Source organism: Pithys albifrons, chromosome 18 (genome assembly GCF_047495875.1).
Source record: "Pithys albifrons albifrons isolate INPA30051 chromosome 18, PitAlb_v1, whole genome shotgun sequence".
NCBI lineage: Eukaryota > Metazoa > Chordata > Aves > Passeriformes > Thamnophilidae > Pithys > Pithys albifrons.
Genome location: NC_092475.1, coordinates 10,387,891 through 10,532,069, shown reverse-complemented (window position 1 = coordinate 10,532,069; position 144,179 = coordinate 10,387,891). Strand labels below are relative to the sequence as shown.

General features: G+C 41.6%; 1 long non-coding RNA gene across 1 annotated transcript; it reads left to right on the top strand.

Annotated features, from left to right (window-relative positions):
- Positions 1-39,726: 39,726 nt before the first annotated feature.
- LOC139680373 (uncharacterized) lies at positions 39,727-81,162 on the top strand. Its single transcript, XR_011699341.1, has 3 exons — positions 39,727-39,821; positions 61,184-61,326; positions 81,128-81,162. It is a non-coding gene; the product is annotated as an uncharacterized lncRNA (long non-coding RNA).
- Positions 81,163-144,179: the final 63,017 nt, after the last annotated feature.

The window sequence follows — 144,179 nt, the reverse complement described above, 5'->3', positions numbered from 1 at the left end:
AATTACAAAAGTCCTTATCCCATGTTAATTAACTACCCATTGATTTCTAAAACAAAGGAAAACTTTTGCCTACTGAGATTTTACTGTGATATTCAATATAAAGTGGTTCTATTGTATGGTTTGATCCTCTGCAAATTTGCATTTAATAAAGGATAGTTAATATATATAGGAAGATTAATTAAGAAAATGTAATCAGATAGCAAATAAATCATTGGAAATAGCAAAAAGGTGAATCGATGGTTGGCTGAAATCAGACTGGACAAAACTCTTGCCCCTGAATTCAGAGGTAGTTTCATCACTGAATTCAAATGGAGCAGTTCCAATTCCCCATCTCTGTGCAGAAAACCACTTTGTGCCATTCCTGGGACGTTGTGAGGACCCTGATAAATACTGCCACTATGGAATGAAGCTTATTTCAGTTGCTTCCAATGATAGAGCAGCTGTTTTGTTCACACTACAGCCTGGCCTCCAGCTCTGTTAGTGCTCTGTCTGAGGCCAAATCATCTGCCACATTAAAGGAGTCTCCAGCCCAAGTCAGTCAAGGAGAAGTCACTGCTTTGTTGAACCTGAATTCCCCTCATAAATCTGCCTTACAGACCTTAATGTATGTAGAGTTTCTTCATGGCCTTTTCCTGCACCCAGACCAATATGAAATTGAAGTTCAATTTAAAAATGTCATTAGGAACATCAAGTCCTTTTCATGTGATAGACTTTTAATTTTTTTCTCCTTTAGCCAGTACATAGTTGAAAATACTAAATTAAAAAAAAATCTTTGCAATCAAACTTGCTTTTAATTTATTCCACCAGGAAAACATTGAGGTCTCATGTATTTATACAGCTAAGATATTTTAAAGTGCTATTTGGGACCGTTAGACTGAGAGTCAAGGCTGGAAAGCATTAACCCAGAAATTCTGTTCAATATGGACTTGATGATATGTGCCTTAAAATCATTGCCTGAAAAAAAAAGAGAAAAAACCCAAAATGAAACAAAACCACAGAGAGGAAGAAAAGAAGGAAAAAACCCAAATCCTCTCAGCTCTCACTTACCTGAATTACAGCTTCAAAATTTGTTCCCCATATTCACCATATGCACTGCTCTTCATCCAAGTGTTGGGTTTCCCATGGTGCTGCCAATCTGGAAAGTCAAATAGTAAGGCATGTAAAAAACAATGAATCCTGCCCATTAATTGTTTATTTTTTCATTTTGTTCCTGCCTAGCACAACATCTTCCATCTGAGAAAGTCATTAGCACTGGGAAGACGGGCACTGAATAAGCATTTTGCTGGAAATGGGACATGTTTGCTTTCTTTGGAAGGTGAAAGTAGTGGAAGAAGTAGAATGTGACAATAGGGTGAAACTGCAAAAAAATGGGTGTAGGAGGTACATTTATAAAAAAGAAAGCACATGTTTCTTACCATACAGGCTTCCACTTAGATTTTCATGTGTGCACACACTCCTACACCTTAACAGCTGCTTTGAAATACCTCTGTCCTGGCGATAACACTATGGATTCACAGTCTCTGAGCTTTTTGCCATATGACTCCATCATATTGTTTGTGTTGCTAAATTTGACTTTAATGTAAAGTTGAGAGGAATAGCCCTGCAGGGAGCAGAAAGCCCCAGAGGCTCTTCCATGCAGACAGGTACATGCAGCCTGTCCTGTACAGCTCTGCAGAGCCCCTTGGCCTCCCTCTTCCACATTTTGCCCTCTATTTCCATCTCAGTTTTGTCCTGTATTTTAGATTAGGCCCAAATAGCGTGTGCTCAGTCCTTGGTGATGCTACATAAGTTGAAATAACACTGCAGACTTCGCTCCAAAGTCTGATTTGCATGATCTGCACTCACACTTTTCCCCCCATTGTGCTATGCAAATATTTGAGGAAATTGACTTTCACTTGCATGGAACCACAGGAACAGTGAACTTTGAGTGACTGCATTCAAAAGTCACTTGGTTTGTCCTCTTTTTGGAAGAGTCTTGGGAGATGGAAGCCCAGAATAAATTGTCTTAAGGGCAGGACCTGGGCAAGGAGGGTTTGGGGAACTGTTTTCTTCTGTTGTGTCCTGTCCCAATGGAAGGACTGGAAGGAAGTTTGGGAGATTGTCTAGACCACGACTGGCCAGAAGGTGGGATTAATTCAATGGGTGTCTTTCCTGACAGATGGTGATTTAACCCATTCATAGCAGTCTCTGCCAGTAGGGATTCAGCATCTAAACCTTTCCATGCACTGCAGAGAAGGAACACTCTATCCCTTTCATGACTTCTGCTTGTGCACTTGTCCATGTTTTTTGAACTAGACACAGACTTCAGGGACCTGGGGGAATGGGTAGTGTAATATTCCTCAGCTCAGGACAAACACTGGCATGACACTTTGTCTCAGTCTCTCCTTTAGTCACAATTCTTGTGTGCATTTTCTGTTTTCCACCAGGATGCAGAAAATTTGCTGTTGACTTATAGTAACAGCAAAGCAGAATCCTTTTCATTACTGAGAACATCCAGGTTGGGCAGCAAAATAGTAAATCCAAGATTTGGCCTCAGCCTGTATATTTCTTCTCTTTCTCTTAATTTTCACTCTGCAATTTTTAAAGATTCAAGACTAGGTAGGACATGCAAAGATAAAAGGGACTTTCTGGCTTTCTGCTGTAGGCCACTGTCTGAGATAGGGAAGGAAAGAAGTTAAACATAATCTTTGCCCCCAGCCAGCAAATCTCAGAAGGGATGATTTTTCCTCTAGGATGCTCCAAGTTTAAAAATCCCTTATTTATCAGATCCTATTCCCTCAGTGTCTGTACTCCTGTAGAAATCTGATTTTCTTCCTGACTTGCAAGATCTAAAGCTGTCACTTGTAGAGGAGCAATGATGCTGCATGATCCATGTGATCAAGTCATTAGCTAAATCAAACCACATTTTGCATACTGAACAGCGTGTCCTCACAGAGAATTGTTTGTAATCAGTCAATATTATTTATTTTTAAAACTGCAAAAGATACCATTGAGTAAATTTGAATAAGAAATAAATTTGGAGAAATTGTAATCAGCCTGTGAATGCTCTGCAAGCAAGGATAAAAAGAAACAGGCTAAATTAATTGATTAAATTATTTGCAGCAAGTGCCTCTTTCTGTTCTGATCCTCTTTTCAGTGCCTTCAGTATTTTGGGTGCATACCTCAAGCCTGACCTGAATCAAACTCTGCTATTCCAATCAGAGTTCTTTCTTCAGTGGGGCTTGCCAGTCATACTCCATTAAGTGATGGGTTTGTATTGTCAGCAAAGGATCATTAAAGGAGCAGGCTGAGAACATAAATCTCATTTTCACTTGCCAACAAAGTCTGGTCTTTAGGTGCAATAGAGACTGATGCATTTGCACTTTTCCTTGCTTTTTTTGGCTTCCCACTCCCAAGATGGTGATACAGCTTTCAGGAAGGTGTTTACCACACACAGTAAGTCTGAAGTCTCTTGTTTTCCACCTACTGAAGAAGTGCCAGTAACATCCGATCAGCTGTAGCTTCACATCCAAGGATGACCCTGCTACGCAGAGAGATTCTTGAGGATAGTAACAGATGGGGGCTTCCATCTGAACCAGAATAGCACTAAGGGTTGGAAGACTTGTTGGTCTCAGCATGGAACCTCCCACACTGCAAAGCATTCACCAAGATGCTCACCAGACTGAAGTGTACATGCCAGAGGTCTCCTCCACTGAAACAGCCTCCTGATATTTCTATTCTTTTTAGCTCAGCTTAACTGCCAGGAATCCCCAGGAAGGAAGGAAGGAAGGAAGGAAGGAAGGAAAGAAGAAGATCCTCTTGCTCCTCCATACCCCCTCATGTTACAGCTCAACACTCTGATTTGATGCTTTGCTCTAAGATATCCTTGGCCTGCAGTTAGAAAGTGCAAGGAGACAGTCAGGGCATTCATTCTCTTTTGCATCTTTGTCAGATAAGGAGACTCTGGAGCTTTCCCATTGCTGTCTTTTGCAACTGGAAGATGACATTTCCAGTATGAGAGTGTCTGGCCACTGCATCAAGAAGCTGCACTGTGCAGAAGGCTGTGCTAGCACAGCAGTTTGTATTCATGCCACTTTCTTTGGTCCATGGACCCTGAGAACTTGACATGAGTTTGGATAACTGCACATTGGATGGGGGAGACAGGAGGAACTGTCTGGAGGGAAAAACTAAAAATAAAATGTTGAAAGGAGTATGATGTTGGCAATTCTGACCCCAACATCTGCACAGAAGGCAGCAGCAATATTGCTATAGAGGAGCAAAGTGGCACCTGGCATAGCTTCAACCCAGACAGGAGGGGGGATGCTGCTGGGCAAAGAGAAGAGGGTGAATCTGGGATTTTAAATATCAAATGGAAAATGAGGCCAGTTTGCACAGATGAGGTGCACTGCAAATGCTGTTCTACTCACCTCCTGCTGGCCGCGGTGAGCGGGGAGGAGTTGAGCAGTGAGCCTGCTGCTGTCTGGAAGGGTGGTTTGATTTGCTTCACTGAGCCAGTGAACCTCAGAAAGAGTGAATTATGGGCAGTTTTGTGTAAACCACTTCAGGTGAAGATGGAGGCGGCTGTGATTGATGCCAAGAACTTACTGAGCTGAGGTGAAAAGTGTTTGCGTATTCCAATGTAGCGTGACATATAAGCCCTTCCAGTTACAAGGTACTACCAAGCACAACCCTGGCACAAGGGCTGCTTTTTCATAATGCTAACCAGTGATGATGAAAGTTTCAGCCTAATGTAAAGTCTCTTACTTGAACTTTTCATCCTCTTTCCCAGCAGCACTCTGTTCCTCATTCTTGGAATGCAAAAATGGAGGGAAAAAGCCATAATCTGACTTCTTCTCAGTGTAGGCTTGGGGTTTATTGCAAAACACTGTTCAGCATGGCTTTTCCAAACCATGCTGCTTCCAGAAGTATTTGCATCCACCCTTAAGTACATGAGCATTCCCATGGGAATGCACAGCTGTGCTTGCCATTCCTTCCCCACCTGCTGGGCAGTAGAGAGATGTAGGTCCTGCTTCAGTCAGTACAACACTCAGGAGTTCCCAGTTGTACTCCTTCACTGGGAGGGAAACTAGAAGGGCTTGGTGGCAAAACAGCATGCCCAGAAAAGGAACCTGCCCCTTTTCTTATTGTGGATACAAGAAAGCTGTGGATTTGTTTTATCAGCATAACATAAAAACAGCTGACACTGAGGCTTTGAATACCCAGACCAAGGGGCAGAGGATGCCAGTGCAAAGGAGGAATGGCTCACTGAGGCAGAGCTGTGAGCCATGTTAGCAAAACATGCCACAACACACACATTCTTCCAAACTGGTTGCTGTTTTCCAACAGTAAGGTTTCCTTCTAGCATGTCATTTGAAGTCTAAAGGCTGTAAAATGGAAGGTTAAAAAACAATAAAGGGAAAAATACAGAACTACCTCATGGACCTCCTTACACAAGGTACTCTGGTTAACTGTGATTAAGTAATGAATCCAGTGTGACATACACTGAATTGTCAAATTTATGGACTTTTGTTAACCCATGGGATAGACAAATGTTTCAACAATCTTTAGCAAAGAGACTGAAAGATAAAATTCAGCTTCAACCAGGAGTGCAGAAGACAAATTCCCTTGGATGCCAAGCTTTCTTGGCAGAGGCAGATCCTAGCACTACTTTTAGACATACCTCAAAAAAAAATCGATATTTTTCTCTCTATATAACAAAAACTTACTTGTCTTTGGTGCAAATAGAGATTCACTTCCTCAAACACACTGTGTTTGCACTCTTTTTGAGAATAATTCCACATTCACAAGGCACAAATTCACAAGCCTTTTTCAGTGGTCTCCTAAATACCTGCCTAACACACCTGAGAATTATAATTCTCCCATTAGCTTCCCAGAATAAGCTGAAGAAGTTTAGGTTGTAGAACAAGCAACCTGTCATTGTGTTATTTTCTGACAAGACTTTTTAGTCTTTTCTCAAACTACTATTAAAATATGAATATCTGAGCAATGATATCATGTGCTACTACTCTGGAAGCACATTGGTGCTTTGGAGACATGATGAATATATTTGCCTGTGTAGCAGTGACAGACAAAGACTTGATTTTGTAAGTTTTTTTGTTCAAGCTCCTTCCACTTTCGTTTTGTTACCATTTTGTTTGTTTTGTAGGTATAAATGCAGTTGGTTGGTCAAGTTCTGTTTGTGTTGCTGTACAGCACAATAAAGTCATGCTGTTTCCTGAGAAGGCTGAGCCAGTAGGCAGAAAGAAACTTCATCCTTATATTTTTGAGGATGTTATCACAGAGAAGGCAGTTCTAGTTTGCTGAGAAATTGGCATCAGGGTAAGTAAATGGATATTCACAAATTGGGTTCCACTGTATCTCCAGACCTTTAGTCCCTTCTCCTTCCTCACTGGTACTTGAATATTCATTTCCACTGTGTTGACGCTGCTCTGATCAGTCACAAAGACTTGGGCACCTGCACAAGCCATAATGTAACCATGAGGAAAGCCTGGGAGTACGGAATATTAAAACATGGATTTTCACTCCTCCACAAAGGCTTTTGTAATAACTATGCACAAAATTAAGCATGTCATAAATTAAGATGGCTATTGGATATCAATGCCTCTCTTTAAAGTGTATCTGTCCCCAAAAGGGGAAAATCTACTTATTTGATCTTGTATGGTATTTTCATTGCACTCTGAAGAGCAGCACCAGTGGAACTCATGCATATTATTAAAATTAGCTTTACTGGCAAAGTATTTAATATAAGTAATGTTTCTAAAACCAGAATTATCCCTAAGGAAGGGGGGGGGGGGGGAAGCATTCTACCATAACAGTCAAGGTGAAAGAACTTTTTCTTCATATTAGATCTGGAGATTTTGAATACATGAATGTGTGAATGGAGGACAAGAGCCCCTCACAGACTAATCAGAGCTAGAGGTCATGCCAGAAGTTATTGGAAAGGTTATTTTTTCTAGAGATGTAATATGGTTTTGAATTTGACCTATGACTTCTCAGTTGCTACTCATGACCCCAAATAATCCAACTTCAGCTTCTTGAAGGCTATTAGGAGTTGAAGGTCATGCCATGTGCTTCCACATTTCCAACGTAAAGTGTTGGACCAAATTGTAGGCCAGGCAGAAAATCTTTAGAAAATAAGCTGGTGAACAAAGCACTTCTTTGTGTTTCCCATCTAATAGGATGTGATTTCAGATTAACCTGTGGTTGAACAAGCCTCTAGCAGATTCTGCTTCCTTATTCCTACTAAATATTATAATTCTAACCATTTATATAGTGTTTCAATAGGGAAAACCTGTTACTGTGATATATGCTGATACAAATTCCCAGATTTTTCAGGTTTTCACATTATTTAGGAAAAAGTTGTGAGATTCACTTTTTCCAAACTTTCACTGTAGATACACAAAGTGGAAATGTCTAAACACCTCCATATGAGTCAGTTGTGTAAGTTCACAAACTCCGGTGAACAGTCAACAGTTCTGAAGAACAATTCATCTTGCCTTGATGTGCTTGACAAAAATTGGTCATTAATCATGATTTAGAAATCTGTACTTCTCTCCATTGACTCAAGTATAAATGAGTCATGGATCACACATTGTTGCCCACACTAGAGTTGTCTGGAGTCAGGTGAGATGAAATACTCTGTAGGTTTCTCAAAAGGCAGATCTCTTCTCCAGAGAAAAGTAATTCAAAATTTTAGGAAATTCTTGTGGGAAGTCCAGGACAGAAAGATTTTAAATGCTCACTTTTTCTCCCCTCTGTCAATTGTCTATCTTGTGATTGTCTTCAGCAATTTGTTTGTAAAAATATATTACCTCATTTTCAACTTTTCCTGCCTTGTGATCTAATAATTTAGATAATAATTTTCTTCCTAAAGAGCATTGAATAATATCTCCCTTGAACATTTGTGGTAAATTACAATAGCAGACAAACATAAGAATTTTCTATTTTTCAAGTAGCTTTCACTAATAGAGACTGAAACATATTACTGGGAGTGACTGAAGCATGAAAAAGTAACCTGGACTTTCAGAACAGACTTAACAATTTGTTATTCTGTTAAACGAAAAGTTGGAAAACTAAAATATCTTTTCTGAAAACAAAGTTCCCCTAAAGGTCTCAGAAATATACTCCTTCAAACTGCTAAGTTTTCAAAATCCTAAACATCACAGCCTTTGAATGCTGTTTTCTGTTCACTGTGATTTTTCAAACCTATTTTGTTTCTTCCACCTTTTCCATGCTTTTAACTTCCCTATCCCATTTCCCAAAAGCCCAAATACTTAGTTTAATCAAAGCAATAATTCCTTCTATCTATTTCTCCTCCAGGCAAGACCCTTCAAATGTACCATTTTTGGAGACTCCACTGTCTGGTAACTAAAAATGCACGTGAGAGACAAAACTGTGCCTGTCCCTCCATGTGACTTCTGAATAACTGAAGCGAGTGAACAGAGATGTGAAACTTTGAGGAAAGAGGAAAAAGGGGGGCAGTTACATGCTGAATGAGTGGGTGATGTTGCCTCATTCTTGCTCATTTTTTACCATCTGATGACTCAGCATCACAGGGCGAACAGTGACTCTGCAATTCTTGTAAACCCTGTCTAGTAATTCCTTCCACATATCAAGGGGTAGTGGAGTTTTCTTGCAAAGCAGATAAAACTGGTTTGACATCTGTCTTTGCATCCCACTGCCTGCAGTTTGAGGGGTTTGTGCTACAATGTGGAATGATAGAATACACCAAAATATGGATGATTTTTTTCTGGATGGTCTGGGAGGTGGGGGAAAGAAGGAGTAAAAAACCCCCAAACCTGCAAAATTTAATTCTTTACCTCCAAGAGTTTGCAGTGTAAGTAAGACAAACGTAACAAGCCATGCTCTGAGGAATACTTTTGTGTTGTGTTGCTGGAAGCTTTTTTCCATAGAGAATGAACTCTACTGGGGAAGTCAAGCCAGTTTAAATATATGGTGCAGCTCTCACATGACAACTGGTACAACTTCTCTAAACTCCTGCTAACGCCAAGAGCAGTGTCAGCAGAAATGGTGCACAACCAGAACACCCTCAGCCTCGAAGTTGAACAACCTCTGAAATCCAATGCTCAAATGAGCCTTGTGATTTTTTTTAATTGTTCTGTTAGTTTTCATCATTAACAGCAGAATAGTGTGTAGGATGTGTCTGATACAGAGCTTGGAAATGTTGCAGGCTTCCTTTGGGAGGTAGCTTGGAGGATGTGCTTCTGCACATGCATTGCAGTCAGAGCTGCTGTCCAGCAAAATATCTCTGCAGGGATGTTTTTTGAATCATCTAAAGTCAAAAGGTTCCATGACAGGACAACCCCTAAAGCTGAGCCAAGTAATGTTCTGCAAGCTGCTCCATCATCTCCTGATACCATTCTTTTATTTTTCACAGCCTGCCTTTCTCTGAAGGACTTGCTTTTGTTCTATGCAAAGCTCCTTCACTCACACCCACCATATGAACCCCTTCAGGGAGATGCATCTGTTCTCTTGTCAGACATGTTGTTCTTCTGTGGGCTGCTGACCCACCAAACTTAGAAAGTAAAGGTGGTCCCTTCCTAGGAGAGTACATCTGAGCTAAAGTTTTAAAGTGTGAACTGTTATTTCTAACGAAAATGAAAATGAAAAAATAGTCCCATCAAGCAAAATTGCACTGAAATAGGCTATTCTACTCTCATCCCTTTGGTGTTTTTGAAGTAGCCCCCTTTCACTATCAGATTTCCCTTCACTAAGTGTCCTGTCTTGCTCTGATTTAAGATAAAATAGGATGTCTAGCAGTTGTTTCCTCTTTCTGCTGATGTGCCTTCACTATTAGAGACCTCATTTTTAATTTGAGTCCAAATCCCTGAGTGATAAGAGCAAGGTTGGAAGCTCATAGGAAATTATTTTGCTTAACTAACCTTGTGCTTCTGAGTTGCACCAATTGCTGTGAGTGGGCAGACCACAGTAAAGGAGTAAAGAGTTTCAGCTATGCCAGACAGCAGTGCTTCCAAAACTCCAGCTTCTGTTAGTACTAAACAAGTGGGACATACCAGCATGAAGCCAACAAGGTGTTTCTGGGTGTGATGGTGCCATTTTGGGCAACACTGGGGATTCAGAGCCCCACATAAGTCCAAACCCAGCATATCTGCTGTGCAGTGGGATCCAGCTGTTAAAACCTTAAACAAGCAGAGGAAACTTGTGGGCTCTGTTGGGGACTAAAGAGAATAGTGGGAAAATGCCAAGAGATTATTAGCTTAGCCAGAGATTACGCATTTGCACTAGTAATTAAAGTATTTTGCATTGGATGCAGGCTTTGGCAAGTGCCACTGACAAAAGATTTCACACATGCATTCGTGCGTACGAGTCCACAAGAGCTTTCTCTCTCTCTCTCTCACACACACACAGGCAAACAGAAAGAATGAAATAAGCCATTAAGAAATATTTCCGCATAATGCAATTATTACAGCTGTATAATTGAATGGGGAAACCATTGATCTGTAGTAGAAAGGAAATTGCTCTTTTCATTGTGTTCCTATGAATATGTGAACATTAATCTCAATCTATAATCAACGTTCATTTCAAATCTGATTGCGTGCCACTAAACACCCGTAGCTATGCTAACATTATGTTAATACGGTTCAACATCATAGCTCCCAGCTTCACAGCACAAATATTTTTCTTTGGCAATCAATAGTAATTTCAGCTGAGTGGATGGAAGTCACGTTTTAATGGTAATCTTTCCTCCAAGCCTCCAAGTGGAAACTCGACTGGTACCTTAACACGGCCACAGTGCATTGCATGTAATCAGATAAATTAACCTAAAAGAGAGAGAGAGAAAACACAGATCAGAAATAAAAAGCGGCGCCAAGAAGCTCTACATTTTCCTGATAGATTAAAGTGCTCATTATGATGAGAGAGAGAGTGGATTTCAAGAGGGGAACTGAATTCCTTTGGCTTTGAGCCGTGGCTGGAGAGGCAGCAGGTCACGGTACACTCAGCACAGTCGGGGACGCCTCTGAGGAGGGGGAAGCAAAGCAATTCAGTGAGGGCTGACCTGGACTCTGCTGCCGAGAGCCTGCCTGGCCTCAGGGCACCAGTGTTTGTCCAGGAATAAGGAGTCTCAGTTCTAGTGCTGTGGTGCACTGCAGGCTTCCTGCGGGACCTTGGGTAAATCACTTATTCTACTTGTGCTTCACTTCCTTGTTCTGAAATGGGGGCATAATAGTGCTTCACTGTCCCCTGGGGATGCTGTGAAGATTTGGGGGTGATCAGTTCCTGGGAATGGGAGCTACAGAGCTGTGATTCATTGCTTAGAACTCTCTTGGCTTTGCTGCCTCAGAGAGGTAAAGCTGCTACTGTGTTACATCAAATTGCTTTATTTCCTTAATGGCATCTATTTTTAGCCATTTCCAATGACCTTTTTTTAAATATTTTTTTTCTGCATTTCAGGGTCCAAACTGTTGGACTGAGTTCCTTAAAATCTTCCTTTCTGAACTAGAAACAACCCGTGGTCATTGTAAAGTCTAGAGGGAAAGTACCAGCTACAGATCAGTGCCACCTTCACAGTTGCCAGCAGCTCTATAAACACTTACCTTGATAAAGGCATTCAGGCATAAGAACATAAGGACAGAAAAACATTGGTACTGATTAGGACTAAGACTTGCTTAGCCAGATATCCTCTCCTTTAAAGTGGATGGATAGAAGGAGTTTAGGGGAACATGGGAGAACTGATCAGACATGGAGATACTTTCCCATAGAACTCTCTCAGCATCTGGTGGCTCAGGTGCTTGATATATAAATGTTATCTTTATCCACAATAAAGAGGGTTGTTTGTTTGTTATTTTTTCTTTTTCTTCTTCTTTTTTTTTAAATAGGTGAATGCTTATTTCTAAGAAAACACAAGTGGTATTTTTAGTCCAAATTTTTTTCCAATCCCTATCCAGCACTTCCAATCCCTTTGCACATTCAGCTTCCTCTAGCAAGAACTTCCTTAGCATTTCTGTGTACAGGAGTAAATGACTTTGAGTTCTACTGATCTTAAACAAGATTTTTCAATAGCAAATATAGACTGTGGGTTGCCTTGGTAGTACTTATTTTGCTTCATGTTATTTTTATTCCCTACCTTGAGGCAGCTTTTGAAGAACCTGTTCTGTAAATCTGTTATCCGTAAATCTGTTTCTTCTTTGAAGTCTGGTCCCTCCTATGCTCCTTAACAGATTTAGGTGTCTTGACTTGTGCACCCCAAAAGACTCTCCAAACTGTGAGTCACTTGAAAAAATCTTATCTCTGTTATTTTACTTAGTTCTGGATAAATTCCCAGTGTCCCATTAATCCAGGGTTGCTTACAAAGGTGTTCTCCATGGGAGGCAATCTTCTCTGCTGCTACTCCAGGGTCCTGGCTGGGGTCTAGCAGAGGTCTTGGGACTTTGCTCTAACCCCTAACACCTTCCTGCTTCAGTGTTCATTTTTGAGAGAACAGGCTTCTCCTGAAAGTCTAATTATGAAGATCATTTTATGAGCTTTTTCTCTTTTCTAGTTCCCTCAAAGGTATTAGCTTTCAGCAATCTGCTCAGATTCACCAAGGAGGAAACCAGAAGCAGAAAGACAAGCTCTGAAGTGTGTACAGGTTCCACATGAACAGGCTCCTTTTGTGAGAGTACAGATTTTCCATGCTTTGGGCCAAATGAGAAATCCCTCAAACTACTTCATCCTTGTAACTTAACCGTTTTGAATTTTCACCCTGTATAAAACCAGAAATTCTGAGTAGTGTCAACTTTACCCATTGGGTTTCTCCATAAGAAATGTTTAATCACTTGGTAAATTTGTGCTACTAAAGGTGTCCAGCCAGGCTGGTTTGGTTCTATAGTGCTTTTCCACTGGCTGGGTGGGAAGTGTGTTGGAATATGAAACTTAAATCCATCTTGGTTAACTGGGTTATATCCTTAAAAACAATGTTATTTCAAAATTAACAGAACATACTTGCAAGTGTGTAAGGAGTGAGGTTACAGCAAAAATGAGTCCCTTCCCTCCTCTAAGCTGAGCCAGTTTCAACTGGCCTCTGGCTTTCCCCAAGATCAGGAAGTTGAAAATGTGACTGAGAGATAGCCCTCTCCCTTCTCCTATTTGTTCCTGTGCCCAAGTCACTGTGGATCTGACCCCAGGACCTCTTGGCTCTAAAAATGGATTTTGTACTGCCCAAGTGGCTTCAGTAAAGTGCAGAATTGGAAATGCAGTGTTTGTAGTTGTAATGATTTCCAGAACAGGTGAGCTTTTGGAAACAGGGAAAATTGGCTGGTGTCACCTCCATGGCTTCTTAATGTGGTCCAAAGAAAAGGAGAACCAATATCTCCTGCTTGCTGCTGATTATTCAAGTGAATGGGCTAAATTCCCACTGGTGTAAACTGGATTAGCTCTGCTGGAGTCAATGGAGCTGAGCTGTTTCATGTGGTGGCTTAGGATTTCTCCTGTTTTCTTTGAGCATGGGAGGAATAAAAATTGTAGCATTACAAATAAAGTCCCTCATATGCTGTGGGTGATAATCCATGCCTTTCCCTGTCCCTTTGGAGCTGAGTAAAGTTGTCTCAAGATTATGAGCCTTAGATGTTTAGAGCAATTTTGACTGGATCAGAGGTTATAGCCTCTGCTTTTTAACATTCTGCTTTTATTTGCAGGCTATGAAGTGTAATAGTTCACCATTTTGGTTTAAGTATCACAATAAAAGTCAGTGAGATGGAACAGGCAATAAGCAGCCGTTTTACATCAGTGCTGCTGAGACAAAGTGCTTAAGTCTTCATTAACCTACAGAGGAAGGAGTTACAGAAAAGACACTTGAAATAAAATACCAGTGCTGAGGCTTGGATCCTTTCTGGATCTGCACAGGTAAGCACATTGGAAGGCTGGTCTCTGGTGGGAATGTTTCTTGGTGGCTGTGCTGACATGCAAAAAATAGGAGAGTCGGGATACTGGTGTGTCAGGGACAGGAGTGGCCAGGCTGTGTCACTGCTGATGGGCAGCAGGAACTGAGGTGGCTGAAAACCAGACAGGCTGTACTGCTGGGACCTGATAACTCAGGGGTGGAATTTCTGTGGGATGCATTTGCAGCACCTCTTTGTTCTACATCAGGCCCTTTACTAGAATTCTGAATTTGCTGGGTCTCTTCTGACTTGTGGTATTCTGTTAATGCTCCAAATGTTTCTGTGTATATATAGGCCAGAAGGTGAGGAATACAGTGGTAGGTGGATAAATTTCAGATTTCTAGGTAGAAAAACAGCACAAAAATATGGCAATACGCTCAGGATATGCTGCTAATGCTTCTGGGATATGTTTTATTTCACTACTTTGCAAGTGTTTAGAGCTTTCATACCATATATTCAATAAACATACAAAAGCTGCTGTAGCAATTCACAGAAAATAATGTTTAATAAGAGGCAGATAACTGGGGATCTGAATATGAATCTAAGATTTTTTGGAGGTTTAGGTGAAATTGTCTCTTACATTCAGCAATAGCACATCTCAGCTGGAAATATGGCCATGTTTTGACAGCTCTTCATGGTAGAAGAGGTAGGCCAGCTGTAAAATGGTATTAAATATATAAATGAATGCCTAAATAAGCCTCCCTCCCAACCCCTGGGCATGTTCTACCACCAAGAACAGAGTGTAACACTCCCAACACCCAGCTGCAATCTGGATTGAAATTCCTTTCTCTTCCTTCAGAATGAGGTGGAAAAAGCCTGTGGCCCAGTTTCCTAAGCTAGTGTGTGGATGACTGGCACGGAGAGCTCCTGCAGGGCTTTGGCTGGTCCTTTTCTGGGGCCACTGGATGGCACATGCCCAGGTGTGTCCCTGGAGGAGTCTTTGCTTCCATGCCAAACCTTTGGCTCAGTGGGTTGTGCTTGTACCACCAGTCCTAACTGGTGATGGAGAAAAGGAGTGACTTGTGTGTCACCTTGGGGAGTACAACTAATGATGGTGAGTTGTCTCTCCTGTGAGCAAGAACAGGGGAGCCAAAGGCAAATGGTAGCTCAAAAACTGTGTTATGAAGGCAGAGAGACCTGTGCCACAGGGGAGGAAATAGGCATCACAAGCTTCTGGACTTGACAATAAATAAATTTTTAGAATAATTGAATAATTTTGGTTGGAAGGCACATTTAAAAGGCAATTTAGTCCAACCCTCTGCAATGGGCAGAGCCATCTTCCACTCAACCAGGTTGTTCAGAGCCCTGTCCAACTTGGCCTTGAATGTTCCCAGGGACAGGACATCCACAGCCTCTCTGGACAGCCTGTGCCAGTGTTTCATCACTCTCATAATTCAAAACTTCTTGCCTTATATCTAGACTGAATCTACCTTTCTCCAACTTAAAGCCATCCCCCCTTTTTCTCTCCCCACAGCCCTGCTGAACACTGTCCCCATCTTTCCTCGGGGCCCCTTCAGGTCCTGCCCGGCCGCACTGAGGCCTCCCCAGGGCCGTCTCTTGTCCAGCCTCAGCAACCCCAACTCTTCCGGCCTTTCCTCAGAGCACAGGGCATCCAGGCCTCAGAGCATCTCTGTGGCCTCCTCTGGACTCTCTCAAGCAGGTCCATGTATTTCTTTTACTTCACCTACTCTGCTGGGGCATAGCTGAAGATGCCGTATGTGAAACTTCAGACTCAATTGATGAAGGAGAAATAACACTTTCCCTACAACCCAGAATCAGGGGAGCTCAGCTTGGAGAAAGACCTTATTGCTGCTTTCCCTCCTCCTGAACTGAGCCTTCTTCCTGGTCCAAAAGTGCAGCATCCCAGCCCTGTTTTACACAACATACTTTTTTGCTGCTTCTTTAAAATGCCTCCTTGAAACTGCCTCTATTTACTCTTCAGTATAATGAAGATTGTTTCCTTTGCCTGGGGGTAAAAGTAGAAATGCTGAAAATTTATTGCTCTGGCTTATTGCTTAAAAGAGATTTTGCTGCCCCATGAATGTGTCTCCACCTTGTCCTGGGTTTTGCCATGTCAGGGTACTTTCAATACCTTTTGCAATCTCTGTGACATCTCTATCTGCTGGGCTTCTCTTTGAAACCAGCACAGCCACTATAAACTTCCAAAAAAAATAACCTCTGCTGCTGCTTGTGATTCACTTTCCCCCTGTTCTTATCCTACATTTGCTCCTTTTCCAGGCAAGTTAAACACTCCTCCTGAATACTGAATAAGGAATGATAATATGTGGGTTTGGGGTTTTTTTTTCCCCTAACATAAAACTAGGAAGAAACAATAGACAAAGAAAACATCTCCCTTAAAATCGACAGATACACCTGTCTACTTCACTTATTTTACTGCAGAAAAACACAAAAAAATGAATCAGGTTCAGAGTGAAAGACAAGGTTTAGAGTCTGTTCAGTTTTCAGCTTTATTAAAGGCTTCTTAACTTGATTACTTACGTGGAGAAATTCAAAGATATCTTTTATTTAAAGATACCTGTTATTTAAAGAGTCCTTTTATTTGAAGTCCTCATACTCTTTCGTGTTACACGAAAATGGCTGGTTACAAGGAATTCTGCTTTCAATTGGAATTAGATGGAATTAATTAGATGTAATGTCCTGGAGTACACCTGCTTTGTGCATCTGCATTGCCAAGTGGAGATTTGCAGCGAGGTGTAAATGAAGTGGAAGCAAGATATTCACACCAGTGTAGGTGAACCTGGACTACTCACCCACAGTCTGGCCACACTGGGTGGATATTCAAATCATGGCTTCAAGTCCTTCATCTTATCAAAGGCAGAAAAGTATTTGCATGACAAAAGCAATGCATTAATGGGAAGGAAAAGTCAGGATAAATATTTTAAAGACTATAAAGCATTTTGATGCTACCAGGGTGAATATAATGTAACTGACATAAATGATTAGAAATAAGTAATAAAATAAATAAATGTAGCTAAGTAAGTGCTTCATTAAGCTCTGATGTTTCATCAGAGAACACTGAGTTTTCCTGGTGTCCTAAGATTAGTAGGATGTGTGTTACCTTAGTGGCTCCCAAAATTGATGTTTTACAAAAGGTTTACCTAATTTTGTATTTGTATTATTAGGCCTCTGAATTCCTGAGTATCCTTGCCCTGAGAGACAAGGACAAGGACATGCTAAAGTCTATGTGGTTTTGAGCAGAGACTAAATGAAACACTTTCAATGATCCAGGTAATGACTCAGTGTAAATCTTATACACTGCTTGGACATAACATCTAAAATAAAAGTGCTTTTTCCCTCTTTTTCTCCATAGCCGCTGTTGTCCTATGAGAAAGGGCTCTCTGTGTGTTTAAACATTGATGAACTCTTAAGTAAAGAATCAAAACAAAGGGAAAAAAATAGTCCCCAGGAGTGTGTGAACAGCAAGAGCTTCTCTGCCTTTGCCCTGATTTTTTTTCATCTTCAAACAGCTGTAAATCTTCATGATCTCTCTCCTTGTCCACCTCTGCTAGAGGCAAGTGAGCAGGGACATGCACAAATATCCACCCCTAAGAGAGAAAATGCTAAAATAATCCCTTATCTACTCCCCACCTCCATTTACCCTCTCTCTCTCTGGGCAGCTGTGCCGGTGCCAAGACAAGTCAGCACATGCAGGGCATTTATCTGATGCCTTTTTAGATCCCTGCTATTTGCTTTTGGGACTTAAGCAAGTGAGAAATTTATAATGGATGGATCAAATATGAATGGAAACCTCCTGTTATTCCCACCTCAATTTTCTGAATAGCAGCATCTCTTTCTATCCATCTGGCTCTGGAAAGGGAACACTGCCTCTCAGAATCCTTTTTGTGTCCCCTATTTTTTTCTTCAACTAAAAAAAAAGGATAAAATCCATAAGAAGTGTGTAACAACACCAAACTGGCAGCACACAGTTTGTGCCTGGAAGTTTTTCTGTAGAGGGAAGTGGCACATCACACTCACAGTAACCCAGAGTAGTATCACTGGGATGTTTCATTTAACCCACCCAGGAATGTGGCTGAGATATCCATGTGCTTCTCTCTGCTCTCAGGGGCATTGGCTCTACAGACCTGAGGCAAACACAGTGCAGGAATGACATATCTGGTACAAACCACATCTACAACTACAACAATTATAATGTTAAAAGAAACAAACAGCAACCGAATGAACTTTTTAAATCCAGTGGTGAAACTCTAGGGGACTGGGTGAAACTCTAGAGGACTGGGTCTATATCACTTTGTTATTTGTTGTTGTGACAAGGTTGCTCTCTCTGTGTCAAAGGAAATTTTATCATTGACTTTTAAAGAAGCATAAGTTCAAACTGTGTTAAGACATTCTTCTCTTTAACCCTATTTGCCTTTTCTATATAAAATGCAATGATAGGCATTAAGTCATATAGAGACATAAAAGGGCATAAGAATCACTATTTTGCCACCATATCATACATCTAGATGCCATCAAAAGCTCATCTAGATGTGTATTTAGCTAAAAATTCCAAAGGTGCTTCAATTTTTGGCATTAAGCAACTGGGGATGTGGTGGTTGGGCCTCAGTGGTGGATTTGAACACACAGCAGGGCTGGTGCAGGGGTGACTCCAGATGGTCTCTAATGTAGTGATAGAAAAAGGAAAAATCCCTTACAAGTTGCTGAGTACATGGTGTATATTTTAATCACCAGTTAGGTGGCCTGTGCAGTGAGCACAACCAGAAGATCCTTATTATTTCTCTGTGAGAGAGGTCCTGTGCCTTTAACCACATGTGACAGTTCCTTAGCTGCTCTGCCCCTCACCAGAGGTTCATTTTCTTCCCCTGGGACATCACTCAGAGTAATTGTCCCCAGTAATAATCAATAAATCCAAATTATCTTGAATAAAGCCAGATTTATTTAACACAGTGTAACAAATAGAAAACCAGAAAGAAAATCCATGTAAATACAATTTAAAGAGAACCAACTTGACTGAGACTATAGACTATGCAGTAAGCACTCCAGCTGGCTAAGATACTTTACAACAATGTGTGGAGACCAGTGCATTAAACCTTTTTATTAAGAAAAGTAGATTTCTGAGCTATGAAGACTTCCAGTTGCCTAGAACCTTTTTTTCTAAAATAACCTCTCTTAAATAAAAATTTCAGAGCTCTCCACCTTATTAACCTGCCAAGTAAATAAGAAATATTAAAGATGGGAGTAGTTCTTTAAGTGGAAAGTGGTTTTTTTGATAATGCCACTCTGGAACTTCTCATGGTAATGCCTTAGGTTTTTTTTGTTTGTTTGTTTTTTCATTTTCTTCCCTCAAATGGAAGACCATCAGAATACTCTGTGAAATCACCTAGTGGCCTTTCAGGCCTTGGATTCTGATGACACTGGGATCAAATTCATGCAAAACAGTTTTTTACACCAGATTTCTTTCTCGTAGTTTAGAAAATAAAATGCCATTCCTGGTTCTTTCATCAGCTGTTTTTTATTTCCCCATTCCTGGAAATCAAATTAACAGAGGTTGTGATTTCAAAATGCCATTTTCCTGGGGCTGCTGAATTCCAGTAGTTCTTCTCTATTTCTGCAGATACAGAACTTTCTTCCTAGAGCTAAACTGCTGAGGCTCTTTCTCCAGTTGATTGAAAGTTTGCACCTACAACTTGTCTACACTGTTTGGTCTTTGCCTCCATCACTGGACACACATTCATGGTCGTGCAAGAGGAATTTCTCTACCCCTGGACCACTCCTTCAGTTGCTCTTCCCCCTTTATTTACCTTTATTTGATTCACTAAGCAGTGAGAGCTCATTCAGAAGCTTAATCGACATATTTTTAATTTTGAAATATTTTTAATTTCAGCATACTTTTAATTTCAATGAATCAACATATTTTGACATATTTTTAATTTTATTCTTTCAAAGACTGGATATTCAGAGACTAATGTTCAAAGCTTTCCATGTAAGATGACAGTGCTGCAGTGCCATCTTCCAAATAACCTCTGTTAGAGTCCCAGAGATCAATTATTGGATATTAGTCTTTAAAATTCCATTGGCTACTTAGTGAAAAAGGAGACTTCCAACTTTGATTGTTTAAATGTGATTTTTTGCTTGTTTGATTGTTATATCTTACTGTAGTGTTCAAGCAAGTAATTTCAAGAACTTTGGGAAACTGATTTGATTTTATGAGCTCCTGTCTCCAAGTCGATGTCCCATGTGGATTCTGCACTAAAGCATCAGCCTTTCCCTCTCTTCTGAAAACTTTTAGGACCTTCATAACTTTGAGAATTGTACCTTTGCCAACTACAAGTAAAATTAGCCACCAGTTTCAAAACTTTGGTGTGCTTATGCACATGCCCAGACTGTGAGTGTGTAAACTTTATTCCCTCAGAGAACAGCGATAAAGGGAAATTGGCCACTATAATTGAAACTGATGAAAGTATTCAACATTTTTTAACAGAGAAATTCAAGATTATACTTATTATGTTCTTGCTTTTCTGCAAAAAAATTGCAGTGACCCACATCCTCATATTTATGCATAAAATGCAAGATTGTGATAAGTAAAAAAGTATGCAGTGATGAAGTGCACCCCAAAATAGCTGTGGATGCAGATAATTGCCCCTCTGAAAACCTTGTTTGACCAGATTATTGTGCAGTTCTCAATGTGTGCATTTAGAATTTCTGGGCAGCTTTTAGCATGCACACAATTCTCTGCAGACACATTCCTTCTCACGCCTGACCTCCGTTTTACATGATTTTAAGCTGTTTTCCTCTTAACGTGAAGCTATTCCCAGTACATTTCAACAACATATTTAGCATGCCATTAATTTTTTTTCCCCTTCAAATCTCATTCCATCTGATAGCCTGGCAGCTCTGACTATAACCAGTTTCTTTTTCATACCCAGCCCTTTAAAAGAGAGCAAGAAGACATCTTCAGGGTTTTATTACCTTTCTTCTTTTTCATTGTGAGTTTCCTACTTTGTCAAAAACCCACGGAGATTGTTGTTCACAGAATGCATCCCACTGACAGAGAGAGAAATAATAAAATTATAATGCTCAAATTGAATCAACTGCCGTCATTGTGTTGCAGGTAATTGAACATATTTTTAGAGTTCTCCTCTGTGGAGTTCTTTTGTTTTTCTGTTGAGTCATCCTTTGTACAGGTATTTTTATTTGGGGGTGTAGGGGGAAATGGGGCAGAAGTTGGTCCTAAAGCCAGAGGAAATTACTAGACCCAAAGATACAGAGAATGTGACCAATTTTCTAAAAAAAAAAAAAAATTTTTGTTCACTACATACTTAAGTCCTGTAGATTCATCAGAAAGACAGTCGAGGGTATGGCTCAAAGACCATGAGCTGCACAGAGATGAGACTGCCCAAGTGCTGCACTTAGAAGACCACATGGGTCTGTACCATGAATGTGCACAAAGCTCCGCTGAGCCCAGCTGGGCTTAAAAGTGGGCCTTGGATTTTTGCAATTTCCATCATTTCTACAATTTTTTTCATCTGTGTAACTCTCATTCCTCAGCCTTGCACATTCAGTTCACAGATGACCTATAACGACCTCTTTTTTGAAGAATCACAAAATGTTACCAGAATTCTAACACAGCCTTTACTGCCTTTCTTTGCTTTTACCAAGTTGTTGCTAGTAAGGTCTGGTTTCATCTCTATCATCATATTCTGCTGGGAGTATCAGCAGAACCCCTAACAATCAGTGTAACAATTGTTAAACAGTTGTTTCTTGTTTTCCTTCCCCAAGAAGAGGTGGAGTTTGACTTACTGGCTCCTTTCCTATCTTTTCAGAGTAGCCCTCAGAAGTGGAGTCAGAAATGAAGTCTCATCATACTTGGCACAGGGGGGGTTGATTCATTGAAATCAAACTTGTCAAAGGGTGAATTTCAGTTTAAGTTTTTCATTTTTAGGTGTCCCACAAGGATTTGCTTTCATTGCCAAAACGTCCATTCTTAATTTTTAAATGAAAATATTCTGAATATTGATCCAGAAGTGATCCTTTGCATTTTCAAATTACCTTTCATTTTTAGTAGAAGATTTTACATGTTCCTTGGCCAGATCATGCATTAGGGCAGAATTCTGTTTGCAAAAGTGCCTGAAGAGAGTTGTTTTTGTATTGTCGTCCCAGTTTTGGATAGGAAAATATTTCAAAGCTCAAAATCTGATGGTATGGAAAACACTTTCCTTCCACTTCACTTTTTTAATAACTGCCTCTGTTGAAATACTATTCTGCTTCTTTTACTTTTTCCTACTGTCCATCAATAATTCATTACATTATTAGGAAATGGATAAAGCTGGAATAAATCACTTAATATAGTATTTTCCAAATTCATATCAGTTTGAGTGTGTGGGATACAGAAGGAGATTACCATTTTCAACCAGTAAAAGAAGGAAATGAACTGTACAAAATACTCAGTAGCTGCTATAGGTTTGGCAATGCAAGTTTCTGGCTCCCTGGACATGACACAACACAGATCACTAAAAACCATGAACATACAGACCCAAGAATGTGGCCCCCATGTGGCTGTGCATGACTGGGATGTGAATTACCAAAGGATTTAAAGACTGTCCAGGACTGATAGTTGTTTTTTTTTTCTGAAATAGGAATTTCAGCCTCTGACATTGTCCATCATCATCTAAAGCAAGGAGGTTTCTGCTCCTCACACCTTTCAGCTCATACACATGGAGCAGGTTTTTTAACAGAGCTCCTGGCTGCATCCCCAGTGTGGAGCTGCACCTCTGTTAGTCCCATAGTCAGCAATGTTAATCAGCTAAGTAAAATTGTGCACGTGCTGAAATGCTTTGCTGACGGGGAAATTCAGGTTTCAACAGTTTACAACCTGTGGAGAGCTAAACTGGGACTTGAACATGAAACCCACTATAATATCCACTCTCCCAGTTAATTTTCTCACCTTTCAGTCTACAAGAAGGCTGCAAATCCTCCCAAACATCCAGACTCTACCCAGCAAGCTGATCAGACCTCAGCCAGTGCTCACAGATATCACCAGGAGCAGGGAGCAGCACAGGGTACCTCCATGGTCATTTAGGAATTGCAGAGGGAGCTAAGCTGAGACTGGCTGCTGAACCTGAGGTCAAGTTTAATTGCTCTAAAGTAGTACCATGGGAAGGAGGGGTTTAGTTAACTTCTCTAGCAGAACTATCAGAAAATCAGCCACTGACTCAGCTTATTTAAAAGTGCCTCAGAAACATGTGGTCCACAGGGCAGAAAGTGCCTACTTTAAAAACCCTTTGCCCATGGATGTCCATTCCTGCTTGATTTATGGGAATGGGGAACAGGTAGTTGTGTGACAAACCAAAATGTATTCATTCCATGCTCTTTCCCCAGCTCATATGCCATGCTAATGGTATTAAGAAGGATTAATGTAGGCTTGAAAGAATTAGGAAAGCATCCTGTATGTCAGCCCTTCAGCAAAGCTGTGTCTTAAGATTTATTACATTTATAAATGCTCCTCACAAAAAAAAAAAAAAAAAAGAACCCAAAAAAATCTTTTTACAAGCCCACAGCTGGTGGCAAAGCAGTTTTTTAGTCGAAGGGAGGTGGAGGACCCCAAAGCCAAGCAGAGAAGAGAAGGGTAGCTCAGCCCTGCTCCGGGGGCTGTGGGAGCGGAGGAGCTGCCAGGGCTGGCTCAGTGCCGGTGCCAGCGCCATGCTCCGACTTGTGATCCAGCTGGCAGAGGGGAGCTGCAGAAACATTGCCTTCTTGCTCAGCAGATCTGCTCCTAATTACCTGCCTGTAAATCAGGATTCATTTCATAAGGCTGTGGAGCTGGACAGCATGTAGGCTACAGGACCTGCAAGTTGAATTTCCCTGCCGTGGGTATGCACAGGTTTCAGTTGCTGTTACAAACACCTTTTCTCACAAATTCTACATTTTGCTTCATGATCCAGAACTAAAATAGTCTTTAGACAATAAGCTGTGTTCAAATAATGATTTGTAGCAAAACCAAGAGCTTTTCAGCTGTAGCAGCAGGGCAAAGACACCAGCTCCCAGCTGCAGCACAGGGCCAGATGCTGCTCTGTGGTCCGCAGTGCTGAGGTACCAAAAGGAGCAGGAATGAAATGCTGTGGTAGTCTATGGATATGAGAAATATGAATCAGGAGAGCTTTTGTGAATGAAAGAAAAAACAAACTCCAAATCTGATAAACAAACATTGTAAAAGGCCTTTGACAAGGGTGCGCTCTAGACATTAAAAGTCCCAGGCAAAATTGATTTAGATGAGACAAGTCAGAGGTGCTAATTACAGCTGAAAACTCAAGTGCTGAGTGCTTTGGGTACCTTATGTTCTCTTTTGGGGTTTTTTTCATGGTTGGAGGATGATGTTTTTTATTTCAGAAGAGCTGAACATGGCTTTAGAAATGTCTTTAGATCAGAAAACTACTTTCTCCTCCAATACTTTCTGATTCCTCTCAAAAGCAACCAATGCGGCTTCTGACTCAAGAGCCCTATTCAACTTTAAATCATTGTATCCCTCCAGCAGCAGCCCTTTGGCTTCCATAAAGGATGAGTGACTGGCTGTCTATCACAAAAAAAATGATTTTTTCTATCACTGTCTTCATTTCTAATTTACATTCACTGTCACTGCCTAATTTTTGGATCGTGAGAGGGAAGCTTTTCATACACCCTTTAAGCAGGATGAGCCAGTCCATCAAACACAGAATTGCTCAGAGCAGGCAGGAGCAAGGTCTAAGTCCACATTTTTGGGTTCCAGTTTCAGGTTAAAGATCATCATGTGTGAAACAAGGTCAATGCAACAGTAGCAACCTGGCTGCAAAGCACTCCCATAAGTCCAGCCACTAATCATCCCCTTTCTCCAGTTGTACCTACCAGCTTAACTCTGGAAATATCATTAAGAAGTGTTAAATCACCAGGAATTTCCAGAATAAAGAGGGAAAGAGAAGAAGAACGAAAAGAGCAACCTTCTTTTTTTTTTAGGAAAAAAAGTAGTCTTTTTTTTTGGTACTCCAGCCAGATGGAATTAGGGCAGTTGTTCACTTGCAAATACTATGGAGATTAATGAGGTCCAGAGGCAGAGCCATGCGAAAATAGAAATGTAAAAAAGTGAAGTTTCCAAAAATACAGCCACCACGATACCATAGGGATGGATCAGATTAAATGTTTCATCTCATAGCCTGACTGGGCAGGCTGCCTCATGTTCTTAGCTTATTAAAAACCTGAACCCTTTTTTCACCCTCTCACCAACCCCAGTGCAAACAGAGCTGATGCTCACAGACTTGTGTGTCTCTACCCGAAGAATCACAAGTCCTCACTCTGTCAGTTGTTTGAGAATGTATTTAAGCTCATCTAAATGTTTTAGGCTGCTCTATACACATTTCTTCAGTGAGCTCACTTTGAATTAAATTGTGTAACACTGACCAAGTGTTTTCTGAGTTCTGGGAGAGAGGGAGGGAGCACTGGGAGGCCTCTCTGATTGAACTGGAGACTCAGATGCAGATCTGGATGTCTGTCTTGGAGCACTTCACTGAGGTTCTCTGTGAACCCAGCAGAGCACACAGGGACCCTGAACTCCTCCTGGGAACACAGGCTCTGGCGAGATGCTTACAACTCATTGGCATATCTGAAGCTCTGAAGGGTGAAGTCCTTCCCATCTTCTTCACTGAGGTCAAAAGGATTGCAACTTGCAAATGCAAGTTTTGCTGCACCCTCAAACATTTTTCCTGCCTGTATTGGGAAGCATCCCAAGGCATGAGGTGAGGTTAAAATGTTGCTTTGCAAAGGGCTTGTACCACACTCTCACTTGCACAGTGATTTGAAAGCAGCCGAGATGATGTGCAAGAGAAAACAGCAATGATACCTGCTCATCATCTCTCCAGAAAAGCTTGAGGGATCTGTAAGCTGTATTATTGTACACACAATATAGCCCTGATAGGAAATATTTGGAGGTAACTGCCACCCACTTGAAGTTGCCAGTTACTCACAGGGCTATTACAGAAAGCCAGTGTTGCAAGAATGTCTGCAAAATAGTCATGCAGGTTGTGAGTCCGTCTTTCCTTTTTCATGGTCAATAGAGCATCTTAAAGTTGTGTATGGAGAAGGAATGGGGACAAGGGCTCAGAAAATAATACATTTATTTTCATGCCTTGTTTCTTTCAGGTGTTTTTTTTTAACAGTTAATATTCTGAGAGCAAATCCAAGACAGGCTGTATTGGAGCAGAAAATACTGTTTAAAAATGTTGCTTTAAACCATTAGATGTGGTCTGAAACTTGCTGTGTTAACAGTAGAGAGAAAAACTCAAGAAGCAGCTACTAAAAAATTTCAATACTCAATACACGGGACAGTTAAATTTAAAGCAGCTTAAATGACTCTTGTGTTTTACCTGCTGTTGCTGCCACACACAGATCTTGTCACTTTAAATCTTCATTTGGCAATTTTCTGTTCCGTAACTGTAGGGTATATACTTGGATCCACAGAAGTATAATATTCTGACAGCTGTTTCCTTTGCTAGCAGTTTATTTAAGCACATTATTTGGTGCAATTTAGACCTCATTCAGAACTGCTTCAAAAACTTAAAAAGACTCATTTCTCCCCCTGCTTGTCTGTCTGTCTGATACCACTCCAGCCGTCAGAGCTTCCAGTTCACAATATCATTTCAGCCATAGTTAATCAAACTCAAAGAGGAAAGGCATATGCTTTCAGGCTAGATTTAACCTTTATATGGGTGCCAGAAAATCTTTGGATATAGAAAGAAATAAGAAGAAAATGCTTCTGTTGAAAATAGCAGAAGGGTATCGCTTTCATTATAAGGGCTGTTCCAGAACTTGGATTATACAAAGCAAATTAGCTGCTTTGAATGAAATATGATTTGGGTTTATGATTCTACAGGAAATTCTTTTTCTTTATGCACTAGGCCCTGGAGCTCAGAGCCATACTCTCAGACCTGCAGATATCCATGGTACCTAACTCCTGTTGAAAACAGAGGGAATTATTTCCTCAGCACAGAGAATTAGGAAGTTTCTTTGGAGTGAAATGGTTGTACAGGAGCAGATGGAAAGAGAGGGGTTGCCTACAAGGCATTGCAGAGGTTTGTGTGGTGGCAGAGGGGTCCCTGTCTTTGCTGTGTTTTCTGCCCAAGGACTGGGAGGCAGCAGAGTGCCTAATGCTGGCTCTGAGATGATGTGACACAGCCCCCCAAAGGGGGGAAGGCAAAGCTGCATTCAGGTAGTTGCTGTAGATTCATGTGCCATTTAATGGACCCACTGTAGTTGGGTCTAACAAAGACCAAACTCAGTCTGGACTCATGCCCAAGGTTTCCTGAGACCTGAATAAGAATCCTGTCTTGTTTGCTGCTTGAGCCTCTCCACAGTGCTGGGAGCCAGCAGGGACTTTTGGAATCACAGCAATGGAATAATTTTGAAAATCATGCTAAAGAAGGATCATGACATATTTCCAATCCCCCTCCACACACACACCCCAAAGTGCCAAATGAGACAGAGAAGTCCAGGTCTGTGCCTTGAAATCCAAGTTTCTGCTCCCTTTCCTGCCCCCTGACAGGAGGCAGAGGCTGTGCCTTGTTGTGCATCCCTTCTGCAGCTGCTGGCCTTGCTGGCTGCAGCCCTGCTCCATCCTCCTGCCCCAACCTGCGTGTGCCGCAGGAGGGGCTGACATCAGGATTACTAATGTGGCTCCACAGCCAGAGATATCAATCTCCCAGAAGTAATTAAATTAACCAGATTTACGTAGGCATTCACCACGTACTTTGGATTATCCAGAGGGCTGCCAAGATGTGGGGCTGAGCTGCAGGGAAGCCGGCATGGGAAGGAGGACAGGCAGCTGGAGGTGCCCATCCTGAGCACAGCATGGGAGAGACGTCTCTGTCCACTGCTTCAAAGCTGTGTTTGCATTTTCCTGGTGGCTGGCAAAGGGCCGTGGCTTCTTGGGCGGAGCCCTGCCCTGCTGCAAATCTATGGACAGTCTTTGACTGGAGAACAGGTCTTTCCAGGTTAGGGCTGCTCCTACTCTCCCTGTGCTATCAGGCTGCATCTGATGTGGGAACTCCTCCTCAGTTATAAACTAATTTGTAGTGGGCAGCAGAGTGCTTGGTGGTTAGAGGAGGGAGGGTAGGGATGCACCCCTGCATCCCTCAGTAGATCCAGGCATTTCAGCTGGCCCTCACAGCTAAGCCCTGCAGACTAGACCTGCCAATCTGTCCCTAATATCTGAATGAGCTCATTTTAGTGTAAGTTTAAGTAGATCTAATCTACAGTTCAGGCACAATACACCATGTGCACACAGTCATTTACTCAGTGCCACATCCTTCTCTTCTTAGTAATTTAACCAGGCCCACTCTCCATGAGGAGATTAATTGCTTGGATGAGGTGCCTGAGATTTAGCCAATGCTTCAAGTATTTGGGCAAGTCATGTTAAAAGCCCGATGACTCAGTTTATCCATCTGTGTAATGGGGCATTCCCTTTGTCTCAGCGCTGTTGAAAGGCAAAATGAGATCTAACAGAGATGTAGGACTGCAGGTATTCAGCGTCTCCCAGGGCTTGGTCATTAGATCTTGATGAAGCCAACCTTGCTCATGAAAGGAGAGGCAGAGACTTCCAAGAGTCCAGCAAGACTGCTCAGAGAAGGAAGTGCTGGAGAATTTGCTTTGTGAAGTGCTTTGATGCTTTTTGGAGAGCAGCAGCTAAAACATGAAAATTCTTGCCCTTGCCAATTTTAATGAAATATAACCAAGTTTGGTTTAGTGGGGTTTACTTCAAAATGTCCTTTTGTTTCTGAAGAAGACAAAGTAGCTTTGCCAGCTTTGCTTGTGAGGTAACAAAAGTATTGCCCTTTAAATGGAGCTGCAAAGGAGCAGTCTTTTAATTTCATGGCATTTGGTATCATTCAATAAATGTTTTGCCAGAGTAACAGCAGCTAGTGTTTGTCTCAGAATTTTTCATGCAGATTTCTCCAGTCTTGCAGAAAAAAAGACACTGAAGAATAAAGTTCATGAAAACTGAAGCCAAAAAATCCCCTACAAGTCTCTGCTGTCACAACTGTACAAATGCAGAGCATGTGGACAGTGGATGCTTTGCCTGGAGAGATGTTACTGCTCTCAGTTCTCCCGTGAACAGGGGTGACTCTGGTCTCTCTGCACATGTGTTTTTTCATTCTGTTTGTATTTTTATTTTGTATTTCAAATAGCTGAAGAGTGCTGTCAAAAAAGTGGGCACAAGCTTGGTCCCTCAGTCAGAATGTTTGGGATCACTGAAGACCTTTGCATTTAGTGTCTTTATGGGGTAACAGTTCTACCCCTGTAAATGCCAGGTATGAGACAAGGGCAGTTTTCCCAGGGTAAAATAAATGCAGCACTATCCTGGCACAGCTACTGAACAACTCAACTTCATAAAGGGCAACAAAAACACATCTTCTGGCATCTTTGTCCATTCATCCAGTTCCCCACCTGGCAATAGATGTCTTCACTTTGCAAATGTCACTTTGTACTAACATTTTGTCCTTTGCTGTCTATTAAATTTTATGCGATGACAGTCATTGTGAACTAAAGTTTCAAAGTCCTGAGGGCTATTTCCAATCTCACATGAGATACTACCTCATCGTTCCTGAATATTTTAATTCAACTCCACATCTTGAATAACTCAGCACTGCTTGGCTTGCAAAATCTCAGGTTTTATACTGGGAAAGGGAAGAAAACCAGTAGCACTTTTCATTGTTCACACTCACCTACTAACTGTGATGAAAAAAAATCAGTCCTTCAGCATCCAAAAGGGTGTGGTATAGCCTGGCCCCACTTGTTGGATTATCCCTTTCCCTAATGCACATCCATGTACTGTGACAGCAAGTCAGCATGAACATCCAGCATTCTTTCCCCATTAACCTCTTCCTTTCTTATGACCTTCCAATCTCTTCATTCCAGGGTTACCAGCAGGTTAGAATGCAGTGACAATGACAACTGAGGCCCCTTCTTCACCTAAGCAGTCCCCATGTCCCCTGTGCCTCTGCAGTTGCTGGAACATAGTTCAGGATCTGTTGCAGATTGTTTATTTCATATTGCTCTATCAAGCACCATTTTGCATGACCAGGATTAATGTGCTGCCCAGGCAGAGCACTGAAGAGGAAAACAAATACTCAGCTTCTGAATAGAAAGGTGACTGGGAGAGAGATTGTGCGAGTTCACTGAGCGTTACTGTTACGAAACATCTGTGCTGTTTTGCAGGATTGTGCAGATAACCAGAATGAAATGACTGTCCCAGAATGATGGGAGAGAATATCCAAGATGTTTCTATATCTCTCTGACTCAGGATGTTGTACCTCAACCACTCATATATCTTTGGGGATTTCCCTTTCTGACCATAATACCAAAGTTAAAAACCTATCAGAAAAATGCCTCTTTTAAAATAAGATCTATTTTGTGGGTAGAGAGAAAACCACTGAAAAATCCCAGATCATTCTGCCAAGCCTATGAATTACAAATAACAGACATGCTGGCTCAAGAAAATCCTTAGTTGCCAAATGCTCACCGTTATCTTTGCGATGTTTCTTGCAGGTGTCAGGCTGCGGTGAGCTTAGCACACACCACTGATTTCCTTGGACAGGCTAATACCTTTCCTGAGAGACATCTTTAGTCAAGACACAGCTGGAAACAAATGTGTACTGTGTCTTTTCTGTCACAGCTCATCTTTGCAGAGAGGCTCATGGAAGGACTCTGCGCTATGACTGTTTTCCTGTTTAAGGCTGGAGTGAGCACCAGTGAGCTGAGCTCTCCCATCCTCTCCAAGACCTGTCCTGTAGCATGCAGGAGTCCGAGGGGTTATTTCCCTCTTCATACTGAATGTAAAGTCTCTTCTTTTCCTAGGATACCTGTTGGCTGGGCCCTAGTGCTAAAAAGGGATTTGTTCCTTGTTTGAGAAGGACTGTGGTTAGACTTCTACCCTGTCTTCTGCGATACGTGACTACCACAAACATCCGGCTTTGTTCACTTGTGTTAGATTGAGAAGGATGGTTATGGGAATTTGGGGTTGTGCAGGTAAAAAGCAGCTTTCAACAGTTTCTCTTGTTATATTTGTACCTGAGGGTCTTTCAAGATCACATATTCTATGAGTGACTGAACTTACCACTGTGCCTCTTTTCTCCTAATCTGCACTTCTTTTGCCCAAGTTTTCTGCTCTGGAATAGGCTGATGGACAGAGTTACCCTCTTTGTTCTGCTGCATTGTGTTCTCCTGCAAGGACTGCTGATACAGCAATTTCAGAGTGGGACCCTCTACAAGAAGAAATCTTGCACTTAAAAATCCCTTGTTAACAACATTCAAAATATGATCTGCTAATCAAAAGCATATTGCTAAAAATACTCCCAGTGCGTCTTGTGCTAATTCCAATAAGGAATAAACTTTCATGGCAATCTGTAAGTTGAGTGAGTTTTCAGTAAAAGTATACACAAAGAAAAGAAAATCTATAACTTTCAAGTAATTTAATCGAAAGGATACATTTACAACTTGCCAAGTATATTTTGGGAATGTTGTTAAACTAATGAATTCTGAGGAATGACACCATTTAGATTCACCATGATAATAAGCACAGAGATATCCCTTGTTGATCTCAATTTCTTCCCACTGGGAGCCTTATTAAGCCTGGCAGTGAGTCTCAGAAAGTTTTTGCTAGGAATGGGCTGTTAAGACCAAAGGAATACCATACCATTAGAGGTGGAAACAGGCAAAATACTGGGGATAAGCAAGAACATTTTGAGTAAGTTGGGAAATCTTGAAAAGACAAAAGTTCCTTTTGAAGAGCAAATCAGAGAAATTCTTAGTATTAAAATTGTCTTTGTTTCATATTTTGTTCATTCAGACTAATAAAGAGAGAAATCATATAACCTTAGTGACCAGTCACGGGGATCAGTGAAGAGCTCTTGAGGAGAGTCCTGCTGTGGAAGTGTCATGACCAACTGCGAATAATTTATTTGCACCATTTCATTGCTGGAGAAATACTCAGGAAAGGAGAAATCACAAAAAAAAAAAAAAAAATCCTGATATGGTCATGTAAAATCTCTGAGTAGAAAAACGAGAAGATACATTCCTCCATAAGGAAAAGTTCATAATGAATAATTCAGCTTGCTATACTAGTTACTGCAAGTCCTGCCCTAGTTAGCCAGGCTGTAGAATGCTGAGTTAATGAAGGCTACTGTTCTGACAGAGAGGAGAAAGAGCATGATTTCAGCAGACTTAAAAATATATCTCTCTATCTATATTTTAAACTTCATTAAAAGCAGTTAATAGAACTGTAAAGTACATCCTTAGCATACAGTCCATGAGTACTCTCATTAATTCAACTGTTGCTCCTTATGTTTAGAGTTAAGTAAATGCTTTTTAACAATTTACTAAATCCAGTCTGTGCTCTTTGGACTGGAAGTTACCTCTACATATGTACAACCCAAACAGTCAAGAAATGATAAAGGAAACCCCCCTAAAATTAGTAAGAGCTTGACCTGAGTGCCTGCATAATACTCATAATAATAACCCTTTTGTCATCAAAGAGGTTCTCACTGAAGCCTGGGAGGGTGTAATTTTCTCGGGGGCCATTGTGCATGTGATCCACAACGCTGTCTCATCAAATAATCAAGCGCTGTGCTGCCGCTGGGATGTGTCAAGTTACACAAAGAAAATTATGTGTTTTGTGTGTCCATAAATTGAGAGTTCAGGGGGGCTTTTTAGCATGGGAAGCATTAAAAAAGAAAAAAAAAAGGTAAAAAAAAGGAAGAATTTTTTCCCATCTCCAAACAAGCAGAAAAAAGGAGAAAAAAAATTCCTTTTCCTTTCTCCTTAAATCTTGCTCCTTAAATAACAATTATCACAAGCAGAAGACTGTTGTGAAAAAGAGCAGAATAGAGCACTCAAATGCACAACTCCAAAACAGACAATGGGCAATTGCAAGTTAGAGATGACATAAGTGAAATGGCTTATGCTATTAAGGAAAACAAGACTGAGGAAAGCAATGTGGTTGTTTCTTTCATCCACCCAATCTCATCCTAACCCCAAGCAAGGAGTGGCACAGAGGCATCACAGTTTGGCACTGTGACCCCAGTCAAAGGAATTTCCAGAACGAGTCCCTGTGTCCCATTAGCATTGGTGTGCTAAGTGTTCAATATGAGCTTTGAGGGCTTTGCTGAACTTGGGGATTTGGACTATTTTAAGCAGTGTGTACTTAGAGCTGGATATTTTTAATATGGTTAGTTATTTACAGTAAAAAGACGTTTGTCCCAGTAAAACATAGTCATATGCATGCTAATCTGGTCCTTACCACTGTCACTCCCAATTTATCCTACTTTTCACTTTAATATGAACAACAATTCATTTGTTGTTTTTATCTTCTGTTAGACTTTAAACTCTTGGGTTATGGAACTCATATATTGTATGTGCTGTCATCGTCATGTTATAAACATTGAGGTGGAAGTCACAAAGTGTTCAGCTCCAGGCCAGCTCTACTCTGCTGGAGTAGAGTTTTTCCACTGGTAGGACAGGTGGGAGAAGTAGGATAGATCTTGGTGCTTCAGAAAATCTCCTCCACCACCACTGCAAATAACTCAGCAACTCACTTTGGCAATGGCCAAGCACTTTTTACTTCTGTTCTTGCTAAGTCACTGTGAGTTTTGCTTTGACTGAGTCCAGGATTGAATTTTTGTATTTTTAGAGATCTCAGTTTTAGCTCTTGCTTCCAGTGCACAAGGAGAGGCTCTTCACTGTAAAATCTGTAACTTTGGTGTGTGTCAGATCACCTCTCTCACTCTGCTGAGAAACAGAGTTTACAGCAGTGGGTGGCTTGAGAACCTGTCTCTTAAGGTCAAATCAGAGGTCACTTTTCCAACTGCCAGTTGAAAAATCACTACAGCTGGGCAAATATCGCAAAAAGCATTTAGCTAGGAAAGACCACGTGTTTGCCTCAGTCATACTTGCTTTCTGCAAACATTCATGTAAGCAACCTTTTGTTTGCACAGTAAAGCAAAATGTTGCAAAGACCATAAGCTACCTGTGTTCACTTGGCTGTTTGGAGACATCCCTCAAAGGTCTGGGTTTTGAAGCTTACATATGGACTAATGAATAAAAACATTTGATTATCATGAAACTTTCTTGACTGTCAGAAATGGAAAAGAGAATCTCAAACTATTACAGGATTTGTGATAGAATTATGCCAGCTGGTAACTAAATTTAATATCTTTATGCTTTTTGATCTTCGTAAAATGGAGATAATGCTTCCTTAATGCAAAAAGGCTGAACACATGGATGAAAACCTTTAAAACTTTGAGGTTCTCAGCTTTTGAACTGGCAAGGGCTACATAATAGGTAGATAGACTAAAATGTTGATCAGTTAATGGACACAGTTAATGGATAAGTTGTTCATAGAGTAAAAGAGAGAAATTTTGAGTGAAATTTGGTTTGCACTAATAGTGATAGTATTCAGAGGACAAACAAGGCCACTCACTATACAGCTCTCACAGTCTTGGCTTCATTCTATCCCCAAAACTTGTATCTCCCTCTACCGGAGGGAATTTTTCTGTTATCACCTCATACCCTATTCTAAATCACCTTTTTACAAAAAAAAAAAAATCTCATCTGTCCCTTCTCCACCTCTTTACATTTTGAGCCATTTATGCATTTTTTCCAATTTGCTTTGTACAGGGATGAGTGTCTGTAAACCTGCCTGTCTCCACACATGTGGTCTCCCTCTTCTTCTCATGCAGTTCTATGTCCTCTGACAATGTGCACACTTCATTTTCCATCCCCCTCTCTGGTGGGTCACTGATGCATGATCAAGCCCCCACCTCTGCTCCCAGAGGCACCACACTTCTCACCTCTCACCGTTACCCCATCTGTATCCATTTATCACCACTTTCCAACTTGTCTAACCTCGGTTACCAAGTCATTCTTTTTTGTAGCCAATTGAGAATTTCACTATCAATGCCAGACTTATTAACCCTAAGTCTTTTATGCAGTATTGCATAGAAAAAAAAAAAAGAAAAAGCCTTGTGGAAGTCCAAGTCAATTATGTCTGCTGCTTCAGCCCTGTCAGCTCTCATCGTCACCTCCACTCCAAGGAGTTAATCATATTTGCTGAGGATGACCTACTCCTAGTAAATGGATTCTGCTGACTGCCCTTGCTTAGCTTCCCATTGCAATAGGCTGGGTGGCATCTATAATCTTTCCCAAGACTAGTGGATATAGTATAATAGTCCTCTAATCTTGTCATTCCTCCAGCCAGCTGCCCTCATATACCATTACTTTTGTCACCAATGGGAACTTGAGAGTGATTTTTCCCACTAAAGGACTGTACCAAAATGTCAGTCCCTGTAATAGGCACAAACACACAGCGTGAGGTGACAGCTGATGAGCTGCTTAACTCCAGAGAGAAAGAGTGGAGAGAATTGGCAGGCATCCAGGGGAAGTGAGAAGGTGGTCAACCATGTCCCCACCACAGGTCAGGAGCAGAGCTGGGAACAGAGCTGGATCTTCTGATGTCCTTGGGCATTGTTCTGACTATTTTTATCTGGGAAAAAGCCCTGGCAGTCTCTTTGCAATGGTGCCCCCCAGAACACAAGCAAAAGGTACACAGCTCCATGTACATCATTCGGGTGTTTCTGTTAACAAAGGCTAATCAAGCAGCAGATTGGAAAAGCAGAGCTGACACTTGTGATGAATGTACGACAGGGCAGAGGGTGATCGTATGTAATGAAATATGTCAATTCAAGTCATAATAAAAACAATGAACTGAAGACCTGACAGCAAGGGTGGGATCCATCTCAGCTACCACAAGCTGTCTGTGCCAGGGGGCTGTGGCTGCATCAGGAGAAGGAGACACGTGTCCCCAGAGGATGACCCACCATCCGTCACAGGCACTGAGCTTAGGGTGACCTGTCCTCCAAAGGTCTTCTGTTACAGAAGCAGCTTTGGAGGGTGAATTTTAGATTTCTAATGCTAAGAAATGGTAGATAGTCTTTTGGGTTTCGCAGTGTAGCTAAAGCACCCCTTCTCCTCCCTACCCCATGACACCATGCAGGACATGATCTGATCCTAAAGGCTCTTCAAGGAAAAAAGAGAACACTGCTGCCTGTGGACTGTGATAATTGCATTGGAGAAGTTGCTAGACTGAGCCTTGTGTTCTTCCTCCCAGCTTAACCATTGTCCCAGGAAGTGGACTCAGTCTATGGCCTTGAGGAACAGGGAATCCCTACACCTATTCACCTACAGCATCCAGCAAACACCACAATCAACCTGGAACTCTTACAATGAGCATCTCTTAAGTAATAACTGAATACCTGCAGTTTGGAGTGTCATGTTGAAAGAGCTGAGGCTATTTACCATATAAACAAACACCAGGAAGAGGTTATGTTTTTTAGACTGCAACCTAAAAGGCGGGGGGGAGGGGGGGGGAATAGTATAGTTATTATCTAAGGTTTTTTTTTAGAACTGTAGTCAAACCCAGTTTACAGCACAGCCAGCAGCAACAGCAATTTGAAAAGTCATATCAAGGGAAACTGAGCTTTAACTTCCTCTGCAAAAAAAAAAAAAAGGGGGGGGGGGTCGAAAAAGCAGTTCTAAAGATAATCCCTGCAGAATAGGTTTGCACATCTTTGTCTTCAACAGGAAACATTTTTTTATGAAAACAGTCATTTTGATAAAAAGGACTGTTAAGTGTCACTTCTCGCCAGTTAGCCATGAAATTGTCCTTAATATGTGCAGATATTTCAAGTACCACATAAATGTCACTCCACTAGCACAACTTCTCTTGGATATCTGGACTTGAATCTAATTGTCGCATTATGTCAGGAGCAGCATAATAATTAGATTCTCATTGTAAAACAAGGAAAGGTTCACTGTAAATCACGGGATCAGATCCAAATTGGAAGTACTCTGATTTTATTGAAAATGGCATGGATCCACCTGTTCCATGTTAACCAAGAACCTGAGACTTCAACAGATCTTCACAGACTATGTGAAATTTGGTCTTCACAACTCCTCTATTCCTAATTATAGAAATTAGGAGGTTTTGTGTGTAGAACTTTTGTTGGTTTTGGTACAGACTGAAATATATCTTATTTTCCTCACTCCTAGTAACTGAATTCTAAGTAAAACTTCTTTCCCTTTTTCTTCTTTTTCCCCTCAGTTCTCCATCTGTGTGTAGTTAAATGTAGAAGCTATATGAAATCTGTGTTGCCTTCCTCGTGTTTTCACAGCAGACTGTTATTGTAAGGGAGGCTTCCATGAGGAGCCAGAGACCACGCACTGCATTAGCATCTGAGCAGGCAGTGTAAAAAATCAGATCTGATTCTGCCTGTGGAAGATAAATGAGCCAGAGTCCCCAATGCCCAAGATTTGGTCATCTCTTTATGAGTTCTGAAGTACTTATTAGCAGCTTTGATGAGTGCTAGGGGAGATGAAGTCTACCTTGAACAATGTTAGAAAGCTGAATCAAATCACTTGAAATCTCCCAGAGGGAGAAACAGCCTGAACTGGTTATAGGTTTATCTGAACACTCTGATGGTTGGGGGAAAAAGCAAGTGTTTTTTTCAGCAAAATCTCCCAAGAATTTACTCTTAACTATAAGAGCTCTTCTCCAGCCATTTTATGGATGTAGTTAGTCAGTTTTGCTGAAGATTTTATCCCCACTCTGTATCTTCTTCCTGAGAGATGCAGCCTGCTGAGATGAAACAGGTGAAAATGATCTTTCCATTGGCATGTGCTCATGGGCTCTGCCAAGGCCTGTTCAAGGTGGCCATGAAGAATATTTCAGGACAGCTGTAGATATTTTGAAAGCACTACACAAAGAATGTGTACCCTGGACTAGCATGTGAGTTTGCAGACACAGAAGAGTATAGCCAGAAAGTTAAAACTGAGTTAGGGTGGTTTAGCAAGTCACTGGGTGTCACTGGAGTCAAGTAACTTCTTTTTTATTCATTTTTAGCAAAACAGGAATGTTTAAACTGCCTTCAAGCTTTCAGCTGGGTCTCTGCTTATTCCTTATTACAAATGAGCTCATCTTCATTGGGAATGTTTCCTTTGCAAGCAGTTGTCTCCATGACTCTCCCTGTGCTTAGTTTGACAGCAAGGCCAAAATGAGTGAGCTGGGAGGAGCTGATGCTTTTAGAGTTGCTGAAGACGTGCAGCACACTGCTATCTGTGCCCTAAAGGTTTGCATCAGGGACGATCCAAATCCAGCCAAATTGCTGGCAGATAACAAACTCTCTCATCCCCTCCATTACAACTTGCATAGTCACTTGAGGCCTTTCTTTAAAATCTTGGTCTGGGAGGATGAACTGAGATCCAGCTGAATGCAGTTTGTTTTCTTTTTAATGCATTCAGTCGATGCTCTGAAGCAGATTTTGATGCCAGACATCTGTGCTTCTTTCACGCACCCAGCAAAGGCTTGTTCTGTCATGACAGAGCTTAGAGCAGGATTATTCGTGCCTGATGGTGATGGTTGGTAGCAACTCCTGAAGCCTTGAACATTGCAGAGCATCAGAAGCTGTCATTGTCAGTGCTTCCTTCACTGCAGGGAGCTATGTAAGTAACGTTCAGGCTAATTTAGAAGAAAAATGAGTTGGATTTGCAGCAAGAGTGATTTTTCTACAGTAGCCAGTGAAGTGGAACTCCGGGAAGCAGTGAGAAGATGCCATTTGGGGCTGTGTGTGGTGACTTGGGGCTTGGGAGGAAAAGTGTTGTACCCAATGAGCAGTCAGAGTCAGTGATGGCAGTGCCACGTGGCAGGTCACTTTCAAGGAGATCAGCCCGTGCTTTGTGCCTCTGTAGTCAGGACTCTGCAGAGGGGGAGATGAGGGTTTTTTATTTATTTATTTTTTTCCAGGTGCAGGATAGCCTTTCATCTGAAACCTATCACACTAAACCCCTTAGAGGGTCTTTGGGCTTCTCCATGGCTCAATGTTTTCATAACAGGTGTTTGCTTGTGCTCTCCCTCTGGGTCCAGGAGGGATGTGTGACAAGTGAGTGCTTGACACCATAACACTGTGAGTTTATTTTGATCTGAAGCAAAAGAATCATCAAATATAAAGAGATTTCAGCTTCAGAAGACACCAGATTTGCCTTCTGTCCTGTCTCTCTCATTGTATGGAGCAAATGGTCAGCACTGAGCTGGACTTTAAGCCCAGATGAAGAATTTCAGGTATCTAAAATAATTCGAATGGAAAGCTTGGGATCCTTACAGCTCTGCTTCCCCTATGGGAACAAAAGAACTTCAGAAATACAAGGGGAAGCCAGAAAAGCTTAGTTAAGTCCTAATGATTGCTGAAGGAAACCAGTAAAACTAAAAGAGGAAACAAGTCCCAGTATAAACCTACCCACCAGCTCCGACCTGATGAGGTTACTTTGTGGGCTGTGGTTTTGAAAGCATATGGCTCAGAGAGACCCCCTCCTGCCCTCAAACCCATGGTGGTGAAGGTTTTGGAGGGCAAAGGGACTGCTCAGCAGGAAAGGAATTTTCCCACTAGACATTAGCCAGGGAGAAAAACTTATCACAGAGTTTCCCACAGCTGGGGTAATGCAAAACAAGAAATGCAAACATCCAAACTCATTCGAAATCACAGTTCTTGCATAGCACCTGCTGCCTGCACAGGATGTCATTCTGAACTGATGCATCAGCTCTTTACCCCCATGAGAGTTTTGAGGCTGTGTCAGATAGTCACTGGTGAAACCTGGAACAGGGATGTAACAGTGGAGAGAAGAAGGAACTCTGGTGCTGTGAAAGGAAGTACAATCAGCTACACAGCAGAAGTATCTATCCAGTCAGAGCAGATCCTGTCCAGTTGGAGAAGTGAGACCCCTTTTCTGAACTGTATTACTAATTAGCACCTGTAGCAATCAGGGGTTATTGCACTTGTCCCAGGATCAGAAAGCTCTGTCGTGATGCAAAGAAATATGGAGGTAAGTGATTATGCCCTGTGTTACCTGACCTGATGTCCCATCCAGTGCTCAGCACTCACCACAGCCTGGAATCTCACTCAGCAATGGGTAGGTGGCTATAGCGTTCTCTTATTTTTCTTTCTCTGCCTGCATATGATTGAAGAGTGATGAAGGCAAGAAAATCCTGTAGAGACTAGTCTACACAGGGGAGAGGTTAATGGGCTGCAGTGGCAGATATCTAATCCTCTACAGCATTTTTGCATAGAAAAGCTACATGGGCTCCCTAAACTTTTTAACTGCCTCGAGCAGCTTTTATCAGACCTCCTTTGCCTGCTTGGCTCACGTGTATGCCAGATGTTGGTGGCTTGAAGGAGAGAGGGACGTTCCCAATTCTCAAGCCTGGTGGTGTAGTGTCTCTCCATGCACCACTGCTGTCTATTTTACTGCTCCCTTGGGTTTCTCAGCACTGCTGCTGGGATTATTATTAAACTGTGTGCTCTACATGTCTCTTTGCAGAGTATCCTTTTTCAAAGAAAAAGTTGTTCAGAAGACATCTTCTGTGCCTTCTTCACTAAAGCACTGTCTTTCCCATGCAGTGTTTATCCCAGCACTTAGGGTCCCTCCAGGACAAAGCAGTGATGAGTAGTTGCTGTTCAACATCCAGCAGCAAGCCTTTCTAAGATCAGAGTGTAATAACGAGTTCAGGTAGATCCCATTCATCCTGTGTTATTGGAACTCCACAGAGTTATCCAAGCATTCTTATCAGTAAGATAAAGCAACAGATTTTACAGGTAGACGATGCCTCAGGCACGATGCCAGTAGGCAGAGGATTTTAGTAAAGTAAAGAACCTGTGATCAACTGCTCTAAATAAGAGTTACAATCCTTTAGGCTCCTCAGATACAGGCAACTGAATACCCATTGGGTTTTTATACCTGGGTATCCCTAAGAAAGGAGAATTCCTGGAACAAATGCAACTGATCTGATATACAGAGAGAGAGCTTTAGGGAAATTATTGCTCTGCTGCATTATTAAGGATACAAGGCTTGTACTTAAAGATTACTAGTATTAACAAAAGCCCTGAACAGTGTTCTGGTTTTGCATTAAAAATCTGGCTTTCCTTTTTTTCCCCCTCCTTCCATCTCTCACTCTTTCTCCCCTCTCTCTTCTTTGTCTTTTATTTTTGGCCTAGTCTCTCTCTCATTTTAGTTGATAAACAGAAAAGGCAACAGCACTGGAAGAGTCAGTGCATTGTCAGGGGGCCTGCCTTAATCCCCTGAAGTCCCCAAGGAATAGTAGGGCTGTGTTAAGTGGACTTCAAAGGCAGAAGGTGGAATGAGGTGTGATAGGAAACCAGCTCTTACTAACTGGTTCACTTCAGGCTAGCTTTAAATAAATTGCAGCTCTGAGCAGCTTGGACATTGACAAGAGGGCTGTGATATTTGTGGCTGCACTACAGAGAATTTCAGCCTTTTAAAGCAGGAATGGGAATAACCCGAAAGGATTTAAAGCTGTGAAATTGTAAAGCAAAAAAACAAAAAAAGCCTCTCAGTGTGGAGGCTCCCCAGGCTTGTTCCTGGATTCCTTCTCTCATAGATAAACTTTACCTGTCTCTTAAGAAAACACATCCTGCATTCTTTGTTATTTCAGCTTGGTTTAGGGAGCAGCTGAGCTCTCTGGCCGCAGCTTTGAGAAGTGCCATAGATGGGTTTTTCAGAAGAATTCAGGATAATGAGAAGTGAGTTTTGAAAAAGGTGTTATTTAGCACCAATTTGGGAGTCACCAGCATCTGAATCTCTGAAAGAAAAAATTCTTATCCCCACATTAGCTGCTGTGAAGTGAAACTCTAGGTCCTGAAGGCCAAGGAGCACTGCCAAAGCAGTTTGTGGACCCATTTATGGTTCACTTGGGTGTCCTCATCACCTGCAATTACCACCATGGATGTTTATGGGTATAAAACTTCATCCAGTTTGTCTAAGCCTGTAAGACCAGGGTGGAGAGTCAATGACAGCTGTGGCCTGGTTTTTTGTTCATTCAGACTAAGTCAAGTCATAAGTACAGTTTATTCCCAGCACACTCCTAACAGCATTGATCAGGCTCCTACTTTCCAGATTTTCAGTCAGTTTGAGTATTATATTCTCTCTTGCTCCCAGCTGTTTTTCCACCCTTAATCACCAGCAATAGAGATGCAGATTGCTATTGATGTTGTCATAATAGCTGGTCCACTGATATAAATCAACAAGAGAGCAATGGGGTGATATGGATTTATAGCAGATGAGGCTTCAGTTTGCTTTTAAAGGAAAGCCTTGTAAAGCTGAGGTGACTGTTCAGAGTCAAAGTTCAACAGCCACTACATGTGTGGAGTCCTAGAATGGAGAAAATAATTTTATTTGGTCAAATGGGATTTATATTTACAACTCTGGTAGCTGGAACACCTTCATTTTTAATACATTTGACTTAGAAATATGTTGATGGAGGTGAAGAGCTGCCTCCCACTTAGGTAAAGATGGCTTTCCTGCCATTCAGTTTTTCTGGCTGTGCTTGGAGGAATTGGACCCCATGATCCTTGTGAATCCCTTCCAAATCAGCATAGTCTGTGATTCTGTGAATATGGATGGTGGGGAATTCTTGAAAGCCACTACACTCACATTTGCTCCAACAAGATCAGCAGAAAAAGGTTTTTCCACACCTTTCATACAAATGAAATCTGACCCTGTCTCCATCAGCATTTGTTCAGGATAAGGCAATAAAATCCCCAGAGGAGGAGTAACAACAATCGCTTTGAAAGATGGTTTAAACAACTTAAATTGCTACTACAGTTTGGAAGGGCGGAATATGGTCTTTGCTGTAAGACTGCCTGTCATTGCTCTGATAGGATAAAGGTAGGTACAGTTGTAATTTATGCCTGCTCAAGGGTTGATTTGCATTCAAAATGTTATAAAAGGTGGTTTAGGTGATTGACAAGCCAGTTTTTACATAGTTAAGAGCACTATGTAATGTGTGTACACTCATTTCTCCAACCACAGCCATTCAACAGCTTGGCTGTCCCTTTAGGGCCACTCTCAGCCAGCAATGGTCAGGCTAAACCCCAGCAAACACAGAGCCTAGGCACGAGGGGAAGGGCAAGGATGAGAGCAGTGAATTAAGTAAACACCACGGAAAAAATGGAAACCTCACGGCAGGAATTCCCACTGGATTTTCACTAGATGTGGTGCTGTGTCCAGCACATCCGCTGCACTTCCCATCACAGCTCTCCTCCCTCACATACAGGGCTTTGTTAGCAGGACCATGACTCAGTGAGGTAAAGCCACATGAGGGTTCAACTAGAGACCAGAGGGGAGGGAGTTAGTGAAAACAGGGAGAACCAGTAAATCCAGCCCTGGTAGGCAAGCAAAGCTCACCATTTGCAAGGTCAGGCTCCATTGAGAGCTCAGGACTCCTGGGCACCTCTCCTTTCTTCTGCAAGATTGGTCTTTTTCCACAGCCACTCTTCACACATCCCTGTTCCCCATCTGGCTGTGCTGTGGGAAGGCTGATGGGAGGTGTGAGCACAGCCTGTTCAGCAGCACCCACTTGTGCCATTCCCAAGGAGACAGGGCAGGAGGCACTCAGCCAGCATTACTTGTTGAAAGGACAAAGCCAAGGTCAGTCAGGTACCATTTGCAGCTCCTCAGAGGCTCCTCAGGAGCACAGGCTGCAGGAGTCAGCTCTTGGCCACCATCCTTTCTGTGTCTCTCTCCTGAGGAAAGGGCAGGTCGTCAGTGAAGTCAGTGCCATGGCAGGTCTGGGCTGCATGAGCTCAATTGTCCTAATTAAATATTAACTTCAAATGGCAAAGAAAAGTTTCAGCTTTTATTCTTTTTTTTTTTGAGAGAGAGAGAGAAAAGGGAAATATATCACTGTCTATCCATCCATCCATCCATCCATCCATCCATCCATCCATCCATCCATCTGTCCGTCTATCCATCCATTCATCTCCATGGACACGCACGTAGATAGATACAGATTTATGTATAGACATATTTTGTGAACACATCAAAGATTCAATTAAACAACTGTTGCTGAGAAGAAATTTAGGCTGTAGCTCAGATCCACTGCACTGCCCCACTGGGACGAGGAAACCAAAGGAGAAGGTCAGAGATGCAGGGAAATGCTGGTAGGGGAGGGAACTGATAAGGATGTGCCACATTGTAGTGTATGCCCTGCTCTGTCCCTGGGGAAATACAGATGCAAGTCATCCCATTCAGGTCAGATTGAAGGTACAACCAATCCCAAAGACAGTCCATATCTCCTGGCTGTACCTGCTCCTTGCCTGCCTTTGAAATACTGAAATCAAGTCATTGAAAGATACACTTCTGAAAGGCATAGAAGTTTTTATTCTCTTGAGAATGCAACTTGGAATTTGGCTTTGGATAAAGGCTGACCCACTTCACTGCTGTCACTGCCCTGCAGATGCAGGGTGCTTGGCTTCCATTTCCTTGACCAACCAGAGCACTAGAGGGGCTCCTGCTTTGGTCCTTCTGGCTTACACTGGAAGCACAGTGTGGATGTGGGTTAATGATCAAGCCTTTCTGATGGCAGACAAGTGCTTGGTGCAGGATCTTAGCCAAGTTGTTGATGTTTCTACAGTTCAAACAAGGCAGGTCCCTACAATAATTGGTAGCATTAGTAGTTTCCAAATTAAGAACTTTGTAGGGGTTAATGACATGGCATGTTGTGGTCAGAGAAGGCCTTTCTATAATTTGTCTCTTGAGCAATTACTGTATTTTGTTTTCCAAGCTTTTAATCTTTTTAATCTTGTATTGGAAGGTTGATCCTTCTGCTATTAAAGTCAATGAAAGTTTTGTCATGGATTTGAATGAAGCCTGAGTCAGGACCAGAATAAACTTTAAATCAAAGGTCAGATAAAGTTATAAGAGATAAAGAACATGAATAGGAAAGAGAAAAACGGATGCATTGGCTGGACACTTCCTAAACAAGTTTGTTTTATACTTCTGAAATTGCAGAATATTTGCTTTGTATAAACCACTGGTCATTTCCCATTTGGATGCATTAAATTTATTAGTCCTTAGATACAAAATTGACCACAGAGCTCTCCCTTGATTCACAATAAATCTGTCTTTACTGAAAGTGAGTTGGGGAGAAGGCAATCACCCTGTGTCCATTTTCAGTTATTTAGTTCCTACCCTAATCAGTGACAACTGGAGAGTTTAAGGTTTATGACATAACAAAAATTAAGCATATCCTTTTCTCAGAAGACTGTTCTGGAGAGGGTAATTACACAAATACAGCCTAAGCTTATTATCCTTTTCTTTTTCTTGTGCTATCTTCCCTCCTCCTCTTCCTTTTTACGCTACTACATTTCCTACATGTGTTCAGTGAAGCTGAAAATGATATTTTGATAATGGGCACACAATGAACTTGTAAGAGGACTGGTTGACAATGTGAGACTTTGCTAAGGAAAAGAGGATACAATGAATAGCTATAATTGGAGTCATTAATGAAGGGACTGCTTTTTTCTTTCCTGAGCAAGGCTGCATCTTAATGCTTCTCAGGTTTCCTTCTCTATTTATACAACACTGTGGAGGTCAAACCTAAAGTTAGGTCTTTCCTGGTGATGTATAATGAAACTTAGGTCACTAAAGAATTTGTTGAGCACTTTGTAACCTGCATGTATTCCATCTGAAAGAGACTTTGCCTAGCTTTTTGTGGGTGTTCTCCTCCATTCTGCCTCTAAAGATAATTTGCAAATGAAAAATTAAATTAAACTATCAGAAATGCTTGCATATCCCCGGCTTACATCACTTGTATTCCAGTAATATCTAGAAGTCTTGGTCTGGGACAGTGTTGTACAAAGAGCTGTATAAACACACAACTGCAGAACTTTACAATCTATTTCTTATAACACAAAAGTGGCACTAAGTTTCTTTTTCCTCATGATGTTAAGAGGGATATTCTCATGAAAATTCACCTGAAAAATTAGAGGCCCATTTCAGTTAAGACAAAATCCAGTGATTTTCATCCCAGTAGTTTGTCAGAGCTGGCTGCTCCCAGTAGTGTTACATGTGCTGCTTTGCTCTCTGTTATCACCAGTTTTCCCAAGGGCAACAGGAGCAGCCAACCCAGGTTTTCATTGGTCCTTGTTCCCACGTCAACCCCTCCTATGACAGGGACATCCTGGCACCAGCTTGGCTTGGGGACTGTTACTGTTTGGTGGCAAAATCCAGCTCCAGCCATGTTTCTGAGAAACCCTGAAGATGCTGGGAAGGTGAGTGCCTGGGTTTGCTGTACTCTCCCCTCGCATGTTTGGTAGCTGTACTGAACTATTGCCCAAGTGTCCATGCAGTACATGGGTGTTCCTGTGTCTGTGAGGAAGGACCACAACACAAAGAAAGTATTAATTTCCCTGCTGAGTGCTGGTGAACTGTGAGCCTGATGAGCAGGTGTAGGGCAGAGAAAGGAAGAGAGAGAAAGTTTTCTCCTTAAGCAGCAGCAAAGTAGTAGTAACATTTTGTCTTATTACCGAGTTGCTTTTCACTAGAATAGCCTGCAAAGGAAACCCGCTCTTCAATACCTTCATTTCCTTAATGACAGAGAAATCCTGAGATGAGTTATTCAGTGGCCACATCCTTCCTCTTGTACACATCCTGTCCACAGCAAAGGAGACTTCTTAATGAAATAAGTATTTCATTTCATTTTATTTTTTTCTTATCCCCTCTTTCCTCTGTGTTTCATGTTGTAACTTGCCTGCTCTGTCTGCCCAGAGAGGAAACAGAGGCACACCTTGCTCTACAGCCCATTAAGTTCAGAAATGCCATTCCTGAGGGCCAGCACCCTATGCCTTAAAGATTTAGCATCTGGATTGCCATAGTGAGGCATTCAAGATGAATCTGATACGCTCTTCAGGTCAGGATCACTGTAGAGGAGATTATTTCTATACTGCCATTGCTACTGAGGAGAACAAACCAAATTCCAGCCTCAGTTTACCTGGGTGAGGACTGAAACTCACTAACTCCAGAGGAGGTTTGCTGCTGCAGCAAAATGACATGCTACTGTTCTCTTTAACTACTTTTTTCCTAGTTTCTTTTTTTCATATTTAATTAATGTCATCCAAATTCTGGTAGAAACTCTCCATGTTGACACAGTAGCATTAAGTCCAGCTTACAGACAACAGAGAGGGAAAAACAATTGTTATTTTAAATATGCTAGTTATGAGATGGTTTACACACTCAGACATAAGGCCCCAGCTGTCTAAAGAGCAGAGAGGTCAAGGTCTTTTATTAAATTCACCCATTACACCTAATTAAATACCTTCAGAAGATGAGAACAGCTACAAGAGCCAATAACCACATGAACAGAGAAGGGATGTTAGGAAAAGTACCAAATTTGCCAATCTTCAAGAAGCAGACTTTTATCTTATTTTTAATGTGATGCTATATTACCACATATGGCTACACATGCAATGTTAGGGAGCTATCTCTGAACACAGTTCTTTTAGTAGCTCTTAATAACACCAGATGTCTTTGTGGCGAGAGGGAAGAAGGGGCTGCAATTGAGCTGGGAATTGGACCCTGTGGACTAGTTGAGCCCCAAATCTGTAGCAAAGTCTCTTCTCTTCACACAGCACCACCTGTATTATTAACTGGCATCTAGAAATGGAAGATGCTCTAGGGTTTTAGATATCATAATTCCCTGGCCATCTGTTTGATTGAGGCTAAAATCATGATACTGCTGCTTCTGTCACCCTGAGTGTTGAGCCATTACACAAATAATGTAACAAAACCACTCTTCTTTGTGTTGCTGTTGGTCTTTTTCTCCGAAATAGCCAAACACAAGTATTTTGTTGTTCCATCTCAGCAAAGACACCAGATGGGCTTGAGAGCCGGAGTGCAGATTTATTCTCATGATCTCACCAGAGTGGGGGCAGAAACCATGTCCACCTGTAGGGATTCTGTCACACAAGTGGTGGGATGTAGAAGATTTTTTTGTTTCAGTGTAGCAGAAATTCATTCATACATCTTCGTAATAATACAGTATTGGGTACTTACGGTACAATTATGTATTCATAGTATAATTCCACTCCAAAAAGAAGGTATACTGTGAATAACCCTGACTTCTACCTGCTGTGGGCATTGATGCTAATGATTGCTGTAGTCAGACACAGCACAATCTGAGAAGCAGGATCACAAAATAGCTGTAACAGACAAATCACTCTCCTCACTCTGTTCCAGGAGTGCTGGTAACATCCAAAGTTGCCTGTGCAGGGAATTCCAGTCTCCTCAGGATCCTGTATTTCCCTGGCTGACCATGGGGGCTGGGTTGAGGCCTGTTGCAGAGAAATGGCTTACCAAGAAAGACTCATTTTGACAATGTTGTTGAGGTTTGTATCCTAAAGTGAGGGATTCCACTGGAGGACTCTGTTTCCAGAGAAAACTGAGTTATCTTACAGATTTAACAGCTTTCAGTGTGGGGTTTTTAAGACATCTCTGACAGTTATACCTTCTACTTTGCATGGTTGTTGAAGGGAAATGGGAAAAAAACTCTTTTTAGATGCATTCTTAAATCTCAGTCTCTATATTCGAGATCAGGTACCAGACCCAGGATTTTATTAGTTCATTCACTGCTGTGGCTTTTATAGGACAGAAACAAAACTCTGGACAACTCAAGCAGGGTGTTGTGGCCATGTAAAGACAATGATACTTAAGTATTTTTATCTGTATCTTAAAAGATCACACAATCAGAATCAGCCAAGGTGTTGATGTGAGCCACAAAAGCAGCTGAGCTGGGATTCTAGTGAAGGAAATAAGTGTGACTCAGAGCATCTGCCACCTGAATCATCCCAATGAAAGGCAGTCTCCCTCCATCCACTCTGCTGGGACCATACAACACTCCTAACTGAGGCACCTTGGAGAGACCTATGGAGTATCCCCTTCTCTAGTGACACCTGGCTGGTGGCAAGTGTTTGACAGAAGGAAAAAGTGTCTTCCAAGATGGGAGTGGTGCAGGGCAGCTCAGCTGTCAGAGCTGTTCTCAATCCAGGAAGAAGCTCATACTGGTCAGTAAGTTGATTTTAGTGCCAAAAGGCTGGGAAAGTGGTTGAAATCCTTTTATGTTTTCCTTTACTCTCTATTGAAGGTTGAAGTCCTGACAACCTGGCACCCATGAGAGGGGAAAACATGGGTGGACACCGCTGTGTCCAGGATGGTAGGAAGGGCTGTGGCTGCACCATGTGGTGCACCACAGCAAGGGGACTCTGCTCTCCTCTCCTGGTAAACCCAATCCATGTAAGGGGGAATGCTTTCTGTGCACCTCACACTCTTGTGTCTCATTCTTTGGAGGAGGATGTGGCCTAAAACCTGTGGTACATACCCTGTGTGAAAGGGTGTGCACCAGTGTCACTTGGTGAGTCACAGGGTGGAATGTTGTCAACAGTGGTGCACAACAGATGCTGCACTGTTCAGCTGTGGTCTGTCAGAAGATGAAAGTTGGAAAACCCTTATGTGTTTTCATTCCCCTCAGGCTGGTTTATATGTTCCTACCAGTAGGGTGTCACAGCCTGCCAGGCCATCTATTTATCACACATCCTCTCCCTCTGGCACTGCCAGTACCCAGGATTGCCCTTCTAACACATTAGCGGCGTTGGTTTACCTCTTCAGAAAGGTTTTGAGGTCCACAAAATAAAAAAACCACTGACAAAAACTACACTGGAAACTGGTTGTTCAAAGTTTTTGAAGTCTGGAAACCCACCTTTTGCAATTCAGACAAATATTTTGTAGCTACTTGGGAAAGCAGTGCTCATGATGCCAGGGACTTTTTGGGTGAAGGACAAAGCACAACATCAGAGCTGCTCTAGGATGTGGATGGAAATTGGCTGGTGCAAGCCATGTGTAAAGTACATGCTCAAAGCTTTCCTGTGGGGACAGGCAGGACTGAGTTAGAACTGAAATGTATGGAGATGTTAATGGATACATGCTGCCTCCTTCACTTCTTCAGGAGTTGCTTCCCACTCCCAGGACCAGACTGTTCTTTCTTTCTTCCTGAATTTAGATCACAGGGACATCCTCAACCCTCTCATATATGCATCATGTGTCTTTTTCAGCCAAGAGACTTTTTTTGCCAAATATTCACCCACTGTTCTTTTTTTTTCTTGTTCTCTACTTTGCTATTAAGGTCTAAAATGCTGATGCCTTTGGGGGTTACTAATTTTGGGAGGGGAAAAATGAAAAAAGAATGATAATGAGGACACTTCTAAACTTTTTCAGATTGTGCACTTTTTATCCCTCCCAACAGTTTGTAAACAACAGTCTATAAAATACACAACAGCAGTCCTCAGACATAATAAATAGAATGGATTCAATCCAACATTTTAAGAAAAGATAGTCCCACTTACTGCAATGGAGAACAACAGTGCCAGGATGAGATCCAAATAGCTGTAATAATTTTTGTGTTTTTAAGGCTTTAGCAGAGAATAATCATAAATCAGGCTTTGGAAAACTCAGTGTTTTTACCCACAGAAAACTATTCAGCAGCAGCAAGTAGACCTGAAGGGAGATCACACAGCCAGGGTTTCATTTATAAAGTGACTGTCAAATTTGAGTCTACATCCTCTCTCACATACCATCTGCAATCACATCTCCCCAGTCTGTCTCTGTGCTCTGTGTTGAAGGAAGAAACTGTACAGAAATATTGTGACTTATCCCCGTTGTGTGGAGAAGCTCCACCTGCCACTTTATGTTATTCACTCTGATCCTTCCTCCTTATCCTTGGCTTGGTATGAAAGCTCATCCTCAGCCATGTGTTCCTTAGCCATGCTCAGGTTGACATCTCAGGGAGGAGACTGAGCTTTGATTCTCCATCACTCTGCAGCAGATTTAGTAATTTTCACCAGTGCAGAATGGACACAAACCACCACTCAGGCAGAGCAGTGAATGGTTATACAAGGTGCATTGGCAATGGGGAACGAGACACTGGGAGTATTGATTTAGCAGACCATGAGTGAATTTTCATTGTTTCTTTTAGAAATGTTCACAAAGTTTGGTGCCAAGAGCAAAGATAAACAAATTTATCATCCAACAGTGAAAGGGGGAAAAAATCACCACTCTGGAAATTCAGTTCTACAAGCTTTTGCAATACTAAACATAAAGGGATAAATGAAACAATATTATTTTTTCCTTGCTATGTCATTGGACCTATATTAGCTACTGAAAGCCTCAAAACACTACTCAAGGGGTTACAAACTCTGTATATGCAGCAGTCACTAACCTATTGCCACCTCTAGGCTTCAGTCAGGCAGTCATTAACCTGGCCTTGAATACTGATTGGGGTTTTCTGGTAATTATTTTAAATTGAAAAATGCCAGTTGATGGAAGTCACAAGTGATGATCTGAATGTTTTGCTTAGGAGAAGGAAGTGATTTAAAGAGGGATATTTTGCTCTCAAATGTACTCTGGTTCATATTTAAAAAGTAAGCATTTTAAAAAATAAAAGAAAATATTTTAAATCCATACACCTACACATATAAAAGGACAGTTCAGAAAAAAATACTGAGTGTATACGTTCTGAAAACTTAAGTTTCAGATTTCTACTTCTCACTCACTATTAGGATGAGAAAACTAAACTGAGAAGTGCTTGTGGATAGGAAAAACTGTTTCCTGCCCACCTCTCTTGGCAAACCACTATGTTTCTGTTTGCTGCTGAAACTTGAAAAAGCAACAGGCAATGGCTGGATCAGAGTTGATCTTCCAGTGAGTGACAAATCCTCCCAGCATATGCATTTGTTCAGCAGCATGTTCATGGCCATGGGAATGTTTTGAAAGGTGAGGTTTCTGTAATAACTCCTGTGGCTTCTTCACCGTGGGAAGGTAAGGGAGCAATAAATACACTCTCCAAGTCCCTTTCCACATTTGTGTTTGCTCTTCTGCAGGAAGAAAATATTTGTCTGACTGATTTTCCAATGGGAAATGACTGCAGCATTACAGCCATTTGATGTGGCTGTGGGGACTTGCAGCACACTCAGGTTTCAGGTGCTCTCCAGCTTACACGGTGTCTGGAGTCTATCTTTGTCTTCTTACCCTATGAGAAAGAAGAACCCAAAAAAAATTAAAATCCAAAACCATACTAATACACCTTTTCTCACAAAGTCTCAAAAACCCTGGAAAAAGTGTTCTCAGAAGAAGTGACCTCAAAACAGAGCCCTGTCTCCAGTCTCTGCTGGAAGAAGCTGAACTCAAGTGTCTGGATTGGTGCTGAGAAGTTCTCAACAAAATTATTTCTATCACCAGAACTGCTTTGAAATCAAACTCAAACATCCCCGTTCCTTGCTGTGAAAGAACTGAATGAGGATTATCTTTGCTTTTTTCTGGTCCTCAGTAGTGCAGTATCCATATGTTCACAGCTCACCTTAGGGAAAGGTGAGCAAAAACCTTGGCACCTGCCTAGAAGGTTGATGTAGCATCTACAATCACAGTGAGTAAAGGCAATGGCCACAGTCACCTTGGGAAAGGAACAATGTCTAAACATAACAAAAGAAGTTGTTATACAGTTCTTTTCAGAGACAAAGAAACTATACTGGGGGCAGAGCAGGAAGGGAAAAGTCATTTGAGCTCTCTAGATACTTCATGGAGGGTGAGTGAAGAGACAAGGCTTTCTCCTCTGACCCAGAAACATCTCCTTCCCTTGAGGAGACCTTTGACCTAATGTCAAACACCTCCAGAACCCAATGTGTAGATATCCAGAGTTCTGATTCTCTGCTTGACACTCAAGTTTTGCATCATTTGTACAAGACACAATTCCAATCAGTTCATTTGCAGACCAGGACTGGAAACACACATTTCCTCTGACAAGGATGTTCTAAGCCAGCTTGTGTTCACAGGACACTAGGGAGAGGTGGATCTGCACAGCACAGAGAATCCTGGGCAAGGAAGGGCTTGCTTCTTCCAACAGAGTGTGACACTATCACACCAACCTAGCTGGCTCAGAAACCAGGGCTGTTCAGCCAGTTCTCCTCTGACTGTTGATCATATCACTGTACCAGGAGATGAAAGACCACGGCGCTTTATCGGCTGGTTTGATTCCTCATTCCCCAGAACCAGCTCATGCGCCTGTCTTTGTTCTCCTCTGCCCCCACAAGTGCAGAAAGGATCAATCCCAGAAATATTTAGAATTAAGAAGGGACTTATTTTTTTTCTTTCATGCCATCCCAGGCTTTCAGACTGGGGGGAAGGAAGTGGGGATGCAGGGTGTCAACAATAATAAGCAGGAGGGGGAAAGATGCCTGGCACTGGGAGAGTTCAGGCTGGGACAGTTTGATCTCTCCCAGAGCACTCTCAGTGCTTGAAGATCACTGCTTTTGACACGTTTCTCCGGCTGCTGAATGAGAGGATTTACTTGGGTGAAATTTAGGCCCGAGGGGGACATGAAAATCATATTCATAATTTGAAGTGACATGTGATTCAGGATTAAAAAGCTGGCTGGCAGAGAAAAGAGCTGAGGTTATCCTTTTGAGCTGTGCTAATGCAGAAAACTGTGTTTTTAATCCTGTTTTAAAAAGGCCTAGAAGGTTTCCAGCTGGGGCAGTTAGAATATAAAGGAGCAGTAAAGATGAGGAATCCCTTTTTCAAAGGGAGGGGGAAAAAAACCACAAAACAACAACAAAAGACCAAGTTCTGCTTTTGTTTTTCTCTGATAGCAAGTGGCTGAAAGCCAATACAGGAGATTTTTTTAACCACCCTTCCTTTGTCTGACTCCTTAAAACACTGCAAGCAGCAAGAGCGGTCAGTGGGACAAGGCAGAGGTGACTGCTAAAGGTGACACCAGCTCTAAGGGGAGAGGCTGGGATTGCAGATTCCCTCAATTTGTGCATTTCCCTGAGGGACTGGGACTCCAGCAGTAGCTACGCCCTTTCTGTCAGAGCCAGGAGCTCCTTTTCCCTTGTACTGAGCACAGAGCACAAAGGTGTCCTCAGTCCCTCTGGGTTTAGGGTTGTGTAATTAATCTCTGCTCCCTTTCTTGTCACTTTTCCCAAGAAGCTCTTAATTGCAGCACAACAGTGAGCTGACATCACTGCTAATTGTGCTTATTATATTAATTTCAAGGTTTCAGTTGATCTTCCTCTAGATATTTATTTGCATTTTTTGTTTACCATATTAGCTGTCCTTCCTTCTTTTCTGACAATATATTTGACTTTATTCATTATGGCAATTTCCAGTATTATGTGGCAAGAACTCAATTTTCAGTATAGATGCTTAAAACATGCTAAATGAAGGTTCATATTCCAATCATGATATATGGGAATTTAGTAAAATGCATCTCAAATAAATATGCAGGATGAACAGCAAATTGCACACTCATCAATTCACATGTTAGAAATGTGGAGGTTTCCATATCTACCTCAATAGTTTCTGAAATAATTAGATTATTCTGGCAGTAGTTTTGCAAAATTGCATTTCACAAGGGAAACTTCAGGGTTAGATGAAACATTCTGTTTCGGTATACTTGATTTGGGTGAGAATATTTTGGCCTTTCTATCATTTACTATTTCACCTAAAGTCCATTTCAAAACATAAATTTAAATGAAATGAAATGAAAAATCAAAATCACTAGGCTCCAAAAAATGTCACATTATCTTCCCATTTTTCATGATGAATTTTAATTCTTTCCTCCAAAAAGGCTTTTCTAATTGAAATAGTACTTACTGAAGAACATAAAGAAAACTGCCCAGCTCAGTTCAAAGTCTGTCACTGGAACACTGGAACAAATCCCATTCAACTTCCTTGTCCCTCAACATACAAGGTATTTCCTACTCCTCTTTTTCTCCCTCAGGAAAACTCCTCAGCTAAGACAAAATGAAATTATTCAAAGCTAGAGGAATTCAATGAGAGCTTTTCTATGTATTGACTTCAGGTTTGGGGAAAGCTCTGGATCAATAGGGTGCTATTATTAATCTAATGGCCTATATATAGAATTTAAGTGTGCCATCATATGAGGTTTTTAAATCATCCCATGGAATCCAGTAGAAGGTTCCATGACATTTTCATGACTGAAAAGGAATACTTACTATTTTTATGTCTTGCTCACCATGCTAGGGCAGACACACAGCCACTGTCTCCAGCATCACCTCTGGGTGCTGAACTCCCACCGTGTAGGTTTGTTCAAATCTTCCTGATAAATATGAAACTGAAGGAGAAACAAAAAGATTCAGGGCTGTGGGGACCTAGTCTGAGGATAATATCTGGACTATAACAACCTTTCCTGAAAGAATGAGCTTTGCAGGATGCTTCCGTTCCTGTTTGCAGCTGGCAGCATCCAGTCAGGGCAAAGGGAAACTACACCAGAACCTAAACCTCTGTCCTAGCACTGTTTTCACTTGTAGGCTGAACACATCTGATACTGGAACATTAAGAGACTATAAACATGAAACCCAATGATGCTATTTTTTGCCGAGGCACTTTTCAGAGCAGAAAGGCACTTTCAGTGTGACAGATCTGGCCTCAGGCCAGCGGATCCTCCAGGGAGTTTCACTACCATTCCTGGGTACACTAAGAGTACATAGTGAGTATTGTATGTAATCAGGGAAGCAATTTCTCCCTTGGGTTCTTAATAGAGTTTCCTGCCTTTACAGCTTCATTGGTAATTTTTGTTTTCTTGCTCCAAGTGTTGGCACATCACAAACTGGATGTATTTGCCAATTGCTATCTGCGTTGCTGTCTCCAAAAGACAACTTTTCTGGGGACTGCAGGCAAATGACTGATTAGGTTGCATAGTTCATTTCTCTGCCAGAGAAAGATGGAGTGTCCTCCACAACACTGCATTGACAAAGACATCCCGCTGTAGGTGCCCAGCCAGCAACGTGTAGCTGGAAATGCTGCTTGGAGCACTGTGGAGGAAGTGCCATCTCCAAGTCTGGATGTCTAATGGATTGTTTGCATGTACCATTACCACAGCTGTGGTCACAATTACAGTAATTATGTGGGTAAATGAAACACTAAATTTCATGTGCACAGTTCTACAAATCTGGGCACAGGTAATTGCCAAAGGCCACAGGGAGACTCTACTCAGAAGAGGAGATGAGGTGAAGCAGTTTCCCTGGGCAGGGCTGAAGGACATGCTCGACTCCTGCCTGGTGCCTCAGGCTTTCCATCTCCTCATTGACTGTCTTGAAGCAAAGTAGGCTGGATCGTTCCTGAGCACCTCCTCTTGGACTTGCATACCTATCCTGATTTCTGAATCGTCTTTTGAAATCCCAAACAAAGACCAGGCCAGCCTCTTTGGATATCATTGTATGGATCTGCACGGGGAAGGCACTACAAACAGTATCATCACACATTATCAATGCATTCCTTGAGAAACCCAAAGCCAGCTGAGATCTTCTTTATTCACAGGAAAAAGTCCTAGGCATATTTGCAGAGCATTTCTTTAGGTTACTCTGTCCAGTATTACTTAACAGTTGTCATTTCTCTGTGTGTACAGGAGTTGACTTTTTATCTGTCAGCTTGCAAGATGAGATTGTAAAGCTGATTCCAAGATATAAGGTATGTCCAAAATTATCTCAAAATAAAAATTCAAACCCCTAGAAGCCTCATAAAAGTCAAATAAAAGACCTTTTAAGGATAACATTATGTGAAATATACTCACAGTTCCTCGTTTAAAATAAAATGAACATTCTTATTTTATTCTATTATTAACATTACCAAAGTTTATAAAAATTGCATTAAATCTAATTTAAAAATCCTTCCTATATTGTGTTGTTATTTAAATTCAGAGTGTAATCATGAAATCATTACAAAAATATTCACACAGACACACACACTCAGAATTACTGGTTTATTTGAAAACAACCATGAGTGTGTTTGTAGATTATTTTAAGTGTGTATGGTGATCAAATTGAAATAAAGCATAATAAAAGACTAGTGAAAAAATCTACTTTTATAAGTAGATTGTTATGAGAAAGATAGGCCATTTTCTCTGAATATGTAATTTTTTGTTCTGTCTCTTTAATTTACATGAATAATTAAAATAGATTCAAGCAATTCTATGGTCATATGGTTTTTCAGGATTAGAAGAAAATATACCATAAAAAAAGACTAATGAATGAATTACTGCAAATCATAGCAGGGAATCTGATCTGGGATAAATGGCTGGTCTGAGTTTCAAACACATATTGAAGGAAATACCTGAATGTCAATTTATTTTTCATCCCAAACCTCGAATTATACAAATATCTAACTTAAATCTACAATGATGAGAAAGAATATGAGGGTTCAATGTCCTAGAAATTCACATTTAAATCCTAATAGTTGAGCTCAGCTTTCAGACCCAATAATTGTTTCAAATTGAACATTTTTAAACAAGATTAGGCATTTGCTGTGTACTTCATGAAATATCATGCTCAAATAGTTAGGAATGTAGCAATCATTGTTATATGCATACATATATGACTTAAATAGACATAAATTGATATTTGATGTGGCCTTGAGCCTTCAGGTATTGTGGTTCATTGGAGAGTTTCGGTGAAGTATTTTCCTTGTTTCTCCATCCACCTGTGTCTGCCTGGCCAGCAGCATGTGGGGACTTTTTCCATCCTCTTCTGGGCTGGAGGAACATCCTACAGACAGCTTTTGCAGAGGAATTTGGAGGGTACCAGCCTGGGCATCTCATTCTCACCTCATTTACAGACCCTTCTCCATGCTTCAGGAAGCCTACACATTCTCCAGGGAAGTATTGTCCAAAGAGGCTTTTTCCAGTCTATTTTAGGATGGGATGAATCATGTTTGGAAGTGGCCATTCCTTCTCTTTTGTGTTTGCATGTGTGAGCAACTTTGGCTAAGTTCAGTTAACCTGCAGAGAGTGCAGTTATGGGAGGTGATTCCAGCCTAGGGACAGTCCTGTCCCCCTCAGTGGCACCTGCAGTCAGGCTCCCCAGAAGAGACCAGGAGAAGGGCCATACCCCTGCTAGAACCTGGCCTGGGTTCCTGGCACTTGACTCCTCCACCCAGTCGAAGCTGAGTCACAAGCCAAGCCCCGAAGCCACTAACACAGCTCCATGTACAATCAAGTTTCATATTTTGCAGTGTATTATCCTTTTGGGGTTTGGCAAAAAGAAGCATCTTCATCACAGGCAGAGTAGGAATTACGATGAGCTTTTCCCAGCTGGACTTCTTGTAATCATCACAGGGATAAAGAGTTCCTTGAGACTCCAGATCTTTTCCTGTCAGGCTCTAAGCCTGTCTCCAGCTCTTTTGAGCTTGTCAGGGTTTTTTTTTTTCACAAGATTCAACTCAAAATCTATCCTGGTAGACTAAGCCAGGCTGTTTCTGCTTGTTCCTTAATCTCCAGGTTTCCTCCCTCTGCATGTTAAGGAACACTTAGTTTGTTTAAGGCCTGAGGCAGACATAATTACAAAATTTAGGCAGAGTCCTGAGCTGACCCCAAAGGTCTTCCTACTCAGACAGAAATCATTTGTCATAATGAGCCTACTCGTAACCTGCTGACCCTTGGAGCTCAATTAATTTCACGCAGAAGAAGTGTTCACAGCCTCTGGACCCTGCTGCAGGAGGGATTTGCACAATGATGTCTCACACTCACACAAGCCAGTGTGGACAAACAGGCTTAGAAATGTCTCCAGGGGGAACAAGGAGTCATGGTAAGACATTGTTTTTAAAGCAGGATGGTAAAATGAGGTATTTCTGTGTTTGGTTGCAGAGTAAATGTGTACTCCTTTGAATAATAAATTAAATATGTAGAAAGCATATAACAGCTTGTGGGCTAAGTTTGCACCCCCAAAAACTCTTTTAAAAACACTCATGTTTATAGAAGAGAGCAGTCATGAACCAAAAGGGCCCTTTTTGCCAGCCTGCTGCATCAGTGGTGGGCCAGAGAATGGTGCCCTGCCAGCTCTGCCAGGCACAGCTCTGGGATGGAGCTCCCCTAAGGGCTTGGAGACAATATCCATGATCTACAGTGAAAATAATGAGCTTGGGCAAAACTGTGCAGTAAAGTCTATCCTGCTTCCCAGAGACAGAGCTGGAGCCTCTCTACATCACATTGCACTGAGTCAGGCAAACCCAGAACACACTTTTGGGGTCAGATTTTACAAGCTGAAGATAAACTGCCTGGACTTGAACTCTTGGTCTTTCTCAGCTACTGGCATAAACTCTAGATTTTTGTATTGTTTTGCTTAAATAACAGATAAATTACAGCAAGAATAGACTCTTAATCTGAATATTTTTATGTATCTTTTCTGGTCTTCGTCGTCTCAAATACTTCAAAGGGATGTCTGTGCAGTTCAGTAAATGAAATGAAAAACTGCCTAAACTACCTAAAATTAGCTGTCTCATGCAAACTGGGTGTGGAGATGACAGGGAACAGATGAGAAGGGGGTTGAGAGCACTTGGATCAGTGAATATACTGTAGCAAGCTGTCTTTTTGGTGATATGAGAGGGTTGCCCTGGACCCACTTGTGTTGGAATAGATGCTCCTAGCCAGAATAATAAAAATCTGGCCTGTTCTATCTCTTGGCATGGTCCAGCCAGCCTATTTAATTAAGATGAAAAGCACAGTCAAGAAGATAATTCTAGAGACATCAGTCATTGTAGACAATACAAGGCAGTGATTTTTTGTAGCGAATCATTGAACCTGCTTATACATTTGCGGGAATCCATGTGGCTGGACTGGATAAGCCAAGAGCATCTTTCCAACAACCATAACTATCTGCACTTACATAGCACCTTTTGGCCATGGATCCCAATGTCCATAAATCTGTAGGCTCATAGGTGAGAGCTCAGTAATGAATTTGAGAGCTGTGTGATTAATTGTATTTATTATGCACTTTCTTATACAATGTTCATAATAGATTTTCACTAGAAGCAACTCCTGGACTGTGTAAGCTCTATGCAAGCTCAGCTGCTACATCTGCAGCAGCCAGAAATCTGTCTTAAGGAAATCCCCAGATGGCACAAAATTGGCAATCCCTGTTCTTTGCCACAGAGCCTTTTGGCATAGGAGATAGGAAGGGGGTGAAGCACAGTGCACAGTGATTAAGCCATGGCAGTCACTAGCTGCAATCACTTTCTTTAGGTAATCCAGTCACACTACTCTGTTATGCAAGAATGGACTTTGGATGCTCCTGGGTCAGACCTTCTGAGAACAGAAAGGTGGCAGTGAATTGCCTCTCCCTTCTCTCCTTCTTATTTTGCTCAAAGAACAGGCTCACCACTGAGGTCAGACCCCCCAGAGATATACACAGCATATTGAATAGTGCAAGTGTACAACAGCTCCAACACAGCTCCCTCTCCTTGGCTCAATACATGCCTATTGTTTAGATTGTTTAACTGATGGTACAATTTTTCCCCCACTTTTTAGCCTGAGTCTGACAACATTCAGAAACAACTTTTCCCCTAAACTGTGCTTTCCCTCCTGAGAATCATAGAAGATAAAAATAATGCATGTTGAGTATGTGTAAGTGTGTACATATATATGATACACGATTGCTGAGCATTTATGACATTAATCTTCACTCACAAAGACAGAAGAGATAACTCATAAGTTATCCCTCTGCTCAACCATGAATATAAATGTCAGACTCCTAATGGAGATGTTGTATAATGAAATATCGTGAATTATTGAATCTCCTGAGCCATGTGCAAATTTCATTTCTTCTTCCCTTTTGGTTTCAGATTGGGTATTTTTGAGGTGATGCTATCAGCACTGTGAAGAGCAGATGAAAAGATTCCTTGTGTAGCATTAAAGATCTAATCTCCATAGAGTGGGATGCCTGGGGGGATGCTGGCTGCCCACTCCCATGGCATTCATAATTAAATGCATTCCAAATTTACATTAAAAACTAATATTTTTGAGACTTCTTCCTTTAAGAATAAAATTCAAAGGTGAATCTAAGGAAGACTATAAGAAACAACAGCACATTCTATAAATAGCAGTGGTGTAATTAAATCAATGTAAAGTGGATCAAGTTACTTTGGTGCCAACTCCACACACTTAAAATGGTTTAAGCGTTGTTTAAATAGGTTCAGCTTCATTTAGGAAATTAGAATAGACAAGCCAAAAAATCTTTGTAATTTACTATTGCTTCTGGTCTCATCAGCTTGTATGTCACACTGGCTTATATTATCTTTAAGACACATTTATCGATGTGCAACTTAGATCCTTAATCTTCCCTTTAGCTATGGCCTCCAAGTGGTGGGGATTCAAAAATGGTACATTTGCCTCCAGAGAGAGAGCTTGTTCAGAAACTGGGCTCTCTCTAAGATGCACCTTGGAAAACTTGGTGGAATTTCCTAGGAAAATCACCCCCTTTTTCCTGGAAGTTCCCAGCTCAGACCAATAGGAATAGCCCAGTCTGCTCGCTGACCTGCTCCTGCTTTACTCACAGGCCCACTTCAACTGCACTTGCCCAGGCTACTGAGATCAGTGATTTCTGCCACTTTGACCCGTTTGAACTGGAAGAAGTCCAAATGCTTTCCAACAGATGGCTCTGCTGGCTGATCTCAGGTGGTACAAACCTCATCAGAAGGGGTGAGTGCTGATACAGGAGGTTTCTCTGTTCAGTTTGGCCTATTTCTTGTATTTGTCTGCTTGAGAAACACATAATTTCATTTTGCTGAACCCCACTGTCTCCTGTAGGGCTGATCTCTTACTCTGAGTGGAGAATTGTAACTTGCTGCAATCCCATCACTGCACAGAATGTCTCGGTCTATGTCAAATCTGTGACAGATGATGCTGAAGTTTCAGCTTAGTCTTTGCAAGGTACAGATAACCAGATGATGATTCAGAAGGCTGGGTGGCTCACAGGGAGTGTTCAGGGACAGTAATCCCTCCAGCCCACCAACACATTATGCAATAGTTGTGCTGATACCATCACACTTATCCTCACACTCGCCCTATGATGTAGAGATCTGTTATTATCCCCACTTAGAGCTGCAGCACAAAGGATGAGGGTAGAATAAATGACTTGCCAGAAGGCAGATGGGGAGTCTATGGCACAGAAGATTATAGGAGCCAGGTGACCTGTGTCTTGGTTTGGCTTCATGCCCAGAAAATCTCCTTTACTCCCTGTAGTTATTGTGCCTTCTTTATGCAAGATGGAAACCTCTATTGAATTCTGTAGTCCTTTAAGGCTACAAAAAAGGGTATCTAATTCCTGGGTCTGAAAAAAATTCAGAGGAGCCCTTGCTTACCCTGTAGGCCTAGGCATCCTGCATGCTTGTACTATATTTTAGAAATGCCTCTAAATGCCTATTTAGAGCATGAGTAATGCCTCCATTGTGATGTGGCACAATTTTGGCCAGAACATTCCCACTGGCCTCTTTATTTCCATTGATGTGAGTCAACTCAATGTTGTACACCCAGGACACTGATGGTGTTAGTGGGTGCTGATCCCCATTACCTGGAGAGACCTGATGGATGAGGCACAGCATTTGTGTATGGGGTTGCCTGCATGGCACAGCTACCCTGCCACTCCCTGCTGCAGGGATGTTTAATGGCAGAGCTCTGCAACACCGAGTGTGAGCCCCATCACATCATCATCATCCACTGACACAGGGTCTGCACTGGGTTGTTAAATTCCTTAAGTATTTATTGGAGCCAGTAGTGCCTCAGGCTCCATCCCCCCCCCCCCCCCCCTTCCACATACCTAGCTGAAAATTACTGCCAGCCTTTGCCACTGACCCTTACAGGAAGCACTGAACCGATCCCCCCTGACAAACATGGAGCAGTGGCTCAGCCTTGCCGGGTGACCCCTGGTGAGGTCGGCCTGACACTGTAGGCAAGGATTGATTGCAGGTAGCAGGTGAGACCCTTTCACTTGACTGCCTCTGGGACATGGCCAAGCGCTCTGTGCTCCAGGCAAGACACACCGTGCCTGGGGATGGGAGCCCCAGCTACATTTATTAGGGCTGCCTGGCCACTCATTATCTTTTTAGGCTTATAATTGCTGGGTGCGTTGAAGCTTTTCCTTGAGCTATTGGGGAGCAGCAGAAGCGTTTTGTGCTTCCCTGGGAAAAAATGGAAATCAGAAAGTTCTCTCCCCTCTCTCCCCTTTTCACTCCCTCCTCCCTGACTGCCTATCCTGTGACTCCATTGATCTGCAGTGAAGATCCTCCCCATTTACACCCTTGTCCAGAAAGAGAGAATTTGATTTGAGGTAATTGTTGTCCAATGCAGTCAATGGGGCCTCTATCAGGCTTTATGGGAGCAATATTACAGCAGGAGTGCTTTTGCTGTTCCAGGGGACAGCATCAATATATGCTGGAACTGATGCCTTAGGATCAGGAAAGTGACATTTACTGTAGTAAAGGGAGTAGGTATTTGGCCCCAAATTTAGCTGGGAGTTGAGAGACATAATTCTACCTTCATCTGGAATCATTTATCCCAGCCCCAGGTCTTGCCAAGACAAATAAGCGCTCACATGTTAATGCTGTTGTGATGAGCAAAGAGTTCATTTATTTTGTAATTGTTCAAATTAAGCTGATAAAATCAGGGGAAAGCCCAAATTCTGAAGATCTCAGTATACATGATACTGTTCTTCATCTACTCTCTAAGCCTAATACAGAGGGGTGGGGGTACATTTCTTCCTAATTTATATTAAAATTAGATAGAAGACAAAGAAAAAGAGAGAAAGAAAATGTCTGGTCTGAATCTGGTTGAGGTTCTGAATCCCAAATCAAAGAAGCAAGGCATCCTCTGCAATAAATGTTTTATGAAGAGCACACACAGCATAGTAATGCCCACAGAAATCTGACAGTTTTCTCTGCTTTCCCTTTCTCTGCTCTACTTTCCCATCCGTGCCTTCAGGTCACACAATTGAGCCTTGTTGCTGCTGTCCTTGCCTGTGGTCCCTGATTCATCACTTTTCAGACATCACTTCGCTGTGTCTGGAAGAAGCAAGCAGGAGAGACAGAACTTCCCCTGAATTTCCTCATCTCTGTTTGTACTTCTACTTCCAATTTACTTGCCAATCTTTTGCTCTTTTTTCTCTCTCCTGTGGTGTTTCTTTTCTTGCTACTGTTTCAATGTTTAGTGTCAGTTGGATGGAAAATTATTTCACAGAGTGTTAGAGAGGAGTTCAGGTCCTGCTGAAGAGGTACAACCAGCACCTTGGCTTCCATGGGCAGCCTGTATGTATCTGCAAACCTGTACTTTTGCAATGGTCCATATGTTTTTGTCTGATAGTGGACATTCTGGGCTTAAGGAGTCTTAAAATATCCTCACAAGTCTGATCTGGGATGAAGAATCTTCCCATACCTTGGTAGATGATTCCTGTGATACATTGCCTTTCCTGTTAGAAATGGGCTGCTGTTTTCCTATTGGAGAAGACCTAACCATAATCTTATTTTTAATTTTAATTCAGTTTTTTAGTACTCTTAATTTTTTTTTCCCCTCAGTCACTTACCACATATCCTAGCAGAGCAGAGGACTCTCCATTGCAGTTCTGCCCCTTCCTGATCTTTGCTTTAACCCTCTTTTCCTTTTCTGCATCAGAAAAAAGTACACATTACATAGTCTAAGTTGGAAATTCTGCCTAATTCTGACCTAATTCTGCCCACAGACCAGGAAACAAATCTCTAGTTGCCAACACAGTGGAGTCTTGTGTCACAGCCTGACCCCAGCTCCCTCCCAAGATGAGATGAGATTGTCATCCAGCCCCAGACATATTCACATTGGGGCAGCATCAGCCAATGCACCCTTCTGGACACACTTTTGCAAAGAAATAAAAATTGAAATTTAGTATATTTACTGCAAATGACAAATGAGAGTATAAAGCTGAGAGAGAAGTTACCCAGGGGAAAAGAAGTATTCCCTCAGGAATTAGATCATATTTGAGACTGTAACTGGATCAGACAAGCGATAGCCAGTAAAACTACAGAAATTCATTGTGCACTGAAGAGCTGCAAAACACGGACCTGTAGTGGCTCTGCCCAGCCTCTCCTGAATTATCTCTGCTTGGCCCTGGAAATGTGCATTGTGCTCTCCTTGGATTTGGAGTTGGAGAACTTTTAAAGGAAGGCAATGTGAGTATGCTTGTCCTGAGTGCTGATGTGCTAGAAATGGCATGTTCTTATGAAAGTGTGTTTTCAACACGTGGGCAAGGTCTGGGGCAGCCTGACCATACGATTTACTGACAGGTCAACATTTCCACAGCCAGCACTGCAGAGCAGAGGCTTCTCAGGATTTTAAATATTTTATATTCACTTGATGAACTAGATTTTGCATGAATTGTACCCAAAGGATCAATCCAAACCTCTCTGTGTTAGGTTCTCAGATCTGCCTTGAGATCTGTGCTCTGAGGCATTTCATCTCTCAACTTCTCAGCTCTATTTTTTCTAAGACAAGGCATTAATTTTTCCTTTCCTCTCTACTTTGTCTTACCTGCTCAGATTGATCTGGATTTTATAGTGTTTCATTTGAGTATCAGCAAAGTGTTGTCCCATGTTCTGTTTCAATTTCCAAAGAAAATCACAACAAAATCCCAATAATAATTATGGGGGGAGTTGCTTCCATCTAAGACATTTCTTTTTAGCTTTTTGTTTGTGTTACTCATTACTCTTCATATGAAATCAGTGCCTTTTCTAACAGAGAAGCTACAAAGATTTTCACCTTTAGTTTTAGTGTAACTAATAAAAACTATGCTATTTATATGAGCAGTGCTCTTCAGTGATCTGGTCATGGGATTGCAGTATGAGCTCAGAGGGTTCACAAAGAAGGCCATGAGCTGGGGTATGAGGATGGAGAAATCTGAAAAGCAGAAAAGTGGAAGGAAAGCAGTGATGCTGAGACAGGGGAAGAAAAATTTTTATTCATTCTTTGCATTAAGATCTATGCAATCCCTAACTATTTCCAAGTCAGATGGGGTTAGCAGTGTACAAGCAAAGAGGTGAGAAGGTCCTTAAAACCACAGTGGACAGTTAAACCCAACAGGTGGTGAGCCAGGAAGTAACACCCATGGAGGATTGTCTGGAAGAAGAGGCTTTTAAAGTCATAGTCTGTGCAAGGGAAATATGGAAGGTGGACAAGTGCAGGAAAGAAGTCAGGGAGAGAGAGAAGTCAGGTATTCAGGAGGTGGGAATGGAGGACACACAACCACTCAGGGACTGCAGATACAAGTGAAATGCTGATTGATACAAAACACCAAAAGGAAAATAAATGACAATATTCACAAAGAACTTGGGCACAGATTAAAAAACAGTGTTAAAAAGTTAGAAGGAATTTTGATCTAAATGGAAAGGGATAAGTGAGAAGTCTGAAGAAAAACATGAACCATCAGTACAAAGAATGACCAAAAATTTTCTTACATCTATGAAGTTCTTCTCCCTGTTTTTGGGCTTGTGCAATAGTCTGACTACAGATGGGTTCCTACAATGTGTGGGTATTGGTTTTATCTGGAATTTATGAGATTTTCGACTTACTGTCAGAGCACAATTTCCCTGTGCTTTTTATATTTATTTATTATTTATTTTTCACTTTTTCCCAGAGCTGAATGGGTGCATGAAGGGCACATAAAGGTTTATTGAGTAAAAGCCCTAAATGCTTGCAAACTTTTACTGTTCTTCAAGGGCCTATAAATATTTTTCTCAATCCTTCTCTTCAAGGCAATAAAAAATTAGTGTAGAGGTTAGCTGTGGGACACTTGACATGAATCTGGCTCTAATCTTACTTTGAGGATAAGGAAAGTAGAACTGAAACAGTCCAGACTGCCAAAGTATTGAAATAGATAATAACATGCTTCTGTCTGTAGCTCATGTATATATGTGGCACCACAAGATGCGTGGATGGTGAACAGGCTGTTTATTACCTGTGCATTAAATAGAGGCTGCCCTGTCTCATGGGCATTGCTGAGATTTGCATTTGCAGAGAAGTCAGTTTTTTTCAAAGGCCATGGTTTGTACCCTGAAATATGGCCACACTCTGAGCAAACCTCAACAGTGTCTGTTGCTGGGTGTTTAGGACACAGCTGAGGAGTCAGGGGTTCAGACACACAGCTTTGGAGGCAGGGCATTTTTTCTGAGTGCAAAATTACAAACAAAAAAAGAAGTTTTATTTTAAAATAATATCTATAATAAAAAGTAAAACAAAAATCTCTCAAACGAACAAGGGAAAAATTAAATATTTTTCCATACTCATTCCACCGGCCAGGTATGTCTTACTACTCCAAAAACCGAGAGCTTAAGAAGGCACCTTTCAATCAGGACTGTCTTAGTCACATTGCTCACAATAACCAGGTTTCCATCTCTGTCTGGCCTCTGGGTATCTACAATTTGCTACAAACCTTCAGTTAGGGGTTTGCTTTAGCTGTGCATCCCTGGGACAAATTTAGGAGATGTTAAGAGAGCAAGTAAGAAAAGTCAGACTGTGGCCCAGAGGTTCAGATCTATTGCACAGGGCCCTTCTCTTCTGTGTGAGGGATTATGTGATGGATATCAGTGTGACACCTTGTAACCACTCTGCGTGTAGCTGTGCTAATTCTCTGTCAGGATAAAGCAAATGAATTCATGCACGTTGACTTACGACTATGTAAAAGATGTTCCTGGTGCAACAGCAGATGTCTTTGTCTTCCTTCCTTTTTTCCTCCCTTTTGGGTCTCTCTCTTTTTGGTTTGCAGCTCTAACCTCGAGGAAGCATAAAATTATTTGGGATGAAAGGAACATCAAAGCTCATCTCATTCCAATCTCTTGCCATGGGCAGAAATGCCATTTACTAGACCAGTTTGCTCCAAGCCCTGTCCAACCTGTCCTTGAACACATCCAGACATGGGACAGCCATGATTTTTTCTGGGCAACCTGTTCCAATGCCTCACCACCCTCACAGGGATTGTCCTTTCTGGCTGGCAGGTGATGAGCAATGTCAGAAATCTGGAGGTGTCACTGTCTGCCACCACCAGCAGGACCAGGAGGCTTCCCTCAGGAGCCTCCAGGAGCACTTGGGATGGGGATCCACAGGTTGGGAGTGAGCTCAGCTTTCCCTGGTGCGTAAGTCAGCAAGTCCAACACCCACGCAGGAAGCCAAGCTCCTCGGCAGAGCAGCCCTGGGAAACTCAGCACTTTGGTTTGTGAGGGGACATATAAAAATATTTTTGGTGTCAATTTTCCTGGATGATTCCAGCTTGTGAAAATTGAAGGCAGGCACTAACCTTGCTGTTCCGGAGCAGTTGGTGCTAGAACGTCTGAAGCTTCTTGTTTCATGAGCTTTTTAAAAAAAAAACCTCTGAAAACAGGAGAATGTCATGGGAACACTCCTGAGACCCCTGAGCCTGGAGGTGGTAGGAGGCTTGCAATAACACATCCATTCATTTAAAAGATTATTTTGGAGGTAAAACCACTTCCTATGTAGATGGCAAAAGGAGAAGAGTTTCTACTTCACAGCATATTTTTAATATAAGAAAGCTCATTTTCGGTGAGAAAAACTCCATTTATCTTTGAGTACCAGGCATTCCTCTAGGAAAGCTGATGTAAACATACAGAGCTGTTAAAGATTTAATGAGATCCCACTAGTATGTGTTGTGCATTATCTAATGAGATCACATAGGTTCTCCTCTCAGCACCTCCTCCTCTACTGAAATCAGGCACCTTCTCTGCTCCAGCAAGGCCCCCGATTAATATTGCCTTGACGTAATTGTTCATTCAACACGACTGCTAATTTGTCAGTGGAGCTATCCCAGGGTCTTGCTCCAAGAGATATGAAAACAATAACCTTGTGACCAAGAGACAGGCCTAATGTTTTCACTGCTGAACTGTTGAAAGGGTGTTTTATGTGAAGGAGAAGGGAATGAGTCATCCAGCAAGGGGGTACAGGGGTAATACTTCTGAAAAGAAAGAAAAGGAGTATAAAAACACCCAAGTTATCCTTCCCTAATGCGAATCAGAAAATTGATAGTCAAGAAAAAAAGCCAATACATACAAACTGAACCAGAGAAATGCATCAAGCTGCAAATCAAATGAATGCTAGGCATGGTTATTAAAAATTTGTGCATTCAAAAACACATGTGTGCATGCTTTGTCTTGCAATGCATATCCATCACTAAAGCACTGGTGTGCAGCTCACAAATAAATTACCTTTTAATAACAAAAATGTGCCCCATTCCAGTAATGCCAACTGCAGCACAACCCAAAACAACCGCTGGTAAAAACCAAAAATCATATTTCAAAGAAGCTCTGAAGATTAGCCTGTGGCTTCCACTAAACTGTGTCTCTCTGATTCCTGCTGGGTGACACAATGGGCTGGCTTAGCACAGCCTGGCCTCTGAACTCAGCCCTACAAGCCTCGAATCCTTGAAACGGCACCCGCACTGTCTATCAGATTTTCAAAGCTACACATATCCTGCTCAATATAAAATATTCTCTTCTTTCTCTGCCCATTTGTCTGTGGCACATCTGTATGCCCCTTCTCCCTACTTTTTTATAAAAGTCCTCAGAGTCTTTTGTGCTTGTATTCCTTTCAACATCTGCAAAAGAAATCATTTCTCTTAGAAACAGTGTAAGGGTCGGGGAATACACACAATAGCTGGAAATACTGTTTAAGGTCCAGAGGGAAGAACTTTTTTTCATCTATGAAAATGTGCTTTTCCAATGCAATGCAATATTCAAACTCAACCTCCCTCCCTTCTAACCACCACCACCACCACCCCCCTACCAAGAAAAAAAAAATCACAAGGTGGAACAGGCTCATCTAAAGCAAAATATACTTGAGAGAACAGATGTGGCAAAACAAAACCCATAGCTTTCCATGAAGAGCTGCCAAAAATAACACTGGCTCGGCAGGCATGTGATCTTCAGAGGAGTTTGCTACTTGAATGAGTCAGAATGGTGATTCCATTTTTACCTCTTCAGTGAACAGGAAACACATTCTCCTTGAGCACCAAATTCTCCTGCAGTGGCCCACTTACACTGGATTATATCAGTCAGCTTTGCAGGTGCTGAGACAAAGTGGAAAGTGTGTAATGGTTTCCTCCAGTTTGAGAAGTTGAGCTTAATTGAGACAAAACCCCAAAGGTCATCTGGAAGTGTATGTAAAAGCAGATACCTGTGTATACATACCTGGAATGAGGAGCTACAAGAGAAAGGGGGAAGTAATTTAAAATATCCTTTTCAATAGAGAAAGAATTGGGCTCTGCCCAGAAAATACACTTCATTCTAGGATGCAAAGCTTGTAAACTTTATGAAAAAAGATTTTAGGATGTGGCTGATCTCACCAATCCAGCAGGTGTCCTTCAGCTCATTGCTCTTGAATGAAAATGTTTTTGTTTAATTTTTTACAGAGAAATGTAGTGCAAATGGCCTCATAAAATTTCAGGGTTTGGTATTCAACTGTCAGAGCTCGGGACCCTCAGAATCAACATCTCTGTTCTCAGTAGCCGAGTTTTTATAGTGAAGAAGCAAAGTTAGTATTGATTCCATGTCTCAGGAGGAGTTTGCAGACCACCTCTTGGAGTATGCCATCCTTTGTCTTGTCAAAGAAGAAAAAGTGGGGCTGGAGTTGCTAAGAAGAACAAATAGGAGTCTTTGCAGGTTCTTTTTCTTTAAGAAATGCATTTAAATGGAAAAAAAAATGTTCCATGAAAAACTGTTACTCTCTCAAGTGCCTTCCATATCTCTAGGAAGAATCATTTTAATTTTGTAATAACTAAGCATATGATATCCCAGTTCTCTGGGGGAACCACAATGATTTTATTTGCCAGTTCTACAAGAACCAGAATGATAATATTTGTATCTTCCCATTCAAATATTGCCAGGTTTCCTGTGAAATATCTCGGAGATAATTTCTGTATTCCTGAAAAATATTGTCCACATTGTCCAGTACAACACAAAAGAACAGAGGGAAGTCCAGTTGGAGAGTTGGTTGATTTCAGGCCTGGTAGACCTTTCACCAAGTAAAAAGATAAAGTGGGAGTTGGGAAGTACTGGTTAGTTTGGTCCTGGGAAAACTACCTTTCATTGATGAAAAGAAATAAATTAGTATTGAAACATCTTGGATGAAAGTACTGAAAATAGCAAAAGGGATCATAGACCAGCTCCAGACAAATGCAGTCTCTCATCAGAAATATTAAGTCATATTGTTTCTGTTGGAGGTTTGAACAACTTGAGTTGAAGTCCGTTGCCAAGACTTTCAAAAACAACTGATGGAGAAAGTTGTTCAGAGGCTTGAGTAGTGCCCGATTTTCACCAGGTTTGGGTATTCAGCAGCTTCTAAAAATCAGGCCAAGTGCTTTCCAAATTGAGAAAACACATCTGACAATTCCTGACTGGAAAATGTGGTCAACACAGGGCTGTAGGTGCTCACGTCTTTAGAAAAGCAGTCCAAGGTTCCCTCAAGTTAGGAACCTGACATTTCCAGAATGAGAAGGCTGTTTGGAAAATGTTAGCCTCCAACTCTGTTTTAGCTTTTCTAGGTATTAACATGGGAAAAAAAATATTGCCTAATGACTAAATATGATCATTATGATCATTATGTAGTTGCTCATTGAGCTGAGAAAGTGCAATAATATGTGGGAAATAATAGTGCCAAGCTAGAGGTGAGGCACAGTTCACTCATGAAAAGGCAGTGACAAAACTCACTACCACTGGATCTCTAATTTAAAGCAGCCTCTTGATACAAGATAAAGTAGCTGTTTTGTGACACTGTAACTTTACATCTCCCTGTTGCAGGATTTGTGGATTTCTGTTACTCTTTAATTATTTAAATAAAAAGCTGATTTTTCAGCACTCAGAGGAGATAAGGAAATGAGAAAGCACCAAGGATTTTCAAACCAGTTAGTCCATCTTGTTGACATAATACTGTGGAACTTGTTTTCTTTTTATTTCCTTTTTCTTTTTTGGTTGCTTTTTTTTTTCAGATTTAAGAATTGATTACAGTTTTAAAAAGGGGGGGGGGAAGGAAAGGAAAGCCATTTGTATCTAAATCACAGGTGTCTTCACTGCAAGATTTCATATCTAAATAACATAAATTAAACTTTCCTCTGTTTTAATAAAGCACCTGGCAATGTAGTCTGTGCTTACTGACCAGCTCACATGTCAGAAAACACCAGTTGTTCACAGTTTCCACAGTCTTGTTTATAAGTACTGGTCCACCTTTCCCTTTCCAACCAGCACTGCCCAGAGTGTTTCATTGTACCATCCCTGAGTTAAAGCAAGAAATTCTGGACATTTTGATAGATCTGAGTTGCCAAGAAAACAGAAGAAGGAGGCAAGATCAAAGACCAGCCTGCTTTCAGGAAAATACACCATAATTCGTGAACTTCTTTGTGGTAAATCTGTGGCCCAGCATCTTGCTTTTGATCAGGATCAGTGGGACCTGCCTACAGGAGAAAATGTAATCAGAACACCTATATACACACCATTTGATAATAGGGTCATTCATTCTATCTCAAATGTCCTCCTCTTTGCTTTAAATTTAAAACAAACCAGAAAGTTGCTCTGTCACCTACTCATTCAAGCACAAATGGGTGTTGTAATTAATTCCTGCACATTATATGGCTGTGGAGATATTTTTATACAGCATCGAAATTATTACGTAATGTTCTGACACATAATGACTGATTTTTAACTGGTGCATAAGTATATCACTGTGCACTTGGGTGGCATCAGCTGATTGCTGATACACTTAAACTCTTCATTACTTTTTTTTTAAGGTGGATCCTTTTGTTTTATGCTTGAGCTTTGGTTCTGCTCTCACTTTTAGAGGCAACATAGATTTTATATGTTGATTCTTCTTTGTTCTCCCCTGTAAAACAGAAATCTTCTAAAAAATCATTTTCTATTTAGTTTAATAGCCCCAAACCTTGGCAACTCCAAGGTCATATTTTGCCACAAAAAAATTAATCCAAAGAGAACTGAGAGAAGACCCAGAAGAACAGACTTCCAAAGGGCTGCAATTGTGACAGTGTTAGTGAGACCCATTTTCCCAGCTCCAGTCAAAGGTTTATTGAATAATAATTGTTGATCTTTGCAGATCTTTGAAAGCTCTGATTTTCCTGTCCCTCAATTACATTCACAGAAAACCCTGTTGGTATTTTTTTAGAAAGTATTACTGTGAGGTCAGTATGTCTGAAGACATCTATATCATGTACCCAAACACCCTATTTTTGCATTATCAAGGTGCTGAAGGACTGTGTTTCTACCCTCCTCTCCCAACTGCCTGCTCAGCTACAGCCCACACGGCAGCTGGATTGTAGATGAAGCTCTGGGAAGCCAGAAGGAGCTGCATTCCTGGAAAATGATGAAACCAGGGATTCGTTTTTCATTCCCACCGCTCTCATTAGCAGATAGCAGCCACTTTTATCACTCTGAATATATTACTCAGAAGGCTCTCACCACATCAGGGCTTCACAGTGCTGGATGCTGTACAAACACTCAATGTGTGCGTTCCTTCCATGCAAAGGACAAGAAAATCATTACATCCTTGCCACAAGCACCTCCCCTTTCCTAAGGCACCATCTCCACTCCCTGTGTATATCTCCTGTTAATCACTCAGCGACTGGTGGAAATTCAATAAACACAGGTCTGATGCTCTCTTGATAAGAGACTCACAAACCAAAACAAGCAGAGAGAAGAAAAACTCTCTTCCTCTTTAAAACCCCCCAGCTCTGCTCAAAGGAAGTCTCACACACTTGATGATGCAATTGCTTTTCAAGCCCCAACAGGCAATTTTTCTGCCCCACTGAGAAGCAAAAAGAACTTTTTGCCCCATAAATTCAAGACATGTATTATTACTGATAAAAACAAGAGTAATATGAGATGTTTTATTCTTTTCTGTCAAATCTTTGAGGCCAAAGCGACATTAGGAACTCAGTTGTGGGACTGGAAAATTGAGGGGGAGGGTTGTCTTTTCACAGGAAAGATGAAGCTCTTTTGTATCTAATTGATTGTATCTCTGGGAGCCTGGGCAAAGCCCAACCTGCAGGTAAATGCAGGGCATATCCTCAAGCTGAAGGGGCTGCTCTATGGAGGTTTCATGCCAAGAAAATCCCCTTTCTGCTCAGCAAATTTGCCTTTTTTAACCCCAGAAAGTCTGATTTGCACAATGTACCCTCCTAAAAACCAGCCACTTATTGCAGCTGTCCTTTTATACACCTTCTCCAGGAGGAGACGGACCCAGACATGTTCTGGGAGGAACAGGCTGCTCGTCTGCCTCTGACACCTCCCTGAAATATAGTGCTTCAATAAGCACCTACGCTGCAGGGCATGGCTGGTTTACCCAATTCAACCAGCACGTTCTAGGAACACCACACCCCACCCATGGGCTCAGCCTCTTCCAGCGCCCACTGGTGCCACCCAGGTAATTGCCAACCCAGAGATAGGCTGCACCTGATCTGCCACTCAGGCTCCTTGCACGGTCTACGTGTCAGTGTGATGGCTGTCCGATGGCTTATCCATGCTAGGAAAGGAGTTTCCTGGGTGTTTTGTCAGTGTCTCATTTTTACAAATGTGTATTTTATGTGTATTTCCAGTGGGGAAGGACAATAATGGAGGAGTTGGGGAAGCCAAGGTTAGCTTTGCCATTTTAAGGAAGTCTTCTTGGCTAAGTCTGAAATGACACAGTATCCATGTCACCCCAATTTCCTACTTCTAAAATGAGAATAGGAGCTGCATTGACTGAGAGATGTGCTTGGAAGGACATTTATGAAGTGTTTGCATACCACAGCTGGGAAGGAAGGGGAGCATAGAAGCTCATTTGATGACAAATTTACATTCCCTTAACAGTTATATGTATGAGTTGTCCCTTTTGCCATGCTTGGCCTATTGAACACAAGATTAAAAATTGAGTTGATGTATCAAAGGAACCAGATTCTTTCCTAAAATGAGTGAGATGGCATATAAATCCCTTAATAGACTGGGTAGCATTGTGTCTCCTGATGGACAGGAGAAAAAAGCAAGTGGAACAAGTTTGGGTGACACCAAGCTCTGAAATGAGTGATCATGGTATGTGTGATGGTGTCTTGAAACAGAATTGTCCTTCCAGAAGCTCCATCTGGTGTAGTTATACTATGGGAGTCAAACAGAACAAATTCAATAAAGGCCTCTTTAATTCAGGAGATGCATCTCCTGGGTTACATATAGATCAGAGCATGTGTCTTTTTTTTGTTTGGAGATATGTTGAAAAGTCTCAATTTCATTCCATCAGGAAACAACAGCAAAAAATAGTCATGAAATGTAATTTTTGGAGTTTTGTCAATCCAGACTTGAGGGGTTTGGGGAAGAATTTGAGTTCTCTCAGGGAGACCAGAAGGCAAAGATGAACTGCAAGTGATAGAATCAGATGTTACATATATAAACCAGAATCCTTTGAAAAACAAAAACATCCCATTCCCCTGTGCAGCTTTGCCATGATGCATCCTGACAGAGGCCCAGAAGCATCCTCAGCACAAGGCAAGGCAGTGTGCAACACAAGTGCACTTGACCAGGAGGACAGAATAATTTTTCCTTGATTTCCGTGGGAGCTGCATCCACTTGCAGCCCAGTAAACCTGTCCCTGAGTAACGCAGCAAGTGTGGCTGGGTTTGCATCTCCTGTTCTCTCACACACACCTACGTACACAGACACAGCCATGGGCCTGCTGACTCACTGCCTTCCCAGCAACTGGGGCTCCTTTACTAGTTAAAACATGCTGCTGATACTCTCTCAGCCCTGTGGATTAACCCCTGTCTCCTTCATACACCATCACCCATCGCTCAGCAACAGAAAACAGACTGATCTGGGCCTGATGGGTCCCCTTGGTGGTGATGTGTGGAGACAGACAGATTTTTCTATGAGCTCACTTGACCCTTCAGGGTAAGAAGTGGAAATACTTGTTGTATAGTAAATTGAGCAAACATGACATGGACGGTAAGAGAGAGAGACAAGGAGAGAAGGCACAAATAACGGTGAGGGTTCTACTTATTTCCATGTATAAAGAAACTGTAATGGCTTCACCAAAGAGAAAGGGCCTCTCTTGAAGCACCCAATGCTGACCTTACACCTGCAAAGCCAAATCAGAGATCTGAACAAAGACAGCTGATAGTTTGACATAAAGCATCCTCTAATCCAGTTGGTTTCCTAACATTCAATTATCAAAAAAACCCCATGCTTTTGCCCCTCTAGAGATGTTTTCATGATTTTGTTTTTCTTCTACTTCAAGGTTCAGAGGAGAGCAAACATGCTTTTGTTGTTGTTTTCCAGGTGAATAAAGTTGCAAGATCCCCAAAACTCCATTTTCCTAGCGCAAGAGAACCTGCAATGTATGTTTGCAGTACTTGCCAGGGCACAGAAGTGGCACAAGGCTGCTATTATTGCACAAAAGCAAAAACATATCCTTGGAAAGAATGACAGATACTAGAACTTCAAAAATTTTTGAGCTGCACCATAATCAAACCAAATATCCTATTAAAAAAAGATGTTAGATTATGCTACTTCATTCTACTCTGAACCTTGCTGTTGCATGTAAGGCAGATGTCTCTGCTTGTGAATTCACATTAGGAAGCAGCATGGAGAGCCCTTCAGTTTGCAAAAACAGTGTCTGGCCTCATTCTGGATATGAACTTATCTGTCCTCTCTTCCCTTAGGCCTACAGAGCATGTAGAATTTTGTCCTGATACATCAAGTTTCCAAAATGGGTATTATTTCATCTCAATGCCTCACAAAGGAGTGGTAGGTGGGACTGATTTGAAGCTGCTGTATTCAAATCTCTCATTGCCACACAGTTGCTCCATCTTCAGCTTGCCCTCTTTAATAACTGGTTTGACACAAAGAGAAGTTGGTGCCATCTCAGTCTATTGGCCTGTTGCTTGTATATGGCACTTGAGACATCAAGATGTGAGCAGCCCAAAGGTTTATTACTAACCTTGGTGGTTTGACAGGGGAGAGAAGCTGCTGCCTTGGAATTGCCTCAGTAAAAAGCTGGTTCCAGAGTTTAATGTTTCTGTGACCACCTTGCTTCAATGCAGAGGGGACACCTGTAGCTTCCAAGGGCTTAAGAGTGAGGATGGGAAAAGCTCTATTTCACAGGCTGCCAGTGCTGAGGTTTCCTTCTCTGTGTTTCATTCGTGCTGACGTTTCCCACTGAGCAGCAGCCCTTGCTCCTCTGGAGCACTGGGTGTTTACCCCTCTGGGAGACGCATTCAGCAGATTGAGGTTGCAATTCCACATTGTGCAACGAGGTAGAGCTTGGCCTGACAAGCAAGGAGCAGGTTCCCTGGTACAGACGGCTCGATCAAAGCATTTCTGTCCTCACCTGAAACTTCCCTCCATCACAATCACTGTAACCACACAAGCATCCCTGCCCTATTGCTCCAGCACCTTAAACTGGGGCTGTCAACTAACCTAAATCGTGGCTGTTATAAGATAATCCATTCTACCTGGAAGGTTAAGTCTCTTTTAAAGGGAATTGTTTGTCCAGACATGTAGACATGGTTTCTGCTATGATTTTTGCTGTTCTGGTTTATGACACCTTCCCTGAAGAAACAGATTTTACTAGGAAAGACACTTTTGGGGAGTTTCTGATGCTGTACTTGCATTTACCAAGGATGGCTGTGGTATGAAAATACCACTGAAGAATTGCACTTCTAACCACCCTGGGTATATTATCAACAGATTATAGACATGATCTGACCAAAAGGGGAAGTACCAAACTTGCCAAGGTTTAAACATATTTGTGAACCTAAGAATGAAAAAGGAGATAAATTAGTGATTTAATGTGCCAGCATCACATCAGTCAGACAGATGAAAGGTCTGTAAAGAGCAGCACAAAGTAATCTGGCTATTCTATTCCCACTGAACACCAATTTCCAACAGTCAGAGACAAAAGACATGGAAAAATATCCTAATGTAAACTGGCACAGGGGCCAGAGCAGAAGCAGTTAACATTAATTATGTATTGCCCAAGCACTATAGATAGCACCAAACAGGAAGGGGGAAAACCCATAAAGCTATTAATAATGAACATAAAATTTGTAAATGCACTATGAGGAGTAATTTGCATAGCAATATAAACATGATCTCTATTGCTGAAGAGCTGGAAACAGCACTCTGGTAAAAAAAAAAATCATTGTTTTATATGTTTAAAACTATAGTTCTATTTACTTATTTATAAGCCCATACTATAGTCTCTATTGCTCGGGTTCATGACTGTGTGGAACACAACCACTTGGCTGCTGCAGACATTGCTGTCTGCTGGGCACGCACAAAAACAAACCTGGAGCATTTGCTTTGCAGTGGTCTCAGATGGACAGTGATTACTGGTGATACCTGTGCCTGTTTGAAGTGATAGATGAGCCAAAAATACCACCATCTAGAAGACCTGCTTTCTTACTCTACCCTTGTGTTTAAATTTGCCTTATAAGAAGCCATTGCTTTGGGTTTTATCTTATCAAAGCAGTCAGATCTCTGTCAGAATCAGCCCTAAATATTTCAGTGGAATAAGGAAATATTAGCAGAGACTTTCACCTACCCCATCTCCTTGAAGAGCTCACATCGTTGTCTCCAGTGGCATGTCAACCTGGAACTTGCTGGAATTATTCTAATCTTCAGCATTTGGGTACAAATAAAAATTCACTTATTATATGTAGACCCCACTTGCTATAACGTTTCGGGGGCCCCAGTACCTAAACATAATGTATGGATTGAAAACATCATCATTTACCAAGGGCTGACAAACACAGAATCACAGAATATGCTGAGTTGGAAGGGACCCATAAGGATCATCAAGTCCAACCCTTAGCCCTGCACAGGACCATCCTCAAGAGTCACACCAATGTCCTGACCTCGCTGGGCTGGAGGGCTGTATCATGAGCAGGACACTGGTTCTGTCTTTACATTTATGACAAACCTCAGGCCGTTACGTTTTATCATGGGAAAAAGATGCCAACTTGCATTTATTCTAAGCAGCACTGCTCCAAAACATTCAGAAATAATTAAAACATGGGAAAACAAATGTCATTTGTTATATAATCCACAGGGTTCACCAGGCTTCTCTGGAACTGCCTAGGCTAATTCAGCAGACTGCAGGAGCAATACAAAGCACAATGCCATTTGTCAGATCTAGGAAACCACAGGGTTAATTATGTGCAGCAACTTCAGTGGAGAAACGTCTTCCTTGTTTTCCACTGAGCCTGAGCAGCAGAGTGCTGGTAATCTGCACCTCAACATATGACAGAGATCTCCCTATAACACAGGAGGACAAAGCAGGGGTGAGTCAGCACTCAGGGCTGGGATGGGGTCATCTCCCTCCTTGCCTGAAACTCAGCCAGCCTTGCTCTGCTCCTGAACCTCACCAGAGAGCACATCCCCGAGCCTCAGCTCTGCCTACTCCACTTGGCTGGGGAAGTTTCCTGAGGGCCATGCTAAGTTCTTCACAGCTGGAGGCTGCTTTTGCACATATCACAGACACCTCTTGGTGGGTTGTGATTTTATTTTCCAGAAAGGCCTCCTGGGAGTGTATCTCAGGAACAGGGTATGGGGGAGGATAGGGAAGGATGTGGTCGCATGCTTGATCAGAAAAGCAATAATGAAAAGTGGATAGAGAAGGAGAGAGAGCAGTGGGAGTTTTCTCATCAATCTTGGGTCCTGTTGGGCCAGCAGCCCCTCTGGTATGTTTAGGGATGCTGTGCCTTAACAGCCTTCATTTACTAATGCAGTAATGACCTGCTGGAGGAGGATTTGGCTGCTGTGCTAATTGCATTCCTCTGCTGCACAATAACTTAACACGTTATTAAGATTCCACAGAAGAGGGTCAGGGAATTCATCTCTTTCCAGTGCTCTCCTGACCCCAGCACCATCACACACACACACACACACACACACACACGCGCACACACACACACACACACACACACACACACACACACACACACACACACACACACTCACTCCTCTTTTCCCAAATCCAAATGGAAGTTTTCAAAACCTAGAAAGGAAATATTGCATCATTTGTTACACCAGTGTAGTCACATTTTTTCCTTCATATTCAAGATTTTACTCCCAATTGTAAATAACTCCAAGCTCCTGCTCTCCAGCTTTACACTGTTCTTGTTGAGCAAAAAAGCTCAGAGATGAACTCCATAGTATAATATATCACAACTGCCAGTGGTCTGAGGTATGTTGAATATAAGACCTCCTTTACCCCAGCTCGGGTTTTCACGAGCCCACCCACCTCTGGGAAATGGGAAAAGCACAGTAGAGAGATGTTTTTTCCTTAGGAGTTTTGGTTTGTTTTTGTTTATGGATGACTATTGTGCCATTTCAGCCAAAAGTGGTCCTTCATCGGATGAAAGACTGTACAGAAAAGAATGCAAGGAGACAATGATCATCCCAGTGTGTACCTTTATAGCTTCTATATGGCCAAGAACTGTACAGGCTTTGTCTCAAAGCAAAGTGGAGGGGTAAAATTCTCTGAGAACTGCCAAAAACAATTCAGGGGGTGGAAGGGTGGAAATACAGGGATGAGGGAATCAATTTGGATTACATGACAAAAAAGAGAGCATGGTAAAGGTGAGTGCTGCCCACAGTCTCAAGGACAGCTCTGAATCACTTGCTGGTGCTAGGTGGGGACCTGAGCGACCTTCTCACTGCAATCCTTATCTGCCACCAGAGTGACAGCAAGCAAATGGCTCATATTGCAACCTGGCATTAGTGGAGTTGTGCATTTCACATCACCAATTTCCTCCTCATTTTCAGGTCCCCTCTGCTTTTCTCCCTGCAAAAGGAGGAAAGGCAGAAGTGCATCTTATTAGAGATGATGTCTCTCTTGCATGGCAGTCTTGGTGAGTGGGCTCAATCCACCATGCTGAAATGGCAATGAAACCACCTACTTGGCTCTGAGCGTGGGTCTGAAGGCTGGGGCATTGCCCTGACTCACCAGCAAGGCAGGCACTAGCCTTTCTACTCCCAACACCTGCCCTCAACCCTGCCCATCTCAGTCTTGTCTCCCCTGCTCAATCCAGGCTGCACATCCTCAGCCTGCTCATGCATCCACAGCAGCTTTCCTATTAACATATGTCAGCACCCTTCAGTTTCTTCCTTCATAAATCTTCTACAAACCTCCCCTGTATTACCCCATGTTTAAAATGTAATGATTTTGTCAGGTTGTTCCAAATTTAGTTACTGTCCTGATACTTTTGGACTACTGGATTTTAGAAGGGAAAAGATTGTTTATTTCACTGACCCTTGACAGAGTAACACGTACACTCAGCTCCCTAAATAAATTAATGGCAGTAATCATCATAAATAATAATTGTAAATGAAGGTGTGTGCAAGGTTTAAACTCACTTAATAGAAGCTTTCCTCTGACTCTGTCAGGTTTGTACCACATTTTGGCTTACAATCTAGCCTCTTTTGCTTTTTCTTTTTTAATATAGATCCTCACCATCTATGTAAAAGAGCAAAGAGAAGGCAGCAGATTGCGATCATTTCTACTGTTGAAATGCCACAAAGATTCACCAAGACACTCACCTGGGATAAGTGGGCTACAGGCAGGTTGGCAGCCTGCACCTGTGCAGGTGGATTGATGCCAGCTCAGCCCAACTCCCTGTCACCATCCCCTCCCAGCAAGGTCACAGCAGAGACAGTGCCTGAGTCATCCCTGGATGCAGCCTGGAGCACAGAAACTCCCAGAAAAGGTTGCTTCTGCTGTAATCCACATATAGGTAATGAGAAAATCTCCACAAGAGTTTAGGGTTTATTTCTTCTCTGTTGCTGGGAATGGGCTGGTTTGAGTACCACCAGTTGTCTGCTCTAGAATGATCACAGATTGGTTTAGGGTGGAAAAGCCCTCTAAGACCACTGAGTCCAATCATTAACCAGCCAAGTCCATCACTAAACCATGTCCCCAAATGCCACATCTACACATCTTTTAAATTCCTCCAGGGATGGTGACTCCACTTTCATGGGCAGTCTGTGCCACTGCTTGACAGCCCTTTCCATGAAGAAATTTTTCCTAATATCCAACCTAAACATCCCCTGGTGCAACTTAAGACCATTTCCTCTTGTCGTGTCACTTTTTATTTTGGAGAAAAGGCCCATCTCCACCTGACTACAACTTCCTTTCGGATGGTTTTATAGGGGAATGAGATTCCCCCGACCCTGCTTTTCTCCAGGCTGAGCTCCCCCAGCTCCCTCACCCTCTCCTCACCTGTGCTCCAGATCCTTCACGAGACTCCCTGCCCTTCTCTGGGCAGGTGCTCTTCATTCTCAGGTGCAGAACAGGTTGGTTTTGGATTTTCCCCAAATAAGCTCATTAATGTATTAGTCACAAACAGACTTCAAGGACACTTGACCTCAGTGTCTCTGCTTTGCTCTCTGATCATCTTCCAGCTTCTGCTTCAGCAACAGAAAACTACAAAGAAAAGAAATGGCAGAACCAACAAAACAAGGAAAAGCCAAAGATTAGGGCTGTGGTTGGCTCTGCAAAGCCCAGCCTGTGTGCTCCCTGTAACTATTTCCAGGTTACTCCCATGATGTAAATCCAGGTAGTTAAATAATTATAGAACAAGTCTGACTCTTCAGTTGGATAACTTTTTACATCCCTCCTTGTGTAGGGTTTTAAAAGTTGGGTTTAAAAGTATAGCACAGGCATCTTAAATGATTAGTATTTTATTGAATGATAATTAATACAACTGGGAAAAGTCTGAGAAGCAGTTTGGATAAACAGCAAAGGAGGCCATGCAGAAAGAAAGGGGAAAAAAGAGCAGCAGATGATATAGGAGAAAATAGAGTGACTTTTGAGCTGAAATTTTTCAACAAAGAGCTTTTCTTCTTACTTCCCAGCTCTGCCATTCCCCAATTGCATTAAAGTGGTTGGCAAGATGAATAATATTTTTAGATTAAATATACTGGCAGAACAACAGGAACTGCAGCCCCTTTACTGTTCTGCTGGAAATTTCTGCTGCTGTTTCTGGTAAATATGGCTGGTGGCAGGACCTGGCTTGTAGCTTTAACCACATGTGGGAAGTTCATGGGGCAAAGATGCCAAGTCTAAAATTAACCCCCTTGAAAAAAAAATAGTTTTACAAAAAAGTGCCTGGGGCAGGGTGAGAGTGTTTAGGTCGTTATTTTTAGTCTTTCATTATATTAAGACATGTAGAGATTGGGATTAATTAAGGATAAAAAAAAAGTGGATCTCAACGTTTTCTGGACTGAAATGAATAAAATATTTCCATGGAATACTTTAACCTTAAATCCTCAGACAAGAATCAAGTAAGAGACAGAGCACTAAAGGCAAAGGCTCTCTGAAGCATCCAGTATTGCTGTGGAGAATGAACCAAAGGTGTTGCCAGGCTTTACCATAAGCAGATCATTTCCCTGGACTCCACTACTGGAACCCCAGGATCACCCTAGAAAAAAACTCAGTGTGACATCCTTTGGCTTGCAGAGAACAATTCAATAATGTAACATGAAAGGATGAAAATCTGCAAAGCAAATAAGAAATGCAGCACCAAAACATTGGTGTTTCCTCATTTTGATGAGTTTTTATTTTTGTTTCTTTATGAACTTTTTGAACACATCTCTTGATTTCAGGGGCAATTTAACCCCTTAATTTTGAACTTATAAGTAAAATGTTGCAAATGGTGCTGGACACACTGGTAAATATTTACAATTAACTTTATTAATATCACTAGTATCACCAGCAAACCAAGGCTGGTCTCATAATAACCACTGGTCTGTGTCTGTCACCTCATGTGAAGTATGGGGATTCATCCTTTCTTTGGAAATAGTGTTTTAATCTGGACTCCATGCTTGGCTGAATTTTCTATTCCTTTTTGGGGGAGACAGGCTGTTATCTCAGCCCTTGAGTGTTTTGTTGTTTTTTCTGCTCTGTTTTGAAACAAAAATCTTATGGGAACAGCTGTTGTACAATAGAGATCTGTGCTAATAAGGAGTAGTATGGAGTTGTTAAGTACATTGTATTCCAAGAAAATATTAACATGGAACTACTGAGAAACCTGTATTTATCAGTTGCTTCATGCACATCTTCGGAAATTATCTAAAATAGACACTTAATTATACCTCTCTGCATGTATTCTACCACTTTCTTCATGTCCCAGTCCTCCATGTTATTCACCTTGTGTTTTTAAATCTTCAGTCAAAATTCCAATGTCAGTTTGCAATTGTTTTTTGTAGTTGTTGGGGTTTGAGGGGTTTTTGTTGGTTTTTTTGTTTGGTTGGTTTTGGGTTTTTTTTAAATAATAAGCCCCCAATAAGTCTTTCATTCTGCCAGCAGACATGGACACTAATGTACAAAATATTACATATATATGTTACGGAAAACAGTCCCTGTGCCAATAAAACCAAACAAAAAAAAACCCAAACTTATGGACCATATTAATAACAAAAGAATATCAATATTTTTGCCAGTTTACAGAGATGTCAGTTTAGGCACAAATATTTCCTGAAAGCTGCATAAGAAACTCACACAGCTCCGAGTCTGAGTGCAGGTCTCTGAAATCCTTGCTCAGACCTCAGCTCTACTTGGCAGGCAGAATACTTGGGTGAGGAAGGATGGACTAATATCAAAAAACCCACATCTCATCTAGGACAGACAATCTGGGAATCCCATGTGGAGCATGGGATGATTGAAAAGATTCAGGCAGCAGAAACATGAGAGAAATAACTACTTTCTTGGGTTGGGGGTTCCTGTTGTCATTCAATAAGAGAAATCATCTCAGTGGAGAATTCCTGGAATAAGACAATGGTGATCAATAACGAATTCCCAGTTGTTGCTGGAAAAGGTTTCTGAGCTATTGCAGACAGGACAAAAGTGTTCTCAGTGCCATTACTGAAAGCAAAGTTTTAGACCTGAAAGCTAAAATGAAACAAAGCAAGCTTTCAATTAACTTCTCAAAGTGCTCCCAGTTCCCAGGTCAGGGCAGATGAAAAGATAAATATTGAACAAAGAGGGTTGTTCTGTATCTGAAGCATCTTAATGAACACAAAAAGTTATACAACATATTCGAGGAGTGCTCTTGCCTCATATCAACTGTTCCTTTCTCCAAGCCAGTGATGAGATCATGGCCCCTCACGGGTGATCAATTCTTAAGAGTGATATTGGATGATTTACTTCATACCCAAAGGCAAGTTGGAGTTTCCCCTTGAACTCTGGAAAATCAACATTGTCACTGAGATGAGAAGAGAAATTTCTCCTTAGAAAAACCATAGTTGTCTGAGAAAAAAGGGGGAAAATATCCATTACTGGATGTTTTCATGACATCTGCTACTGACTTGTGTGATGTGGGCAAATCACATAATTGGTACTTGTTTATTGTCAGTATTATCATCACCTATGGTCCTATCTTGACTACTTGGGGGAAAAAAAACAACCTAAAAAGCAACAAATACCAAAACCTGATGGTTGAGAAAGTTGCTGTTGCTAAACAGAACAACCAAAAATTTTCAGACATCTGAATAAGGCATCTGCATCTTCCCCAAAGATAATTCACTTTCTATCTGGCAGTGCAGAAAACTCAAGATGAATGTATGGGGAGGGGAGGAAATTAAGTGCTTATAATTAATATTTGGTGTTGTATTTCTAAGGCTAGAAAGGGAATATGGTAAGAACCCCAGTTACTACAGGTCCTGGAGGTTTTGCTTTAATAAATTATTTGAGGGGGAAATGGATTAATCCTCTTCTTTTGCATGGATTAAATAAGACTGTTTGCAATTTATCTATGGTGCATTCTGATCTAGGGTTGCAAACACTTAAATATCACCTAGTGGAGTCATACCAGCTCAGATAGGAGAATCAGATTTTTGTGGGTTTGAGCCAAAAGCTTATTGACATCAACAGGGAAGCTTTCTACTGATTTCAGTGAGCTGCAGCTAAGACTCCATATATATAGGAAAGCTTTTTTATGGCTAGTTCTGCAAACCCAGTGAAACTCAGGAGAACTCTGCTTTGTATCTCATGCACCCTTAGCACACGCATGAGCTACAATGTGACTACTGCTGGCCAGAAAGAGTATGGCCGCATTTCGAGATCCCCAACTGTTTTTAGGGTAGTCACAAAAACTTTTAAGAACTGATTTGGGCTTGAGATCTGCAGGGACAAGAGAAATACCAAACCCTGTAACTCTGTATAACTTTCAAAGCCATTGTTTATTCCTTCTTAATGACCAAACAGTCAAACCCAATTATTTTTCCTTAATGTTCCCAAAGCTTCAAAAGACATACAGAGTACAAATACTTCATGGCACTAAGAAGCCATGAGCTGAACCCTTGAAGCTGCAGGAGTTTTGCTACTGACTTCATTGGGCTAGAATTTCACCCAAAGAAATTACCACAACTTTGTCTCCATAAATGTTGTTTTGTAATGTTGAACTGTCTAAGCCAGCTCTTACAAATTAATTAAGCAGAATAAAAATTAGGGGAACTGGAAACAGAAGCGCTGGGAGAGAATATTACAGTAACACTTTAACAGTTATATTTTTTGGGACAGCCCTCTAAGACCTGGTATTGACATGACACTCTCACATGAAGTGACAATTTTACCAATACCACTCAAATAAGAAGTATTTTCTTAATTTTCTTTCCACAGCAAAGTGTCCCAAGCACAACTACAACCAAAGTATGACACATTGACCACAAGAAGGGAAAGAATGACTCTGCACTTTCCTCTCATGTTTAGCCCATTCCTTTTCTCTCTCAATATAACCATTTCATTTTGTAAGAATTGAAAATGAAATCTTGCATTGCACTCATACTTTAGTTCCTTTGATGTGTATGTGCCAAACCATTCTCTGTGCGTGGGTGCATAGAGAGGGAGATCAGGAAATGTCAACTTCTCTTCCTTTTACTTGTCTTCTACCCCTTTTTTTTTCTTCTTTTGGTTTAATGCTTTGCACGTGAATCTTCCATGTTTTGCTCCAATGAGTGAGAGTGAAAAAGAGAAAAGGGGAAGGATGTCAAGTTCACTTTTGAAATATCACCAGATGAGCAACAAATAAAGTACTCAAGAACAAAATGAAACAAAACAAAACAAAACAAAATGAAAAAGAAAATAGAATAACGAAAACTAACCATCTCACAGCCTCATGTGCTTCATGAGCCTCATGCACCGGACCCCCAGTGTCTGCTGCTGGATCACTTTCCCACCTCACAACAGAACAATTTCTTATTTACAATGACCAAACTACATTTGGGTGTTAAATCTAAGCCAGCACTGCTGGGCTTTGTCTTAAGTAACCTCCTCACCAGCTTTCCAGCCCATGCCTTTGCTGCAATAGGTTTACTGTACGTGCTCCCTTTCACTCAGTCTCATCTGGACTTGAATTGCATGTCAGAGCTGCCTGCCCAGGTTCTCCTTTTTTCTCTGCAGTAGGAGCCAACTCCTGCAGAAACCTTGCTCTTCAGTCTTCCTGTTTGATAGAGAAAAATTAACTCTCCTTTCCACATATTGCTTTTCCAGTGTGATACCATGGCCGAAAAAAACAGCCCATGCAATCACAGTTGGATATGAGCAGAACCAAAAAGTCTTAAAGTATTTTGGCACCATGAGGAGTCTAAGTAAAGATCAAGACCCAGACTTGCTTTTTGAGAGGCTGTGCCAGCACATAACAAGAGTAAATCTTTGCCTTGAAGGGCTCATGGACATAATGAGCAACAATATCTGCATATTTTTTAAAGTAGCAGGATTGCCTCCACTGAGCCACTCCAAGCAGCTTCATGTGAAATGAACATTGATGACTCTCAGAAAAGAACAAGTAGCAAAGTTCTGTCAGAGACCACCTGTAAGGAGAACATCCCAAAGTGCATCCCCAAGCGTACCTCTCTTTTCAGATCCTGGTACAAGTCAGTATGCAGAATTATTATTGAAAACAATAATTGATCAGAAATGAGACAGTCAGTTGACTCAAGTAGCTACGTGATTAATTGTCAGGGTCTAAAAATGCCATTAAAAGCTGCAAATGATGTGAAAATTTGAAGTGAATTTTAAGCAAGTATACATTTCCTGACTCAAAGGCACTTTAGCCCTATAGCCTGCAGCTTAGAGACATCTATCTGGCTTTATTCCGTCAATCGATACCATTAAAGGCCTAAAAAATCCTCTCTCCATATAGTTATAAAATATCAATTACATACATTTTCATTAGCTGAATGCCGTGATCAGTGCTGATCCACTGGTTGTTTGTTTCTCAGTGAGGCACTACTGGCACTCTTCCAGCCATGGGCTTATCCAGTGGGAGCATCCTCTAATCACGCTGATGGGGACCAGCGCTTGGCACCACGTTACCAGCCAGCCTCTGCCTGTGACCTGCCAGTCGCCAAGCACGGCGTGGGGATGCTGGGTTTTGGTTCCTCCTGACTACCACCCTGGCAGTGCATTAACCACTGGTGTCTGCAGAGGATTTTCTGTTGCAGGATTTAAAAGCTCTGAGCAGACATTAATGAGTTATGCTAAACTTACTGACACTCTTGTGGAAAGTACTTTCGCCTCTGTTTCCCTGATGTAGATAAAGAAAAGATAAGTCACTTGCCTGAGGCCGTGCACTGATTGAGTATCAGAGACCAAATTAAACTGTCATTTCTTGGCCCTTAACTCCATGTTGTGGAAGTTCTGTCTTCTGAAGAAAGTGTTGAAAGAGAAATTAAAACACATCATCCCTACATTAAATGTGCCAGTTACTCTGTGCTCTCCCATTCCTTTGCTTTTAAGTGCCACCCTGTCAGAACCAGCATGCAGATATCTCTATGTCCATGAGAATGTACCTTCCTCCTCCTTTTCAGCTCAGCTCTTTCCCATATCCACCAGTGCGAGTTACCATCCAGCTCACCTTTATATGGGCCAACACCCAACCAGAGATTTTTCTAAAAAAGAGAGGAACTGAACATGTCTGGAACTGTAGAGATATTTTTAACCCAAGCACAAACGTGCATGGCCACATTGAATGTGGTTTTGGAAGATGAAGCTTTGTTGTCATTCAGAGCTTCTTCTCAGAAACAACACAGGAAAAGGAAGGCAGTGGAAGAAGGTTTGTTCTTTACAAGGAACATGTTAAATGACAGCATCAACTATTACTGGTTTTTACTCTCAGGGGGAAAAACCCACATAAACAAGTAAACAAACAAAAAGATGACACATCTTTCACACAACCTGCTGGTACTTATGGCTCTGCACCTCACACATCCTCTGAGATAAAATCCTTCAACTCCATTCTGGGTATTTTCTAACAATAGAAAAGGAACATACATACTTTCCTGAAGAGCTTGAATGGGACAAGAAAACATGAGGATCTGTATAAACTCAATAGATAATTATCAAAAGACAATTTCACTGTCTTGTCTCCTTTCCTGTCACTTCTGATGGATAAAGTCCTGGGGTCAGTCTCTCAATTTGATAATTTTTGGCTTTCAAGGACTAACAGGTTCTCTCAAGTGACCACAGCAAGCAGGTTAAGCACTTCTTGCCCTGCACTTCCTGCCCTTGGCCACCACCTCCCCTCTGTGGCAGAGGGCAGCAGATGCTGACACCAGTGTTGCGAGGGTGGGGGTGGCAAAACAGCACTACCTGGCAAACCTCCTCCAAGGGACCAGTGCCTCATGCCACACATAAGGGTGCCTTATGCAAACTCCTCGCATTTCACAGGACAGCAGAGAGCAAGGCAAGACTTGTTTACAATTATAACCCTCTTACTGGAATGTTTGCTGACAACCTACTTTGAAATAAAAGGTCTTCCTAGTCCCCAGACCCATCCTATGAGAGTTCAGAACTGGGAATTGCAACTAAAATCCTAAGAGAAAGGGAGAAAAGCAGAAGCAAAATTTTGCAGAGGGAAATACAAAGCCTGTATTTTACTGCTGTAGTGGTGGATGCAGAAGGGGTCAGAAAAATATTTCCCCACTGCAAAACGGTTGAGTGTGGACAGACTAAGAATATTTTTATTGAAAGAAGAAAAATCCCTAGATTGTTTTTTTTTTTCAGTTTTCAGCAATCAAAGATGCTATCCAGCTGAACATTGCAGGAAATATCTGCATGACAGACTGGAGACTTACACATTTTGGTTGTTACAGAAATGTTTCCCTTGTTGGCTGCTGCAAACTGAGCGCCTTCAATTACCAATGTTTTATTTCTTTGGAAGTAATTAAAAACTTGACATTTTCCTTGAGGTTTTCTTCCATTTTAATGATAGAAAAATATATCTAATGGTAAATGTCAACTAGCTCTTCTTCAGAGCAATTTGTCGTTTCCCATAATCACCAGACCTGCAGGCAAAACATGTCTTAAATAGACCCAAGGGATGCTTGACTTTGAGGCTATATATGAGGTTGTACAGGGATACATGGAGATGTGTGCCTGAGATTTGGAGGTTTGCCTTTGGGTGGACCAAAGAGTAGAATAAAATGGACCATCTCAGTGCAATCTGGTGCTAATCTGGTGCACAGAGCCCAGCAGTGCTGGGAAACACTGCACGGACATTGTGGAGACTCCTCCACACTGCCCACACGGCCAGCTGAGGTCTCTCCCCAGCAAATCCATCACTTCCAGTAGCTGGGCCACAGGACAGCACATGGCTCTGTGTCTGCCAAAACCAGACCTGTCCTCACCACTGCTCAAGCACCATTGCAGTCTACACTTCAGTCCCACTTAACTATTCCAGGAGAGAGTGTGGTTTAAATCTTCTCTGTCTCTTGGCTTCTGCTCTGCATCTGCCAGGAACTGCACATGCTGGGGTTACATCCACACAGGGCTATGTATTTATAGGTAAGCCCACTGCTTAGAGTCATAAAAGGAACTGAGTCAGCCTGGTGTGCTGGATCTGGCCCTCCAAGGCGTGCAAGTTCTTCCAAGCCCATGTCTCACTGGAGAGGTTTTGGACAGATGGGAAGAAGTGAGATGTTTGGTGGTAAAAATGACACTGCTTTTGATTAAGGGAAATGGTAAAGTTTGCCTTGAGGGCAAAAAATTGTAAATTCCCATGAAAGTATATCTTCCCTGTGAGAAACTCCTAAGAAAGTAGAATTTTACAGGCCTTTTGTTTGCCAAGGAGCTGTACAGATGTGACTCATTTTCTCTCCCCAGGCCAAGTGTTGGTTGATGCCTAGAAAGAGGCTCAAGCTTCCCTACAGACACTCTGAGAGTCTCCACTAGAAACAGCACCACAGACCAGGTTCCTGCTGAGAGAAACCTCTTCACAGCTCCCTTGGGCTGTCCAGGTAATGCCAGGGACCACATGAGCAGAGGACTATGCAAAACTTCTTGCACCTCCAAGAGGAATAACTGTTTTAAACACCTTCCTCCATTTTGGTCTGTGCCTAGTGGAAAATCAGATTCTGTTTTTCTGGAGCAAGTCCTCTGTGGGGGTTGCAAGAGATCAGGTGCTTGTGGCCAACTATTGCACTTTGTTCTCCCTGCCTCTGAGCCAGTAGCTGTATTCAGTCAAATCTGATAGGAGGAGGCCTTGAAAACATCACATTTCTCCAAGGTTTGCAGAAAGACTCCACCACACTCTTGCTCCATCCTGATTTTCCATAGTGAAAAGTTTCCATTGTTGGGAATTGCTTCCTTCCACTCTGCCCCTGGTTGGGAGGAGTCAGGGACCTCGTGCTCCTGCTCACACCCTGTGCTCAGGTGAGGACTATAAGAGACATGGAGCACAGGGTTCCCAAAGACACACAGGCACATGCATTGAAATCAGAGGATCTTAATCAATTTTTACAAGGAAACAAACTCGGGACTAGATCTAGGGAGTTTTAACACTCAACTTTCTAATGATGCCAAGTATTTTATGACTGGGAAAAAATGCTTCATCATCATGCACTCTGTTGTAGGACAAATAAAACAGATCTTTCACCAGATGTATTTTGAGCTGACTCTTTGCCTATATAGTGCCCTGACACACTATTTTTATTATTGTGATTATTATTGTTAACATGAAGCTGTGATAATTCTATCATGTTCGTTTTTTCTTATTTCCTTAGGTGTTTTCTTTACTTTGTCTTGTGCTTTCACCAAAACACTTCCAGACATCTTTAAATAGCAGAATCCACCTTCTTCTCTAGCAGGACTCTAATTCTGTTAGAAAGCAACACTTTTTTGTCATAGAGAAACCTGCATTCCTGTTACCTAGGCCATTAGCACACACAATTTCTATTAGAGGTGACAGCAAAAAAACTCTTGTTGAAAATGTATTATGCAGTCCATCTGAGCTTTGCTTGTTATTCTTTTAAGAATAGGAGTTATTTACTCATTGTCCTGAAACAGTGATGAGGGCCATAGTACTAAAGGAATTTAATCTTGTTTGACAGGAAGTCTGACATCGTTCTTGTTGCCACTTATGGTGATTTCATTTCTCTTGAGGCTTATTACTGTTGAAGCATTTAATGTTTTGGATATGAAAGTGGATGTGATCAGACATTTGAGTCTGAGGGCTTCAGCTCATTACCAGCTTTCCAGGTAGCTTAGGTGTCTGTCAGTGCAGCTGTTCCAGAGCGAGGAAGCTGAGGTGTCTGACTTGGTGCTAGTGCTCCTGCTCTGTCTGGTCACTATCAATCAGAATATCTCAAATCTGCAGTTCACTCTGCTCTTTCTAGTCAAGATGAAGGGATAGACAGGCACAAACATAAATATTTTGTGTTTGACTCCAGCAGTGGGCTCAGCAAACAAGAACTAAAGCACCTTTGGAGCAGTTGTCAGAATAGCATAAAACTGTGTTTGATCTCCCCTTTGCTTCCAAGGAGGGTTTTGCAGCCTGGATGTCTTGAGATGGGGATTTCTGCCAAGTGTGACTCAGGAAAACAATTTAAAAGTGATGGCCTCAGCCTAGTCCTTGGTGGAATATTTGTCCACATCATAAAACCGCTGGACACAATATGGAAATGCAATTGACATTAAACCAAATTATATAATCCCATCTAATGATATTATAATGAATCCCAAGTGGACTAAACATGATTGGGCAAGTATTTAAAAATGTAACTGAAACAGTTTTTATAGTGTAAAGGTCTGCATTTGCCAGCCAGTGGCCAGACACACAGCAGACTCTAAGTTAGCCAATTCCCACCCTGTAAACCTGTGGCTGCTTCTTAGAAAAACATCTTTTTTTAATTAGTGCTTTTCCTTTTTTAAAGGATTCAAAAGAGTTCTCTGAGGTGTGTTTCATTGTTTTTAAATACATTTCTCCAATTCCCAATTAGCTATTTCTGGTCTGTAGCAAAATCCCCTGATGAGCAGAAGGGGATTAAATTTCTGTAAATCCACCATTTATGAACTTGTGAGTTGCTAAATGATGTTGGCCTTTCACCTAATGGCTGGTTGTGCCTGATGTGTCTGTATGGTTTGCTGTGTTATTCCTCTGCTCTGGTGTTATTGTTTTTACTAATTTTTCATAAGGTACATTCTGGCACAGCTCTAAAAACCTGATCCAAATGGTATATGAGCACAGCTGACCATCTGCTTGATTGAATGCCTTCCAAGTGCAATTTTCAAATCTTTGCTCCGGAGAAATGGAAAGGGGAGAGCGAGAGAACATTCACTCAAATCTGGGATAGCATCTTCATTTTTGACCAGCTTGACAAATTCATCCCTACAAAAGAGAAAGATCTGTTCTTAGCTCAGTGTTACTCAAGGGCCTGGATGTTCTTGAAAGCTGCCCTTGAAGTCCTTCTACATCCCATGAAATGCTGAATAGCATTCACAAGATTTGGAGACTGTGTCTTATGTCTTCAAATGTGTTTCACATGCAAACCTTAAAGAGATGTAGAAGTTTTTTTGGATTCAGCAGCATTTGTAAAAAAAATGTGTTTTACAATTTATTGATCTAAATAGCTGCAGAACATTCAAGCTGATAGAAAATGAAACACTATATAGCTGGCCTTAGTGTAGTTTCCATTCTATTTTCTGGTAATTACTAAATATCTTTCACTAAAGCTTGTCTGGAGACACTGATTGTCCAGAATAACAGGTTTACTGACAGCATAGTAATTTCTCATGCAAACTTCCACTAGTGACCACCTCAGCTGTAGGTGACTTAAAAGCCAAGGTCCCATTGACTTCCCAATGGAGTCTGGGGTGTTTCCTCCCTCCAGACTCTAGGGCAGACAATTATTCATCAGTTTTGCAGATGTACTTGATTCCCATTCAACTCTTTCCTCTGCTCATGCCAATTCTCTATGAACAATATAGACAATATAGCAATATAGGCTGTTGTAGTAAGCGGTACATACAACCTGACCTGATCTGGGTGGGGCCATGAAATGGTCAATTTGTCCTTGAAAAGTTTTGTTTATGAGCTGTATGGAACAGCCAAAGATCATGTCCAGTTCAAACACCCTGTCACTGGAGACAGTTGCTGCTCTGTTCCTTTACTGAGAGTTGCTTTTGCAGACGGGGCACTTCAGACACCCACAGTCTAATTCTGAGCAAATGTGCACTTCAAACAGAAACACAGCACAGGCAGTAAAGTCAAACCTAGGGACAACACCAGAACAAAGCCTCTATCCCACCTGGACTGCAGCTCCCAGAGGATTGCCTCCTCACTCTGCCTGAGTTGAAGGAATGGCATCTCCTTCATCAGGCCTTTTGCACTGAGCTTTCGCACACCTAACACCTACACACCCTTCTGTAATCCTGCTTGAGTTCCTCTGAGTTCCACCAGCAGGAGATTATAGTTCTTGCACCTCCACCGTGAAACAAGGCAGGTCTTCTGCTGCTTTTGCTCCTACTTGGTTCTGGGACAAAGCAGAAAGGAGCCACCAGAAAAATAAGAGCTGTGTTCTACACTGGGAGAAACTTGAGGACTGAGCACTGTTAGAGCACTTTCCTATTGATTAAGAAGTTCAAGTTCAAGACTTGCCCTGCAAAAATACTAGAGACTCTGAGTTGATTAACTGAGGTTACCTGATGCAGGCAAATATTTCTCCACACACCCTCAGCCACAGTGTCCTGCTCTCAAAAGGTCAGCCTACATGGACCCTGGGCTCAGAAACACTAAAATGCAAGAATCCAGAATTAGCACTCAAAATGACCCCTCTTGGCCTTGAAACACAGTAATGCTTCCACAATCTCAAACATCCTTGGAGGCAGTAATGGATGAGAAGTGCAGCAGCTTGAAATTTTCCTAACAAGTCCCAACTTGGATAACCAGTTAAGTTCTTATACCAGAGTAATACTTTCACTAAGACTACTGGAAGTCATTTGAGTGCTGTAGTTATTTATATCCAATGAGGATTTCCCCAGGAAAGAGAACATGAAAGATGATCTTGTCCCAAAGTGCCTGGAAAACGAGCAATGAGCATTTTCTCTGGAAAACAAAGGAATTGCCATCTTTGCAAGTAATTGGGGTCCCTTCATGATGTATTCAACAGAACATTTCTGGTCAGGCACTTTATAATTCTTTTGACTACTATGATTATGTAAGTGGCAGAAGACAAAAACAGATTGACAAATGCATTAGCCTTGAAAGTAAAATTAATCCCTTGTTGCAAATTTCAAGAACAAATTTATCTACACTTGCTGATATTTCCAAGGACACAGCATAATGCAATACCAAGAAAAATTTTAAAAACTGAGTCCTGAATCTTTGTTTGTGAAAGGACAAATTCAAACAACCTTACTTGGGTTTTTTTTCTGATTTCAGTGATTCATTGGACTTCTGCTTTGTCCCTCGGAGTACAAATCCTGTATGTTTTAGTGGGAGAGTAAGCAATTTTCAAGGGCACTTTTCCACCCTAACTGAGGAGGAAAGTGTGTGATTACTCACAGATATATATCATGTTACCAAAATGTCTGCCATTGCCATAAGGTATTGACTATCCCATGATTTTCACCTGTGCCTTATGGGTTAGTGAGTCTGTACAAGAGCAGCTCACCATCACACAGCAGCAGTCTTTTTCTTCTAAACAAATAAGAAAAAAAAGTAAAGGAAAAGGCATTTGTCTGAGAGGAAAATAAAAAGAAGAACAAGTGCAGGCAACAGTCACATGTTTTTAGCTTTTTCTTGGTTAAAGTGCTGTAGGTACAGATTAACTTTCTTTGTTCAATATTTACTATATTTTCCTTTTACCTACTCTAAAACAAGGACTGGAAGCACTTTGCTAAATGGATTGAAATTATCCTGGCTTCATAGCATGCCTTGTAAGTGCCCTGGAACTGTTTTTGGCCATGCTGTTTAGAGACTACCTGAAGCAATACCCTTTCAGGGGTTTCCATAGATCCCACTGGCCCTTCTATGGCAACAGCACACTCTGCTCTCACGCAGTGCTGGAGCTCTGTTTGTATCATCAAGGTGCTGGTCCTTGGGGAATCAGGCCTTCCAGTGGGTCTGAAAGCTCAGACCTGCCTTGGGAGCACAGTGCCCTCAGATTTTGTGTGACCCCAAAACAACCACTGCCTGCTGCCAGGTATACAGGGCACCTGAGCTTTGACATCTCATTCTTGGGAGCAGGAAGCAGGACACCATGAGACTCTTTATGGGTCTTTGGCCAACTGTGCCACTTTCCTCTACATGGCATGGTGTTCACATATAGATTTCCTTGTCCTAAAAAAGGCAGTGCTGACACCATGGAAGCTGGGAGCAATACTGCAGCCTCTCCACAGCACAAACTCTCTCTTATTTCTGGTGGCAGAGGCAGAAGGATTCAATGACCTCGTAAATCAGACACATTTCTGTTCCCTTATCACTTCAGCTCATTGATTTTAGGATCTGGTAAAAACAAATTCCAACTTCCAGCTCTAGATATTTAGTCTACAGTGTCATGTTTCCAAAATTTTTCAGATTTTTCCAGTGCCTAAAATTTTAATTATAGGCTAATTGCACATTTCTTGTGGGCTATAACCTCCTCCATCCCCCTAACCTGGCCAATAATTCCTTGTGACAACTTCTTTATGGAAACCATTTGCAAGGCTTTACTGGTATTTGTTTAAACTTTGAAACCTGGTAGATATCTAAGGGAACAGCCTATACACCTGTACAGTAATCCCTTCTCCAAATAAATGTAGAAAGTTCCAACCTATTCCAGGGGGCCAAGAGGAGGTGGTGGAAGACCTCATTGCTGTTGCATTAGTGCCTTGTCCTTCTAATCACTTCTGTACAGTTTGAGGCTCAGAGATGGAATGAGTTTTGCATCCATGGAATTCTAAGTCAAAGTGTGTATCTGTTGATTTAGTGTTTATCTTTACCACTACATGGAGGGAAGCTGCCTGAGGCAAATACAGTACTTAGAGGAGCAGCCTTCCAGGAAACCCCTGGCCAGAAAGTCTGGCCTAGACCCGAGACAGCATCCCCCCTACTGAACACCTCATTTCTTTTCCCCTCACTGCCTCAAGTTTGATGTGAGCTGCCCTTGTTTATAGTATCAGAATCACTGATGAAAATAAATATCGGAAAGAGGACCTGAGAGAGATGCAAAGGGAGCATTTGGCCAATAGTCAGAGAGCCCACACCTTCCCTCCAACCTTCACACGGTATTGATGGGTTCATAATGGACATGCAGGAATATGGGATCAAAGAGAATATCTGAGTGTTATTGGTTCTAACTACCCAAGCTTAGCCATGCTTTTAACTTTAAAAGCCTTGGAGAAACAGCTTCTGGTTTGTTTTCCATTTCATCTGCTAGAGCTTGCCTTAGTAACCAATTAGCATTTCATGATTGCATGTAATAATCCACGTGCTCAGGCTGTGTGGTCTGTGTTTCAGAATGCCGTATATCAGACTGAGGTGTCACACTGGGGATTGTGATCCTGGGTCTGGCAGCCTCCAAACACAACGTGTTAGGTCAACACTGTTGAGTAAACTTTATGGTGTTCAGTCAGGTATAAATAACTCTCTTTTGTTTTTTGTTTTGTTGAGATTTTTAAAAGGCTGTGTTGAAAAAATTAGGATCTTAATTCTGTAGAGGAGATTTTCTGGTAGAGGAGACATTGTGAACTGTGTTTCTTTTCAGACCAGAAATTAAGATGCTTTTTATAGTCATGGATGGAAGAGAAAAAGAAAGAGGAAAGAGGTTGTAGCTTGTTTACTATTCTATACCTTGTAAGACTCCATTTTTGTGTGCCTATAGCAAAACAATTTGAGGACATGCTTTGTTTTACTGTCATTATAGATACTTGATAGTTAAACTCTCCAGAAACTAATATAGTGTGTGTACCACTTACAAAGTAGTTGTTGAAATGCACAAGTGATAAATCAGCAAAAAACCTGCACCAAACCCTGACTTTATTTCTGCTCCTTTAATTAATTCCTTTTCCCTGTTGTGAGGGGTACCATCTACATGCCAGGAGAAAGAAGCAAGTCCCCAAATCCCTGGCTGCAAAGTTTACATGCAAAAAGCGCCTCCCTGCCCTGCCGTTCAGCGGAGCTGCTTTGTAGCTGTCAGCCAGCCCGCAGGATGCCTTGTACCCCCAGAGCTGGGAGCCTGTTGGTTTTCCAGTGGCTGCCTGCCCTCCAGCATGCCTGCTGATGTGTCCCGGGGGGCTTCCTTCCCACAAATCCCACCAGGAGTGGGGCTCGGAGCTGCCAGGCTGCACCCACACCCTGCAGGGGAGAGAGCAATGCCAGGGAGGTGGATCCCGGGCTCTCCAGGGAAAGGCAGGGAATCCAGATTAGGAGGGGAGCATAAATACCGGCTGGGGTATAAATGCTGGCCCCGACTGGGAGGAATCAAAGGGAAGCAGCTGTTTAGAGAGGGGAATAAAAGAGTAACGCTGAAGTGGCTGTGAAGTGCCTGATGTTAACTGGAGAAGGGGGCAATGCTGTTTGCAGGCACTGGTATCTTTGTAGGCTCCACAAAGCAACTATTCCCATCTTTTGCTCCCTGTCTTTTGGGATGCAGAATATCTGTGTGTATGGTCTCCTTTCTTTCTCCATATTTTATTTTAATCTCCAGCTTTAAACCCATTTTAGTTTGGCCTGTGACACCCTCCCTGCCTGGAAGGGCAGCTCTGAAGGACTGAAAACCTGGTACTTGAGTTTCCCAGTGAGACAGCTGGCTCTCTCCAGACGTGAGCAGGGGGGTAAACTTTCACAGCAGCAAAGTAAACAGCTGAAGGGTTTGGGGAGCTGACTTGGAGCATGAACCTGACCCCTGAGCTAACACAACAACAGAGAAGTCCCCAGGGACCCTTGTAGGACCAGATGTCAGTCCATGGAAATCAGTTTTATACTGTTTTCAAACATCTGCAGCATGTCTGGTTAATTGCAAGTGGATATATTTCATGCTTTTCAGGCTACCTGTTGTTACAGTGTCTTTATTCACCTATATCAATATGGAATGGATATGAAACAAAAAGAGATCTCTTTATGGACAACCTGCCCACAGGTAGGAAGGTTACTTCAGCCAAACCCCTGACTTTCAATGAGTAATTCAACCATCCAAAGTTATATCTGTGTTTAAACGTGGTTACCACTCTTACCACTGCCTTCTGTCAGAGTTCAGCCATTCAAAATAGCAACAACATATAGTTGCTTGAGCCAGCTTTATATTTACTTGTGTGGTTTACAAGAGATATTTATTGAACAGTTTCTGGTGGTCAACAACCACTGTAAATAAATATCAAAGTCTGTCTCATTCAGGAACAAGTATTAAAAATCATTGCTTGACTTGGCCTGAATCATGAATGAAAGACATTTACTTTGATCTCCCAAATGCTGTGATGTGGCACAGTGCACTGGCCCTCTCAGGTGCTGTAACTGCAGGACACCACCCTCACCTCTGACAGATCAGTGCAGAGAGTGTGTTACCTGCACAGGTGTCACGGTGCAGAGAGAACTCTCCCCATTCAAATGTGGTGTTTGCCAACGTCACTGACCACCAAGCCAAAGCCTGCTGCAAAAACTGCTGCTGTGCAGATCATGGACAATTTACTACCACTGCTGTGCTTTTATAGAAAAGACATTCAGGAAAAGTACTTTTAGTTGGTATTTACAGAAAACCTGAGAAAGATCAGGACTGCCTGTCCAGGGTGGGCCTCACAGTTCCTGTACCTGAACTGGTGAGTGCTGGGAGTCTGATTTGGTGCTGTTTAGGGGGTAATAATAGTGGGTATTCCTAGGATAACACTTGGAAAACCACCAAACAGATAGGATAAGGGCTTCTCTCAGCATAACAATGACAGGACCAGAAGGAATGGCTTGAAGTTTTGTAGGGGGAGGTTTAGACTAGAAAAAGGTTCTTCATCCAGAGGTGAGTTGGGCACTGGAACAGAGTTCCCAGGGAAGTGATCACAGCACCAAGCCTGGCAGAGCTCAAAAGACATTTAGACAATACTCTCAGGCACATGGTGTGGCTCTTGGGGATGGTCCTGTGCAGGGCTAAGAGCTGGACTCAGTGATCCTTGTGAGCCCCTTCCAACTCATCATATTCTGTCATTCTGTGAAGAGGAATTGTACAGACAGAGTAGCATGTTGTTCCTCTTAAGCACCTCCCATAGTGTTCCCCAGGAGAAAGGAGCTGAGGTGAGAGCTATATTTCACTTTGCTTGCAGCTTACCATGCTCCTTGACCAAATCATTTAACTTCCTCATATTTCATCCCAGCAAATGTAAACTTACCAGAAATGGGCATGAGCTACTATGCATGTTTAATTGAAGTGCTGGTGAGGAGTGCAAGGTATAATTTTACACTTTATACATATACAGATTGAAACAATCTGAAAATCGATTTTTTTTTGAATAGTGCATATGAAACTATGTACCAGAAACCATGTTAGGACACTGTCAAGTACTCAATTTTCTCATATTTCATTAGAAAACAGCATCATAGACATTGCTGGTTTGAGAAGTAAAAGATGACAGAAATGAGTCACAAATGGCTACTGCTAATAGAAATGGAGTACTGGAAATGTTCTTATTCACTATTAATAAAACTAAGGAAATTAACAAGATGATAATTTCAAACTCTGTCTAAACCCAGAAAAATCTCTAGTAAAAGTTTCATTTCCTATGAGAAAGGATCAACTCATTTCTACATTTGCAATTTATTCTGCATCTCTGCTCTGAAACACACAGAGCTGTCACCAAGCTGGCAGCAGAGTCCCTGTGTCTCCTACAAAAATATGGGAGAGGGTCTTCTGCCATCCTCTTAGTGTATGTTACTACCAATGCATGCAATAAAGAATTTCTTTAGCTTAATCAAAGCCAGTTTCTCCACTAATACTTTCCTCCGATGCACTGAATGAAGTGGAAGAGTGTTGAAGGCTTCTGAGGTGGACAGCAGGAACCAATGCAGGACTGCAGAAGGTGCCTTGCTCCTTGCAATATTGATCGTGCAGCCTTTCAGAGGGAACATTTCCAATTTTTTTTTCAAATAATTAAAGTATAATATTTTACAGCCTGATAAAATTTACAGGGACCCTTGGCAAGTAATTATAGTGCTTCTTTAAAAGAGACCCCATAAAAGATGCATGATTAGAAAGTTAAGGATCTGGATAGAATTACAACGACGTGACAAATAATTTACAAGCGATAAACCATCCCAAGGAGAGGGGGAGGGTGATTAAAGGAAAAAGGGGGAAAGACACATTAAACTAACCAGTGATGAAGTCTCACAGTTAAAATAATAAATTTCCCCCCTGTGTTTAGTGTTAAGTTTTTGTAACTACAAGTTGCTGCTTTTTGGCTAGAGAAAAGATTCTCTTTGGCTAGAAAAGCTCCAGCTTAATCTTGATGTGAGGCCTTTCTTTTCATCAGAGATTGTTCTAAATTTGGCACAGTAGCTTTCACTTTATTACACACTTAAGATAACTATTCTGTATAGACGTTCTGCAGTACTAACGATCCCTAAGACCGTGGAACAGTAGCTTGGAGGATTTTTATCTGCCTCCAGATGTTGGCCAAACTCATTTTTTATAGAGCACATTTATTAGGTTTCAGCTGGGGAAAAAAAAAAAAAGGTGTTGGTTTCTAGCTCTGAGCACTCCAAGATTTGGGGAAAATGCAGGTTTGGATCTGGATTGGAATTTTAATGGTAGGATCCATATCTGAAGGAGATGAAGGACAGCTGTGACACAATTAATAAGGGGAAAACATCTTTCTCTGTTTTTTCTTGTCTTAATTGCTCTCTCCCTTATACAAATATCAAGGTCAAGTAACAGTCAGTATCAACACCAGACCTACAACAAGACACTGCTGCAGCCATGACAGGAGAACATCAGCTGTCCTGACCCAGGCAGGTGAGGGCATCCCATCTCCCACTGCACAAGGACATGGAGAGCATGTGTACAATGGGCTTCGCTCACCAAGGAAACAAAGTGATACAGAACAGGACATATGGCACTCCCATTTCCTGTATGAAGTCTTTTCACAAAACAGGGCAATGCAAATAGCATCTACACGAGGCTCAAGGGAGCAGCAGAGGATCCATGTGGATCTTCCCTCTCATCTTTCTTCTCACATGGATGGGAAAATCAGTCATAATCCAATCTGTATAGAAAACTTCATTAATTTTAATTCCTATGTTGGCTCTTTCTCCTGGAGCAGCAGCACCTTCAAAGAAAACAGCAATGTGTTGTGCTGGGATTTCCAGCTGACTTACAGAGCATGGAGACTGATTTTCCACCAGATAAGCAGTGGCATTCCTCATTGCTTTAAGAAAGGTTTGTATCTCTCTTAAGTCAGTCTATATTTTTATATTATATATATATATGTATATAATTATTTATATTTTATATATTTATATTTTTCTTTTACAACTTCAGTTAGTATCTAAGCTTGAGTAACTTCGTGAGAAAGGGATCTTTCAGCCCTATTAACACACAAGATAGCCTGTAGCCTTTTCAAAATCATTAATTTTTTTCATTGAAGCCCCATTAGTGATAAATCCACATTAGATCATCTGAAATACTCTGTGTCCTGGCACTAGGGATTTTCCTCTGGCCCTTCTGTATCTAAAGAAGTTTTGCAAAGCGAAGACCTAATTCAACACTGAACACTGTTGGTGTAGGAACACTGAACAGGCTGAACAGTGAAGGTGTAGGAGCAAGAATTTGACACCAGGTTGATTTTAGTGTGCTGCTGTTTTATCCTGCAGTAATTGCAGAATCAAGCACATTAATCAGATTGATTTGTGCACATCTGTTTTTCAAAAAACCAGATGTTGGATGAGATGAAAAAGAGTGCAATTCTCCTTACACCAACTGACATAAATCAGGAGTCAAATAATTGAGGGTACCTGGAATCAATGCCCTTGGCAGTGAGAGAATAATGATACCTGAGGTCTCCTGTTCCTTAAGAAGCCCATTTTGGAGCTCACTTTATTTTATTAAATCACTCCTGGGAGTATCCCCATCTTTTTTAATGATAGAAGAAAGGGTATTCAATGATTTAGGGAAACTCATGGTGAGACCTAATCATCTCTTCCAATATCTTATAATAGCAAAGGGGGACAGAATATTATAAAATCTTCCCCTTCTGAGCATATCTGGTAATTCCTTTTTAAACCCCTTTATTGAGCAGGCTCTAATTTATTCACAAGTACCAGTGGATTAACAGGAATTGGAATGAAGTGCATTTTTGCAAATAAAAGCCAAAATCGTTCTACTTCTCCAAAACAAGCAAAATGCTCTGGGCTTATCACCTCCCAAAGATGAACCAAAGAAATGATTTCAAGGCCTCAGTTGTCACTTGCAATATCAATCAGACCTTACCTTCCCCATGGCCTGAGTGTAGCACAGTCAGTGAATAAAATCAGAAAGAGAGAAACTACAGGAAAAACTACAGAGATTTCCCAAAGAAACACCTTTTCTGCTTCTCTCATTCTAGCCCTAGGATCCAAATGTTGTAACCCTGCTGCCTTATTCTTGTGGTTTGTTGAGTGGAAAATGCACATGTGTTCAAACAGCTGTACTGTTAGAGGCTCCATCTGAAATGTAGTGCAACATCTGTAGGACAAGGGAGAGGTATCAACTGAAGTGTGTAAACCTCGAGCTACTGACACAGCACTGTGCTGGCAGAGCCTTGCGTTGGAGCTGAGATTCTCCTCGGCATGGAGTGGCAGGCGCTTTGACGTTTTCCAGACGTTTGGAGGGACACCTTCTGTGAGATTTCTTGTGCTTTCCTGCCCGAGCTTCACACACTGAGATCCCTGGGACTTCTCAGCAGCTCTGCAGCAGCAGATTGCAAGATCTCGCCTTCTGGGGGCTGTTTGTTAGCACTGTGTCTCCTGAGCAGCTTGAAAGTGGAATTTTGTTACTCGTCAGTCCTTTGCTTTTCGTTGAAGGGTTCATATAATGTTGAGCTCAGAGGTACCATGCCTGAGGAGCTCTTGCTGCAGTCACTGTGCCACATCCATAACTCCTGCACTGAAAGGCACTGGTGGCACTGGTGCTACTGGTGGTACTGATGGGTCGGACTGAAGACAAAAACCCTCTTGTATATCCTATAGGCAAATTGAAAAGGAGATGCTTTTGCAGTTGAAATACACACATAGACACAGACACACAGACACACAGACAGACACACAGACACACATACACATCTATTTTTTCAAGAACTGAGAAGATACACGTTCAGTGCTAAAAATACAACAGCTACGGAAGAAAACAAGGAGTCTCATAACGTAAGGACAGTATTTTATCCTTGGAAACTCATGTTTGAGATGATCTCAGCATCAAAGACAGTCTCTGAGCTTCCCCATATTCTGGGAATGTTCTGATCCAGGGTTTGGCTCCAATCCTTTTGTAACTGAAAGCCATGTGCTGAGCTCAGATCCAGCCTGGAGTCTTCCCAAAATCTGAGGAAGTTTTGATCCAGGGTTTTGGCTTTAGCCCATGGCTAATTCAAACCAAACTGTCATCTAGATTCTAAGTGGAAATGAGTCAGAAGGCCTCATCTGAGCAGCTGATGAGATGTCCACACTGTGTAATCACCACGTACAGTTTGGCAGCCAGCAAGTGCCCTGACTTGGGAGTGGAGATCACGGTGGCACCTGTGACTTACAAAGCTTTTGTGGCCCTCAGGACTCCTGTGTGTGCTCAGCGCCCAGACCACGAGGGATCCACCTTGGAGGAGGTGATGGTTTGGCGCTCTGCAACACCTGGATTTCATCCAGATTATGAACAACAAGTTTTAACTTACTTAAATCAGGAGTCTTCATGAAATATGACAACGTCCATTATGTGGCAGGGACAATTTCCTCCTGCACAGTGATAAGCTACTGTGTGTTCCTACCTTTTTACTGGCTCTACTTTCTTGCTGCTGGGAGACTCCTGTCTGAAGCTGTCATCACTCAGGAAACATCTAAATTCGGAACACTGGGAAGACTCAATTAACTGAACGAGGTTTCCCTGCATAGCAGTAGGGAGTTTCATTGTACTGTTTGCACTGACAGATGAGTGCAGAGTGCCTGCCTTGCTAAGTGCAGGGCTGAGTTGAACTTGATGATCCTTGTGGGTCCCTTCAAACTCAGGATATTTTGTGATACCCTGAAAAGAGGAGAGAAAAAACAGTATTGTGAGAAGAAAGCATATACTTGATAGTGATGTTTAAAGAGGACAGGACTTCTCCATTTTATGCCCTTACAGTGCTTCAACTTTTTTAGAGAAAAAAAATCTGTTTAATCCCAAAGTCTGTTGCTCCCTTCATGCACTCCTAACGTAGGACTAAGAAGATGCCCATTATAAAGTTTTAGCATGTTATAGGCTGGCAAACAGGCACCGTGAGGTCAGTGCTTATCCTTAACCTGGTCACCTTATCCTGGAGGGCAGGGGAAGGTGTCTTTAGGGGCAAAGGACCCCGCCCTGGAAGGCACAGATGTGGGCAAGTGCCAGAAGGTCACATATATCTGTGTTTTTCAGAGCTTTTCCTCCCAGGAAAGAGTTAAGGAAAAATAACTAGGCACAGAGTGGTGTTTCTTGTGGAATCACGTGTTGTGAGAATAATGCAAGCAAACTACTTTCGCAAGGATGCTGAGGTCACTCAGCCACAAGCCTCCAACTCTATTCTATGTGAGAGAGATAATGGGACAGAGCTGTGGGCAAAAGTTCTCCTTCATGGGAATCCTGTCAAACCTCTACAGGCCTTGGAGACACCTGGAAGAAGATAAGCATGATAATTATTTCTAAAATAAGAGGCACTTTTGCTCTTTCCCTCCACCCACCCCCACCCCACACTAAGTCAGCAGCCTGTTGTGGCTTTGTTCCACGTGATTCCTTGAAGAGAGACAAAGAAATGCAACATCCTATCAGAGTGAATCACATAACTTGGAAATGACCTGATTCACACGTTTTTTCCGTTCCCTGTTGCTGATGTGAGCTTAAAACAAAAGAAGAAATAATAGGTCCCAATGTTTAGTCTGTGAGTTGGAGTCTGTGCTCCATTTTCCAGCTGAAGTTAAGACACAGGAAAACACTTTGGTTTTCTGAAGGGTCTTCTTTTCAGACATGGCTGAATTCCTGCACGGGGCAGATGCTCAAAGACATTTCAGGGGGCAGAAAAGCAAAAAGTGACACTTGTGTTGGTGTGACCCCAAGATAAGGAGTGATTAGGCAGATCCAGGCCTTGGTTCCCCTCAAAACACCTGGTAGGTAACAGGGTGCAACCAGCGAGTTCAACACATGTTGTGCTCCTCTCTGGGTGACAATACCAACCTGCCTTGCTGCTTCAGCCTCCAGTACTTCTGACCCAGATGGGCCCTTTGTTCCCTGTAAGGCTCTCACCACCACAACTGGTTCAGAGAGAACTTCTTTGCAGCTCTTTCTGCTGCTTTCAAACATTAGCAACAAGCATCCACTGAGCATTTTCTTTGGGTTAGAGATAGTAATTTTTTTCCCTTTTTGTGAAGCCTCAAGTGTCACCTCACTAAGGAGATGCTTCAGAGAATAAATCATAGATACAAATAAGAAAATGGCATATTTTTGTATCTAATTGCATAGAAAAATCTAACATTTCTTATTGCAAAGAGAAATCTTTGTGTTTGGGACACTGAAAGCCAAATGCAGTAGCTTCTTTTGCCTGAAAAATTTATGACAAAATACTGGTCTCCATAATCAGCTGCAAGTTTGCTACTGAAGGAAGGCCTCAGGTACCCTGTAACAGAAATAAAGTTGCATAAGAACCTCATTAGAGGAGGTGGCCCGGCATAGTAACGGGACACAGGATCTGGAGAACATGCAGAACATGCAGCAACCTGCTGTCTTTGCTTATCTTGATTTCAGTGGCTCACTCAGCCTTTCAGATTGATATCATATATATATATATATATGTAAAATACAACTTTCAAAACCAGTGGAAGCCCCCTGGCTGGCACCTGCCCAGGTCCAGCATGCCAGATGCTGCCAAGGGTTTATGGAGTCACTTACACATGGGTGGGCTAGGAAAAGAGTAGCAGGCAGCGAAGCATTTCCCCCTATCCCATTTCCTGCAGCATGTTTGATATTTGTCATTATTATATAACTTTATTTGGAGTTTCCAAAGTTGTTGGCACTGGTTTTGGTAGCAGCACTGCCTTGCTTACTCAGGGGGTTGGTACTGCTTGGGTTTTTTTAATATTTTGTTTTATAAATCTTTCTTCTAGGACATATACCACATGTTTGGAGCAGTAATAGTTCCAGATGTGCTCGAGCTTAAGACCTGGGCCTAAATTAATTGGAAACTTGGAGAATTTAAGATGTGGCTCTGCAGCCTGTCTCCAGAAAGTTTTTCCTCCCCAAATATAAATGCTGTCTTCCAGATTCACTTCTGTGTCTGATCAACCTTTTTGTTTTAGGGTCAGTATAGATAATAAAATCACTACAGACAAGCTGTGGCCAGGCAAGCTGAACAGCCAAGAGCTGGATGGAGGAGGTTAAAGGGTTTATCCTATGTTAAGGGCAAATGGGCACAATCAAAAAGACAGTAATATCTTGGGTATTATGACCTACAGCCCAGTGATCCAGGCCTGCTGTTTCCTACCCAAATAGTCATTTTGCATCACTGGCAGCCAAAAAGTCCCAGTAGATCCCATCTCTCCCAGGGCACCCCTGTAAATAACTCCTGGTTTGTGCTGAAACATTGACGCTGCATGGGTAAAACCAAGGTCAGGCTTTTCAGTATTATCCTAAACTGAACATTTATTGGCTAAAATCTGCTGTGCCACAAAGTATGAGCTCTCCATTCCATAACATTTGGATACTCCTTGGTTTAGAACCCGTAGTTCTAGTGTTGGTGGATTCTTGAATACCTACTGCATGTGTGATGTTCATATCTAAAAGAAGGAAAAGTAAATAAAGATTAATTCACTTAGGAAAATAAAGTCTAAAATGAAGTAATGAATGAAGGGGGCATAACATCCCTTCCAGATGACGTATAGTTCATAGTTAATGTGTGGTGGTTTACACAGCCCCAAAAAATAATACCTGTGGCCTCCCACAAAGAATAACAAAAGCCTTGTTGGTCTGCACCGTGATCAGCTGTGCTGGGTTCTCACAGGGTCTATTGAAAGACTTGATTCAGTGCAAGGGAAAGGAGACACAATGGCTGTGTCTTCCCTGAGGTGGGAACACAAGTTTTGCATAACATAACCTTTCCTGCATGGTCATGCGCCTGGGGGTGGCAGAAGAACAATTCTCTGGAGCTGGATGGGATGGGATAAGCAAAGCCAAGCAATTGCATTGGGAGCAGATGGGTTAAGTTTAGGTATAGCTGGTCAGAGTGTTGAGCCCAATGTTCAAAAGGGAAAGCACTGTCCACTCAGGGCAGCACACATGATTCAAATGAAACTCCTGCCATCCTCCAGGTGAGCCTGGACCAGCAGAGGACTGAGAAGGAAAACGCTGTGTCAGGCTCCGTACATGACAGTCATGGAGCTTCACTGATTTAGATGTCTGAGACCTGGTGCAGTCTCTGCCAAGGTCTCAGAGAAGAGGAGCAACAGGCAGCTGAATACGACTGATTAAAAGGAACAAAACAGTTTGTTCTACTTCCCCTTGTGCACAGTGTTAAATGTGGACAAATCACCCAGAGAAGCTTTTAGAGATACTAGACACCACCAAGAGGGGTTGGGTTGTCAATCCTTCCTGCTCTGACAGACTGCAGTATTTGTGGCTCTGGGGACTTACATTTTCATTCCAGGTATTTCTGTTTACTTTTCTTTTTCTTTTTTCCAAGCACTTTGTATCACTTAGGCAGCTATTTGTGGGGTTGAAATAACATCACATCAGACCTTCTCACGGTTCTTCAGTTCCCTGGGAGTCAAAACATGGTGGACAGACCAGATCTGTCAGTATTTTTTGCCACACAGATTGTACTCAATGGAAGCAAGGGTAGAAATCCATTAAAAAACATAATCACAAGTATAAATAATGAAGTATTTATGTTTAGGGGGAGTTTCTGCAGAGTCTGAATACACAAGTTAAGGATCAAAGGCTAATGGCAATTACTTTCCTGGTTCCATATATCTCACCTGCTGCTCCCCAAGCTTTATTCTGTGTAACTGAGATCACCCTCCATTTCAGTATTAAAGCCACTGACTCAAAGCTAGGTCCCATTTTTAAGAAAACCCTTGTGGGTGCTATCAGATAAGTGTAAGTTCACCCCTGATCCCAGGATTAGATCCTTCCATCCTTCATGTGTTAATGTACAAACCACACAAGAATGTTTAGCCCAACATCCCCACCAGTGGCCAGACCAGCCATGGAACAAGGTGGCCTCAGCTCAACCTCTCCCAAAGCACAGGAGTGAGCTGTGGGTGCCCCAGTAAATATCTTCAAAGGTCTGGGGACCTTTCATTTAAGGGCTTTATACCCTGACCTGTGCAGCATCTTTGTGCGATCAAGAGTCCTCCAAAGTGTAGCTGGGGTGGAATTCACCCCAGAGAAGTTCAGGAATCTGCTGCTCAGCTGATTACTCTGGTCTCTGCGTTTAGTCAAGGGAGATAGACAAGCATTTCTAGGGTTACCAACTATCTCCTTCTAAAAAGGACATCTAAAGATGGTCAGAAGAGTCATGCTTTAGCAGTGCTCCTCTCTGCCCATCAACAACAAAGCCCCAGCAGTCAGCTAGCTCAGGTGTCAGGTCTACACAGAGGTATACATGAATTACTCAGATATATTTAGACACAGGAGATATCTAAAACTGTGGGAAATGTTTCCTACAATACATGACCGAGCAGAGTGGGTGGAACACATGCAGGACTGGGCACAAACATGCCTAAGTCTGTTGTTAACTGATTCTATAGACCTACATCAAGAAGTTCAGTTCCTCTTCTACTTCCTCCTCCTGCAGAGATGGAGCATCCTGGCTGACCTGCAGGTGTGTGCCTACTTTCCCCTGTCATTTTAGGGTGACCCAGTACTAATTGTGCTGTGTGAAGTATGGAGAAGTACAGGCACAGCTTGCAGATCCCTTCCAGGAATTCACAAGTTATTGACTTCTAAACACCAAATACCTGTTTGAGGAAATATTCACAGCTCTACCACCACATCCAGCCTTTCCACAACATTCAGCACATATGCAAGTACTTCTCTTTCATGCTGAATTTCCATTTGGAACAGGAAAAATCTTAAACTGCTCTTTTTGGCTTCTCTTTCACATGGGCAGCCCTGGCTCCCCACAGGGAAACTACCTTCAGCATCCTGTGCATCATTGCTGCAGTTTACACCCCAAAAGCACACCAGAAAGTGTTAGTTATGGAATGGACTTCACTAAAAGCACATGTGCAGGGAAGATGTGATGGATCACTGTACCTTATGGAGCTGTTTGGGAGCTGCTTCAATGTGGGTTTCTAGGAGGATCCATTGGCTGCTCATTTTAGCTACTGCAAGGGGGTTTTAAAAGAAAGTAGTTTCTACCTGCCTTGTTTCCAGTCCTTTCCAGTCCTTTGCTAAAGAATAAAGCATGGAGATGTTTTGCATTTCAGGCACAGCTTCAGCTGTGTGGACCCTAAAAACAAAAAAAGATGAGGGAGGGATTTTAAATAACAGGCAGCAAAATGGTTCCAATGTGACCATAAGTTTTAAAGCCCTCATGCACAGTCATCACAGTAGAGAAGGTAAGAAAGCAAAGACTAGGAAAAAAACCACATTGGGCAATAATTCCCAAAAATATGTCCTGCAATGGAACAGCTAGACCAGGACTAGCAGCACCAGCACAGCTCTGTACAGCTGAACGGGGGTACCATGTGGAAATTTGGCATCATTGTGTGGCACTGGATCAGCACAGAGGGGTTTCTCATATGTGGAGCCACAGAGAAGCTAAACTTTCCAACATAAAACAACTCCAACAGTTTTAATACTGTATTTTTGCAGAGTAGATAGGAAAAGTAAAGACAGTAGACTAAACAAAGGCAGGAATGCTAGAACTAGAGGAGAGAAAATGCAAATAGGAAAAATTTGAAAAATAATTATTGCAATATTGAAAAAATATGAGCACAAAGGTACTAGAATTAAAAATGTTTGTGATTCAGGTCTTTTTATAGAAAGTGACTAGAAAAAATTTAAAAGCATAAAGATGGTAACATTATTAAGAGACTGGTGAGACAGGATGAGAGGAAATCATGGCAGGGAAAGGAAAGTAGGGGTGTATCAGACTGAAGAAAATCTGAAGAATCAAAGGCAATTCATGGCATGGAACATTTCCATTTCAAAGTGTTCCTTTTCAGAAAAATGCCCCTAAATTCTGTAACAACTAGCCAAGCCCCAGTCTTTTGGGGTTTTTCCAAAACCATCAGAAAACATTGCATGTTTCTGCAACTCTTCTTTCACTGAATGTGTGAGTTAGTTCAGGATTGCCTCCATTTGTGAAGATCTTACCTTGACCTTCCCCAGGGACAAAAGTGCTTCAGCTTTTATGAACCTCCTATTTGGTTTTGCCTCTAGGTTTTATAAGCAGGGTGGCAATCAGATTTTCCTCTCTTTGAAGGCAGTGTCTTTCAGGGCAGGAACTGAAGCCATAACTCGCTTCATGCCAACCCTCTGAGGAGCCACCTATGAATGGTTTTTGACCAAGGGGCACAGCCATGCTGAGGGCTAGGACGAAGTCTGGAAAGCTGTTAGATTTAACTGTGAAGTCACCAAATCCTCCCTTCTTCTCAATGTTGTGAAATTGCAAGCCACTAACATTTTACATCACTGATACATGAAACAAAAAGCAAAAGCACTGCTCTATTATTAAGAAGCAGTTATAAAAAAAATGAACTGAGAAGTTGTCTTAAAACTTGGGAAATGACTTTATAATATCTGTTCTTAAGAAACTTCTCCTGGGAGCAATACCCACTCTGTACACATGTTCTGATCTTCACAGAGCACCAACATGGGCATAAAGACATACCATGAAAGAGGGGCGAAGTCTGTGATGAAACTACTGGTGATGGGAACCCAACTTCCAAATCCTGTGTTTGGGAGCTATTTTGCTGTGGATCTAAACCAGTGCACGGGACTAAAACCTCATTATCAGCTGAAGCTCTTTGAATGCACATCTTTTTTATTTAAATTTCCTCCAAAATAATGTAGTTTGCACACTTCAAGGCTGTTGTGCACTTCAAACTTAAGCGTAGTAAATTAAGACATTTGGGAGATTTCCTTCAAAAGGGAATTATGAAAATGCTAATGTGGAAGTGTATATTTTATTAATAGCTGGTCAAGGAAACAGCCTAAATACACACAGTTTACAAAAAGAAGGGGCTTTTGTCAAGAGGTGCATTGAAATCTGACCTGGTTTCCTATCCTGCAGAAAAGAGCCTTCTTTAAATGCCAGAGGTGTGATTGTGAGAACACAGCCCCATTTAACAGCATCAGGTTGTGAATATAAGTATGAATAATCACCAGAGTCATGCCAAAAATACCTTGATTATATTCTTTACATGCAGAAATTACTGTTTCAGGCCTTGTTCACAATGTGAATACACTCATGATGAATAACTGTTAACTTAATTGTTTATCTAGCAAAAATAGAAGACAGCTCAGTCCCTTCTTATTTACATGAAACAAGTATTTCCATGAGCAAGACAACTAATGAATTTAAGTTTTGCATGATGTGTGGCTTCCTGACTTGAAATCTAGGAGAGCTGCATCATTGCTTCTTCCTTCATTAAGTGTGTGTATGAAGGAAAGAATTTTTTAAATGCTTAAACATAGGAGAAAATCTTTTATACACCTGTAAGGGAGAGAAAACCTCACTGGGGAGTGGAGTCCCTGATGTGTAAGACTACAAAACTGAGCCAAGACAGAGATCCTTGTACTCTGTGAAGGCACTAGCTGGGATCTCTCCTCTTCCTTCTGTCCTTTCCCCTCATTTTTACAAGACCTGTATAAATCTAAAACCTTTGAGACCTCTACTGTTTTATTGAATTTGGTTGTAATTGGCCAGTAAGTTCAAATGTTCTTGAAGGTGGCTGACAGCTGGATACTGGTACAGAGCAAAGTTTGCATTAGCTTTGTATTGTTAGGGATGTGCACAGCAAATAAGCCTGAAATTTCCAAGTATGTGTGTGGCGTGTTAGATTCTGTTTCTGGGGAAATAAACACTTAACTCCTTTTAGATTGCTTTAGAGATTCCAGCTGAAAGTAACTGTCCTTTTGCACTGAAGCTACACAGATGCTCCTCCATCTGCCCATTGTGATGGCACCAAAAATGGAAATCCTTTGCTCCAGCCTCGTGCGTGTTTGCTCACGCCGTGCAGCAGCAGAGCCTGAGCAGTGTCTCTGAGATCTGTGGATCAAAGCAGGAGGTCACTGCGGTCAGCCAGCAGCCTTGGTTACCACCACACCCAGCCCAGGCATTCTTCCTTCTCCTCTGCTGACAGTCAAGGCTGACTCCCTGCATGTGACTCCCCCACCATCCCCTCCCCACCACAGGTTTCTGGTCTTGCACAATTGAGACTGCATATTGCGTGGGCAAATTTGTCACACTGCAGAGTCCCAGTAAACATTTCCCCTTTTCCCCATCCTCTCTCAACCTCTGCCCCCAGCACAGGAGTGCATCCACCCACCAGAGATGCAGGAAGACTTCCTATGCCCTGCTTCTTCCAGAGAGCTACGCAGGACACGTGCTAGAAGATATTTGCAAAATCAAAAGGGTGAAGGTTGTCCCCTTAGATTTGTCATCGGCAAAGAAACATGAATTCATTTTCCCCAGAGTTCTTGTAAGCTAAGAGTATATATAATTTAAAGAGAAAGAAAATTGGTGGGAAGCAAATAGCTCTTTGGAAAATCCTCAAAATGCAATGGATATCAACAGAATGTTTCTACCACTCTCGGGAAGTACTGCCAGCCCACATCTTTCTGCTAACTCCTAATGGGTCCATTAACTACTCCTAAATAATGATGGAAACCATATGGGTGCACAGGTGGTCTCTCAATAAATACCAAATGAATTCAGTATGATCACCATTAACACAATTAATACCCAGCCAATCTACAATGATGGAACTATTAAAATTAAGCGCTACTATATTTCCTCAGTCCCATGGGAATTTACAATGGAAACAAACAAAAGACTGGAATTAACATTTTTTTTATTACAGTTATTTGATTTTATTTACCTATAGGCAGGTTTTTAGATTTCTGTGTAATCTGTTTAGTCTTTGCTCTGTGCATCTTGAGGTAAGTTTTGACTCTGAGAAGAAGTAATTTTAGGAGAAATAATTTTAAACATAAATGTTTGTTTATTTGGGGGGGTGGAGGGAGAATTACATATATTTGGGTGTTGAAAGAAAGTGCTTCCTACTTTCTGCAAAAGGCTGTAAATCTAAGCAACAAATATGAAATTGCCACAGCTGCTCTTTTTATCATCTGCACTGTGAGTTCATCTCTGGTCCCTGGTGGGACTATTAGTGTGGTCAGGATTCTAATTTTACCTTTTTTTATATTAGCACTGTTCCAGCATATGTGGTGGTCCACCCAATTGTCAAGGGAAGAGGAACATGTTCACATGTGACCTTCTGTAATGAAATGCCTGATGTAGGCGCACAATCAATATGATATTCTGGCTTCCTAAAAAGGAAGGTTTAGGTTAGATTCAGTCTCCATTTTCATTTTGCCCTTGAAATCACTAGCTAAGCTCCCTTGAGTTGAGTAAGGCTGTATCAGTTCCAAAGCCTGTGTGGTCGAGCACTGGTCAGATTGAACACCCTGGGTTTTATCCATCTTGACAACAGATCAAAAAAGAGTGCTTTACATTTTGAAATTTGTCTCCAGAGCCTGTTTTAGATGAATCACTAAAGCCTGGTTTGTTGGAGAATATTCAGAGATAAAAATTTTGGATCGTCTAATCCATCATAAAGTTGGTTCTGTTCTGCAGGGCAGCAGGGTCAGAGAAACATTGTCGATGACAGCAAAAACTGAGTATGGCAAAAGTGTGACTTGAAATCAGTGCATTTCACCACTGGGGTTTTTGATAGAAAACCATTGTCTCATCAGTTTCATGGGGCAGCTCAATGGAGTTTCAGACTTGCTGCAGTTCAGGCCAAGTTAAGGGAGAGATTTCTCAATGCAGGGGTGCAAGTCCAGTTATGGAAAACAGAAAAAACTCATCTTTGGTGCTGCAGTGAATGAGGTGGATCCTTTGTTCTGCAGCTGGAGAGATCCCAGGAAATCTTGAGTTTCAAGATGGACTTTTGGATCTGTTCTACCCTGCTAGACCAGGATTTCAACTTTACACTGTCCCATGGGGTGTTCAATTTTTGCAGCATCTCTGTGCTCACATTGAATCTATCTAGTAAAATCAGAAGGACCCATTCAACCCCAAACTGCCTCTGATTACACACGTGTTTGATATTCTTAGAGTCCTTAAACAACACACCCTTATTACACCAGATTTATACCCAAGGAAGATTTTCTCAGAACAATCTCTGCGAGCTCTGTATGCTTGAAACTTCCCTAAAGTTCTATGAAATAAGTTATGTGTGGAGCATAAAGCTCATTTCACAATTCCTTGCTAAATTTTCTCATAAACTCCCTTGCATGTATTGCTCCTGAATGTTTGGGATTAACTCTAAGTATCAATGCTCTTGTTCTTGAAGAGAGAAGTTTGTGTTTCTAATCTGAATAACATAATTTCTGAGTGTATTAAGGTAAATAAGGACAATGCACTCTTGTTCCAGAACTCAGATGCCCATGAAGTTATTCATCAATCTCTTTTTCATTTAAATTCACACTTTACCTTAATTTGTATTTCAAATGCAGATGAGGCCTTAATTAAATAAAAATTCAGCAGATGGTTTCAAATTCTCAGTTCAATTTACATTTCTTGTACCTTTCTAAGTGCTGGACTGTATCTTTGGAGCCAGAAGTATTACCATTAGACCTCTTCCTTTAAAAAAATTGTAATAATTGTTAGGCTAGAGCTGTCTATAAGAGAATTAATTAAATATTGATTACCAAATCTTAAAAGCCTTAAGTTTATGCATATGTTTTGATAAATTCCCAAAACCTTGTCTGAACCTTTAGAGATTATAAAAAATCAAGTATATTGTAGGGGTCCGGTTCTTTATAAATTAAAAAAAAAAATTAAGAATTGGAACATTAGGCAGCCTTTACTCCTATGCTTTATGACATCTTTTATCAATGACAGGTCCAAAAAGTTAATTTGACAGAAGTGCCAAATGACATCAGGACAAACTCATTAAACATTTTTGGTCTGTAGAAAAAGTTGCTGTATAGTTGTATTCAAGCTATGCACAAGAGCTGAGAGGTTCCAAGTGTGTTTTTTTATATCTGAAGTTGTTCACTATCAAGAGCTGTGAAAAAGTAAAGGAGAGTGATAAGCAAAATTACAGGATAAAAACCCTTCTATTATCTCTGAATCAGGACTCTGCCTATTGAATAAGTAAATCTATCCCATCCTTCTAAGACTGGCTGTTAGGAGAAAATAATTTTCTTCTACAGTAGTTCCCTCCTTCAGAAGAAATTAAGAAGGAAAGGAAAGCACTGCTTCTACATTTATGTGACATTTGAGGTGTAGGTATAAAATACAAAAAGCTGTTCTTTTTTTCCCCTAGTCCCTTTATCCTATGCATACACTTGCCCTTGACCTTGCCACAAGCACAGTGATAAAATTAGGCACCATTTCTTCTTCTCACATTAGTTTCCCGTTCAGCACTGATTTACAAGCCCATGTATATTCCCTCTGTCATACAGGCTTTTCTACCTCTGCATTGCTAACCATATCTCTGTATTACTCAGAGCTAACTCATAAATTGCTTCCTTTCAACTTCCTTCCTTTGCATGTTGTGCAAGGGGAGCAGCCCTGTGGTGGGGCCGTACATGGGGATTCCAATTTTACACCCTGCAGCTGCCATCCCTGCCCAGCCTGCAGGCTTCATTTATTTATTTTGAAATAGCCTCAGCAAATGTGACAAAATTTGTGTATTTCGGCAGCCTGGGGTAAAAGAAACCCATTCAAGTTCTCCTTTAAAGAATTAGCCACTTCTGAGTGGCTAACAAAAACTCAGTGGATGTGTTGCAGGTGTCTCCAAGAGCTGAACACTGGGTGGGCATAGTGGGACTAATAGGTACTGGGAGACAAAATTTGGGTCAGAGAAGTGATTTGAAGGCTGTAGAACTGAATGTGAGTGAGAAGGGTGCCTGCCAGATCCAGCTGGGGTCTGCAGTTAGGCAGGGATGCAGCATTTCAGTTGTGTGGCTGAAGAAGGGCTCTGGTTTATGTTTGCAGTTACTTAAATGTCCTTATTTGTTCTGTCTGGAAAAGTATTCCTTCTGAACAGGGGAAATGTTATCAGCTCAGCTGTCCTCGTGAGATTTCTAGTATCTGTGGGTACACACAAGAAAGCATTTCACAAAGCAAGTTCCTCTTTTGGGATCATGGGATTTGAGTTGCCTTCTGCAGCCCTTGATGTTCACAACATCTGTTGGTTGTATGTTTGAAGTTCCAGTTTGGACCTGCTCTGGGCTCAGATAAAAGAGGAAGAGCATGATGTTACACTAATGCAGGGTGCCTGGCATGAAACCTTGAGCAGTCACTGGTAGCAAGGAGTTGTGCTTTGTCCCTGTCTTAGAGGAAGAATACCCATTTTCAGAGCTCCAGGACTCCAGGCTGCTCAGATGTCCACATTTCCACCAGTCTCAGAAGTTTCCAAAAAATTGCTCTCCTTCCTGAGCCAGGATGCATATAAGTATCACCTTTGGTTTGGGGAGGAGACAAGGAGTTTCCAACTCTTGATAATAAATTGCTTAAAAGTAATAAACTGTACAGCAGAACTAGGGCTTGTCTTAATTCCAGCACTCCTCATTTTTAGTTAACATAGGGCAAGCACACTGAAAAAAAATCAATGTTTTCTTCTTACAATGACTGTGTTAAGACCACGGGCTGAGAGAAAGCTCACAGGCAGTTGCTGTACATGCTTAAATGAGGATCAAAAGCTGTTTGAAAACAAGTGAAATATTCTGCTGTTCCTTGTCCTGTTGGGAGAACATCACTGCTCTGCATGGCTGAAAATCTTCCTCTCTCCAGTACATTTCTGTTTGGGCTGGTGTTATTTTGTGGAGTGGTTCCTTTGTCACTTAAGGCTGGAAAACCCTTCCTACTCAGGGATTAGTACTGTATTTCCTGGCCCGTGACCAACTGCAGTGGTGGCCCATGTCACCTGCTGGGGTAGCACACACAATTTTCATTGGCATTTCTTCCTGTGTCTGATTTTTTTTCTTGCCCACATTTTATACCTTTACAATATTATCAATTGTTTTGGCTTTTTGATTACATGAAAGAGGAGGAAGAACCACAGGTACCTTATTATTTCTAAAAATAAAAGAGGTCAGTTACTGATACTTTCACTAATTTCCATTCAGCCCTTGACCGCTAAAATTCTAAGCAATTCTAAATTTGTATGAAAAGGAATGGAAAAGAATGGGTGTAAACTGACTGGCTTTGCTAGGTACAGGGCAGCTTAATTTTGGAAGCAGATGCATTAGAGCAATTATGATGCCAAAGGAGATTTTTTGAGATGAATATATATTTTTTTTTCCACTGAACTTTTTCCATATTCCCCTGATGAAAATGTCACCATCTAAGAAAAACAAGATCATGTCAGTTGTTTGACCCTTGAAGATGCCATCAGTGCAGATATGGTTAAATTTGAGTGAATTCTGTTGCAGTAAGAGGTTTTGGGAGAGCCATTGATCTATGGAAAAGAGGGAAGTGAAGATATTCACTGCTGGATAAAAATAAGCTACTTGAGCAAGCAATGGCACAGTCTGTTGTGGTTTGCTTTCACATGATACCTTGAAGAGGAATTAGAGAAGACAGAAAAGGCAAGGTAGGGCAATGCCCCTCAGAATGATTCATGTAACTTGAAGGCGACTCTTTTTCTCACGTGCAAATCTTCCATTCTGTACCATTGACATGAGCTGAGGGGAAGAAATGGACAGTCTGTCTTGTGCCACTGCCCTGCACTGAGAGCACATGAATCAAAAAAATAGGCTTTGTTCTGACTTCCCACAGCCACACTGATTTATTAGCCCAGGTTGGGTCAAAAGTTTTATTCCAGGTTCTCTACAATATATATATGTACACAAAACTCTTAACCACCTGCCTTTTCTTGGTTCTTCCAGAGGGGAAAAAATATGTAGTTTGAGCACCTGAGTGGGAAAGTTCCCTAAAAGCATGAAGAACCATGGCAAATTCTCCTCAAACATGAGCACTTTTCCAGAAGCAGTGAGGAAACACAGACACTGATGGGTTTTGCCTGTCCCTTCCTGCCCTGTGCAGAAGGGAATTCCTGGGTGGGGACTCCATGAAGTGGAAAGGTAAAGCTTTCTCCACTGATGGAAACAAAAAGTAGAAAGGAATCAGGAGCTAAGAAGATAAAAGTAGAGCTTACAGAGACTCAGCTGAGTTCCCACACTTGGAAACCAATATTCAGTAACCCTGGAGCACGCACAAACACTGCTCTGAGCTCAGAGCATCTCAGTGAGGTTGAAGGACTCGTGGTCTTCTACCAGAGCCTTGGCAGCAGTATTTCACAGTTCCAGTTTCTTTCTGATTCCAGCCAAGGGGGAGGGACTCTTTCTCTTTGGACATATTTTCAAACACATTTAGTCCAGTAGGTTATTTGTCCACATGTCTGTGGTTTGTGTGTGTGTGTGCCCATGAGTGTTCCCACACATGAAGCAAAGGCACAGGAGGCAGGGAAGAAAAGAGAGATGGAGGCAAAGTAGATCCAAAGTATGAGGTTTATCCTTGTTAAAAACATACCTGAGACTGTGTGTAACTCCACGTAACCTCTCAGATCACCACATGATCTGTTTATCTCCCTTAGAAGCAACAAGACCTAAGCCCTTATGCTGATCCTAAAACTTAGAAGCTCATGATGGTTCACAGCAAACAATTTGCCTTCAGAAGAAAAAGGTTTGAGCATGACAGGGTTCTGCCTGGCTGGGGCAGCCTCTTGCTCAGCCGCTCTCTCAGCTGTGGACCAGCCTTCCCACAGGGATTTTGGCCTGGTTTTCACCAAGAGGCCTGAGATGACATCGCTTAAAAGTCAGAAGGAAAATCCAAAGTGGCAGAGGGGATGGTTTTGTTGGGTGAACAGTGCTCATATCAAAGATACTGGCCAAACAATTAAGAGTTCTCCTGATGTTTTCAATATTCCTTTCCCTTCTTGGAGTGGTCATTTGCTTTTACTCTTGACAACACCTGTGCTGACCCACTGGAGAAACGAGAACAAGCTTTGTGTTCTGGGACTGATCTGTGTGTCTTTTACTTACTCCTGTGAAAGGTTTATCAGCCCCAGCCTCTCAAATATCACAAAACACTGAGACTGGTTTTAAAACCCCACCTTTTTTCCCCCAATTAAAAAAAAAATAAAAGAGAACCCCTATATTTGCTAATTTTTTTCTAATCTACACATGACTATGTTGAAGTCCCTCTCTGTAGCAAAAACACCCTACAAACTCAATTGCTGAAATAAATGAAAGCTGAAATTTCTGAGTAGGTGCAGGAGCTGAGGACTATCTAAGAGAGCACTGAAGGCCACAGCTGTTGTCAGCATCACTTCTATGCTCCTGAGTGTCATTACTGAATTGCACAGAACTGTTGCAATTCCCCATACTGCTCTGCATGGCACTGCAGAACACACCCACAGTCACTGGACAAGGAAAGGGCTGTCACTGGGAACACAATCCTGCTCTCAGTGCCAGGAATGGGGCAGTTAACTCTGCAAATGACACCCTGCAACATCAGCAGCATCAGTCCCCAGGCACCAACCTGCACCCTCAGCCCTGTGCTGCCATTCCTCTGTCCTCTCTCTGAAGAAAGACAAAACTTTTCACCATTTCTTCTTCTTCTTTTTTTCTCCCCCACAAAGAAAAACTTGCCAGGTCTGCATCTTTTTTCCTGAACTGTTTCCTCTTTCTAATGTTAAAAGCATATGCCGGACAGCTCAGTCCCATGCTGAGATATTAACTCTTTTTCAGTAGTGGTGTTTATGAGGCTGTTTTAAGGGGTGGCAACAGCTCCAAGGGCACTACAGGACGTTGTGGAGTGGAAATTGTGTCTGAAAGGAACAGGACAGCTCTGCTCTGACCAGGTGAACACAGAGGCTGCCTTGCCAAACTCCAGCATAAACTCACATGCAGGAAAAGTCACAGGGAATCTTTCTGTGAGTTTTGTGTATCTGTTAAGAGGGTTTATTGACCTTTTGGTTCCACACTGAGGGTTTGTTTCACCGTGTTGGTGATGCCTTAGGCAAGGCACCAAGTCCAAGCAGAAAGTCAGGTGCTTGGGCTGGAGCTCTGCACCTTCCTGACCTGCTTGCTTCGCTTCCACACAGGACCTGGGGCAAGTCCTTTGGCTCAGATGGGATGGGGATCAAGTCCTTTTGGCTCAGAGCATGACCAAAACAGAGTCAGGTGTACGCCCAGCACCTCTCACAGTATTATGGTCAATGCATTTGTCCCAGCACCTCAGCACACAGCTGGAGTACCCATAGCCAGTGCTGGGGCTGGGCACCAAACAGCAGAAGGGGAGTGAAAAACCACTCAGGATTCCCTTGACCCAGGTGAAGTCAGCTCATCCCTTTTACACAGGGTGATTCAGCTGTACATGAAGCATTAAAGCTGTATTGGAAATAGCTTTTATTTCCCAAACAGATGTTTGAAGCTTTGATTGTTTGTTGGGGTTTTTTTTCCTCATCTAAATCAGGATGAAAGAAAAAAAAAAGAAATTTCTTTGTAGATCTGTGATTTAAACATAAGGGGAAAGGCTGGGCCAGTGGAACGATTCCTTTTTTATGTTGACCCTTTATTTTTAAATGACCATACATTAATGTGAATTTCAAACACAAGACTCATTTCAAAAAGAAAATGGAAATTCTGCTTTTTGAAAATATAGAAACCACACCTATTGTTCTCTTCTAAATATCTTTTAAAGACAGGAGTTAGAAACCAGCCCCTTTCCCACAAAAATGTCTTGTTTTCACTAAATTTGCATTTATGACTGAAAGCCTTGTTTCAAAGTCTTGAAACTAGATCATGGTGAAGCAGCATTTATATCTAAATGGCCTCAAGGAAGAAGAAAACTCTGGGTGGGATCCATCTCACCTACTTATAGATGTTTAGTCTAAATTATATGTCAATAGTCAGGGGCACCTCCAAAGGGCTTTTCTCTCTGTATTGGTCATAAAAGGCACCTAGAGAGGTAGTTTACACTTGATACCCACTTTTTCAGTGGTTAAAACTAGGTGAGAGAAATCCTATCCTCGCTGTTCACACTCTGGCTGAGGAGAGAAGCTGAACATCACAGCTCCAATGATTTCAAGCTGGGGCACGTTGGGAGAAGAAAAAGGAGCTGGGTTCTTCATCAGTTTTTCAAAAAGGAGCCAGATATTTTTAGGTGAAAGAAAATAGAACAGTTTCATGGAGAACGAATCAGCTGAAGGAACACTGGTTATTTCCATGGTCAGGTAAAACTAGAAAAATCTAATTCTTTTCTAAACGTTCCTTGGAGATTTTTTGTTGTGTTTTTTTTTCTTTGTGGGGTTTTTTGTTTGTTTGTTTGTTTGGGGGTTTTGGTTGTTTTGTTTTGTTTTGGGGGTTTTTTTGCAATTCCTTTGCCATTTATCTCTGATTGTAGAAGGAATTTTTTTTTCACTTTCAGTGCAATGTTTATTTTTCTGCTCAACTGAGTTCCTTCCCTTTTTTTCCAGCAAAGTGCTTTAAATCCATTTCTAATGCTGCATGCAAGACAGGTAATATCACCTGCAAAATCCCCATGTGTGACTGAAGCAGCCTGAGATGGAAATCAAAAGTGAGCACAACAGTGCATGCATTTGGCTTTATTTAATTGTTTCTAAAAGGAATATACTTTTTTATTGTGGTTATGCCTGTCCCTTTTTGCAGGGGTATTTGTCTCCTGTAATGTTTGAGCTCACAGACCAATTTGCAAGGGCCAGAGCTGTAAAGCCATTTGCCCTTTAATTTGAGATGCAAGGGCAATTTATAAACAGAAATCTTCAGATTTCATTTTCAGACAGCACACTGGATGAAGCTGTGCCTGTGACTGGACCATTATGGAAAGCATATGTAGAAAGTGAACACAGCAGACTGTGTGAGGAGTAGATATTTATAGGACAACCTTTCAAAATCACCAGGCATAAAGTATAAACATTACATCAAGAGATCATTGACCAAACCATGATGACTGTGATGATCAAATTCCTTGAAATTTGTAGGGATAAATACACAAATAGCAATGTTACAGGACAGTTCAGTGAGGGGCTCTGCACACACTTGACCAAAGAATAACAGAATCACAGGATAGTTTGGGTTGGAAGGGACCTTACGGACCATCCTGTTCCAACTCCCCTGCTATGAGTAGTGCCCCCTTCCACCAGCCCAGGTTGCTCCAAGCCTTGTCCAGCCTGGCCTTGGATGCTGCCAGTAGAAATAACTGGTGGAAATAAATCTGACACTCTGGTGCTTTCTATACACTGAGTGATTGATGCAAACAAATTTGGGGCTTCCTTGTGTATATATGGAGTATGACAGGGGATATATTTTGAGTTCCCACAGGGAAAAAAAAATTGTAAACTACAGAAGGTGGAGAAGTTCCTCATTTTATTTTAGTTTGTTTCAAAGAAAAGAAAGAGAAAGAATATTCCTTTCTGTGTAGCAAAACAAAAAGTAGTTTTCTGTAAATGCATCTGCTGAAAGGAGTGGGGCTTCTCATTGAATTTATTTGGATTGCTCTCATTTCCCATCACAGCCACCTTGTTCACAACTTCTACAGCTGCTCAGCTTTCAGAGGTGTGACTGTTTTCCCATCTCAGCATTTCCAGCAGGCACTACTTGAAAGCAGGAGGATCTCAGCACCCTGGCACAGCTGTGTGGCCAGGCACTGTCTCTGTGGCCCCTAACAAAGGGTGCACATTCACAAAGGACAGCCCAGAGCAGGTCATCATAGAATGGTTTGGGTTAGATTGGATATGAGGAAGAAATTCCGCCTGTGAGGATGTTGAGGCCCTGGCACAGGTTGTCCAGAGAAGCTGTGGCTGCCCCATTCCTGCAGGTGTTCAAGGCCAGGTTGGACAGGGCTTGGAGCAACCTGGGCTAGAGGAAGGTGTCCCTGCCCATGGCAGTGGGGTGGAATGAGGTGATCTTTAAAGTCTCTTCCCATTCCCACACTTGGCCTGTGCACAAGACACAGCCATTAGCATTGGAATTCCTGCCTAAATACGGGGAAGGTTTTCAAAAGCATTTTGATCCGCTGTGGAAATCTTTCCTATCCTACATCCAAAATTCCTTACAGTAACACCCCCAGTTCCCTTTCAGCTGTGCCATGGTCAGTGGGAAGGCAGCTGAGCTGCCCATCTCACACACTGAGCTGATGTGGGCATAAAAGAGATGTAAAATGAAGTTTCCCTTCACAAGCAAAGGGATCACAGCTCTGAAGTCTCAGGGCTTCTCTTACAGCAGCTCTTACTGAAGGCCTGCCCTGCTGGACCAACAGATGCCTGGTCCATTCCAAAGGGTGACCATTGCCAGGAGTTTGCAGAAAAAAAACAGACTGGTTTTGTCTGCTAGGATTCTCAAAAAAAAAGTATAGCTGAAACTTTGTTCATGAGCTTGAAAATAAATGCACTGGTGAGAGTGTGAAGTCCCAGAATTAAACTAAACTGCTACTTTTATTATTATATTTTCTCGACAGACTATTTTTCAGTGTGCCTCTCTGCAGCAGGCATGCAAAGATTTTATTTCCTGAGACCAGGGCTAAGGTTCATTCTAGTTTCGGGGCAGACACTTAACTCTTATTTATGTTAATCAGAAAGATCCTCCTACTCCAAGGGAAGAACAGGCCCATTAAAGAACTAGAACATTATTTTTGTCCCCCTGATCTCCTACAGCAGTGGGAGCTGGTGAATAAGTAGGGTCAGTGTCAGAGCTGTTCCCTATTGGTTTATTCTTTTAACTCTGTCCCACAGCACAAATCTAGCTGTGGTACAAGACCACGGTGGGTTTTGACATTGCACTGTAACAACCTGGGAGGGGACTGGCTTGTTTTTTTCATCCTTAGGGATGTCTCAGTGAGATGGAAAATGAGGGGTCAAATCTGCCAAACCAGGACTGACTCCTAGAGGAGAGCCCATTGGAGATAAAGGCAAAGTTAGTGAGTCTGGGACCTGGCATGACCTACTTACTGGGCAGAGTTATGAGAATCCATGTTAGGACAGTTTGTTTTTCAGTCTGGTTTCTCATGGGAATGGGGCTTATGCAATCGTCCTGTCTGTGTGTCTGTGTCTACATCCTACTCCCCTCCCCAATAACTTTTGGACTCATTGCCCAATTTCAACCTACTTTGACAGGGGGGTAGAGGTTCCAGAGGTGCTGCTGGTCCTGCAAGCACTTTAAAATCAGTAGAGGAGAGTGAGCCCACAGGTGTTCATTGTACCAGGTACTGTCCCAGCAAGAGTTTGTGTGGCTTCAGATGTGACAGCCCCAAAATAACAGCCTGTGCAGATGGTCTCGCCTGAATAAAAATACTGCTTACCTCCTTCTCCTCTAGAAGCCACGAGACAGAATTCATGGAAATCAGGCTCTGAGACATGCCTGGAGCTCCTCAGTGCTGGAGCAGAGCTTGCTATCTGTCAGAGCCACAGTGCTGGCGGTGGGTCCACACAGCACCAGGCTGTCCAGTGCGTCCTGCTTCTCCCTTTTTTGGTATTGACTCTCAAAACCCATTACCTACTTAATTTTATTTTCTGTATAACAAGATGGATTTGGGAGGTTTTATTAACTAACAGACTTTTAAACCATGCCAATGGATGGCAGACAAGCATCCCTGCTGCAATCTGTTGCAGTAAAAGCAAAGTTAGAGAGGGACGAGGAGCTGCTTTGGGCCCAGGAGCATCTGACCTGAGCAGAAGTTCCCTCTGCCAGGGCTACAGGAGATTTGGTGCTGCTAAAGTTTGTCATCTTAATACTCACACACCCAGGCCTTGGGTATCAGCACAGATAAGGATGTCACTCAGACCAAGTGCAGATCCTTTTTACCTCCCTGCCTTACAAAAGATACCTTGCCAGTGCTGCCATGTGAACTCAATTAATTACAGGGGAGGGAATTACGGCCCCACAGACTTCAGAGAGAATATTCAGTATAGGTCCAGCATTTAATGATATGCAATTAAAACCCCATATATCTAACTCTTAGGAAATGGTGGGTTTAGAGAGGGACTGCTTACAGTGAGCAGGTGATAATGAACTCCCCAGATCACAGAGGCATAATTTCAAAATGGTAGTGTGAATTTATTAAACATGTTATGGAAGACAAATATTATTATGTGAATATACAGGGAAAGACAATAGATTAGGAAAACTCCTTGGATTTCTGGTTCCACATTACATGCATGACAGCTTCTTTTGGCAACAGAAGAACACAAACGCATACTTCTAGTGATTTGTGATCTCTTCCTCATAAATTCTCATATTTGGGAGAAACTGTGTTGCATGATAGCCAAACAGGTTAGGAAAGAGAGTGTTTCTATTTATTCCATTAAATTTTCCTCCCAAAAGCTTGAGGAACTAGTCTTTTAAGTGTCTCATAGACGGATAAAAAAGGTGCAATTAATTAGTGGGTTCTTTGGAGTTAGTGCAGGGCAAAAACAGACCCTTCTAGGACATAGTCCAGAACAATGATGTCTCTGGAGATGAGTGTCAGCAGGTTTTGTTAAAGGAGAATCTCAGACTGTTAATTTCCTCTAGACCAGCTATTGGAGAGGAAAGGGTTTGCTGAAACTCTTTGTGTCTCTCATGCTGCTCTATTGTATTTGTCTGTGCCTCCCTGACTCCAGGAATTAGAGCCAAATTTCCAAACTGCATCTCCTTCGGGGCAATAAGAGCCTCAGTCAAAGCTGGGTCACCTGTGGGTGCTTCTCCTCTTTACTTAAAACTCTTCATAACAAAAGTATTCCTCCCATCTCCTGAGTGTCAAATGGCTCTACTGGGGGCTCTCTTCTCTTTCTAAGTTGTGTGGACTTGGTACAGTGCACTCCAGATTGTTTTCTCTACTTCCCAACCGGTGCATCTCCTTTGAAGTCAAAGGAACTACTGTGATTTTTTGCCCCATTGAGATGCTCACTATGGAAGAAGCATATAAAAGACTACTGCTCACAGGGTGGGAGCTGCTGGTTTCCAGTTTCTCATTAATTTTTCACTTGTCTTTCATTTCAGTGGGTCTACACTATGCTCCACCTTTGGCACAGACACAAATACTATTTTTAATGTGGTTCAGTGGGAGGAATGGTTTTGATCATTAAAAGCAAAGCACAAATTATTTCAAGCAAAATTCCAGAGCCTCTCTGCATCCATTTATCTTTCCATGGCTTCCTTAAAGCATTGCCTACTTACTCTCTGGGGAATATGTGCTCCAACTGTGTTTCACCACATTTACAGGAGCAGTCACATATGACCAAGACTAAAATTTAACCTTAATTGCCCACAGGCTGCTGCCAATGAACCCTGTTGGCATGTAGAAGTTTTAAAGTGTTGAAATGAGCCCAGAAGAAACAATGCGAAAGGCAAAACCATATTTAGATGTGAACCATCTTTAAAAATATTAATATGCTAAAATCTAAGTGATGAAGGCTCACATCTCTTGAAAGAATGTGTAATTTCCTGTAATCATCTCCTTAAAATATTCCTGATTTGGACTTTGAAGCAGCCAAAGAAGGGAGGGGTCTCTGGAGAGCCCACCACTGCTCCTTGCTGAGACAGGGCTTTGGAAGGTGAATCACTGCTGTGTGACTGGATCCCTGCCATACGCCAAGGATCAATAAAGTTTTATGTACCTTCCTCGCAAGCCTCAGGTTTTTGAATCCAGGTGTTCACATTAATCTGGGACACAATGGAAGGGAGAAGTTGCTATGGTTGCATGGAGATGGCAGCACAATCTGGACTAACTTTAGTCAGCAAGCCTGAGAAGTTTAATTATCTAAAATACTTGCGCTCCTTGAAGCCTTTATGTTGTTTGTAAGTCCACTGAGCACTGATGTCATGTAACTGCTCCAGCTACCCAAGTGTCTGGGGTCTTCAGTGCTGAGCAATGTCATGCCCTGTATAGAAATCTTTGCCTTACCATCCCATTGTTGGCAGAGGTCAAAACAATGAACACCCTGGATACAGAGGTGTTGAGGAAAATCATGACAGAATAGGACATGAGTTCATTTTAGATCTGAATTTTACAAGTGCATGATCTCAGATGGTAAACTAGCCCTTAGCTCTTCAGATTAAATCCTTCCTAGGGATTGAAGAGTTTGCTTGCTTTTGTAGGTTTAGGGCATCATTTTAACCCCCAGGCTTGTGAAAACTCTGTTTAATGACACCTGCAATTGTTAAAAATTATTACAGCCCTCAGACTGTAGTAATTGGGGACCACAGTTTGTGCTGCAAGTGTTGCTCTGTGGAGCTGCCCTTCCCAGCTACAACTCTGCAGTGGAAGCCTACTGAGAGCCACCTCTCTTCTCCATAATTTCCCTCTTCACACTGTGTCCCTTTTTGTTTCATCTGACATTCCTATCACCTTTAAGAAGCCTCTTCGAGAAGGGACCATGAGGTTTGGATGTAATTGGCATATGGATGGTGCTTAGGTTTTTTAATGCACAGTTTTTATAAGACTGCTTTAATGTTTGCCTTTGCTCTTTGATCTCCACTTGAAAAACGTTTTTCATGGAGTTTGTTTGAAAGCACAAATAATCGCTTACCACAACTAAGGGCCAGCAAATAGTTCTAGAAAAGAGAGAAAACCAAAGAGAATCCATGAGATGATGGAGGTTCCCTTGAAAGATGTTTTAGAAACAGCTTGTAACGGCACATTTTGCAGGACTGTTCATCAAGTTAATTCTCCTGTTGTGTTGGCATTCTTGGATATGGAAATAACAACAAGAAAGGTTGTAATGGATTTCTAAAATGGGAGTGTTTTAATAGGTTTTAGTTAATGACATTGTATTCAATACTGTTGTGTTGTGATATGACACACTACAATGAAAGATAAAGTCACTTGCAGACATAATCTGTGGTTCAAAAATAAATATGATAATTCCAACGAAGGATGATATTTGACTAAATGTGTCCCTGGAAAGGGAGTAGCCCTAAAACCTGTAACGCAATGTTATTCTGCTCTGATAAACACAAGAGCAGTCACAGGGAATGAGGAGAGCTATTCCAGCTTTTGCAGCGCATTTGTAGCAGAAGCCACTCTTGTCATGGTAGATGAGCTGTAAATTGAGATACTCTAATGAAGGAGAGTCGTCTCAGAGTGACTCAGCATGACTAAGGTCCCAAAAGCCTCGAAGCAATCTACAGGCAGGGCGAAAGTTGTCCACATCATCTTGCTGATCTTGTGGATCTTCATAATAGTCGTGTGGGGTGCAGGTGTATGGAAGAAAGTACATGCTGAGATAGGATTTATTTTCTTTAAATCTCTCAGGTCTGGGAGAAATCCCCCTGGCAAAGGCAAACCAAACTGCAGAATATTTTAAAAATGTTAAAAGTCAATTATTTCTGTCACTAACATTAAACTACTGTAATGTAGACTGGTTAATGACAGCGCTTCACGAAATAAGACATTAATCTCCACTTGTAAAGCAAGAGCCATACAACGTGCTTCAACCTTAATCTTTTATGAGTTATGGACTCTTCTGTGATTCATAAAACAAATAAATCACACCTCTAGCTATCATCTATTTATTACCACTTTTTAAATGTTCAGTACAGTATAAAAAGAGTTTATTTGCTTGCCAAAGGTTGTCAGCTACTGAGTAACATTTGGGAAGCAGAGTCCAGGTTCTGCATACACTTGGACACAGGTTTTGTCTTTGTTCCTGAAGACAGCCAGCTCCCCAGAAGTGCAGTCATGGGGCTGGGTGTGCAAATTGATTCTATGCTTTCAGGCTGTGTTTATTGTGAGTGAGCCAGCTAACCTAAAAGATGACAGAAAGTCCCTGGCTTTCCTTTTTAGAAAGAGACAAAGGCTAATCAGTAAATAGGACTTGCCAAGTTATGAAACCACGGGGAGAATAAGGAAAAAGAATCATTTGGAACACTAAAAATCAGACTAGAAGAAATATTCAGATTACTGGGAGACTCATTCAAGCCAGAAATCACTGGTACTTTATGTTGAACATGTTCTCTGCTTGTTTCAGTGTTCTTCTCTTTGCAGTAGAACCATAACCCCAGACTACACACGCAAGCTGTGGGTCCGCCAGACCTGGGAGGGGTTGTATGCAGGATGGCAGCAAACTTTGCAACCAATCTTTACAGTGAGAGAGAAAAAAAGACTAAAAGTGTCTGGGTTTAGGAACTTTCTGTGCTTCCATTTTTGAGGAGAGTCCTCCTGGTTGATTCCCAACCTTCATCATAAGGTTGGCACTCTGTTTGGCTTGGCTCTTTCCAAATCCTGCTGGTGTCAGCAGGGAATTAAATTGACTCTGTCCACCTCCTGCCTACAAACACCACAACAACTCCCATTGTAGCCGCTGACCTTGGCCTTAGATTTCAAAATATCAGTGACCCAGAGGAAATACTGAAGTAAATAAGTATAAAACACATGCCTCTCAAGTGCAGAAGGCATGAAGCACTCCATTGAAACCATGCCCATATTTGTTCCTGCCCAAGTAGAATTTTATGGATATAGGGATGTGCTTTTGAGCTGTTCTTCATATTTGTCTTGCCTATGATCTGTTTGAAGGAATCGTAAAAATATATGTCTCCCAGGGCACTTATTACAAGTTATAACAAAAACTTGGTTCCTTCTGGGTGTGCTACAACTCCAGCACAGTCTGCATCACTGCAAACCTGGTCTGTGGATCTGAAAAAAGAGCACAGCAATTGTATGTCCTTTCTAAGAATACTACCATATAAATACTAACCAAGTGCAATCAAGCCTTTCCTCTTGTCATCTGACACATATTCCATTAGACAGCACTCAAGTCCTCTGTCATATTTGGGTAGTTTCTTTCTGTGAAATGCAGGTGGAATTGGAAAACTGGAGCTCGGTTACCCAGCTGATGCAGAGAGTATTGTCTGCTTTTGGGCAAAAATTAACAAGGATTTTTCTATATAAAGGACTACTATAATAAAAGAAATTCAAGAGGCACACTAGTAAAACACAGTCCCTCAAGAAAATGAGTGCTTTCCCAAAAAGGCAGAAAAAAAAGCAGACTTCAGAATAAGAGGAAAAGAAGCAGAATTCAGAACCAGAATTCAACAGAATTCAAGACAAACACTCCTAAATCTCAGGATGAGTAAATGGCTGCTGCTGATCTATTCCTCATTTTGTTTTTAAAGAATTGAAGTTCTTGGGGTGTGATGGTGTAGTGATGGTTACAACTTTAATTTCATTACACTTTTCCCTGAGAGGTGTTTCCTGGCTCCACATCCATAGTGCAGTTTTCTGGAGGAAGCTTCCACTATAGATGATGCTCAGATATATTTACAAAAAGAATCATGGATGGTCATGTTAAACCACCTATACAGACTTGCAAGCTTTAACATCAGAAAATGAATTCTAGTGCAGCTTCTTTTTTTCAAAGGAGCAAAATGAACAAGAATAAAAAATCTGATCATTAATGACAGCAAAGCTTCCTATGAATGATCACTGTAACATACCTCGGGTTTCCAAAGCAGCTGTTGATAAATGACACCAGAAGGTGTCTTTTGGCTAGGAAAGCTGCCCATTTTCATAAAGATTATGTTCTGTAGCCCCTGCAATTATATTATACTGCTCTTGCACCACTCTGTGGAATTTCACTTTTTATTTCTTACAGCTTCATGCAGACTCAAACAGTTTGGCCTCTTTATTAAACCTAAGCTTCAATCTGTAAAAAGCTTCTTGATTGTCTAGACAACTAGTTGTGAAAGTCAGCTTTGTTTCATTGACTCTACATCCCTGGGGGTACCGACACTGCTCCTTCTGTTCTTGCCTGTCAATACTCTTTCGGCCAAAATTTTGTATTTTTTTTCCCCTGTATCTGCCAATTATTTTTGTTTTGGAAACCAACTGAAAAATGTTTCAGTGCTGTTTCTTGATATTTTTCTTTTTTAATAAATAAATGCCAACAGCCTGGAGCTTATGAACAGCCCTACAGTAATAAAAGGATGTACACAGCAGGCAGTACTCAATTTGCAAAAGAAAAACAGATTAACATTTCAGGTTTCTGAGGGCTTTTTGTCAACAACAGTACATTTAAAAACATCAATCTAGTAGTAATTGCATTATCAGTGCATTCTCGGCTGATTCTTTGGCTGATTCGCTTAATATCATGGAATAGAGAAGAAGCTATGGGAAGCCTTTTTAATATATATAAAAAGTGAAAGCTTGGTAACAGTCAAGTTGATTTGACTGCATGTAATTCCCATTTCTGGGACTGGGATGACGTGAATACACAAGTAATGGCAGGAGAGTGAACACCCACAGCCCGGCTACAAAAACTGGTACCAAGTCCTGTTCCTGGGCACTTTGACAGAAAGAAAGTTCATTGTAAGCTGACAATGAAAAAGAGCACTTAAAAAAGAAAAAAACCCTCAGCGGAGACTTTAAGAAAACACCATGGGAGTATCATTTCCCTATTTCTTTTGCAGATGCTCTCCAGTCCCTTTTCAGGGATAATACCACTGATTGCATCCATGCAATGAACAACATGGGACGAGACACTGCTCCTCCTGCTCCGAATTCCCTATGAGCCTTCGAGCGCTGCCAGAAATACCCTGAATGCAGCCCATAATCAGCTCCCGGGAACCTGCTGCTCCTGAATGCCCTCACTGAGCACCTTCCCCACCAGGCTCAGCCGAGGATGCCTGGGGGCAGCTCTCCTCCTCAGAGAGGTTTCATTTAGTGCAAATAATAACTGTGAATTACATGGGGATACAGAGGGGTTGGTTCCACACTGCACTGGGCAAAGGCTTGAGTATTTTCTTATTTCTTCCTTACAGTTGCCCCAACTGCTGGGGGTTTGTTATGCTGGTTGTCCCCTCTGGTGTCTCTCACCTGATGGAGAAAAGGCATTTCTTTTTAAAATTTTGTAGCATAGAAAAGTAATCTGGAGTAAGATTTTATGCTAATTCATTTAGACACTTCCGATAATTTTGTCTTATGTATATTTATTAGAGTTTTTTATTTCCTTCTAACATCATTAGATTTGTTTTGAACTCAAAGGTCAGTTCCTACACCAGTATAAATCAATGTAACTACATTGATTTCAAGGATTGCAGCATCTTTCATTAATTCCTATTGCCAGAGATAGTGTAGTCATCTCTGAGAAAGATGTATAGAAATATGCATTTTGATTTAATTCACAAAGAAAAAAGAAACCTCTGTGAAGAATGTAATTCTGTAGCATGTCATTAACCATGCAATTAAGGCCTAGTGGTGATAAACGATCAATACGACAGAATCTCAGCCAGCCACCTCCAAAGATTTCTTTAAGTCCATCCCTATGCAGTTCACACTCTATCTTCATAAAAGAAAGCCCTGATCCTTGCACAGAGACCCTACCATCTTTTTTTCTTACTAAGAAAAATGTGGTTTCCTTATTTGGTTGTATTCCATTAGCAACCTAAAGGACTCGTTCCCAAGTAAAACAACCCAAGTGTTGGTCTTACTCATTTTCATTCAATCCCTCCAAAACAAATTCCAGTTTCTCATCTGGTTATATATCTCTACTTTTATTTGTCTATTTAGTGAAAGAGTTAGTTTCCTGCGTTCTTTGAGCTATAAATTAAATATGTATGGAAGGGAGAAAGAGAATTAATATTATGCAAAATGTTTCAATGTTAAAATGAGAAGTTATGCCTTTAAAAATCATTTCTGTTATAAAGGTGCATGTGTGGTTATACAGACATCTTTTCCCACTTTACAGGGAGTTCCCACTCTGTGCAGTTCTGTAGCTTCTCTGCCATGCATGCAAAGAGCAGCTTCACATGAAACTGATAATTCTCTCCAGGGAAAGAGTAGCATTGCCTATAGCCAAAGTATGTTTTATTAAAAACAGAATCTTCCTTGTCAGGTCGCATCGTTCCTCCTGAACTTGAGGGGTGCCAAACATTGATGCCAGGTTTGCCACATGCTGATAATGACATCCATGCCTGGTGCACAGATAAAGCAGCAGGAGCACCTGGCTAACATCTTCCTATGCAAACCAACATTTTCTCTCGGTTTTGTGTGATAAGAAACCAGTGGTTGGATAACACTTCAGAAAATGAGGTGCTGCACTTGATAAGAACAGCCCTTCATGGGTCTGTGGGCTGGTGTGTGGTGAAGAAGAGGAAGTTCAGAACCTTAGGAAATGTTTTAGATACTTTTAAAATATTAAATGTAGCATATATGCACTTCCTCTTTTTTCCATACTGATCCCCTATTGGTGCACATCCCAGCTGAGGATGGCACCTCTCCCAGCACATCCCTCTCTGAGCCTCCAGACATCTGGGTGAGGCATACGGATGGCAGACACAGACCAAAAGAGCTCCTGAGCCCTGTATTTGAATGGAGGAAGTCAGGTAATGAAAAGAAAATCATAATCTGGCTCTGAATTAACTACTTCACAACACATGGCATTAAAAAAATACATTCCATTGAGTAGATGGCTTTGCAGCTACATCCTGGGATAGGTCTGGTCTTTGACTCCTCTGTCTCCCGTTTTCCACAGCCCCTCTGTAGCTTTGTGTCACTACACCCTGTGGAACTTACACACTGACTGTACCCAGAGTGCAGCACTGGAACCAGAACTGTAACAACAACTGCAAGGCCTGAGCTTGACAAATCATTGAATTAACTCTCTCCTGCTTAGTGCAGTTCTCTACCATGTTGCAACCAATAGTGGAATCATGAGACTCAACAAGAGACCAAGATAAGGGACCTCAGGGCACCACAGAGCCTTAGACTCTCTGCTTCGGGAAAGTACTTCTCTTATTAATTTTTTTTACCCTTCTCTTGGTTTGCACATATTTTTTCATGTTCCATCAGTTTTCAGAATGACAAACTAATATAAAAAGGCTTTACTGTCCCTTGAATTTAAATAATCAACTTTGCACAGGGAAAAAAATTGTTTTGATCTGGTTTGCTGTGTTCAGGTCCACATTTTCAGTCCTTGGAATTGAAACTGTTGAGTGACTCTGCATTGGAGAACTGGGTTTATCAGAAAATTTTCTGCCTCCAGTGCTTTCCCTGGTAAAACTGGACTGTCAGTCTGGTAGTTCTGTAGAGAGAGAAAACTACTGGAACAAAGTTGCACAAAGAATAGTCAACAGCAAAACCTAAGCTGTTATTCATTTTTCCGTTAGTGCCTTTAACCTCAGGGTAATTAGAACCATAATGTGGACATTAATTATCACAACAGACATAAAGATCTAAGATTAGATGTATTCTGCAGAATACCTCACATCGGTTCCTAGGGAAAGGATAGGTAGGCCAATGTTCCAGTGGTTCTGTCCCTGCTATCCAAACAGTGCTTCCCAGACCCCTGTTCTGTGTATTTAACATCATGTTTTTGGAAGTCTTCTGGCAACTTTTAAATCTTTACAGGTGTTATTATTGAGGTGTCAGTTGTCATGGAGAACAAGATAATATTTCACAACATAAAAACACCCCATAATCATTTCAGACGGTTGATGATATTGCTGCTAGGCATAGTCAAACCGTTCTTCACGTCGCTGAAGATTGAGGCTTTCCCTCTGCTCCACACAGCACAGCTATAATCCCTTCTGATTAGAGCCTTTTCTCTTTGATGCTCCCCTTTGTCATCCACACACTGGGGAAATTGCTCTGTGTTGAGTTACATGGTTTGTTCCATTTGCACAGTTGTCTTTTTTAACTTGGAAGCAAAGCTGTCTGTGCCTGGGCAGGAACAGGATTCTGACTTCTAGTAAATCTTTGATTAATGAAGCTCAGGTAAACAGATTAGTCATTAACCTTTGCTTCTCATGATCAGATTACTTATTGATGTAGAGAAGTTGTGCTGCTCCCATGCTGCCAAGGATGGGAATCTTGTCTTCAGACTTCAAGAATCTTCCTGCTATCTAACAAGACCTCCCTTTCAGGAAAGGGATATTAGAGAGCTGCTACCTCTGCAGGGAATCATCTATTTCCTTTGGGATCTCACTGCAACCAGGGCACTTAAATGCAAATATTAATAGGTACTGTCCAATAGTCCGCTGTCCACACTATTGTGTGTTATTTGTATCTCTGGTTCTATATTTCACCTAGACAGCTCTCAGTGAGACTGATTTAAATCCATTTAAAACTGCCTTAATTCTGGGCTCATATTCTTCTGTATTTGTCCTCCAGGATGGGCAAAAGCAACATATGAACTGAGGGCAACAGAAAACCAGAACCCTGCCAACTCTATCAGGTCTTTTTACATATAATTATGCTATTAATAGCCTCTGTGAAAGAAATTAATGATATGTCATCATTGTTTAAGGAGAGTTTCAGATTCAGACATCGAACAGAAAACTGCTGGGCACTCCTGTGTGACCAGCACTGCAATGCTGCCCATCTGGAAAGGGTTTGTACTCTCCCTGGCTCCCAGGACAGTTCCACCCGTTTCCATGGGTGCAAAAATTCATCTACCAGAGGAGTGGAGGTAGATCCAGAGGAGGGTCTTGTCTTTACATGACCTGCAAGTTTAAATATGGGAAGGTTATGTAGGACTAAAAAGCAGAAGTGACCAATGCCTACCTGCAGTCTGTAAAAGCAGAGAGGGAATTCCAATTACACAGCAATCTAATTCATTGATCTCTGATATAATCGATTATATTTAAATCTGCAGACATTTACACTGAAGTCTGGAATGCAAAGAATTACAAGCAGAATAGATAGATGAAGCTTCATGTTTTCTAGCTGATCAGCAGACTGAGCTTCATGTTTGCATGTTCAGTTTTGCATCTTGAAAATCCCTGTCTTCACTCCCATTTCCAGTCCCAGGATCCCCCGTGCACACAGCTATTAGCAGATGGAAATCTAGCAACCTGATCTGTAGGCCCAGTTGGGTAATCAAACATTTAATTACTAACAATTATCCATTAATGCTTATAAATTAGGTTGCCAAACTACTTCTACAGACTACAAATATTTGCATCTAGACTTGTCTGCAGAATTGGAAGATGCATGTGAAAACCTACACTGCAAGGTCCAAATTTGCCATTTTCATCTGGACTCTTTAGATTGACACAGAAAATGCAAACATTTGCTGCATCATAAAATTATGCAGAAAATTTGAAGTTGAACTTGAGGAAATCATTAAAATCAGGTCCAAAGTCAAATTCCAGGCTTGCTTGATTTCTCTCATATTAAGACTCTTTCTCCTTTTTACCTTTGTCTCTTGCTTCTTCTTCTGGAGTTCTCAGCACCTTGATTAAATATTTGTCTCCACCCTAGGAATAATACATTGGTCCAGAGGGCTTATTTTATTCTGAATTTCTTCCTGATATTAATAATGATTTTAATGACTCATCATCCATCTAGGAATGTTGTTTATTAAAATAAAGCATAATAATATTATTTCAGGTAACACTTCAGAGACGAGCGTGTGCTTTCCACTCACACTCCTAACTAGAAGAGACTGTCTGCAGTCAGAACACACTACATTGCTATGCAAAAAATGTAAACCAATTCTATAAAAGGGTTCCAGTTCCCATCCTGTTAAGTAAGTTTTGCTTTTTTATAATTGCCTGTTTCTGCTGCCTGTTTTATTAAAGCGATGTGGTTATGATCTTGCCCACGTGACCTCTCCCTTTGCTCACAAGGGAAATGTTGGAGTGGTATTGCAAGTGTTGAAACTTCAAGGCTACATTTAAATTAGTAAATTCAAACGTGTCTGGAAGTGTTCCCAGGACTAGAACAAAACTGTTTATACAGTCAACTGCTAAGCTGTTCTCTGGCACGAATTTGGCCCTTTCCAACTCCTCTCTCCCCAAATGGATCATGGTTGCAGTATGGCCAAGGAGCAGTGCACATGCAACTCCCACTTTTTGAGAGGATAAATGAGTTTACTTGCACATAAGCAGTCCACTTTCTGGCTTTGGTGCTTATTCCTGGGTGCACTTTACCTGATGACGCAGAACTGAAATGTCTTGAATGTAGCACCCAGGCAAAAAGTTTTCTTTGGAGAATCATTGATTGGAGGCAAATGTTGTACATGGTGGGGACCAGGATTAGCCATCTTTTATTTAGAGTAAAAGGTGATACAAATTAGGCTCCCACTCATAATTTGGGTACGTATCAGCTTGGCCTCAGTGGGGCAAAAGCTGAGCATAATAAAAATAGGGGAATCAAAGGGCTCAGCTGAAAAGTAATGTCTCTTGTTGCACTATCAGGCTCAAATATTCTGCCAAGGAAATAGTGCCAGAAAGAAGAGGGTGTGACGGTTTAATGGCATTTTAGTAAAATATGATTTTTTTTTTAATTTGCCTGAGTGTTTTATTTTTTTTAAGTAACTCTGAAGGGATCATCTAATTCTATAGATATGCCATGTATAGTCACCAGCCCAACATAAATTAATTGATATGGCTGCTGAACACAACACTTGCATCTACTAAGAATGAAAGAAGTTGTTCAAGGACTACATACTTTCTCTCTCTTTTTCCCCTGGGATCTCTCTCCCATCTTTTTCATGTTTTTCTTTCTCTTCCTTGATGCCCAAGATAGTTCCATTAGTCTTGCAAATATTAATTCTTAATGCAAACAGAATGTGTCAGGTACAGGAGGATGTAAATGGAAAATTAATTGAAGAGCAACGTGTAGACTTGTGCTACAGGATGTCCTCAGCATGCATACTCTGACAGGGGCCAGCCAGGGACTTGCTGCCCCTCAAAACCCCTCCCACACATGGAGCACAGGGCTGGGCTGCTGCCACAGGAGATAAACACAAGTTTTTTAAACAGTGCCTGATAATCAATTACTCTTTTGGGGTGGTTTGTTGTTACAGGGTCTCTGTTGCAGAGTAGGGTTGCCTGCACAGCCAGGACTGAGCCGCTGCCCTCCCCTTGCTCAAGGCCTGACCCAAGCACAGCCCCAAGAGAGCCATGAGGCAGAGCTTTTTCACTGTCCTCTTGCAAAAGCAGTCAGGCCCACAGGAAAGGTCAGTCTGTTTGCAGCTGCAAAGTTCCTTTTAATCCCCTCTGGTCATCAGTGGTCAAACACCATCACTGACCACTGTTCAGAGCTGTGAGCAGGAACTGGTTTTCATTTTTTGGAGCTTCTTGCCCATGTCTGACAATGCAGACTACATAAATTGATCAAGGACTGCTTTATCTGCTCCACAAATTGTCCACAGATTATTATTATGTTGTTCAAACCATTTGCTACAGATGCTTCATGAACAAAGGAATCTCTTGAGCAGTTCATGACAATTATTTGTAATCTATGTTATTTTGACTAGACTCTGTTGATGACATAGTGATTTTTACTTTTTTACTTTTTTGGTTTTTTGCTTATTGATTAGAAGAGTTTTACGTTTCTGAATTATTATATTTCAGGGTAAGAATTCAGAATTTGATCTCAGTTAATAGACTTTCAGTCCAGAAGAGATAATAGATCATTCATTCCACATCCTTAAACAACACAGACCAAAGGTTTCAGGAAGTTCTTTCCCCCTATACTTTGATGTATGAGTTCATTTGACAAAGCTTTATCTCCTAGAAAATTATTCAGTCTTTCTTTCAAGCCATATAGAATTCTCCTGCTTTCAATAAAAACCCCAGATGTTCCCATGACTTCCCTCTCATTAAAATAATTTGCTACAGTATTCCTGGGAAACTAATAGAAGTAGTTGAGAACACAAGCAGAATTTGTAATGAATTTACACACACTTTTTAATAGTTTCCCAGCAAAAGTTTCAAACTTAGTGGTGGAGTTTTGGGGTTGTTGCTGCTGACTTTTATCCAGACTCATTATTACCTCGTTTAATGACACCAGAAGCCTAGACCCTTTCTCTGGTCTATGGAGAAAAATAAGATATCCCAGGTTGGATTGTATTTTCCAAGGCTGGTCTCTCTTTACTGACTGCAACAGAAATCTAGAAAAATCAGCAAACCTTAAGTACCTCACCTAGATATTTAAATATAAGTGGGCTATACCCTGGCTCCACTTGCTCATCCTTAGGGTTGGTTCTTGGAGAGAAGGATGGGGCACAGTGCTGGAAACAGGCATACCCATCTCCAGCAATTCTTACTGGTCTTTTCTGGTACCACTGAAGTTTATTTTAAAGAACCCTTCAGGCTCTCTTGCTGAAATTACAACTCTGTTTCTCAGCCTTATCATCAGCATGCTGAGTCTTTTTTTACTTACCAGGGGAAAAGGAATAGGTCATATCTTTAATAGGCACAATATTAAATTTCTAAATCCTACTTTCTCTCAGGATTTACTTGACTAGATAATTTCTGTTTACTTTGGACCCATTCTGAGAGCATATCTATAGAGATTTGTGGAGGAAAGTACAGAAGATACAAAGGATTTTTTTTTACTCTTAACCTCCCCCTGATCACCGACAACAGACTTTCTGCCTCCTTTCACATTTCCATTTTCTCTTTTCCCCTCAACACTGTTTCTCTGCACTCAGCATCCTGAAAGCAATGCTGTAAAGTCTTCCAGTAAACATCTCATTTAAAGAGTGAGGAAGCCTGAATTAAATAGAGCAGGGACTCTTGCTGGCCTGAGTTAATGGAGATGTCTTTTAGTGAGATGTCAGCTCTAGACAGTTCAGCTCCGCCAGAGTCATGACAAACCTTCCTCCCACAGCTTAACAGTGTAGGAACAACGATCTGCTATGAAGGTGTGTGATGGCCTTTGGATTGGACTGTGGCTCATTTTTAGGTGTTTTTTCATAATTCAGGGCCACAGCCTATAACCTCATATAAGTGAATGAGAACAGCAAGAAAACTAAGCCCTGGAAAAAGGACCAGCTATTATCGACTCAAAGGCAGACCAAAAACACCATCATCTCAATTCAGTCTTGTTAATAAATCATGTTATACCCTGCAACCAGTGGAAAATATGGATATGGCTACGTGATGTCTCCAGAAGACAATCTGGCAAGTCTGGAATGTGAAATTATTCTAATTGGTGTAGAAGCCAGAACTTGGTACAATGTTGTTCTGTAGCTCGAAATTTCATGATCATACTGGTGGTCCTCTCCAATCTTTAGAGAAAAAGCATCTAATAGTGGATGATGTACTGGTAATGATGCACTGCAATTAGAATGTTGGAGTTATTAAAAATTAGCACTGCCCTTGAAACTTCCAAAATTGTGCCAATTTGTACTATGGAGCAATCATTCCAGGAATGAACAATTACTGTTGGGTGGTACCTGCTGTCACTTGGCAATTTCATAAATGTGAACATTTCAGAAGTGACAAAACTTCCACCCCTGTTAGAAATAAGAAAAAAAAGTTAACTAACTCCAAGCTTTCTTTTCTGAAATATAACCCTCTCAGGGCATCAGCATGCAGAGAAAGTTGTCCTAGTAATGCCTTTTATGGTGCAGAAAACCATCTTGTCTTTTCACATATGCTTCCAACATGAGAAGTTTCCTCATTTTGACAAAACGTGTTCCCTATATTTTTAGAGTTGGGTTAAAGCTTCAGTGCTGAGGAGAGGAGACAGGGCAGTGACACAGCTGGCCCCTGCTACCCAATGTGGAGCAAATGTCAGAAGTGCTTGAGTGAATGGGGAAGCGACAGTGCCCTTTGCTTCCCTGCCCCTGCCCTCCACTTCTCTCTTCCTCCCTGTGCCTGACCCCCTGCACCAGGAAACTGCCCCTGCTTTGCAGATTGTTCTGCTGTTATCCTGCCCAAGAAACAAACAAACAAACAGCCACTCATGTGTGCAGAGAAGACACCGTTAATATGCAACCACGAGGATCAGAAAAAATAGTGAGAGTGCAAGCACTGGCAAAACATGTTTGCAGTGTGTTCAGGATGGATTGCCCAACACTGGGGGAAGCAAAACATGAAAGTTACACTTCCGCCAGACAACAGGAGTGATTTGGCACAAAACCCCCAAGTTTAAGGCTACACTTGCCTTCCTCACTCACCCAGCTCTCCTCTCCTAACTGCTTTCCCCTTGTCCATAAGTGGTGATTAAATCTTCCTAAATAGGAAAGAAATACTATATTTAGAAGTTTCTCTAAAAAAGCAAAGAAATAACAAATGGAAAATGAGGAGGGCTTTGCAGAGGAGGGAGATCTTCCCAAGTCACACAAAGGTGATCACAGTTCACGTCACACCGTACAAGGTGGGATGGCTCACACCTGGAAGAGATGGCTCACACTGCACTGAGCCCTGAGCAAGGTAATGCCCAGTATCTTCCCCATCAGGTTTTGTCAGAGAAGCAGGACTAACCCACAGCACCATCCATCACTGAATTCCTGAAAAGAGTGGGTTAATGGTTCACAAAAATCAATAAAAGATTGCTGTGATGGGAGAGCCATCCTGGAATGAGAGTGTTTTTTCCTGCCAGCAATACTCTCACATTTACTGAGAGAGCAAAAGCTGTGATATGTAATTCTAACTTAGTCTCTCAAAGTCTAGTGTTCCCCACCTCCCCTGTTAGTGACCAAGCAGTTTCTTTTCTCTCGTGGCTGGAGCTGATGGTGATGTTAAAGCAAACAGTCAGGACTGTCCCTGTGTCCAGGGCATAGCAGGGTTCATGATCCCTACCTGAATTTCTTCAGGGTTACCACCCAGCAACAGTCCATGCAGCTGATTGCTGCAGAGTCCTGGATGTTGAAACACACACAGTCTCTTAGGGCTTCCTCTTTGCATGAGTCTTTTCACTCATCATCTTTTCCTGCCTGTTTGTTTATTTATTTATTTACTTGCTTACTTATTTTTCAATAATCTCAGTAGAGAATACAGTGACCAATAATCTTTAGGTTCATTAAAAAGGCTGTAGACATGGCTTATATCCTCACTTCTCATTTCAGACTACTTCAGGAGCCAATGCTTTAAGGCTGTCAGAGCAGTGTCCCACAGGCAACCAGGATTCAAAGCTCCTAGGGATGATCAGTTGGTTGTTCAGGAGTTGCAGAAGCTTTCACAGTTAGAGAAAAAAACATTATTACAGTAAGAAAGCAGAAATAAGACCTAACACTTCTGCTTGAAGCTTAACCCAGCAACTTTGAACCCACTGGCAAAGCCTCTGGATGCACTTCCATAGGATCAGCCTCTACCTCCAGCCCAGCCCTTGGCTCCAGTGCACACACAAGGCCTTCACTGGGGACAACAAAATGAAAACAACAACACGTGGTATTAACAACTCACATGCAAATACACACTTTTGGCTATATTGTTTGTTGGGCTGCTTTTACCATAGATCTAATCTCTTCACCTTTGGCATTGAAAATGTGTTTTAATTAACCCACTAGCAAAACATTAGACTGAGGTGGTCTGATAATTTCTAACTTTATTTTCCTGAATGAAAACAATGCTGGCCAAATTTACTGTACACTGTCACCTTAATTACCTGTCTCAGACAATCCCCTTCCTACTCACTTGCAGTTTATCACAGTGTAACACAAAAACTCTTCCTCTAAAAAAAACTTTAAATGCTTCTGAGATTCAAACCATAGATTGCTTGTGCAGCTATAATCTTAAAAAACATCTGCTTCATTTGTGTGGTAAAGGAAGTCTCTTTAGAATACAGCCTTTGATTTCTATAAAAGACAAATCAGGCCACATGTTTTTGTTTTGAATGCTTCTCATCACAAGAGGAAATTTTCTGCAGCTTGGAATTTTGAAGGCATGAAAAATGTATTTATTTTTTTAAACAAAGAGCGTACATAAGAACATCAACAAAACTCCTCGGAAGTGTTAAAAACCATTCCCCTATCATCTTTAAAGAAACACTGACGACTGCCTGACCCACATTTTGATCTACCTTTCTGTCTTAAATTTATCTGGGTCATATCATGTCCTTGATCCAAACATATAACTCTCATTGACATCTCAGACTTTAGGAGGTTCACTCATCATTAGCTCCAATGCTGCCAATAGCCCAGACGAGCAGGACATTAGGAGATTTCACTGGGCTTTTTTTATTTGTCTCTCAAAAAAGTGTGTTGATAGCAGTGGTTTGAC